The 144179-nt window shown below is 45.2% G+C and overlaps 1 protein-coding gene across 1 annotated transcript; it reads right to left on the bottom strand.

Moving 5' to 3' along the window:
• Nucleotides 1-26564: 26564 nt before the first annotated feature.
• On the bottom strand, nt 26565-132403 carry YPEL2 (yippee like 2). Its single transcript, XM_058164091.1, has 5 exons — nt 132268-132403; nt 75215-75526; nt 49719-49762; nt 40190-40298; nt 26565-30225 (listed from the first exon to the last, which is right to left on the bottom strand). The coding sequence occupies exons 2-5, from the start codon at nt 75329-75331 to the stop codon at nt 30136-30138; spliced, it is 360 nt and encodes a 119-aa protein (XP_058020074.1). The 5' UTR covers nt 75332-75526; nt 132268-132403; the 3' UTR covers nt 26565-30135.
• Between the last annotated feature and the right edge of the window lie 11776 nt (nt 132404-144179).

Here is a 144179-nt window from a genome sequence, read left to right as displayed (position 1 = left end):
TTCAGTAACAGAGTTGTTAATGCTTGGAATACACTACCTGACTCTGTGGTCTCTTCCCAAAATCCCAAAATCTTCAACCAAAAACTGTCTACCATTGACCTCACCCCATTCCTAAGAGGTCTGTAAGGGGCGTGCATAAGAGCACAAGCGGGCCTACCGTTCCTCTCCTCCTGTTGCTTCATGCTTATGCTTATGTATGGTGTTATGACAAATAAAATAAAATAAAATAAAATAAATCCCTGTTACCGTTTCTTCACACGTTTTAGTCTCCACGACTTTTAATCATCTCAGCTGCTCTTCTCTGCACTTTTTCCAAAGCTCTTTTTTTTCCCTTTCCTCTCCCTCATTTAAGTTTTTCCCTGCCAAATTGAAGGAATAAATCACAGGAAGTCCGTGGGGGGGGGGGAAGCTGTCAAATTAAGGAAATAATTCTGCAAGGAAGGGCTCCGACAAAAAAAAAAGCAATTATCTCCATGCAGGAAACGTTTCATTTTAATTACGTGTTTTGGGTACGAAGAAAAATACAGTAATGATAGACTGTTTTGTGCAGAGAAGATGAGGGGAAGTAGAGATTTCCATCAAGGGTGACGCAGAGATGTTTGACTGGTGGCTTATGAGTGGGACGTCAGCCCTGCGAGGCAGACTGGATCGGGAAATCAACTCTCCCAAAGGCTAAAATTCTTTTTATTGAGTTTGGCTGTAAGAACACAGTCTTGCAAAAAAAATTATTTTTATTTGCATTTATATCCCGCCCTTCTCCGAAGACTCAGGGCGGCTTACACTATGTTAAGCAATAGTCTTCATCCATTTGTATATTATATACAAAGTCACCTTTTATTGCCCCCAACAATCTGGGTCCTCATTTTACCTACCTTATAAAGGATGGAAGGCTGAGTCAACCTTGGGCCTGGTGGGACTTGAACCTGCAGTAATTGCAAGCAGCTGTGTTAATAACAGACTGTCACCAGAGGCCCATAAATGAATTAGATTGTACTGGTCTTCAACTCCCTTCCTTCAACTCCAGTGAATCAGGGAGTTGTCCGTCTTAGCCACTTCGGAGGGTTGTCGGTTTCAGAAGACATGGATTTCCTTGGATAAAACGATCATGTAACTTTCTGTAGGGATGGGCATTGGTCGGAGAAAATTGCTCGAATTTGGTGGCAATTGGAAACTGGCCTTGGTTAAGGGCTGGAAGACATTTATTTTTTTATTTTATTTTCTATTTTATTTTATTTTCTATTTTATTTTATTATTTTATTTTATTTTTTATTTCATTTCATTTCATTTTTATTTTATTATTTGGGTAAAATGAGGACTCAGATTGTTGGGGGCAAGAGGCTTATTCTGTATAAGTTACACTAGATAAGTCTGTGAAGCGGTATATAAGTCTAATTGCTATTGCTGTTATTTAAATTTTATTATTTATTTTAACTTATTTTCTATACCACCATCTTTATTATTTTTGCAAACAACTGAGGACAGTGAGCATACTTAATACCCCTTCCCTCCTATGTTCCCCATAGCAACCCTGTAAGGTGGGTTGGCTGAGGGAGAATGACTGGCCCAAAGACACCTAGCTAAGTTTCGTGTCTAAGGCAGGACTAGAACTCACTGTCTCCTGGTAATTGGCCCAAAGTCACTCAGAAGGCTTTTATACCTAAGGCAGGACTAGAACTCACAGTCACCTGGTGATTAGGCCAAAGTCACCCAGACGGCTTTTATACCTAAGGCAGGACTAGAACTCACAGTCACCTGGTGATTAGGCCAAAGTCACCCAGACGGCTTTTATACCTAAGGCAGGACTAGAACTCACAGTCACCTGGTGATTAGGCCAAAGTCACCCAGACGGCTTTTATACCTAAGGCAGGACTAGAACTCACAGTCACCTGGTGATTAGGCCAAAGTCACCTAGACGGCTTTTATACCTAAGGCAGGACTAGAACTCACAGTCACCTGGTGATTAGGCCAAAGTCACCCAGACGGCTTTTATACCTAAGGCAGGACTAGAATTCACAGTCACCCAGTGATTAGGGCAAAGTCACCCAGCTGGCTTTCATGCCTAAGGCAGGATTAGAACTCACCATTCCTGGAGCACCAGATAAGATCCAAAGATTAAACATCCGCCCAAGAAAACTGAATGTTTTCTTAGCCAAACTGCAGGCATTCAAAAAGTCTGATCTCCTGGGCTATAAATACTTAACTCCACCCCCCACCCCCCCCAAAAAAAGCTCAAACCAAAATAGCTGGAGAAATTTTTTCCTCTCTCCATGCCAGTTTTCCCAAGGCCTCCTGAAACCGTATTATTTTTGAAAAAGGTTCAAGACATTGAATGGAAAGAGAAGGAATCGTGTTTTCGGTCTTTGGAAAGGTTAAATCATTGCAATAAATTTTTGGTTGGGGTTTTCGTTTTTTTTTTTTTTTTTTTATGTCAGCCTCCGCTTTAGTCTGGTGAGAAGGAGAAAAACAGTTCCCGTGAAGGAAAATTAGATATTTCAGCATAGTTCACTCTTTTGGGGTATCCTCGGGCCTCAACAAATGTTTGCAGCACCTCAGCTTAACTACAATAACACTATGGAGCAGGGGTATCCAAATTTGGCAACTTTAAGCCTGGCGGACTTCAAGTCCCAGAATTCCCCAGCCAGCAAAGCTGGGAGTTGGAGTTCACCAGGCTTAAACCTGGCTGGGGAATTCTGGGAGTTGAAGTCCGCCAGGCTTAAAGTTGCCAAGGTTGGAGACCCCTGCTCCAGACTGTTGAGAGAGAGAGAGAGAGAGAGGGAGGGAGGGAGGGAGAGAGGGAAGGAGAGAGGGAGGGAGGGAGGGAGGGAGAGAGAGGGAGGGAGAGAGAGAGAGAGAGCAGTTGTTAAATCTGCCCAATTGGTATCACACTACTACCATGTTTCTCCTAAACTAAGACCGGGTCTTGTATTAATTTTTGCTCCAAAAGTCTTATTTTCAGGGAAATACGGTACAAAATACGTCCGTTTAACTGACAGTCTTAACCGGAGCTTATTTTTGAGGTAGGGCTTATATTACGAGCATCCTGAAAAAAAATCATGCTAGGGCTTATTTTCCAGCTGGGCCTTATTTTCAGGGAAACACAATATCATAAACAGATATTTCATAATTGCCAACTTTTAAACTGATCACCGTAACTCTGCTATTAAGCAAGGGAGAAAAGAAGGGAGTGTTTGTTTGTAGCTCAGGGTCGAACTGCAGGGTCCTTGGCGCTCCCTGAGTTTGATGGTATTTCTTCCAGACGTTTCATTATGACTAGATAGAAGATAGATAGATAGTTGATAGAAAGATAGATCACCAATAAATAAATAAAATAAAATAAAATAAAGATAGATAAATAAAAGAAAATAAAGATAGATCATCATCACCAATCTCTTTCCACTTATGACTATATGACTGTAACTTTTTGTTGCTATCATTACGGGTTAAATTGCAACCTATAACCATCATTTGTGTTGTAAATATTGTACCTTTGATGTATTTTTTTTTCTTTTTTCTTTTTCTTTTATGTACACTGAGAGCATATGCACCAAAACAAATTCCTTGTGTGTCCAATCACACTTGGCCAATAAAATTCTATTCTATTCTATTCTATTCTATAAATAGAAAGATAGATATGACTACAGAAGAAAGAAAGAAAGAAAGATAGATAGATAGACAGACAGACAGACAGACAGACAGATGTCCCAAAGGTGCTTTTTCAGGAGGCAACTGGACTTTCTTGTTTTTCCTTTTGAAGACATTTCGCTTCTCATCCAAGAAGCTTCTTCAGCTCTGACTGGATGGTGGGGAGAATGGAAGGATGATTATTCCTTGCAGACAGCCTGTCATTTGCATCCTTTTAGAGAGTCGTTGAGGCCACTTGGTTTATCTGTGTCCTCAGGGTCACCTGAGTAGCGCAAATGGGTGTGGCGCCTTCTTGGAACTGTTGAAGGACTGTGTTGTATCCCTCCCCCTCTGTTGAGAGAGGGCTGTTCAATTTGGACACAGATGGCCTCTTTGACCCCACTTTCAAACCAGCAGTCCACTCTGTCCAAAATGTGGATTTTGCTGTCTTCAAAAGAGAGGCCTGTATCTTTTAAATACAGATGGGCTGCTGAATCTTGTCTTGATGGGTTTGTTCTCTTATGTCGTGCCATGCCCTTGTGAAGTGGCTGTTTTGTTTCTCCAGTGTATAGATCCGCACATGCTTCAGATCACGGGTGGTATTCACTTACTTTCCCTACTGGTTCACAAATGTGAATGCGTTTGCACATACGCCCGGCCTTCCGCACATGCGCTTTGCATGTCTGCGTGCCATCCGTGCATGCGCCCGGGTTCAAAAACGTGCCTAAATAGGACGGTGATTTTCGCTACCGGTTTGCCCAATTTGCCCGAACCGGTCCGAACCTACTGAATCCCATCTCTGCTTCAGATGCAACACATGCTTCAGATCTTTCACAAACAATACTCCCTCTCAGTAGGAAAAATATCTGATCAATCCAAACCGGGATGCTAGAGGAACAGAGGAAAGTGCCCACTACTTAAACAAGGATCCTGGAAGGATGTGGCAGAAGAGAGACAGGAAATAAACAGATGGAGTTTGTTTGGCTGATTGACTTTCCAGGTGATGGTGTTACAAAAACAGAGTTTACGCTGCACCATAAATCCTCTTTTTATTCTTCTACAAAACAAGTCGTTGCCTAGAGATAGGAATAACTTAGCCGTGTGGTTTGCCCAGGATGTACTGCATGCATGTTAATAAAATGATGTGCTATCTTCAAAGGGAGTTGGTTGCTTTCGGTGAGCCAGGTTTGACCACAATGCCCTGAACGAGTTGCCCAGCACACGGAAGTCAAAATATTTCCATCCTAGGCTGGCAAGGACTTTTAAGGTCATCCCATGTTATTCAGTCTTAACAACTTTCAGATGGGTGGACTTCCATTCCCAGAATTCCCCAGCCAGCATTCCATCTTAAAGCATGCAGGCTGGGGAATTCTGGGAGTTGAAGTTCACCTTTTTTAAAAAATTTTTATTTTGTCACAACATTATATACAAGCACCTATAATGAAAGGAAACAATAGGACAGGAACGGTAGGCACTTTTGTGCACTTATGCACGCCCCTTAAAGAACTTTAAATTTTAAAATTTAAATTTAAATTTAAAATTTAAATTTAAATTTAAAATTTAAATTTAAACTTAAATTTAAATTTTAAATTTAATTAAACTTAAAGAATTTTAAAGCATTCTTTAAAATTTAATTAAATTTTAATTAAATTTAATTAAACTTAAAAGAATTTTAAAGCATTCTGGCTGGGGAATTCTGGGAGTGGAAGTTCATCCCTCTTAAAGCATTCTGGCTGGGGAATTCTGGGAGTGGAAGTCCACCCTCCCTTAAAGCATGCTGGGAGTGGAAGTCCTCCCCTCTTAAAGCATGCTGGCTGGGGAATTCTGGGAGTGGAAGTTCATCCCTCTTAAAGCATTCTGGCTGGGGAATTCTGGGAGTGGAAGTCCACCCATCTCAAAGCATTCTGACTGGGGAATTCTGGGAGTGGAAGTTCATCCCTCTTAAAGCATTCTGGCTGGGGAATTCTGGGAGTGGAAGTCCACCCATCTTAAAGCATTCTGGCTGGGGAATTCTGGGAGTTGAAGTTCACCTATTTTAAACCATGCTGGCTGGGGAATTCTGGAAGCTGAAGTCCATCCATCTCAAAGTTGCCAAATTTGAGAACCATGAATCTATCCTAACCCCTCATCATTATAACCTCCTAGCTGAACTGATCAGAGCATCCAGTCACTGCTTGCTCACGTCTAATAAAGGAAAGTCCGTCTTTATTCAGGGCCGCTCATTCCAGCACTGAACAGCTGAAACCCACAGGAAATTCTTCCTAACCGGTCGTCCAATCCACTTTCCTGGACCGTACTTTGAACTTTGGTTCAAGTCCTACGGCTTCACGCTTTTAGCCGAGGGCAGAATGCCTGGAAATTCCAGGACTTGCCGTGGGCGCCAGGTTGGGGAAGCACTTCCACCCTTCTCTTTGCAGGGCCGGCTCTAAATTTAAGCGACGTTGGCTGTCCTCGTCCGTGCAGTGTGCAAAATTTCTGGATCTGTGCCCCTGTGTTAGGTGCCAGGAATGCACATCCAACACAGCGAATTTTGGCAGCATTGTGGGAGATTTGAAATGTGGGCTAAACAGAGGTTGCCTCATGCTGGTGAGAACATTTTTTATTTATTTATTTATCTATTTATTTATTTATTTTGTCACGCAGTATATATAAGCATAAGCAGTATATATAAGCATAATCATGAAATAACTATACGATATATAAGCATAAATATAATCATAACTTTGTAATAACTATATGAAATTGGATACAATCAAAGGGAACATTAGGACAGGAACGGTAGGCACGCTGGTGCTCTTATGCAGGCCTCTTACAGACCTCTTAGGAATGGGGTGAGGTCAACAGTAGGTAGTTTTTGATTAAAGCTTTCGGGATTTTGGGAAGAGACCACAGAGTCTGGTAGTGCATTCCAGGTATTAACAACTCTATTACTGAAGTCATATTTTCTGCAATCAAGATTGGAGCGGTTCACATTAAGTTTAAATCTATTGTGTGCTCGTGTATTGTTGTGATTGAAGCTGAAGTAGTCTTTGACAGGAAGGACATTGTAACAGATGATTCTATGAATTAAACTCAAGTCGTGTCGAAGGCGGCAGAGTTCTAAATTTTCTAATCTCAGGATTTCAAGTCTGGTGGCATAAGGTATTTTGTTGTATTCAGAGGAGCGGAGAACTCTTCTTGTATAATATTTCTGGACACGTTCAGTTGTATCGATGTCAGAAATGTGGTGAGGGTTCCAGACAGGCGAGCTGTATTCAAGAATTGGTCTAGCAAATGTTTTATATGCTCTGGTTAGTAGTGTAGTGTTTCTGGAGAAGAAGCTACGCAAGATTAAGTTTACAACTCTTAAAGGCTTTTTTGCGATGTAGTTGCAGTGAGCTTTGGCACGTAGATCATTTGATATGAAAACTCCCAGGTCAAGAGTTGGGAAATGACCGCAGAGAGGAAGGAGAGAGCGACCTGCTGGAGAAGCGGAAGGTGAAGCAGTAGAGGCCAGGCCTCGCTCCTCAATGGTGGGTAAACCCCTAACCCTTCCTACAAAAAAAAGATGGTGTACAAAGTTAGCACCCACCCCTCTCCTAGAAGAATGAAATATTTTGGGAAATATTAAAAAAGAACAGACTATTATATTTCCCTAAAGGAGAAATGCGCTCTTGGAAAGAAGTCTCCAAGTCTTTCTTAATAGCCCGTAGCAGGACTGGGCCAGCCTACCCTGCTTCCCCGAAAATAGGACCCAACCGGAAAATAAGTCCTAGCATGATTTTTCAGGATGCTCCTAATATCAGCCCTACCCGAGGGGTGAAATGTAAAATTTGTTACTACCGATTCTGTGGGCGTGGCTTGGTGGGAGGGTAACGTGACTGGGTGGGCGTGGCCAACTTTTTTTTTTTTTTTACTGTTAAAAGCATTTTTTCTACAACCTCTTTGGCCGAAGCGGTTGTAAAAAAATGCTTTTAAAAGTAAAAAAAAAAACCTGTGATGATCGAGCAGCTCAGCTGGGAGCTTAAGAGGCTTTTAAAAGCATTTTTTTCTACAATCTCTTCGGCCAAAGTGGTTGTAAAAAATGCTTTTAAAAGCCTCTAACTCAGCTGAGCTGCTCGATTATCACAGGGGTTTTTTTTTACTTTTAAAAGCATTTTTTCGGCCAAAGTAAGAATGCTTTTAAAAGTAGAAAAACCAAACCTCTGATGATCGCGCAGCTCAGCTGGGCATGGCGGGGGGGGGAGGGATTTTTGCTACCGGTTCTCCGAACCGCCCGCCACCATTGCTACCGGATCGGGCAATCCGATCCAAACTGGGAGCATTTCACCCAAAATAAGCCCCAATTAAAATTGTCAAGCCAGATGGATGCATTTAGTACGGTATTCCCCCCAAAATAAGGCCTAACCAGAAAATAAGCCCTAATTTGGAGGACTTATTTTGGAGCAAAAAATAATATACGACCCAGTTTTATTTTTGGGGGAAACACGGTATCTACAAGACAAAAGACCTTCAGCTCTAGGGTGATGGGATTAAGACACGGCCCTTCAGGACATAATAGGACCATTTAGTAGAAGACACAGAGCCCACTGCATTGCAATCTCCTAAGGCATTGCATCACCCAGCAAACCTCAACCAAACCTGGGAGCTCAGACTAACATGACCCCATAGAAACCTGACAACATCCAATAGAATACATGTTCTTGCATAGGAACAGGAAGCTCAGGTTCAAAGCCCATGAGAAGGTATATACCCTCACCACTCCCAGTTCCATGTGTTCAGCTGCCCAGAACCATCCATGTGCTTCTGCTTCACCATTAAACCAACTTTCCAATCAGCCTCCATGTTTCCAGTATCTTCCTCCTGGCTTGGAATTGAACCAGATGGATATTTCTTCCAACAATGGAAAACCTATTAAACCTCCTGTGGGTTAGAATGATTAAAACAAGAACATCCTAAGCTAAGCACCACCAGTTAAAATGAGTTTGGGTTCGGAGTTTCTTTAACATCAGAAATCAGCAGATTTTAATTTTTTTTTGCCTGTCGCTCAAGTCTTACAGCGCAGAAGAGTTGATGGGGGGGGAAAAAGACTTTGGCAGCTTCAAGGAATGGAAACATTTTCCCCCAGTGTGATTTTAAGTAGGCAATTTTACACTTGCTCGTCTAAAGTGTTTTTTATTTACTTAATAAGATAGAAGAGGGGAAAGGAGGGAGGGAGGGAGGGAGAAAGAAGGAAGGAAGGAAGGAAGAAGAGAGAGAAAGAAAAGAAAGAAGGGAAAAACGAGAAGGAAGAAAAAAACAAGAAAGGAAACAAAAAAAGAGAAAGAAGGAAAGAAAGAAGAAAGAAAAATAGAAAATAAAGTAGGATGGAAAGGAAAGGAAAGAAGAAAAAAGAAAGAGAAAGAAAGAAAAAGAAAGAAAGAAGGAAGGAAGGAAGGAAAGAAAGAAAGGAAGGAAGGAAGGATGAAGGAAAAGAAAGATAGAAAATAAAGAAGAAAGGAAAGAAAGAAAGAAAGAAGGAAGGAAGGAAGGAAGGAAGGAAGGAAGGAAGATAAATAAAAAATAATTGATGGTGGAGGGATGATCAAACAATCCAAAATTCCAAATGACCAGATTCAAATTATCCTACTTAATTACACAAAGACTTACAATAACTTCCTAAAGTTAGTCTGATTCTAGATTCTCTCTCTCTCTCTCCCTCCTCCCTCTTAAAATTCATTTAGAATTTTATTTTGGACTGAAAATCACTCTCAACCTCAATTAGGGGGTCCTTGATGATGTCATCTAGTTTGGGTAATGACATGTCTGCAAGAAAACAAGCAAGCTCAGAGAACACCAAGGACCCCTCATGTCAACCCTGAGCTATTCTCCTTTATTACTATTCTCAACTTGGAATAGTGAGCCAGAGGAAAAGAGCTCTGTAACCCAGGCATCTTGCTTAACTTAGTTTTATATTCCATTTTCATTAAACCGAAATATACTTGATAATGCTACTTTAAACCAGGGGTGTGAAAAAAGGTAGCCCATCAGCCAGCAGGAAGCAAAAATATCACTCTTGTTCGGTGGCGTTTGGAGAGAAAGGGATAAGAGGTGAAAAAGACTTTTTCAGTGGTTCCGCTATCTAAGTTGCCAATCCCCCGCCATTCTTTTATCTGATTATGTGCCAGTAACTCGCTAGTGAGTCTAAGTAGCCACATTCTACGTGGACCTAAAGCATCAGTTTGCAATACAATATCTGCTTTCTACCCCGTCTGGTTTCGTTTCCACTCAGCAATGCTATATTTAAATTTCTTTGTGGTTGGATTTGCACTTTTCCTTCAGCTGATAATGGACTATTTTATAACCAACCATCAAGATCTCGAGAGCCTGTGCTAATGTTCCTGGGGTTATTTTTGGACCAGATATTTGGCTTTTGAGTATAAATAGCAGGCCAGAGTATTTCCCACCCCCGGCCCAAGATAGGTGTATGCTAGGAGTAGAAGCCAAGCAGAAAGTAATTACAAGGTCAGTTAAAGGAGACTGTGGCCGCTAAACAGAACCAGCATGGCCTAAAGATCTCCAAATTTTTGTCTCTGGTCAGTGGTTGAGAGATCTGGACTTAAAGGAAATAGTCACTGAACCTTTGTCATGGTCAGATCACTCTCTTCTTCGCCTGGACTTTCTGACCGCCATTCACCACCGCAGAGAGACGGAGCCGACACGTTGGTTCCGTCCCAGGTGCCTGATGGACCCGGAGGGGTTCCGGACGGAGCTTGGGCCATTTCCTGAGGGTCTGGCTCACGGCTCAGCTGAGGAACTTGTTGCGGCCTGGGAACGGGCCGCGGCGGGGGCCTTAGACCGTGTCGTGCCTTTGCGGCCTCTGACCCGGCGCAGGTCCCAACCGGCTCCTTGGTTCTCCGAGGAGCTGAGAGGGATGAAGCGCCGGAGAAGACGCCTAGAGAGTTCCTGGAGGTCTAGCCGTTCGGAAGCTGATCGGACAATAGTGAAGTCCTATACTAGGGCTTACCTAGTGGCATTGAATAGAATAGAATAGAATTTTATTGGCCAAGTGTGATTGGACACACAAGGAATTTGTCTTGGTGCATATGCTCTCAGTGTACATAAAAGAAAAGATACGTTCATCAAGGTACAACATTTACAACACAATTGATGATCAATATATCAATATAAATCATAAGGATTGCCAGCAACAAGTTATAGTCATACAGTCCGTGACATTTATGAGATGAGTTTGACCCTGTCGCTCCCGAGGACATGGACAGGTTGTTGGGGAGGTTGAATGCCACCACGTGTTTACTGGACCCGTGCCCCTCCTGGTTGGTGCTGGCCACTCAGGAGGTGACACGAGGCTGCCTCCAGGCAATTCTGGCGCTTCCTTGGTGGAGGGAGTCTTCCCGGCTGCCTTGAAAGAGGCGGTGGTGAGACCCCTCCTCAAGAAGCCTTCCCTGGACCCGGCTGTTTTAGGTAATTATTGTCCGGTCTCCAACCTTCGCTTCGCGGCGAAGGTTGTAGAGAGTATGGTGGCATATCAGTTTCCCTTACACCTGGATGAAACTGTCTATCTAGACCCGTTCCAGTCCGGTTTCCGGCCCGGTTACAGCACTGAGACGGCTTTGGTCGCGTTGGTGGATGATCTCTGGAGGGCCAGGGATAGGGGTTGTTCCTCTGCCCTGGTCCTATTAGACCTCTCAGCGGCTTTCGATACCATCGACCATGGTATCCTGCTGCGCCGGTTGGGGGGATTGGGAGTGGGAGGCACCGTTTATCGGTGGTTCTCCTCCTATCTCTCCGATCGGTCGCAGACGGTGTTGACAGGGGGGCAGAGGTCGGCTCCGAGGCGCCTCACTTGTGGGGTGCCGCAGGGGTCGATCCTCTTGTCCCTTCTGTTCAACATCTATATGAAGCCGCTGGGTGAGATCATCAGTGGCTTCGGTGTGAGGTACCAGCTGTACGCTGATGACACCCAGCTGTACTTTTCCACACCGGGCCACCCCAACGAAGCTATCGAAGTGTTGTCCCGGTGCTTGGAGGCCGTACGGGTCTGGATGGGGAGAAACAGGCTCAAGCTCAATCCCTCCAAGACAGAGTGGCTCGGTACAGTCAGCTGAGTCCTCGGCTGACTGTTGGGGGCGAGTCATTGGCCCCGATGGAAGGGGTGCTCAACTTGGGCGTCCTCCTGGATGAACGGCTGTCTTTTGAAGATCGTTTGACGGCCGTCTCCAGGAGAGCTTTTTACCAGGTTCGCCTGGTGCGCCAGTTGCGCCCCTTTCTAGACCGGGATGCCCTATGCACGGTCACTCACGCCCTCGTGACGTCTCGCCTGGATTACTGCAATGCTCTCTACATGGGGCTCCCCTTGAAGGGCATCTGGAGGCTGCAGTTAGTTCAGAATGCGGCTGCGCGGGTTATAGAGGGAGCCCCTCGTGGCTCCCGTATGACACCAATCCTGCGCAGACTGCACTGGCTACCTGTGGCCTTCCGGGTGCGCTTCAAGGTTTTGGTAACCACCTTCAAAGCGCTCCATGGCATAGGGCCGGGTTATTTACGGGACCGCCTACTGCTACCGGATACCTCTCACCGACCCGTGCGCTCTCACAGAGAGGGACTCCTCAGGGTGCCGTCAGCTAGGCAGTGTCGTCTGGCGACGCCCAGGGGAAGGGCCTTCTGTGGGGGCTCCCACCCTCTGGAACGAACTCCCCCCAGGACTCCGTCAACTTCCGGACCTCCGAACCTTCCGTCGCGAGCTCAAGACACATTTATTCATCTGTGCAGGACTGGCTTAGATTTTAAATTTATAGGGGTTTTAAATTGGTTTTAATATTTATATTTCTATTTTTAATAATTGGGCATTAGAATAAGTTTTTTAATGTTTATTTTAATTTGTATATAAGTGTTTTATATGCCTGTGAACCGCCCTGAGTCCTTCGGGAGATAGGGCGGTATACAAATATGAATAATAAATAAATAAATAAATAAATAAATTGAAAGCACGGAGGAGTCTGTAGGGAGAGGTCAAAGAAGTCAAGATGGCAGCTGCCAAGGGCCGCGGTGTGGCTCAGGCTGTAAGAAGCCTGTTATTAAACACAGCTGCCTGCAATTACTGCAGGTTCTAGTCCCACCAGGTCCAAGGTTGACTCAGCCTTTCATCCTTTATAAGGTAGGTAAAATGAGGACCCAGATTGTTGGGGGGGGGCAATAAGTTGACTTTGTAAATATACAAATAGAATGAGACTATTGCCTTACACACTGTAAGCCGCCCTGAGTCTTCGGAGAAGGGCGGGATATAAATGTAAATAAATAAATAAATAAAATAAAATAAATCTGCTGGCCTTTTTGCATCTCGAACATAGATATAGAACATCTAATTATAGAGTTGGAAGGGACATTGTAAGTCTTCTAGTCCAACCCCTGATCACATAGGAGACCCTATGCCCATGATGGCGAACCTATGGCACACGAGCCATATCGGTGGGCACACGAGCTCAACTCCGGTACGCATGTGTGCACCGGCCAGCTGATTTTCGGGCCTTCTGGGCCCACTGGCAGTCAAGAAACACGCTGTTTCCGGCCTCTGGAGACCCTACACCGTGGGGAAGGCCCGTTTTTCTCTCTCCACAGGCTCCAGAGCCTTTCTAGGAGCCCGGGGAGGGTGAAAATGGCCTTCACTGCCTCTCCCGCCCCCAGATGCCTTCCAGAGGCCAGAAACGACCTGTTTCCCAACTGGGGAGAGCAAAAAATGGGCCTACTGGGCCCAGTGTGCCATCACGTGCCAAAAACGGGGGGAGTATGGGGGTGGGTAGCACGCACTTGCACAGGGAGGCGGGGCACATAGAATGATGGGTGTGGGCACACGGACGTGCGACACCCCCCCCGCGCTCCCCCCACTTTCAGCACGCGATGGCAAAAGGGTTAGCCATCACTGCCCTATGCCATTTTACACAAACGGTTGTCCAGTCTCTTTTTGAAAGCCTCCAGCGATGGATCACTCACAACTTCTGAAGGCAATCCATTGGTTGATTGCTCTAACCGTTAGGAAATTTCTCCTTAATTCCAGGTTGCTTCTCTCCTTGATTAGTTTCCATCCGTTGCTTCTCCTCCTGCCTTCGGATGCTTTGGAGAATAGGTTGACACCCCCCCCCACTCTTTTTTGGGGCAGCCCCTCAGATATTGGAAGACTGCTATCATGTCTCCCTTAGTCCTTCTTTTCATCAAATTAGACATTTACAGATTAACAGAGTTGGAAGGACCTTGCAGGTCATCTAGTCCAACCCCCTGTCCAAGCAGGAGACCCTACACCGTTTCTGACAAATGGCAGTCCAATTTTTTTCTTGAAAGTCATACCCAAGTCCTGCAAATGTTCTTTCTATGCTTTATCTTTGCTGTTCTCCTCTGCACTTTTTCCAGAGTCTCAACATCTTTTTTATGTCGTGGTGACCAAAACTGGCTGCAGTACTCTAGGTGTGGCCTTACTAAGGCTTTACAGAGTGGTATTAGTACCTCCCTTGATCTTGATTGTATCCCTCTGTTAATGCAGTTTAGGATTGCATTGGCTTCTTTGGCTGTTGCCGCACACCGCTGGCTCATGTTTAATTGATTGTCCACTAGAACACCAAGGTCCCTCTCCCAGTTACTTCTATTAAGCCAGATGTTGTGTCTGCGCCCCCCCGAGCCAGACCCCTGCCAGAAAGTGACTCGGAAAGTGAGGGGGAAGGGCCATCAGGACTTACCTCAGGAGCACTGGCTTCCCTGGCTCAGCTCCAGGAGCCAGAGGCAGGCCAGGTGGAGGAGATAACGAGGCCTCCGTCCCCTGACTCTTCCCCTCCCCCCCAGGCCATGCCTCCAGACCCGGCTGATGGCAATCAGGCCTGGCTGGACCCTAGGTTTCGTAGGCAGGAGAGGTGGGAACAACAGAAGCAGGGGTGGGGCAGGCCTAGGAAGTGCTGAGTCATGGAGCCACACCCCACAGGATATAAAAGCAGCAAGGGCTGCTATGCCTCTTCGTAGCAGGCAAATCAACTGCTTGACTAGAGCTGAAGTACTGTTTGTTCCTGGCTGACTCATCAAGAAAGATAACAGAGACACTTGGCAGACGCTTGCTAGTTTGCTGCCAGAGCTGATAGTGCCGGCTAATTAAGTCATCGCTCGGACTGAGGCGACGGGGACAGAACACCAAGTTCACCTAATCTATACATGTCCTCTTGGTTTTTCTTGACTAAGTTTAAGACTTTTTTTTTCTCTACGTTGAATTTCATTTTGCTAGGTAGGGCCCAGTGCAGAGGTGGGTTTCAGCAGGTTCTGACCAGTTCTGGAGAACCGGTAGCGGAAATTTTGAATAGTTTGGAGCAGGGGTCCCCAACCTTTTGGACCTCAGGACCACTAAATCCATAATTTTAAATCCCACGGACCACTTATATCATCTGCTTAAAGACCGGCTGGGTGGGCGTGGCTAGGTGGTCATGTGACTGGGTAGGTGTGGCCAACTGGATGGCACTCATGTCGAGGGGTGCCTCTCACCCTCCCCTCTCAGCTACTCCTTGCCTCCCCCCGCCCCCGGGCTCCTTAGGGCCTCAGCAAGAAGCAGTTGTTGGAGCTAAGCAGCCACCGTGTGAAAGAGTTGGCAAAACAGCTCAGTTCAATTTTTTTAATTTATTTTATTTGTCACAACAGTATATATAAGCATAAGCATGAAATAACTATATGATATATAAGCATATATATAAGCATAAATATAAAACAACTATACAAATTGGGTACAATCAAAGGGAACATTAGGACAGGAACGGTAGGCACGTTTGTGCTCTTATGCACGCCCCTTACAGACCTCTTAGGAATGGGGTGAGGTCAATAGTAGACAGTTTTTGGTTAAAACTTTGGGGATTTGGGGAAGAGACCACAGAGTCAGGTAGTGTATTCCAAACATTAACAACTCTGTTACTGAAGTCATATTTTCGCAAACAAGATTGGAGCGGTTAACATTAAGCTTAAATCTATTGTGTGCTCATGTATTGTTGTGATTGAAGCTGAAGTAGTCTTCAACAGGAAGGACGTTGCAACAGATGATTCTATGAGTTAAACTCAGGTCATGTTGAACTTTGGGCCAATCACCAGGAGACACTTGAGTTCTAGTCCCGCCTTAGGCATGAAAGCCGGCTGGATGACTTTCAGCCAATCACCAGGAGATGGTGAGTTCTAGTCTTGTCTTAGGCATAAAAGCCAGCTGGATGACTTTGGGCCAATCACCAGGAGATGGTGAGTTCTAGTCTTGTCTTAGGCATGAAAGCCAGCTGGATGACTTTGGGCCAATCACCAGGAGACGGTGAGTTCTAGTCCTGCCTTAGGCACGAAAACTGTCTGGATGACTGGGCAAGTCACTTTTTCTCAGACCCACACCACTTCACAGGGTGGTTGTTGTGGAGAAAATAGGAGGATGAAGGTGTGTTGGATCTGTTTGCCGCCACGTGTTATCCATAACAAAAATAAAGGCAGGATACAAATAAATAAAAATGAAATAATGAAATACAACCCCTGCGCAAAGGTTTTCTTTCTACAGTCGATAAGATTCCTAAGCACCAAAGCATAGCACAAGAAGGCAGGACAAGAAGCAACAGATGGAAACCAATCAAGGAGAGAAACAACCTAGAACTAAGGAGGAATTTTCTGACATTGATGGCCAGGGGTTGGACTAGAAGACCTCCAAAGCCCCTTCCAACTTTGTTACTCTGTTATTCTGTTACTTAGAGAGTCAGCTTCCTGCACCTGTTGTGGTCATGCTGCCTTACTTCAAATCCAGGAAGGATTACATCCCATTCACCCAGCATTGGTTCCCAATAGGCTTTGCACCAGTAGCTGACACATTTTTGACTTCTCCAGAGGTTGGTTGTCGTTTCCAAGAATTAAGCCCTTAGATCTTGTTACAGAGTCTAAAAATCAGAAACCCTAAAAATGGTGCTAGTTGTGTGTGTAGCACAGTATGTGTGTAGCCCGAAGGAAATCAAGCTTGTATTCTAAGATTTCAGTAAAAGTGCAAATTGCCTGCTTAGAATAGAATATTTTATTGTGCAAGTGTGATTGGACACACAAGGAATTTGTCTTTGGTGCATATGCTCTCAGTGTACATAAAAGAAAAGATACGTTCAGAATAGAATAGAATAGAATAGAATATTTTTTATTGGCCAAGTGTGATTGGACACACAAGGAATTGGTCTTGGTGCATTTGCTCTCAGTGTAGGTAAAAGAAAAGATATGTTCAGAATAGAATAGAATAGAATAGAATAGAATAGAATAGAATAGAATAGAATAGAATAGAATAGAATAGAATAGAATAGAATAGAATAGAATAGAATAGAATATTTTATTGGCCAAGTGTGATTGGACACACAAGGAATTTGTCTTTGGTGCATACGCTGTCAGTGTACATAAAAGAAAAGATACGTTCAGAATAGAATAGAATAGAATAGAATAGAATAGAATAGAATAGAATAGAATAGAATAGAATAGAATAGAATAGAATTCTTTATTGGCCAAGTGTGATTGGACACACAAGGAATTTGTCTTTGGTGCATACGCTCTCAGTGTACATAAAAGAAAAGATACGTTCAGAATAGAATAGAATAGAATAGAATAGAATAGAATAGAATAGAATAGAATAGAATTCTTTATTGGCCAAGTGTGATTGGACACACAAGGAATTTGTCTTTGGTGCATACGCTCTCAGTGTACATAAAAGAAAAGATACCTTCATCAAGAATCATAGGTACAACAGTGATAGTCATAGGGTACAAATAAACAATCAGGAAACAATATCAATATAAATCGTATGGATACAAGCAACACAGTTAGAATCATACAGTCGTAAGTGGAAGGAGATGGGTGATGGGAACGATGAGAAGATTAATAGTAGTGCAGATTTAGTAAATAGTTTGACAGTGTTGAGGAATTATTTGTTTAGCAGAGTGATGGCGTTTGGGAAGAAACTGTTCTTGTGTCTAGTTGTTCTGCTGTGCAGTGCTCTACAGTGTCGTTTTGAGGGTAGGAGTTGAAACAGTTTATGTCCAGGATGCGAGGGGTTTGTAAATATTTTCACAGCTCTCTTTTTGACTCGTGCAGTATACAGGTCCTCAATGGAAGGCAGGTTGGTAGCCATTGTTTTTTCTGCAGTTCTAATGATCCTCTGAAGTCTGTGTCTGTCTTGCTTCATTTTATGTTCCCAATTATTCAGAAAGTTGAAGGCTTGCGGTTATGCGTCACTTATTATTTGTATTTATTAGTTTTTTATTATTACAATCTTTATTAGTTTTTACAGATAACTCAAGGCAGCGAACATATCTAAGGCTCCTTTCTCCTTCTAATTTTCCACACCACAACCCTGTGAGGATTGAAACTGACTGGCCCAAAGTCACCCAGCTGGCTTTCATGCCTAAAGCGGGACTAGAACTCACCATCTCCTGGAGATTGGCCCAGAGTCACCCAGCTGGTTTTCATGACTAAGGAGGTACTAGAACTCCCAGTCTCCTAGTAATTGGCCTAAAGTCACCCAACTGGCTTTCATAGCTAAGGCAGGATTAGAACTCTGAGTCCTGATATTTGGCCCAAAATCACCAAGCTGGCTTACATGCCTAATGCAGGACTAGAACTCACCATCTCCTGGCGATCGGCCTAAAATCACTCAGCTGGATTAGAACTCACCGTCTCGTGGTTTCTAGCCTGGTGCCTTCATCACTAGACCAAACTGGCTCTCTGTGTTTGTTCAACAAGCCACAACTGGCTGTAAGATCACCCATCAGCCAAACACAAGACGCCTTGCAACGTAGCAAACAGCTGGCACCAGTTTGAAATACTATCCATGGAACCCCTTCAATTACTACCGTACCCATGTCCCAGTCTGCCAACTTCCAAGATCCATGACGCCTAGCCAGCAGAGTTATGGTTTCTTGGCAGGTTATGCGACGGTGGTTGGTGTCAACGCTTGGGGTCCACTTAGATCAGGGGTGTCAAACTCAAGGCCCGTGGGCTGGATCCAGCCCATGATGTGGTTGGATCTGGCCCCTGGGGCCCATCCTGGAATATGTAAGGGCCCGTCCTGCGTCGCTTCGGCCCAGTCTACCCAGTGCAAAGAGGAAACATGCCAGCAGTTTGGGGCGTGGCGTCAAGAGGGCCACACCCACAAAGTTGGCCACACCTATCCAGTCAACCTATCCACCCCTCCCCCAAGGTTAACCACAGCCCTGATGTGGCCCTTTAATTTCATCCATAATAATACAAGGGCCATCAATAGATTTAAACTCAAGATAATTCGCTCTAATCTTAATTGTAGGAAATACGACTTTTGCAATAGAGTAGTAAATGTCTGGAACATTCTACCTGATCCTGTTATTAGTGTCTCTAATCCCCATACCTTTTACCGTAAACTGTCTACCGTGGACCTTTCATATTTCTTAAGGTAAAGTTAATGTTGTGACTCCAGCTCCCGAACCTGGCCCCATGCCCGAAAGTGACTCCGAGAGTGAGGGGGAAGGGCCGGTAAGGCTTACCTCGGGAGCACCGATTCCTTTGGCCAGGAGCCAGAACCAGGCCAGTCGGAGGACGTAATGAGGCTGTCATCCCGATTCCGCCCTTCCCCAGACTACGCCTTCAGACCCAGCTGACAATAATAATAATCAAGCTTGGATTGACCCGCGCTTCAGAAGATTAGAGAGGCGGCGTCATCAAAGGGAAGGGTGGGGCAGGAGCCCCACCCCACAGGATATATAAGGAGCTTTGGGACTGCTCTCACTCCACGGGAAGCAAAAGTTTAGCTGAACCGTTTCAAAAAGAGCTGAAAGTCTTGCTACGTGAGTCATTTGTTTGAACTTTGGCAGGCAGCTGCGATTTCTCTGCCAGGACTGATAAGAGCCGTGAATCCACTGGCTGAAGGCCAGCTCGTTAATCCGAAGTGGGGAAGGAGACAGAACAGGTAAAGGTTCCCCTCGCACATACGTGCTAGTCATTCCTGACTCTAGGGCTGAAGAGCCAGCGCTGTCCCAAGACATCTCCATGGTCATGTGGACGGCATGACTCAACGCCAAAGGCGCACGGAACGCTGTTCCCTTCCCACCAAGGTGGTCCCTATTTTTCTACTTGCATTTTTTAACGTGCTTTCGAACTGCTAGGTTGGCAGAAGCTGGGACAAGTAACAGGAGCTAACTCCGTTATGCGGCACTAGGGATTTGAACCGCTGAACTGCCGACCTTTCGATCAACAAGCTCAGCGTCTTACCCACTAAGCCACCGCGTTTCTTAAGAGGTCCCTAAGAGGGCGTGCACAAGCGCACCAGTGTGCCTACCGTTCCTGTCCTACTCTTCCCAATTATATGTAATCATTCTATGTGTTTATGGCCATGTTTTGCCTATTTATATCCTTTTTTTTGTGTGCCAAAATTTTTTCATGTGTCCATGTCTACTCTATTACTTACTTTCTTGTATTTGTTGACAAATAAAATAAATAAATAAATGAAATTGATACACCTGACTTAGATCCATTTTCTCCAGAAGGATCTTCCCTCTAGTCTCCTCCTTCACAACATCTAATGGTGCTTCCATCACTACTAGAACCGAGTTCTTCCACCTGGTTCTAGGTTGTCCTCTTCTCTCATTTTCCGGTTTTCCCACCATGATGGACTTCTCTAGTCCATCGTGTTCCTGCTGGCTAGAAGCTATGGAAGAGGAACCCCAAAATATTTGGGAAAACCTATCCTCTCCTGCCCCTACCCCATCTTCTTTTTCTTCTAGCAATGTTGCACAAACCCATGCAAGATGGTTATCTTCTGTCGCCATGGAAATAGTGTGGTACCCAAAGAGAGAGTGGGGGGGTGTCCTTCCTCCCGTTGCCATGAGAACAAAGAAGCAACTGAGCAGATGAGGAAGCACAAAGACAGTCTGATGGCCTAAAAAAATAAAATAAAAATGATTTAGCCTCAGGATGAGGAAGGCGAGTTTATATAGCTTGGGGATAGTAGTTATTTCCAAGATCGAAAAAGATCCATCTTAGCTGATATCAGGCCTACAGGAAGTCATCTAATTTCTGAATACAATTTTTGGTTTATTCCTTTAGCATGCAAGAGATATGTGCTATGTACGGCTGAGAAAAAACAACCCCCATCATTTGCAAAGCAAAAATAACAGTTGTGTCTTCTGGAATTGTAGGATCACTCTGCCCATCATCCCCAGCTGGTGCTACCTTTGGCTACGCGGTAAGTGGTAGAGAGGAAATATGTGCAGGTAGGGATAGTCCCCAATTCACAACCATTTATTTAAGCGACTGCTCAAAGTTACAACGGCATTGAAAAAAATGCTTTATGGGCGTTTTTCACACTTACGACCATCGCATCATTCCCGTGGTCACATGGCAAGAATTGGGGGGCACTTGGCAATTGGGGGGGGTCATTTGATCTGCATTTGTAACCCTCCCAGCCGGTTTCCAACAAGCAAATTCAAGGGATGGGGGAGGGGAGAAGCCAGATTCACTTAACGACCACGTGACTCACAACTGGCAAAAAGGTCATAAATTGGGGCAAACTCACTTAATAAGCGCCTTGCTTAGCAACCAAACTTGACTAACCATCACAATGGGGCTCCCCTTGTGGTCGTTAGTTAAGGATGACTGGAGCCATTTTTACGACCTTTTTTCCCTGTGGTTGCTAAGTGAATATGGCTATCGTAAAGTGAATGCTATGACCGTTAAGTGAACCCCTTGTTTGTTATGGGGTGATTTTTGTCAGAGACTGAAAGTAAATGCCAGTTTCCAGGGAAAATGTCATAAACGCAAGACGATCGTTAAGGGCGGGTCCAAAATGCAGTCACATGACCCTCTCAGGGGGCGGAGCCCAACATCAGCACTTCAAACTTGGGCTGTCAGTCCCGCGGCGGGAAGTCTGTCGTAACTTTGGTTGCCAAGCAACTGGTCGTAAATTGAGAACTACCTGTACTCTTCGGGGAAGGATACCCACAAGGTCAAAAAAGTCAAGATGGCAGCCTCAAAACTGTGTAATCAAATTCCTGCCCCTTTTTATTCCAAATATTAATAAGGGGCTTCAGCTGGATACTTTGGGCTGCCATCTTGACTTTTTTGACCCTCTGCAGACTCTTTGGGGAATAATTGTTTAAAGAATGGATTATAGGTAGTCCTTAACTTATCACCACAATTGGGTCCAAAATTTCTGTCGCTAAGTGAGACATTTCCTAAGTGAATTTTATCCCATTCTTGCTACACTTTCTTGCTACACTTGTTAAGTGAATCACTGCACTTCGTAAATTAGTTAACATGGTTGTTAAGTGAATCCAATTCCCCCATTGACTTTGCGTGTCGGAAGGTCACAAAACGGGATCATGTGACCCTGGGACACTGCAACGGTCATCAATATGCGTCAGTTGCCAAGCGGCTGAATTTTAATCACATGATCTTGGGGATGGGCTGCAACGATTTTAAGAAATCATCCCCTTTCAAGACCGGGATGCCCTATGCACGGTCACTCATGCCCTTGTGACATCTCGTCTGGATTACCGCAATGCTCTCTACATGGGGCTCCCTTGAAGAGCACCCGGAGGCTCCAGTTGTCCAGAATGCAGCTGCGCGGGTGATAGAGGGAGCCACGAGACACCTCTCCTGCGCAGACTGCACTGGCTACCTGTGGCCTTTCGGGTGCGCTTCAAGGTTTTGGTAATTATCTTTAAAGCGCTCCATGGCATTGGGCCGGGATACTTACGGGACCGTCTACTGCCACCGATTGCCTCCCACCGACCCGTTCGCTCTCATAGGGAAGGACTCCTCAGGGTGCCGTCGGCCAGGCAGTGCCGGCTGGCGATGCCCAGGGGAAGGGCCTTTTCTGTGGGGGCTCCCACCCTCTGGAACAAACTTCCCCCAGGACTTCGTCAACTTCCTGACCTTCGAACCTTTCGCCGCGAGCTTAAGACACATCTTTTCATCTGCGCAGGACTGGATTAGGATTTTAAATTTTAAATTTGGTTTTAATGGGGTTTTTATTATTCTATTGGGGTTTTAATATTCGGCCGTATGTAATAAGTTTTTTAATTGGGGTTTTAACTTGTATTTATGTATATTTTACGTGGCTGTTAACCGCCCTGAGTCCCTCGGGAGATAGGGTGGTATATAAATTTGATTAATAAATAAATAAAATAAATAAATAAGTGTGAAAAATGGTCATACGTCATTTTTTTCAATGCTGTTGCAACTTTGAATGGTCACTAAACGAGGACTAGCTGTATATTTCCAGAGCGGTAACATCGAAATTTTTCTTCCCTTCCTCCCGCTTGAAAATCATGACAAACGTCTATGTGTGTGTGTTTTTTTTAATATTTGAAAACTTTTTATTTTTCTTTCAAATGAGCACCAACGTATATGTTGATCGGACAAAACAATGCTCTCTTCCTTCTAAGACTGAAGTAGCATGTACAATACGCCAAAGTGTGACATGGTTTAAAACAAATTTAGGCCATTTAAAAAAAACAACCCAATAATAGACAAGTAAACATTTATTATTAAAGCAAAATAAGACCTGAAGGATTTGTCAAACAAATAAAACACCAATAAAATAAAATCAAGATTTTTTTTTTAAAATATTAAAGTATAAAGTATACACAGTTCTGTAAACACAAAGATGTCCAACATGATGGGCTGGTACTAGAAATATAGTCTCTTCATTTAGGGAAAGGATAAAGGATATTCATGATACCTTTGCAATAATAACAATAATATTTGCCTGCACAAATATTATTATGCAGCGTTTATTTATTTATTTTTTTAAGTTAAAAACCATTCCTTTTTCTCCCCCAACGTCCTTCCGGGCTCTCTTTATTTCTTTTAAAAAAATATTTATTTATTTATTTTTTTAAAGTACAATTCCTGAACGTTTACCCAAGATTATTATACCTGCTTCCCAAAACCGCAAAACAAGATTGCTTTAGCCCAAAAAAAAATGAGCTCAGATGAAAGCAGAAAAAAAAAACGGTGATTCATTTCCCACCCATGAAATGATGCTACGAAAGGTATGTTTAGCACACAAATTATCTCGGGGCCCAAAACACTCACACACATACCCCGAACGACGCTTGGCATGATTGCATTTCGCAAGGGAGGTTGTGTTTGTGTGTGTGTGTATGCGTACCACAAAGTGTGAAGGCTACAGGGAGGGAAGAGGGGAGCGTGTTCTCTCTGTCACTAACCGCAACATTGACGCACAGCACAATTCAGTAAGCTGATGTTGTTGGTCCATTTCGTATTTTATCAAAAGTCAGATACTTTGGAAAGGGAAATATGTATATATAGAGCATGTGTTTTGGTAGTGAGAGGACTTACTGGGATGCAAAAAGAGTTTATCAAAATTTAGGGACTGGGAAATGGGTCCTGTAGAAAGGAGGATACACCAAACTTTTATGTCCTGATGCTATTTCTGTATTTTATGTAACAATTTGACCCAGCTGAAATTTTACTGGGATGAAGTTTTAATCACTTTAGGTCTAGAAATGCAATTTTGGAGGCCACCAAAGGAACATGGTCAAAAGGGGGCAGAACAGAAGACAGAATCTACTTTCCCTTCCCCCCCCCCCCAGATCGAAGAACCAGGATTGCTAACGCCTATTCAGACCGGTTTCTGATCCAAAACAAACAAACAGGACTAGAGCTAGAGCTACAGAAACCTGGTTTACGCCAATGCAGTCAGTGTGACAATGTGTGTAGCCTTGCTACGACGCCTGCGCGCGTGGGGGAAAAAAAACCACCCCTTTCGGGAAAACGAGAGTTCTTCTATTCCAGTTATTTCTCGAGCGTGGTTGCTTTAAGAGGTATGGGACTTCAGCTCCCAGCATTCTCTCCGCTGACTGGGGGAATTCTGGGAGTTGAAGTCCACACGCCTCTTAAAGGCGGCAAGCTTGGGGGGGGGGGGGAAAACCTGGATGAGGCGGACATGATTTTTGTAAATAGCTCCCTGGTATTAAAACACCACAAAAATCACACAGCAGGTCAGGATGACAAAACCCATCATTCACAGCTTAGTGGATTTTTGTACACGATGGCAGCCAGGAGGAGGACAACAATGAAAGGGGAAAAGAGACTCTTTGGCTTGGATCAAGATACTGGGGAGACCGGTAGGGCAGGGGTCTCCAACCTTGGCAACTTTAAGCCTGGAGGACTTCAACTCCCAGAATGCCCCAGCCAGCTTTGCTGGCTGGGGCATTCTGGGAGTTGAAGTCCACCAGGCTTAAAGTTGCCAAGGTTGGAGACCCCTGCTGTAGAGTTTGTCCTTTTTCCACGGCACAAAACTGCCATTGGACTCCCTCTTCTCCAACCTGCTTGCGGTAAAAAAAATATTGCAGTAAAAATAACAACTTCGCAGCATGTTCTTTTACGGCAATAAATTGCGATAAAGCCAAAAACAAACAACTCACAATCAAATAAATAACAGTCGCTTGCATTAGCCTGTACATTAAAAAAAGAAAAAGTGTTTTTATACTGTGAGCTGGAAGCCCTGAGAAAAGAGAAAAAAAAGACAGGATGGGCTAAGAAAGGAATTAATTAAAGCTTCCCAGAGTCCCAACGCATCTATCAAAAGCTGGGTTGTTTGTTTGTTTTTTCCCCCCCCAAACTTGGCCATTTTAAGAGGCGTGGACTCCAACTCCCAGAATTCCGCAGCCAGCATGGGGAATTCTGGGAGTTGAAATCCACTCCCCCTTAAAGGTTCCATGTTTGCAAAACACGGTATTTAAAGAGAAAAGGAAAAAAAAAAACAACGATTGAGGCGAGTCTACATTTTCAATGCACTACGAACGGCGGCACAAGGGTTTGGGGATCTATTGATCCAAATTTTTATCCCTTGGATGATCTATTGCAAAAAAAAGGGACATCAATCGGAAGCAGCAAGTTTGATCCTCTTAACTAGCTAGCCACCTCAGGAATAGCAAAGGACACCATTCCATCACCAGTGGAGAATGTAGGATTCAAGGTTTCTACCCAGCTGGCTCTTGGGCCAGGATTGAGAAGGCGGTGGCAAAACTTTCTCCTTCTTCCTCTCTACCTGAAGGGTGTGACCTAGAACTCAAGCCTGCAAGCTTCCAACTTCCCAAACGTCTGAACGGCTCTTCTTAGGAAACCTGGATTAACCAATTCATATCCTGAGCTAACCTGTATGCCGTGATGTTAATACGTTGCGTCTGCACCCAATGAAGATGTCTTGGGAGACCTTCAGGCAAGACCGATGGAGGGACTTTAGATCAGGGGGTCTCCAACCTTGGCAACTTTTAAGCCTGGCAGACTTCAACTCCCAGTTCTGGAGTTGAATTCTGCCAGGCTTAAAATTGCCAAGGTTGGAGACCCCTGCTTTAGATGGTTCCACGCCATTTTTGGAGGCAGGTACCAACATGATCCCGGCGAAGAAATCTCACCTTTTCCTCCAATAAATAAGCAAACCTCCACTTGCCTCAAATCAAGCCTTTCAAAACACAACCAGACGACGCAGTGTGTCAAAATCGCACTCGTCGATAGAAGTCCTCACTACCTCAGAAGCTGATGGATGCTACAAATTTTTCAGGATTATCCTCTCTCCCAGGAGTTGACCATCTCAACCATTTTGAGTGTTGGCAACTTTTGAAGATGGGGGGACTTCAACTCCCAGAATTCTGGGAGTTTGAAGTCCACCCATCTTGAAAGTTGCAGAAACTGAGAAATAGTAACTGAGATCAAGAATTGAGGTTGATCGGGTTGATAGGTTGTGGTACTGGTGTCCACCCCAAAACACAACTGTACTTGAGATGTTGGATTTTCCTCCGCTCATAACAACTCACAACAACCAAAGGGACGAGCATCTCAACTCTGCAATTTTGGGGATATTTTTCTGCAATGCTTTTCTTGAACGATTGATCCCGGGCCCTGGAGAGTCTGGATTTTACTAGAATTAAAGCTGTTTTGTAGCCCCAGGCTGTAGGATGCAAAACCGTGGTGATATTTAATATTAGCTTAGGGTTATGTGTAGTCAGATCCAGCTGTGGCCAGCTGACAATGTCCTTGGAAACAATTCAGCCTCTGTTCCTGTCTAATCCCTACCGAAGTTGTGACAGATTAGAACTTCTATCTTCCATTTCTCAATTTTTAATCAAGAATGCCTCTTGGGACCTAAACTTGCATTTGTTTTTTAAATTATTATTATTTTGAAGGGAGTCGAGGATTGCACACAGGTGTTCTTTTCACTCCTCTGGACTTCCTGAAAAATGGGACTGGTTGAGAGCTAGCAAATTGTTCAAAAGTCACACCATGAGTCCTATATCTGATTTAAATTTTGAACCCATAGCTCCTCAATTTTAGACCAAGGCTTCATTAACTGTATATCGCTTCCATATTTCTTCGCTGGCAGTAATGTGGACTAGAAACCTCCTTGAAGATCCATGCTTTAAAATCAGTGTTTTTCAATCTGATGTGTGGACTTCAACTCCCAGAGTTCTCCATGCTGGCTAGGGAATTCTGGGTGTTGAAGTCCAGAGGTCTTAAAAGGTGCCAAGTTTGAGAAACACTGACATAGGCATTGACGGTTAAATCTACCCCTTCTTCCTAAATCTCCCATCCAAGAAGTTCCAAACAAGTCACATAATATTAATATAGTGAGAACACAGGTTGCTCTTAACACCAGCACGTAGCTAAGTCCCTGAAACATTTAAAGTGACAAAACGAACAGATTCTGCCCCCCCCTCCCACTTCTCGTCTCTGTCGGTGGTACAGTCCAATTCATTTTCTTGCTCTCCCAATTTTCTGCTAACTTGGAAATTATCTCCCTCCCACCCCAAAGAAAAAGGTCCAAAAAGACACCAGAACATTAAAAAAAAATCAATTTGCTAAGATCTTACTTTATCTCCTGCCAATTATGGGATGTTTCTCTCCCTTTCTCTCTATTATGGGCTGCTTTGTATCCTACAAAGCAGGGGTCTCCAACCTTGTCAACTTTAAAACTCCCAGAATTCTGGGAGTTGAAGTCCACAAGTCTTAAAGTTGACAAGGTTGGAGACCCCTGGTACAGAGGATCGCACCGGAACAATTTCCACCCCCTACAAAAATGAAATATGAATGAAAGAAAAAACAGGATGGAAAATAATAATAATCGAAATAGGTTTAATAAGTCAATGCCATTCGAACTAATCCTGTATTACGTGTCGGGTCAAAGGGCGGAAAAAATTTCACACCATTATTGACCGATCCTATCAAATGCAACAGAGGGGAATTAGAGGGCTTTGGAGAGTAGGTGGGTGGATGGAGGACAGAGAGTTAGCCCTAGAATTTTTCCAAGGTCCTTCAGCCTCATAATTTAACCCCAAGGCTCTCCTTGAACCCAAAGGGAGTGACTTCCAGGAAAGCTCTCCCCCCTAGATAAGTCCATCTCCAGACTTAGTTCATCCAGAGTACCATTCAGTCTTATCTCCTGCAAAGCTGGAGAGACCATTAAATCCCTAGCTAGGTCAGTGGGGCAAGGATACTTTTTAAGCCACCCAGGGATACACGTCCCACGGCTTTGCAACCGGGGAAAACGGGATCGCTTGGAGACAAGCTTCCGAACAGAGGCGGTATTCATTTACTTTCCTGACCGGTTTGCAAATGTGAGAGCGCGCGCCTCACATCCGCGCGGGCGCTTTGCTGGTGCGCGCGCCTTCCGCGCATGCACCTGGCCTACAAAACGTGTTTAAATATGATGGCATAGAGCTGGGGCGGAGGGGCGGGCCCACCCGCGATTTCCACTACCGGCTCGGGCGAACCGGTGCGAACCGGCACGAACTGGCTGAATTCCACCTCCGCTTCCGAATCTCAAAGATCAGATCCAACACAGGAAGACAATGCAGGCTCAACCTTCTGGCCGAGTCCCCTTCTGATCAGTGAGGAGGGGGTGGGGTAAGAGAAAATGCAGACGCTAGCGACAGGAACGACTGCCCTGGTCCCTCTTATAACGTTATTTATTCTATTTAATTTTTCTCAACACAGATAACACTTTCTTTCAGCGCAAAAGGACCTTTCGGTCAAGTCTGGTGATTTCACACCCTTTAGCGGAAGCAACCAGCGAATCGTTTGGATTCACCGTTGGCGACACCAACCCAACTTATTCTTCTCGTTTGCAAGGAAGATCCTTCAAGGAAATCCAGAGATCCTAAACCACCAGAGCTAAGGCCACCGAGGAGAAAGAAGGTGGCTGGGATGCAGTAAGAGGGAAGGAACAGAGGCTCTCAATCTTCCCAAAACGGAAGTGAAGGAATGGATGGGAACCACCAGCTGATGGTCCACAGGTTTTCCTGGTTGAACCCAAATCTGAACCCTTTCCAAGGCTCTGAAATATTCCCTTCGCACGACGTTACGGGCCAAAATCTGCTACTTGTGTGAGGAGACGCTCTAAAAAAAACCGACAACAAGACAAAAAGGATTTAAGCTTTGGCTCTCTAACTGCAATATCTGTATGTCCCACAGCAGACCTTACCGGAGTTGCTAGGACATCTGTAAATAGGCAGAGCGTGACTTCTTCTGCCTCCATCTTTACGTTCTCCTTGCATCTCCCTTTTTCGCTTTCGACACAATCCACGCATCCTTGAGGGACCTCAATTGTATGATGCTAGATTACAATCCAAAAAACAAAAAAACAAAAAGACCCCGAACCCCCCAGATAAACAGGCTTATCTCTGCAGGGTTTTGGGGTGGGCTAATTCTCTAGAAACCATTTAAAAACATCCCTTTTCAATCACAGTTTTCCTCTTTCCTTTCAGCGAGCTCAGCAAAAAAGACAAGATCCAAGAGAAACCACCTCCAGGGACCAAGGTGAGAAAGTAGCTGGTTGGAGAATACTAGAATCAGCTAGCCTAAAATTATGGAGGCCTACACCTTTTTGAGACGCAAGAGAAAAAGACAGGCATGAGGTATATATATTATTATTATTTTTTTACAGTCCACGAGTTTCAAGCCATGGTTTGTCAGGATTTTAAAAGGACAAAGGGGTCGAGTGAAACCTTACTCATTCCCTCTCGTTCGTCCCACATTAATTTTCCCAACCCCCCCCAGGAGTCATAAACCTTGGCTTTAGAACCCCCCCACCCCAAAAAAAAGGCAACCATCAGTTTCTACTGAGACGTAAGTTGTGTAACAGTTTGGCATTGGGTTCATTCCTTGATTTTTGTCGTTGTTAAAAAAAAAACACAGAAAAAAAAAAGGAGAAACAACACAACGCAACACAATGCCAGAACGGTGAAAGAGGAAGACTAGAAGACCGCTAACTCGAGGTTGGACTCACAAACGGATACGAAAAGCAAAGTGACGGAGGGCAGGGGGGAGCGGCCGGTCGCCGATTCAGGATGGCAGCGATGTGGGGTGGTGGGGGGGTGCGAGGAAGCGTGCCTCAGGACGACAACGAAGCCCCCGAATGCGTGGAACCCAGCAAGTGCCAATCGCTTGCTCGTTCTCGGAGATAAATGTCCAGTCGGAAGAGTGAACGCTCGCGTGGATCAGTCGTCATTCTCTCCGCCCGGCGGTTCAATCCCAGCCGTTATCTTTGATCATGTGAGCTAATTCGATGATGTATTTGCCTTCTTTATATTTCTGACTGCTCTCAAAGGCGTGTTCCTTTGAAACAACGACAACGACAAAAAACAAAAAAAGGCATTAACAAAATCTGGCTTTGAAAGAGTCACGTTCAAACTTTCCTTAAAATGCTCACGAGATAAACTCAAAAGGCCCTTTTTATCAAAAGGCAACTGGACTGTTTTTGTTTTTTTCCTGGAGGAAGAGGAAGAAGAGTTTTCCCTTCTCATCCAAGAAGCTTCATCGTTTCTACCAGAATGGTGGGGGCGAAGGAGGGATTCGTTCTGACAGGATGGGGGAGGGGGGACTTGGAAAAATCCTATTTCTTTTTTTTATTTTTTTTTTTATTTTTTTTTAAATTAAAAAATTAAAAAATTTATTTTAAAAAAATAAATAAATCCTATTTCCTAAGACCATATGACAGCAATGAAAACATTTTGGAATGCCTAGAATAGAATGTGGCAAACATCGTCTTAATTTTATTAGAAATTGAAAACCAGATAATGTATTTAAGCACATTTTGGTCTTAAAGTGCTTTGATCTAAAACAATGTTTTCAAACGTAGCAACGTTAAGACGAGTGGACTTCAACTCCCAGAATTCCCCAGCCAGCCATGCTGGCTGGGGAATTCTGGGAGTTGAAGTCCACACGCCTTAACATTGTTAAGTCTGGGAAAAAAAAATGTAATCTATCCTTCTTTTCCAATTTTCAAGATTCTATCAAAGGGGACACCATAAACTCTTCCCCCTTTTGTAGGTGTGTGGCAGTGTCACACCCCACAGCAGGGCTGCGCTTGCATTGTGACTCTCCTTGGAACTCAAGAAGAAATTTCCTAGAACTGAGGAGAGAATTCCTGACAGTGAGTACAATTAGCCAGTGGAACTGCTTGCCTCCAGAAGTTTGTGAGTGCTCCAACACTGGAACTTTTTAAGAAGAGATTGAACAACCATTTGTCTGAAGTGGTGTAGGGTTTCCTGCCTGAGCCGGGGGTTGGACTAGAAGACCTCCAAGGTCCCTTCCAACTATTCTATTCTATTCTATTCTATTCTATTCTATTCTATTCTATTCTATTCTATTCTATTCCATTCCATTCCATATTCTATTCCGTTCCGTTCCGTTCCATTCCATTCCATTCCATTCCATATTTTCTTTTCTATTCTATTCTATTCTATTCTATTCTATTCTATTCTATTCTATTCTATTCTATTCTATTCCATTCCATTCCATTCCATTCCATTCCATTCCATTCCATTCCATTCCATTCCTATCTGTTAGTCTATTTCTATATTTCTATATTTCTATCCCATCCCATCCCATCCCATCCCATCCCAATTCTATTCTATTTCCATTCCTATCCCATCCCATCCCATCCCATCTCATCCCATCCTATTCTATTTCCATTCCTATCCCATCCCATCCCATTCTATTCTATTTCCATTCCTATCCTATCCCATCCCATCCCATCCCATCCCATTCTATTCTATTTCCATTCCTATCCTATCCTATCCTATCCTATCCCATCCCATCCTATTCTATTTCCATTCCTATCCCATCCCATCCTATTCTATTTCCATTCCTATCCCATCCCATCCCATCCCATCCCATCCCATCCCATTCTATTCTATTTCCATTCCTATCCTATCCCATCCCATCCCATCCCATCCCATCCCATCCCATCCCATTCTATTCTATTTCCATTCCTATCCCATCCCATCCCATCCTATTCTATTCTATTTCCATTCCTATCCCATCCCATCCCATCCCATCCCATCCTATTCTATTTCCATTCCTATCCCATCCCATCCCATCCCATCCCATCCTATTCTATTTCCATTCCTATCCCATCCCATCCCATCCCATCCCATCCCATCCCATCCTATTCTATTCTATTTCCATTCCTATCCCATCCCATCCCATCCCATCCCATCCTATTCTATTCTATTTCCATTCCTATCCCATCCTATCCCATCCCATCCCATCCTATTCTATTCTATTTCCATTCCTATCCTATCCTATCCCATCCCATCCCATCCCATCCCATCCCATCCCATCCTATTCTATTTCCATTCCTATCCTATCCCATCCCATCCCATCCCATCCCATTCTATTCTGTTTCCATTCCTATCCCATCCCATCCCATCCCATCCTATTCTAATTTCCATTCCTATCCTTTCCTTTCCTGTCCTGTCCTGTCCTGTCCTGTCATTTTATTTCTATTTCTATTATTTCTATTCCTATTCCTATTCCTTTCCTTTCCTATCCTATCCTATCCCCATGCCCATTACATTCCATTCTGGTTTCAATAAAAATAAAATATTTAAAAAAATGCAAATATCTGAGAGTTGAAGTCCAGCCCATCTGGATGGTTCTCGAATCGAGAAAGTAGTGTGTCGTTTTTGTTTTGTTTTGAAGGCTGCTTTTTATCTCGGTCTGCTTTTATTCTCTATCGATCGCGCCTTTTCCCTGAGATATATTGATCCAGGGCACGCTATAAATATTTGAATTGAATAATGAATGAATTACTGGAGCGAAACTCTAGGGCCTTGTTGTAATTGTAACCATTGGTTTTTATTTTTCGTGTTCTAAAGAGAAGGATGGATCACTTCTTAGAGTGGACAGGCCTGTTATTTGCCGGATTCTGACCCAACACCCCGTGGCATCTAGTTATGGCTTTAAAGGTAGTCCTCAACTTACAACAATTTGTTTAGTGACCGTTTGAAGTTACAACAGAACTGAACAAAATGACTCCGCATTGGCAACAGGAAGGGCATACGGCCAGTAAACACTCAGCTCCATTCAGTTGTGTAGACTCCGCCCGGCAAGGGATGATGGGGGTCATTAAAAGAAGATGATTGCGGTTGTAAGTCGAGGACTACTTATAGAGTAGCAAAGGAGTAGTTTACTAGAGTTTCCACAGAAGCGAGGCGCTTGTATCGCAAAACACTTTGCTTAGTGTGAAAAAGTCACAGACGTAAAACGGTGAGAATAACGTATTTTCTTAAAATATCACAGGTTTTAATATCACAGAACCCCAGGGCCGTTTGAAAGAATCTGTTCTGCAGAAATCCAGACGGAAGCTTATAAACTCGTCTTTTACAAGTAGTCTTCGACTTACGACCGATTGTTTAGCAACTGTTTGAAATTATGACACCTTCCCGCCAAAAGCTAACTTACGACCCTGCAGGTAATCCTCGACTTACGGCCATAATTGAGCCCAAAATTTCTGCTGCTACGTGAAGCATTTGTTACGTGAATTTCCTCCCTTTTACAATTTTTCTTTTTTTTTTTCCATAAAAAAGTTTTATTTTTACAATCATATAAAACAGCTCATCCAATGTACAGTTATATACAATTAGTCGGGCTTGCCCAGTCACCACCCCCCTTTTTAACACTCTTCCCTCTTCTACCTTCTTTTACTTTCCAGACCTTCCTCTCCTTCTCCTCCCTCCACCCTCTCCTCCCTCCACCCTACACCTTCCTTCTCCCTCTTCTACCCCTCTTCCTTCCTCTTCTCCTCTTTCCTACCTCCTACTCTCTCCTCTTTTCTCCCTCCCCACTGTTCTAAAATGGTAACTGGGCAGACCCGACCCTACATTAATTATATTTATACATCTTCAATAATCCTTTTACAATTTTTCTTGCCAGGATTGTTAAGTGAATCCCTTCGGTGATTGAGTTAGTAATATGATTGTTAAGTGAATCTGGCTCCCCCATTGACTTCGCTTGTCAGAAAGTTATAAAAGTTGATCACATGACTTTGGGACACAGCGACCGGTCATAAATACTAACCAACTGCTAAGCATTTTTGCCTGCCAGAAGGTCACAAATACGATGTCATAGATACGAGTCCGTTGCCAAGCAGCCCACTTTTGATCTTGTGACCATAGGGATGCTGTAATGGTCATAAGTTGAAAAACAATCTTAAGCCGCTGTAACTTTGAACGGTCACTAAAGGTACTGTTGTAAGTCGAGGATGTTCTGACCCAGCCTTAGCAGAAGCAAGAAATAGGCTCCTGGTCACGAAAAACCTCTTTGTTTACCGTATTTTTTAGAGTATAAGACGCACCTTAGTTTTTGGGGAAGAAAATAAGAAAAAAGATGACTGGCAGGTGGATCAGCCTCCCGGAATACCCCCAATCAGCTGTTCCCAGAGGTGAATTTTAGCAACAGGTTCCTTGGTTGTCAGCTCTGTGCTCTGAAACTCCTTTTCAGAAAAACAAAAATTTCTGCCTCTGAAAGCCACCGAAACAGCTTCAGAAAAAAAAACACCTCTGAATCTCTGTTTGGAGGCTTTTTTCCTGAATCTCTGTTTGGAGGCTTTTTTCCTGAAGCTCTGTTTGGAGGCTTTTTTTCTGAAGCTCTGTTTGGAGGCTTCTTTTCTGAAGCTCTGTTTGGAGGCTTTTTTTTCTGAAGCTCTGTTTGGGGGCTTTTTTTTCTGAAGCTCTGTTTGGAGGCTTTTTTTCTGAAGGTCTGTTTGGAGGCTTCTTTTCTGAAGCTCTGTTTGGAGGCTTTTTTTTCTGAAGCTCTGTTTGGGGGCTTTTTTTTCTGAAGCTCTGTTTGGAGGCTTCTTTTCCGAAGTTCTGTTTGGGAGCTTCTTTTCTGAAGCTCTGTTTGGAGGCTTTTTTTCTGAAACTCTGTTTGGGGGCTTCTCTTCTGAAGTTCTGTTTGGGAGCTTCTTTTCTGAAGTTCTGTTTGGAGGCTTTTATTCTAAAGCTCTGTTTGGAGGCTTTTTTTCTGAAGCTCTGTTTGGGGGCTTCTTTTCTGAAGCTGTTTGGAGGCTTCTTTTTTGAAGCTTCCTTTATGATGTTTTTTTCAGCCTCTGAAACGTCCATTTGAGAAGCTGGACGGGGCTACATTTGGAGTATAAGACGCATCCTGATTTTTACCTTCTATTTTGGGGGGGAAAGGTTATACTCTGAAAAATACGGTATCTCTTGTGAATTAATTGCATTCACCCACCAAAAAATCCAGGCAATAGTCCTTCAAGGAGTTGACAGCAGCAACAATTAATTTATCAGTTCCTTGTGATAATTGCAAGGCCGTGAGCTCCCAGTCAAAAGGCTGCAAATTAAGTTCTGGCAAGCAGTCTTTGTGGCATGAAACACAATGAGCAAAATCTTCAGAAATACGACCTGTTGTCTCCTACGACCACCACTCCCCTTTCCTTCTATTTATTCCCCAGCCAGGGAGGGGCCATTCAGCGTCCACATGTGCTTTGCTTCCCGAGTCAACTCCTTGTCCTCCGTTGCTCACCTCTCCTAACTGCATATGTGCATTTGGAACAGGCCCCAGCTGTTCTTCCTCCTCACTCATATCAGCCTCCAAAGGCAGCTGCCTCTCCGGTGGCTGAGAAATGTCGAAGGGCCCTGGCTTTATCTCTGCATCCGACGCAGAGCATCCATCAGAGCCTTCCCCAGACTCCAGAACTGGCCCAGGATCCTCCCCAACCTCCTCATCGTCTTGAGTCGGCTGCTAGCTCTGCTGGCAGCTGTGGGCCACAACAGAGGACTATCTGTATTATCAAAGTTATGGTTGCATCTCTTTCACAGTTATGTGACCATGCTTGGGGCATTTGACAATCACTTCATGTTCTGTCCCCTTCCCAACTTCAGACCCACGAGCTGGCCTTCAGCCAGTGGATTCACGGCTCTTATCAGTCCTGGCAGAGAAATCGCAGCTGCCTGCCAAAGTTCAAACAAATGACTCACGTAGCAAGACTTTCAGCTCTTTTTGAAACGGTTCAGCTAAACTTTTGCTTCCCGTGGAGTGAGAGCAAAGCTCCTTATATATCCTGTGGGGTGGCTCCTGCTCCACCCTTCTTTTTGATGACGCCGCCTCTCTAATCTTCTGAAGCACGGGTCAATCCAAGCTTGATTATTATTATTATCAGCTGGGTCTGAAGGCGTAGCCTGAGGAAGGGAGGAATCAGGGGATGACGGCCTCATTACGTCCTCGGATTGCGTGTGGTTCTGGCTCCTGGAGCCGAGTCACAGGAATCGGTGCTCCCGAGGTAAGCCTTACCGGCCCTTCCCCCTCACACTTGGAGTCACTTTTGGGCATGGGTCCAGGTTCGGGGGCGGGAGTCACAACACCTCATTTTGTGGTTTGCACTGTTTCGTGGTCACATAAACACGATTTGTGAGTCTTTTTTTTGCCAGTTTCTTGTGTTTAAACTGAATCCCCTTATGACCCCAGGGTTCACTTAACAATTGCCACCTTCATTTAATGACCACCACATTCGTTCACTTAATGACTGCCATGTCTGCTTAACAACCAACGCAAAAAAGGAAAAAGAAAAGAAAAAAGTCGGGTCACATGATGTCATGACCAGAATTCCAAGCTCAATTACAGTCGTAAATCGAGGACTATTTGTAAAGTGCCAGATATGTATTACAGGTAGTTCTCGACTGATGACAATTTTCTGTTGTTAAGTGAGCCATTTGTTTAATTGAATTTTGGCCCATTTTACAACCTTTCTGGCCACCGTTGTTAAGTGAAATCACTGCAGTGGACATGTTAGTAACCGAATCTGGCTTGTCAGAAGGTTGTAAAAGTTGATCACATGACTTCGGGACACTGCAACCGTCGTAAATGTGAGTCAGCTGTCCAGCATCAGAATTTTGACCACATGGTTATGGGGATGCTGCAAAGGTTGTAACACTGAAAAACGGTCGTAAGTCACTTTTCCCAAGTGACTTTGGTCACTAAACGAACTGTTGTAAGTTGGGGGACTACCTGTATAAAAAAATCTAACCTAATCGTTCAAAACATGTAGGATGCGGAAGGATTCATTCTGCCCTGATTTGAAGCTCCATGTTTCCTTTTGCAGCAAAAAATCTTATTTATTTAGAACGATAAGACTCCTACTGAAATCACAACTCAGCGTACAACACAACAAATAAATATCCTCTCCCTCCTGGGTTGCGTCAAGCTGCTCTCGGCAAGGCTGAAGAAAAGCTTCAGAACATAGAAAATTTAGAAAATGACCCAGTCTTTTTTTTTTCATCGAGTCAACCCTTTTTGAGCTTTTTTCTTTTTCCTTAATTTATTTCCTCGTCATTTTTAAATGATTTTATTATTATTTTTAATTTACGGGTCGTCCTCGCCCTACCACCACAACTGAGCTCAAAATTTATGCCGCTAAGCAAGACAGCGGTTAAATGACTCTTCTCCGATTTTATGACTTTCCTTGGCACGGCTGTTAAGTGAATCCGTCCAGTGAGTTAGTCCGTTAAGTTAGTAACCCGGTTGTTAAGTGAACCCGCCTGGATTTGCTGGTCAGAAGGTCGTAAAAGGGGGTCACGTGACCCTGGGAAGCGGCGACTGTTGTAACTATGAGCTGGCTGCCAAGCGCCCGAATTCTGATCACGTGACCATGGGGATGCTGCAATGGTGTGAAAAATGATTGTAAAGTCACATTTTTTCGCAGCTGTTCTGTCAGCCCGGAAGCTGATCTGGCCGAAGCCATCTTGACGGCTTCAGTGTTGCCAGATTGGAGCGGAGGGATAGGGAGGGGGGAACAGAGATAGCTGAGGTTTTGTAGCCAAAACAAAACACTTTCTCTTGGGAACCAAGGACATATTCTCACACCTGGTCAGAGAGAGAGAGGAGGAGTAAAGTCACCAGGCGACTGGATGGCACCCTGACTGAGCCATGTGACAGATTGATTGGAGAAGGGGAAAAACTTTTATTTTTAATTAGGTGAAAACCGTGGGAACCTTCAGAGTCGGTTTTCACCAGAACTGTGCCAATATGATATATCCAGGGGTTGGGCTGCTGGGGGTTCAGAGGGGTTCGGGAGGACCTCTAGCTAAGATCCTGTGCAGTTCGGAGAACCCCCCAAATCCCACTCCTGGCTGGCCCCGCCCACCCCGCCTCACCCTACCCCTCCCAGGACTCCCCATACAGCCAGTTTTCAATGCAGGTAAGTGCAGGGCGCACATAGAGGCTCGGAAAGGGCGAAAACCGGGCATAAAAGAAGTTCGGGAAGACTGGAAATGAGCCCGTTTCCAGCCTCCAGAGGGCCTCCGGAGCCTGGGAAGGCCGTTTTCGCCCCCTGGAGGCTCAAGGAAAGTCTCCGGAGCCCGGGAGGGCAAAAATGCTCCCCGCCGCCCGCCATGGTGCAGAAGACTGACTAGGCCACACCCACCATGGTCATGCCCACCCAGCAACCGGGCAGAGAACCCCTTGCTAAAATTTTCGAAGCCCACCCCTGGATATATCCAATAAAACTATTCTACTTGAGTTTCGTTCGCTATGGGTATTTATTTATTTATTTATTTATTTATTTTTCGCATTTTTATACCGCCCTATCTCCCTAGGGACTCAGGGCGGTTTACAGCCAGAATAAAACATACATATAAATACAGGATAAAACAACAATTAAAAAACTTATATTGTATATTGCAATAGAATAGAATAGAATAGAATAGAATAGAATAGAATAGAATAGAATAGAATAGAATAGAATAGAATTTTTTATTGGCCAAGTATGATTCGACACACAAGGAATTTGTCTTGGTGCATGCGCTCTTAGTGTACATAAAAGAAAAGATACCTTCATCAAGGTACAACACTTATAACACTTAATGATAGTCGTAGGGTACAAATTTAACACTTAATGATACACTTTTTTTTATTTTTTATTTGCATTTATATCCCGCCCTTCTCCGAAGACTCAGGGCGGCTTACACTATGTTAGCAATAGTCTTCATCCTATCTGTATATTTATATACAAAGTCAACTTTTATTGCCCCCAACAATCTGGGTCCTCATTTTACCTACCTTATAAAGGATGGAAGGCTGAGTCAACCTTGGGCCTGGTGGGACTTGAACCTGCAGTAATTGCAGGCAGCTGTGTTAATAACAGACTGTCTTACCAGTCTGAGCCACAGAGGCCCACTTAATGATAGTCATAGGGTACAAATATTACTTGGAACCCTGACATTAACTTTGAATGGGTCATTAAATGGACAGTGTTAAAGTGTATTGTACCTGTATTTTATCTTTAATTTTTCTTTGGGTGATGAACATGTGTTTCTCCCAAGCATGTTTAAACTCAGTTACTTATGACTGACCCTCTAGCTCTGCTTCTCTATGACCTCGCCTTCCATTGCCTGTTTTTAGTATCATCTAAACTGCTTAATAAGATTACATCGCTTCTGCCATTAAGCTTATTCAGGAGGATGGCCTGCAGCTCCCTGGAAACATCCAGAGAAAATTAAGTGCAGGTAGTCCTCAACTTACAACCGTTCGTTTAGTGACCACTGAAAGTTACAACGGGACTGAAAAAGTGACCATTTTTCATACTTATGACTGTTGCGGCTTCTCCCTGGTCATGTGATCAAACTTCAGATGGCAACTGGTTCATATTTATGACGGCTGCAGCGTCCCAGGGTCACGCCACCCCCTTTGGCGACCTTCTGACTAGCAAAGTCAATGGGCAAGCCGGATTCACTTAACAACCAGGGTTACAAACTTACCCGAGATTCATTTTAACAACTGTGGCAAGAAAACTGTGCCTGTACACCGTGGCAAGAAAACTGTGCCTGTACACCACCCTGAGTCCTTCGGGAGAAGGGCGGTATAAAAATCAAATAAATAATAATAATAATAATAATAAAAAAACTGTAAACTGCAGTAAATTCACTTAACAAAATTTTCACTTAGCAACATAAATTTTGGGCTCTATTGTGGTCGTAACTTGAGGACTACGTGGATTTATGATGGTTACAATGTCCTGGGGTCATGTGATCTCCTTTCTGGACCTTCTGACAAGCAAAAGTCAACAGGGAAACCAGATTCATTTACACAACCGTGTTACTAACTTAACAACGGCAAGGATTCACTTAACAGAATTTGCACTTGGCAACATAAATTGCTGTGCTCAGTTGTGGTCGTAACTCGAGGACTAACTGCAAGTTGAAAACCAGGGTCTCATGGGGGGGGAAAAAAATAATGTTTCGGCCCTTGAGAACAGAAGAAGAAGCAACCCATCACCACTCACATATTTCCAACCAAGTGTGGTTTTGCAATTTTCACAGTAAATATCAGCTACGGCGTGAAGTCCCGTTAGCAGAATTCGCTCCTCTGCAGGACCGCAGCCCACGTTGACTCTGTGGATAACAAGGGGATGGGAAGAGAGAGAAAAAGCTTAATTTCACTAAAGGAGCAAGCTAACATCCTTGTCACAGACTGTCAAGTATTATCAGCTATATTCCAGAGCAGCGTCGCTCAAACCTGATCACTTTAAGAAGTGTGGACTTCAATTCCCAGAATTCCCCAACCCATCATGGCTGGCTGGGGAATTCTGGGAATTGAAGTCCACACCTCATAAAGTCACCAAGGTTGATAAAACGCTGCTCCGGGGTGTACATTACAGAAATATTAAAAACGAAGTCAGTTTTGAAGACACATTTTACATTTTTTTATTTTTTTTTACAAATTCACGTGAAGTATCAGTACCGCTTTATAATGCCTTGGTAAGGCCACACCTGGAATACTGCATCCAGTTTTGGTCACCACATTACAAAAAATGATGTTGGGACTTTGGGGAAAAAGTGCAGAGAAGAGCAACTAAGATGATTGAAGGCCTGGAGACAAAAACATATGAAGAACGGTTGCAGGAATTGGGTTTGGTCAGTCTAGAGAAAAGAAGGACAAGGGATGACATGATAGCATATTGCAGTATTCGAGGGGCTGCCCCAAAGAAAAGGGAGTCAAGCTATTCCCCAAAGCACCTGAAGGCAGGACAAGAAACAATGGATGGAAACTCATCAAGGAGAGAAGCAACCTGGAACGAAGGAGGAATTTCCTAAGTGTTAAGAACAATATTAACCAGTGGAACAGCTTGCCACCAGAAGTTGTGGGTGCTTCATCACTGGAGGTTTTTAAGAAGCAACTGGACAGTCACTTGTCTGAAATGGTATAGGCCCTATACCGTGGGGGCCGGCCAGCTTTTCTGGGGCGCCCGAGCCAGCCAGGATGCTCCGGACCGCCTGGGGCCGTGCAAGAAGCCCACTTGGGGGGAGGGGGGGGAGGGAAGGAAGTCCAAGACGGTCTGTCCTGCTCCGCTTCTTTTGGCACGCGGGCCTGTTGCTCTTCCCATTGCTGGTCTTCACGCGCGCATGCACACCAGAAATCAAAAGACCAAGTGACTAAAGCGCATGCACATACTGGAAACAGGAAGATCATCTTCCTGGAGCACGCATGCGCAAGGGCTGGCTGCTCTTCTGGTTTCTGGTGCGCCCGTGCATGTGAAAACCAGCTGGCCGACACGCCGGAAGAGCAACTGGCGACGGCTCTGCATGCTACTTCTGGCACGCATGTCATAGGTTTGCCATCATGGGTATAGGGTCTCCTGCTTGAGCAGGGGGTTGGACTACAAGACCTCCAAGGTCCCCTTCCAGCTCTATTCCGACTGATTCATTGATTGGCTCAAAACAATTCAATGAACCCTGAAACCAGGCATGTCTCCCAGAGCGACGTCTTTAATGTTGAGATAGTTCACAGATGCTTTTGCTACTAGTAGATTATGCCCACATAATGTAGAGTCAGGACCCATTATGAGTTGGCACCCAGCACCCAAGATAACCATGGAGATCCCAGATAAAATGAATTAAACATTCAAATATTACAGAAAGGGCCGGTGCGATGGGCGACTTCACAGCAAACCTTGTACCATTTCAGGCCACACAAGCGCCTGGCCCCAGATCGCACAAAACCCAAGGAGGAGATATTAAAACGATGCAATATTTGTATATTTAAAAGGATATGGATCGTTGTAACGCCCTATTTTTTTTTTTACAAATTCACGTGAAGTATCAGTACCGCTTTATAATGCCTTGGTAAGGCCACACCTGGAATACTGCATCCAGTTTTGGTCACCACATTACAAAAAATGATGTTGGGACTTTGGGGAAAAAGTGCAGAGAAGAGCAACTAAGATGATTGAAGGCCTGGAGACAAAAACATATGAAGAACGGTTGCAGGAATTGGGTTTGGTCAGTCTAGAGAAAAGAAGGACAAGGGATGACATGATAGCATATTGCAGTATTCGAGGGGCTGCCCCAAAGAAAAGGGAGTCAAGCTATTCCCCAAAGCACCTGAAGGCAGGACAAGAAACAATGGATGGAAACTCATCAAGGAGAGAAGCAACCTGGAACGAAGGAGGAATTTCCTAAGTGTTAAGAACAATATTAACCAGTGGAACAGCTTGCCACCAGAAGTTGTGGGTGCTTCATCACTGGAGGTTTTTAAGAAGCAACTGGACAGTCACTTGTCTGAAATGGTATAGGCCCTATACCGTGGGGGCCGGCCAGCTTTTCTGGGGCGCCCGAGCCAGCCAGGATGCTCCGGACCGCCTGGGGCCGTGCAAGAAGCCCACTTGGGGGGAGGGGGGGGAGGGAAGGAAGTCCAAGACGGTCTGTCCTGCTCCGCTTCTTTTGGCACGCGGGCCTGTTGCTCTTCCCATTGCTGGTCTTCACGCGCGCATGCACACCAGAAATCAAAAGACCAAGTGACTAAAGCGCATGCACATACTGGAAACAGGAAGATCATCTTCCTGGAGCACGCATGCGCAAGGGCTGGCTGCTCTTCTGGTTTCTGGTGCGCCCGTGCATGTGAAAACCAGCTGGCCGACACGCCGGAAGAGCAACTGGCGACGGCTCTGCATGCTACTTCTGGCACGCATGTCATAGGTTTGCCATCATGGGTATAGGGTCTCCTGCTTGAGCAGGGGGTTGGACTACAAGACCTCCAAGGTCCCCTTCCAGCTCTATTCCGACTGATTCATTGATTGGCTCAAAACAATTCAATGAACCCTGAAACCAGGCATGTCTCCCAGAGCGACGTCTTTAATGTTGAGATAGTTCACAGATGCTTTTGCTACTAGTAGATTATGCCCACATAATGTAGAGTCAGGACCCATTATGAGTTGGCACCCAGCACCCAAGATAACCATGGAGATCCCAGATAAAATGAATTAAACATTCAAATATTACAGAAAGGGCCGGTGCGATGGGCGACTTCACAGCAAACCTTGTACCATTTCAGGCCACACAAGCGCCTGGCCCCAGATCGCACAAAACCCAAGGAGGAGATATTAAAACGATGCAATATTTGTATATTTAAAAGGATATGGATCGTTGTAACGCCCTATTTTTTTTGGTGTGGGGGGACAGAATATTTGTACAGTTTGGGAAAACTTGACAATCTTTGTGTTAAGAGTTTTACTTTCTAATCGTTGCTCCTATTTGGAGGGGAGACAGGCTGGATAAAGGAGCAGGAAGGTCCTCCTCAGCTCAGGGAAATGATTGTGGGTCAATTGGCCTAACCTGCCTTGCAGGGTTGTTGTGGGGAAAAATAGGAAAAGGAAGTACTACACCTTTGAGGAATTCTGGGGCAGAAATCTAGCAAATAAGTGAACCGACATTCCAAAGTAAGTGACAGAGAGACTACATGAGATGGCAATCTGTAGAAAATCTTCTAGGTGTGTCCGGTTTTGTTGTGGCCCGCCAGCGGCCAACAGAGCTGGTGGCTGACTTGGACAGTGAGGAGGTTGGGGAGGAAAATGGGCCAGTCCTGGACTCTCTGGGGAAGGCTCTGATGAGGGCTCTGCGTCGGAGGCAGAGAGGGGGCCAGAGCCATCTGACAGTTGTCAGCTGCCTTTGGAGTCGGAGATAAGTGGGGCTGAAGAACAGCTGGAGCCTGTTCCCAATGTGCGCATGTGCAGAACTGCCAGGAGAAGGGAACAGTTAAGGAACAAGGGTCGGCTCAGGAGTAAAGCCACACGTGGACGGTGAATGGCCCCTCCCACAGGGAATAAAGAGGAGCGAAAGGGGAGTGGAGTTTGCAGGAGACAATTAGTTCATTTAATTAGTGTGAAGATCTGTTCAGGGACTCCTTGCCAAGTATTTTCTTGTATAGAATTGCGTTTGGAAGATATCGGCCTGGCAGGTCTCCAAGCCTGATAAAGGTCTGTGGTTGTAAATTTATCTTTGAAAGACTGTTTGCCGGGACTTTGCTGGATGTGAATGAGAGGAATTCATGTGAGCTTAATAAAAAGGGATTTTGTCGGGACAAGGAGTCCGCTTTGTGCTTTTGTGAAGCCTAGGTCAGAAGAAGGTTTTTAGGTACGGTCCTCACTTAGCAACTGCCTTGTTTAATGACTTCTGTCATTTACAATCACGATAGAAAATAACCTCACCTTGCTGAGAGATGGGCAGCAAAAAAAATTCATAAATAAATACGAATAACAGAATAACAGAGCTGGAAGGGACCTTGGAGGTCTTCTAGTCCAACCCCCTGCTCAGACAGGGAACCCTATACCATTTGAGACAAATGGCAAATAAACAAACGTCGCCACTAATTTTTGCATTTATGGTCTTCTCTGGTCCAGAAAGCAAAAAAAGGCAGAAATTTCATCATAACAGAGTTATGATTCTGCTTAGCAACTATTCTCCTTAACAACCAATTTGCCAGACCGAATTGTGGTTGTTAAACACGGATGACCTGTAAAGGAACAGCACACAGGAGTAGCTAGCTTTTGTCACATTTTCCATTTTTAATGTCACGTCTTCATTTCTCTCTCCAATAGGCTTGGGGCGGCCTGTAATCTCATGAAATTTTTCAGTGAAAAACTAAATTCTGAAGTTATAAAGTTGTTTGGAAATGGTATTTGACTCCAGTAAGATTGTCACAAATGGATAAAAAAATTAGTAAAAAATGTTGGAGATGTGAGATGGAATTGGGGACTTATGAACATATGTGGTATAAATGTGATAAGGTTAAAAAGTTTTGGCAACAATTGGAGAAAATGATATTTGAAATGATGGGGAAAGTAATAACATTGAGAGTGGAAACTATATTATTGTTGGTAATTAAGGAAATAGAATTAACAAAATATGAAAAAAAATTGATTAGAATTATGATTATAATAGGTAGAATTATAATAGCTAGATATTGGAAACTAGATATGATTTTTAGAATAGAAGAGTGGAATTCTGAAATGTGGAAATTAGCTTTAAATGATAAAATGACATGTGATATTAAAATTAGAAGTGGTGTGTATAAAGAAGATATTTTCTGGAAGACTTGGAAACCATTCGTGGACTATGCGCTTGGAACATTGGACGCTTCGGTACCTGTACCTTGAGAACGTGGATTTTGGCAATCATGAGGATATATCCGAAGACCCAAATCTTCCTTTTTTTTTTTTATGTATAGCACAAGGGTGGAAAATGTATTTTCCTTTTTTTGTTTGTAACGTTAAAAATTTATAAAAAACAAAAAAACAAAAAAAACCAAAACTAAATTCTGAAGAAAATGTCTCGCATCCGAGATCGAAAAAAGCGTGTATTGAACAGGCTGTTGGCAATCTTGTGGTTGTGGGCAGGGGTCTCTAAACTTGGCAACTTTTAAGACTGGTGGACTTCAGCTCCCAGAATTCCCCCAGCCAGCAGCGGGAATTCTGGGAATTGAAGTCCAGAAGTCTTGAAATCGCCAAGTTTGGAGACCCGTCGCGAGTGTCAAACTCGCGCCGTCACGTTGCCATCACGTGACATTTCGCGATGTTTTTCCCCCCCTTCATGGAGCTGGGGTGGGGCGTGGCCAGCGTGTGACACATCCGGCCTGTGGTCCGCCAGTTTGACGCCCCTGTGGTTGGGTTAACGTTTCTCAACTTTAAGCCATGGGGACTTCAAACTCCCAGAATTCCCTAGTCAGTGTGTCTTAGAATTCTGGGAACTGAAGTCCACGTATCTTAAAAGTTGCAAAGGTTTGAGAAACACTTATCAAGATTTCCACCGTAGAGAAAAGAGAACTGTATTCTATATAGGCCGGTGATGGCTAACCTTTTTGACTTCGCGTGCCGGGGTGTGTGTGGTTGCGTGCGCGTGTGCCCACACCCATAATTCTATGCGCCCCACCCCCCACGCAAGCGTGCGCGACACCCCCCCCCCGCTCTCCTGGCATGTGATGGCCTGGTAGGCCCATTTTTCTCTCACACCTGGCTCCAGAGACTCTCTCTGAGTCTGGGGAGGGTGAAAATGCCTCCCCACCCCAGAGGCCAGAAACAGCCCGTTTACCAACTTCCGGTTGGACAGGAAGTGACTTTTTTTTGCTGTCCCCAACCTCCAGAGACTCCTAGAGAGGCGTGTGTGTGTGTATGAGTATATATATATTGGAGGGATTGGGGGTGGGAGGCACCGTTTATCGGTGGTTCTCCTCCTATCTCTCTGACCGTTTGCAGACGGTGCTGGCAGGGGGGCAGAGGTCGACCCCGAGGCGCCTCACTTGTGGGGTGCCACGGGGGTCTGTTCTCTCGCCTCTCCTGTTCAACATCTGTATGAAGCCGCTGGGCGAGGTTATCCGTGGTTTCGGAGTGGACTATCATCTGTACGCTGATGATACGCAGCTGTACATTTCCACCCCGAACCACCCCAACGAAGCCGTCGAGGTGATGGGCCGGTGTCTTGAGGCCGTGCGGGTCTGGATGGGGAGGAACAGGCTCCAGCTCAACCCCTCCAAGATGCAGTGGCTGTGGGTTCCAGCGTCCCGGTACAGTCAGCTTACGCCATCGCTGACTGTGGGGGGGGGGAAATACTGACCCCCAGGGGAAGGGTGCGCAACTTAGGCGTTCTCCTGGACGATCGGCTGTCCTTAGAAGAACACTTGACGGCTGTCGCCAGGGGAGCATTTTATCAGGTTCACCTGATTCGCCAGTTGCGCCCCTTCCTTGATCGGGACTCCTTACGCACGGTCACTCATGCCCTCGTCACTTCCCGCCTGGACTATTGCAATGCTCTCTACATGGGGCTCCCCTTGAAGAGCACCAGGAGGCTCCAGCTAGTCCAGAATGCAGCTGCGCGGGTGATAGAGGGGGCACTGCATTGCTCCCATATAACACCTATCCTGCGCGTCCTACACTGGCTGCCGGTAGCCTTCCAGGTGCAATTCAAGGTGCTGGTTACCACCTTTAAAGCGCTCCATGGCTTAGGACCGGGGTATTTGCGAGACCGCCTTCTGCCACCGATTGCCTCCCAACGACCTGTGTGCTCCCACAGAGCGGGCCTCCTCAAGGTGCCGTCGACCAAACAAAGTAGGTTGGCGGCCCCCAGGGGGAGGGCCTTCTCTGTGGCGGCACCAGCCCTATGGAACGAGCTACCTGCGGGGTTACGCCAACTCCCCGACCTCTGGGCCTTCAAACGTGAACTGAAGACTTTATTATTTCACCGAGCGGGACTAGCCTAAAAACGTATTTTAGCGAAATTTTAATGGGTTTTAATCGGTCTTTGAACCGTTTTAGTGATTCGGCCACTAAACATTTGCTTTTAAATTGTTTTAAATAGTGTTTATTTATTATATTTATTAATATAATATATTATATTGTTATATTTATATTATATTGGTGTGTGTATTTTAATATCGGCTGTACACCGCCCTGAGTCCTTCAGGAGATGGTGCGGTATAGAAATGTAATTATAAATAAATAAATAAATAAATAAATAAATAAATAAATAAATAAATAAATAAATAAATAAATAAATAAATAAATAAATAAATAAATAAATAAATAAATAAATAAATAAATAAATAATATGGGGAAATGTAGTTTTCCATGATTTGAACAAAAACAAATTACCAAAAAAACCACACACCCCTGTAAGGAGTTAGGATCATTCAAACCTATTTCAACTAACTGGGTTTTTGACAAGATGCAATGAATGGAAACTAATCACGGAAAAGAACCAACCTAGAAATAAGGAGAAATTTCTTTGACACTCAGAATAGCTTGCCTCCAGAAGTTGTGACTGCTTCATCACTGGAGGTTATCAAAAGTAGACTGGATAACCATGTGACCAGGAGACTATAAGGTCTCCTGCTTTGGACAAGGGGTTGGACTGAGGTCTCTTCCAGCCCTAACGATTGTGTTCCATTTTTGTATCCTAATTAGTTTAATGGAAAGAAGGACCAGAGGTGACATGATAGCAGTCTTCCAATATCTAAGGGGTTGCCCCAAAGAAGAGGGAGTCAAGCTATTCTCCATAACAGATGAAGGCAGGTCAAGAAGCAATGAGCGGAAACAGATCAAGGAGAACAGGAGAACAATATTGGAAGAAAGAAGACTTACCTACAATTGGAGAATGGATTAGTAAAGTATCAAATTTAGCAGAAATGGCAAAAATTTCTGCCTATTTGAAAGACTGTACACAAGAAAAATATATTTTGGAATGGAGAAAGTGGATTGATTATATTCAAAATAGGTATCAGATTAAAAAATATCAATTAGTTTTTGAGTGAAGTTAGGAATTGACATGTATTAGAGTTTAAGAAAGAAGGGAATTGATAGTGTGATGGTTTGATGGTGTGAAATGGAATATGTTTTATGTTATATTTTAGATTATGTTTGTTAGTTACAATACCCTGTGTTCTGTTCTGGGAAGTCTTGGGGGGGGAGAAATGGGGGGGGGAAGGGGAAGATTATAAGTTGATTGATTGCCATTGTACAGAAATAAGGGTAGAATTAAACAAGTTGGAATGGTGTAAAGTCGGGGCTGCTCGGTAACCACTCCCGAAGGGAAAGGGTAAGGAAAGAGGAGTAAAGAAGGAAGAAAGTAGGTAGATAGGTAGGTAGGTAGGAAAGGAGGGAGGAAGAAGAAAGGATAGGAGGAGAAGATAGAGGGTTAGAAAGGATGGTAGTGAGAAGTGGGAAAGAGGAGGGGAAGTAGGAAAGCGAGGAGAAGGATGGTGGGGAAAGTTGAAGAAGGATGAGAAGGGTAGAAAGGATTAAGGGAGGGAGTGGCGGTCGAGTAGCCCGGATTGAGCATAATTTGAGTATAGGATCGATTGTTGTATAAGTGATTGTATTGTACACTGGTCAAATTGTGGGAATTATTATGGAAAAAATTTTTTAAAAAAATTTTTTTAAAAAAATTTTGCCCAAAAAAAAAAAAAAGGAGAACAGCAACCTAGAACTTCCTGACAGAACAATTAACCAGTGGAACAACTTGCCTCCAGAAGTTGTGATTGCTCCAACACTGGAGGTTTTTAAGAAGAGATTGGGCAACCATTTGTCTGAAATGGTATAAGGTTTCCTGCTTAAGCAGGGGGTTGGACTAGATGACCTCCAAGGTCCCTTCCAACTCTGTTATTCTGTTCTTCTCCTGCTTGAGCAGGGGGTTGGACTAGAAGACCTCCGAGGTCCCTTCCAACTCAGTTATTCTGTTACCCTGTTATTCTCTACTGCCAGCAAGGCAAGCCACGAAGAATAACACAGCTGTTCCTTACAGCTTATCTTTCAGTAATAAGATAAATTTCCTCCCCATCTAGAAGTTTTATTTTAGTCCTCCAGCTACAGATAGCCTTAAAAAAAAGCAGAACAAGGTTAAAACTATTGCAGTTAACAGTCCTCTCTGTTCGGCTAATTTTGTCACAAGACCACGCAGCTGTCATTGAAAAGCTGCGGGGAGATATTTGACGAAAACTAACAACCACAACACTTTAAAAAAACAAAAACACACAAAAAAAACACTCACACTGAATTGAAGAGATAGGCTCGCCCTTGACTTCCTTGGAAAGACTGAAAGGCAAGCAAAAATAGGATAAAATAAAATGAAAAAGTTCATTAAACTCTGGGTAGTATAGAAAGGCAGTTCTAAAAAAAAAAAAAAAAGGTATATTCCTTTAAGTTTTTCTCAACTTGGGCAAGGAGGGAGGCGTGTGGACTTCTACTCCCAGAATTCCCCATGCTGGCTAGGGAATTCTGGGAGTTGAAGTCCACCTATCTTCAAGCGGCCAAGGTTGAGAAAAACCGTGTTAAGAAATTGCTAGATGCTCTTTTAGCAATTTCTGATTTTTTGCCCCCTCTTTTTCATGCGTATGTGCTCTTATCACACCAATCTGCACGCTTCTCCTTAACTCAAAATAAATAAATAAATATATCTTTTATTTTGTTTGTAAAAATGGCCCTCTGCCAAGAAATGCCAATAGTTGATGGAACAGTATCTGACTTGAGCATTTATGGGGGAAAAAATAGACCATTATTCAACAAAACACACAGTTATTTTAGCCTGCAGGCCCAGGGGAAAAATATGTCAGCTCAGGAGGAAAAAAAAATATCAAACGCCGAGACAGACAAGCGAAGGGGAGGAAGAGATTTGAAATACAGAATTTTTTACAAGGGAAATTTTTACTTAGCATTGCTCTATAAATAACAAGGAAAAAAAATGCATAGGAGGACCTCACCTCATGCATTTGTTTAGCGACAGTAACGATTTAACAAAGGCACTCCAAAAAAAAATCACTTACGACCATTTTTCACACTTACAACCGTTACAGCATCCCTACGGCCACAGGATTGAAATTCAGGCGTTCGGCAAGCGACTCATATTTATGACGGTTGCAGTGGTCTTTTTTTTGCAACCTTCTGGCAAGCAAATTCAACGGGGGGGGGGGAGCCAGATTTGCTTAATGACGATGTTGTTAATGTAGGGATTCACTTAATAGCTGTGGCAAGAAAAGTCGTAAAATGGGGCAAAACTCACTTAACAACGGTCTTGCTCAGCAACGGACATTTTGGGCTCAGCTGTGGTCGTAAGACAAGGATCAGGTCTGATAGCTTTCTTATACCCCTCCCTGAGTCGCTTTTGGTATAAGATGGGCAGCTATATAAATTAGATAAATCAATAGGTATTTCCAAACTGGTAGTCCTTGACTTATGACCGGTCACTTAGTGAATGTTCACGTTATGACAGACCCCCAAAATCCGATGGGAGATGCAAACTTCAGATAGTGTATTTTGGAACCACTTCACAACCAGTCCATATTTACAGATATTTGCAGGGTCCCTCAATCAAATGATCGCTATTTCCGATATTTTTGCTGGAAAACAATTTCTGCAATTTCTTGCAAAAAAAAAAAAAAAAGGCCATTGTGGACAATCGATTCGCTTAACAAGTTTAATGTTCATTGACAACTGTGGAGTCACTTAAAAACCGTGGCAAGAAAGCCACAAAATTGACTTGGTCATGTGATAATCTGAAAAATGACCAGCAGGACTTAACAACCGTAATTCTGGCTCAGTTACGGTCGTAAGCTGAGGATTACCTATATATGGACCAATAACCTTAATTTACAAAACAATTTTATGCAACCTGATTCCAGGGTTCTATTTATACCCTATTGGTTGTAAATTTTCTACAATGAATCACATTCCAGTAGCTGTCATGTGTCTTTAAATTTGTCAAGTGCCAAATAGAGTTGAGGTCCAGCCAGCCAATCAAGCATCACAGTTCTGGGCATGGCCCACCTCCTCTACATGGTTCCGCCTTCATTTAAAGGGAAACATTCTATTTATGTCCTGAGTTTTTAAATATCTGGAAAAATAAGCATATGGCTTGCATTAAAGGGGCAGGCAGGACAATGCCACACAAAAGGGCACATTTTCGTCATGGAGGAGTTTAAAATCAATGGTTGATGGAAAATAAGAACGCATTTGGTCAAAGAATGACGAGAGAGCTCTTTGTTAACTTTCCCACTGGAATTGCCAGATATGTCTTTTGCTGCTTCCTGGAAAGCAGCCATACTAAAATTAGGATTATTTTGTTCAGTGTCTAGACCAGAGTTTCTCAAACTTGGAATGTTACAATGAGTAGACTTCCACTCCCAGAATTCCTGAGGCAGCCTGCTTTAAGAGGGGTGGACTTCCACTCCCAGAATTCCCCAGCCAGCGTACTTTAAGAGGGGTGGACTTCCACTCCCAGAATTCCCCAGCCAGCATGCTTTAAGAGGGGTGGGCTTCCACTCCCAGAACTCCCCAGCCAGCATGCTTTAAGAGGGGTGGGCTTCCACTCCCAGAATCTCTTGCATGCTTTAAGAGGGGTGGACTCCCAGAATTCCCCAGCCAGCTTGCTTTAAGAGGGGTGGACTTCCACTCCCAGAATTCCCCAGCCAGCATGCTTTAAGATGAGTGGACTTCGGCTCCCAGAATCCCCTAGTCAACATGTTAAGAAAGTAAACTTCAACACCCAGAATTCCCCAGCCAGCCACGTAATTCCTACACCATTATTTATTTACAAGGCATATATAGTGCTTTAATGGAAATATATGACCCCAGAAGGTGTACAACAATATAAAGTCCCAGGAAATATAAATAATAAACCGCCATAAATGAAGAGACAACATGAACCGAGGAAGGCCCGTCTACGCCAATTGTTTGGAATCAAAACTTTTCACCATCTTGAGGAAAAAATGGGAAGGCGCCTTCTGAGCTACAGGGAAGACATTCCAAAGATGGAGGACCAGCAGGGAGAAGGACGGCTGCTCCATCCCCATCCCATGATCCTCTCAAGGAGAAGGATTCATGAGCAGATCTTCTCGAGATGTTTGAAGACATCGCAGTGGGGTTGACTATGGCTAGGAAGAGTCTGATACGGTCTGTTGTTTCTCCTCATCACGCTTTACAAGTAGTGCAATGGCCGTAAGTGCGAGGACTAGTCATCAGTTACTTTTTTCAGTGCCGTTATAAGTCTGAACAGTCTCTAAATGAATGACTGGTTGTAACCGGAGGACTACCTGTGCATACGTTTATCATTATTTCTTTTTAATGACCCCATAATCCCTTGTGGGGTGGAGTCTGGGCAACTGAATGGAGCCGAGTGTTTACTGGCCGGATGCCTTTCCTGTCCCCAGTGCGGAGTTTTGTTCTGCTGATACATTCTCATTGTGCCCAGAGAGAGAAATATCAGCCTCTACCTAGGATTGAACTCACAGCCTCCTGATGGTGAGGTGAGAGCTCCATCTCTAGACCACTGCACCACTCACCTATGCATATATATATGTACAAAATACATATTATAGTCCCCGAATTACAACAGTTCATACAGTGATTGCTCAAAGTTACAACAGCACTGAAAAATAACTTATGCCGGTTTTTCACACTTACAACGGTTGCAGCATCCCGTCACGTGATCAAATTTTGGGAGTTTGACAACTGTGCAGTGATGGGCTGCTGCCGGTTTTAACAACCAGTTCGCCCAGCACCGAAAATGTGAGCATGTGAGGCTTCAAAAACATGGCGATATAGGATGGGATGGCGCCGGGGTGGGTGGGCGGCCCGCTGGTTGCAACTACCGGTTCGCCTGAACCGGTCCGAACCTGCAACAGCCCATCGCTGCAACTATGTTAAGGAAGGATGTAAAATAGAGCAAAACTCACTTTACAGCTGTCTGCTTAGCAACAAAAATTTTGGGCTCAATTGTGGTCATAAGTCTAGGACTACTGTATATGTATATGAGTGTTTTATATCAAACACACACATATATATATATACAGCTGACAAAGAGGAGAACCTGCAGCTTAGTGGTTAATACATCTACCTAATATGCAAGTAAGCCCAGGTTTGAATCCCAGAAGGGTATGGCTAGCTGATGAGAGCTAAATAGCTTGAAATAGATCTATACTAGGTAAAGGTAAAGGTTCCCCTTGCACATGCGTGCTAGTCATTCCTGAATCTAGGGGGCGGTGCTCACCTCCGTTTCAAAGCCAAAGAGCCAGCGCTGTCCGAAGATGTCTCCGTGGTCATGTGGCTGGCATGACTCAATGCCAAAGGCGCACGCTGTTACCTTTCCATCAAAGGTGGTCCCTATTTTTCTACTTGCATTTTTTACGTGCTTTCGAACTGCTAGGTTGGCAGAAGCTGGGACAAGTAACGGGAGCTCACCCCATTACGCAGCACTAGGGATTCGAATCACTGAACTGCCAATCTTTCGATTGACAAGCTCAATGCCTTAACCCCCCACTAAAATCCAAGACAGAGAACAAGAAAACGGCACAGCCCTCCTCCCATATATAAAAGGCACCACAGACAGAATCAGCAAGATCCTCCACAAACACAACATCAAGACAGCATTCTGCACAAACCGAAAAATATCCACCAAGAAACCCCAAAGACAAAATTGAGTTAGAAAATCAAGGAGTATATGAAATCCCATGCACCGCCTGCCCCACCACATACATCGGACAAACCAACAGAAGAATAAGTGCAGCATTGAAGAACACAAGAACTCAGTCAAAAAAGAGGAACCAACTTCTTCCCTGGTCCAACACCTTAAAGCCACAGGACACGATATTGACTTTAAAAAGACCAGAACTATCGCCAAAACTGAACACTTTAACAACAGAATAATCAGAGAAGCCATCGAGATAGAAAAACGCCCACACAGCATGAACAAATGAGATGATACCTCCCGCCTACCAGCCATTTGGAAACCCGCCCTTATTGACAAACGAGTCCCTAACACGAGGAATGACACCAGACCCACACTCACGAGGTCCACCCAGGATGTCACCACCACACATCCACCCAGAAAGCAGACCCAAACCCACACTGATCAGGAAGCACGACCAAGGACCAGAAGCCAGACCGCAGCTGCAACATTAGCCATTTCAAACCCCTCCAATCCATACATACAGCAGACAGACACCCACTATGAAGATGTAGCACGACCACAAACACGAAGCCAAACAACAGCAATGCAGCTCACCAGCTCAAATCCCCCTGCAGCTCAGACTAATCTGAGCACAACCAAGCTCCCACCCAAACAGGACACACCCCCAGCCAATCAGTGCACACACAAAAAAACCCCATCCAATCAGAGCACAGCCAAGCTCCCACCCAATCAGTTCAAACCCCCACTAGCAGTTAAAAAGGAAGAAACAGCTGCAATCACACATTGCTCCCAGAAGCACGAAGCTGAAGCCTGAAGATGACGAATGAGATTTTGTCGAAACGTCGCCAAGACACTTCCAATTTTACGCGGGAGAAAACCCGAATAACCAAAGACCTACATACAAACACCCGCAAAAACCTCAGAAAACAAATATATATATATATATATATATATATATATATATATATATATATATATATATATATATATATATATATATATATATATATGTATATATATTTGTTTTCTGAGGTTTATATACACATGTACACACGACGGTCGCAATATGGCAGGGGTCATCTGATCCCCTTTTGCGACCTTCTGACAAACAAAAGCCAACGGGGAAACCAAGATTCACTTTACAACTGCGTGACTAACCTAACAACTGCAGTGATTCGCTTAACAACGGTGGCAAGAAAAGTCGTAAAATGGGGCAGCACTCACTTAAATAAATCTCACCGAGCAACATAAATTTTGGGGGTCAATTGTGGCCACAACTCAAGAACTACCCGTTGATTCCTTGTTTTTCATGTGAACGGAGAAACCTACCCTAAAAAATATATCCACCATTGTTCAACCGTTGCGTTATTCAAAGTCGGGGGTTCCCACCCACCCACCCCGACTTGAAATTCTCAAGAGGGAATTTCTGATCAGCCAGCCAAGGCGGGTGATGGTGTCAACAAACACTGTCTTAAGTGGAGACCCGTCAGTTGATCTCCCAAAGTGGCAGAGATCGTGACAACCGCACAATTAATCCGTCAGCGGCGCCTGCTTCTCGGCCTTGCAATCAATGGGGGATCAAAAACAGAAAAAGAAAATGAAAATAAAAAATAGAAAATAGAAAATGCAGCTATAGCTCAGGCAGCTTTGGTGCCAACTCTCATGTATTTGCTAGAGACTCAGCAAAAGGAGGGGGGGAAATACACACATACAAACACACACACACACGGGGGGGGGAGAGAGAGACAGACAGCGCATTCACAAATGTATCAGAGAGGGTAGTAAATCTTCCTCAATTATCTGACAGTTCACTTGCTTACATGACTGCGGAGTCAAAGGAAAAAAATCTTATTTTTCTCTTTTCTTTTTAGTTTTTTATTAACACAACATAAGTTTTTTTAGTTTTTTTAACACAACATAACCAACACAAAACACATAACGTACATTCCCTTTTTACAACTGTTTCGTAGCAGTGATCTCCTAATATTGTATTTACATTTTCTCCCAATTCCCTTTATAATATTTATAATCCTTCTTGCCCCATTATCCTTTATATAATTCCTATCACTTATAATATTTAAATTTGTACACTTTATATACTATCTTACGTACATCTTGCATTTATTTGTTTCTCCCCTTTCATCACTATTCATTTTTTCCAGTCTCCAGCTACTTGTAGCCTTTATCCCATATTACGTAATATTCTGTATTTTCCTCTTCTTTAATTTCTTTTGTTAATTTGTCCACCTTGGCACAATCTATTTTTTCCACAATCTTATTTTTTTTATGCTTGCAAAGAGAGAAACAGACAGAAGAAACGAAACTAAAATAGCATTACGTCAGTGGATTTTTTTAAGAAAGAAAAATATTGATTTATTTATTTGATTTATTTATTTGATTTATATTGCTGCCTATTCGCCCATGATGACTTAAGGCGGCTTACAGAATATAAAAAACACCACGTTTAAAAAAGAAGTAAAACTCATAAAAAAATCAAATAAATTAATGTCATAAAATCACCCCCCCACCTCCTGCCCCACCGACAGCCGATCAGAGGAGCCATTTCAAAAATAAAACATTATCACACACAAGAGTTGTCGGCTCCCAGGATCTGCTCCCGTCTTCCCTTGAAAGGCGTGACTCGGGTAGCAACTGGCAGGATTTCTAGGTAGTCCTCGACTTACGACAACGATCGAGCCCCAAATTTCTATTTCTAAGTGAGACAGAGGTTAAGTGAATTTTGCCCCATTTTACGACCTGCTTTGCCTCAGCTGTTAAGTAAATCGCTGCAGTTGTTAAGCTAAGTAATATGGTTGTTAAGTGGCTTCCCCACTGAATTTTGCCTGTCAGAAGGTCGTAAAAGGGGATCACGTGACCGTCATAAATATGAACCAGTTGCCAAGCATTTGTATGTAAATGACCACGGGAACGCTGCCAAGGTTGTAAGTGTGAAACATGGCCGTAAATCACCTTTTCCCGTGCCGTTGTAACTTTGAACGGTCACTAAAACTAACTGTTGTAAGACGAGGACTACCTGTATTCAATTGTTGCTATAGGTAGTCCTCGATTTATGACTGCAATTGAGCCCCAAATTTCTGTTGCTAAACCAATCATTTGTTTTTTGTTTTTTTATTGAAAAAGTTTTAAAAAAACAAAAACATTTCCCTTTTTCCCCTCCTCCCAGAAAACCCCTTCCCCTCCTCCCCGGCTTCCCGGGTCAATCACAAGGTATTGTTATACATAAACCAAACATAGAGTAAAATTTTTTCCATTCTAATCCAATTAACCTCATCCAAATCTTTTCATCTAATCCCCTCCCCATTACATAAAATAATACTTCCTAATTATTTAAAGGCAGTCTGATATTTCTTAATCTGATATCTGTTTTGTAGATAATCAATCCATTTTTTCCATTCAATTAAATATCTTTCCTGCGTATTGTCTTTTAAAAAAGCTTGAGATTTTAGCCATCTCAGCCAAATTAATGACTTTCAATATCCATTCTTCTATTGTTGGTACCTCTTCTTTCTTCCAGTATTGTCCAATCAACAGCCTTGCTGCTGTTATTAAATTCAGAATCAGTTTAGTCTCAATCCCTGTACAATCCGTTATAATTCCCAAAAGAAAAAATTGCGGCAGGAACTTTATCTTCTTCTTCAGTACATTTTGAATAATCCACCAAATTCTTATCCAAAAGGCCTTAATTTTCTTGCAAGTCCACCAAATATGAAAATATGTAGCGTCATCACAATCACACCTCCAACATTTCGCTTGGATATCAGGATACATACATACAATCATTTGTTAAGGGAACTTTGCCCCATGTTACGACCTCTTTTCCCACAGTTGTTAAGTGAATCACCACAGTTGTTCAGTTAGGCACATGGTGTTTACGTGGATCTGATTACTTGACCCCGGGATACTGCAACCGTCATTAATATGAGTGAGTTGCCAAGTATCTGACTGTTGATCATGTGATCATAGAGATAATGAAACAGTCGTAAGTGTGAAAAATGCCATAACTCGCTTTTTTTCAATGCTGTTTTAACTTCGGGCACTAGATGAACGGTCAAAAGTCGAGGACTACCTTACTATATGGGGAAATTAAAAACAGCCATTATAACTAGTAGCTATATAATAAAAAAATAAATAAAATCAGGAATTAAAACATGTTAATGGTAAAGGTTCCCCTTGCACATATGTGCTAGTCGTTGCTGACTCTAGGGGGCAGTGCTCATCTCCGTTTCATAGCCGCACAGCCAGCGCTGTCCGAAGATGTCTCCGTGGTCATGTGGCCGGCATGACTCAACGCCAAAGGCGCACGGAACGCTGTTACCTTCCCACCAAAGGTGGTCCCTATTTTTTCTACTTCCACTTTTTACCTGCTTTCGAACTGCTAGGTTGGCAGAAGCTGGGATAAGTAACGGAAGCTCACCCCCGTTACGTGGCACTAGGGATTCGAACTGCTGAACTGCCAACCTTTCAATCGACAAGCTCAGCGTCCTAGCCCCTGAGCCACCGCGTTCTTCTAGTAGCTATATAGATTTTCTCTAAACTAATCTGTGAATTATTTGATGATCTATCCAGGGCATAAGAGGTGGTCCTCGGCTTATGATGACATTTGAGCCCAAAGCTTCTGTTGTTTAGCGAGATATCTGTTAAAAGTGGGCGGCGTCCCATTTTATGACCGTTCTTGCCACTGTTGTTAAGTGAATCACTGCGGTTGATAACTTAGTAACCCGGTTGTTAAGCGAATCTGGTTTTTCCACATTGACTTGGCTTGTTGGAAGGTCGCAAAAATTGATCGCGTGACCTTGGGACACAGCAGCCGTCGTAAGTATGACTCAGTTGCCAAGCGTCTGAATTTTGATCGCATGATCACAACACGAAGGTCGTAACTTTGAAAAACAGTCGCAAGTTCCTTTTTTCTACGCCTTTGGAACTTCGAGCGTCACTAAACGAACGCAAGTCACGTTTGTGGACAAACATGTGCAAACCTACACAAACAGACCTCACTTAAGGATAAACCCTGGCTTATCCTAAGCGAATCCTCTCCACGCAAACCGGCAGTGACAAATTTGATCTTTTACATGCTTGTGTCAAGAGCGTTTTTGAGCTTAACAGGCAAATTCTTTTTCTGGAAACAGATTCTCCCCACCGATAAGATTATTTAAAGTCTTTCGCTTTGTGAGAATGCTATTTTAGAAATCTTAACAGAAAGTCGGGAATTGCCATTCATCCTGTTGAGACAGGCAACACAAACGAAAAACGATAAGATTTATATCGGGCAAATTTTTGAAATCCGGGAAACTTACCCTGTAGACAGCAACTGTGTACAAGTTTAAAGCAACCATGATTTATAGCAGGGGTGTCAAACTGGATTTCTGGGCGGAATCAGCCTTGTAGTTCTCCGCCAGCTGGCAGGAGGGGAGGGGTGGCGGCGGGGACGGGACCAACGCCTCCTCCTGCAGCACCCTGCGGGCTCAGGCGGCCTCCGCCCCCCCCCTTTTTAGCCTGGATGGCCTCCTGCAGCACCCTGAAAGCCAAAACGGGGTGCGGGGGGGGGGGCTGTGCGTGGCCCACCCCATTTTGGTCGGCAGAATGCTGCAGGAGGCTGTCCAGACCAAAAATGGGGTGGGGTGGGGCGAAGCACATGGCCGCCCCCAGCTCCCTATTTTGGCTGCCAGAGGCACCGCGGGCCGGTCCTTTGCTGTCCCGCGGGCTAGATTTAAGCACCAAGCGGCTGGATAGGGCCCGCGGGCCTTGAGTTTGACACCCCTGATTTTATCGTCTTTGCTATAGGTAGTCCTTGACTTACAACCACAAGTGAGCTTAAAATTCCTGTTGTTAAACGAGACAGTTGTTAAGTGAGTTTTTCCCCATTTTACCACCTTTCCTTGCCACCGTTGTTAAGTGAATCACTGCAGTTGTTAAGTTAGTGACACGGGTTGTTAAGTGAATCTGGTTTCCTCCAGACTGACTACAAGTCTCAGATTTTATTTATATATATATTCTTTTTTTTAATTTGAATTTATATCCCGCCCTTCTCCGAAGACTCAGGGCGGCTTACATTGTGTAAGGCAATAGTCTCATCCATTTGTAAATTATATATAAAGTCAACTTGTATTGCCCCCCCAACAATCTGGGTCCTCATTTTACCTACCTTATAAAGGATGGAAGGCTGAGTCAACCTTGGGCCTGGTGGGACTCGAGCCTGCAGTAATTGTAATTGCAGGCAGCTGCATTAATAACAGACTGCATTAGCCTGTTGAGCCACAGCATTTGTATCCTGCCTTTATCATGTCCAAAACATTTTCCTCTTCCTATTTTCCCCATAACAACAACCCTGTGAGGTGGGTTGGGCTGAGAGAGAGAGAGACTGCCCCAAAGGCAGCCATCTGGTTTTCATGCCTGAGGCAGGACTAGAACTTCCCATCTCCTAGCGATTGGCCCAAAGTCACCCAGTGGCTGAATATTTTTAAGGCGGGACTAGAACTCCCAGTCTCCTGGTGATTGGCCCGAAATTACCCAGTGGCTGAATATTTTTAAGGCGGGACTAGAACTACCAGTCTCCTGGTGATTGGCCCAAAATTACCCAGTGGCTTATATGCTTAAGACCAGTGGTGGGATTCAAATAATTTAACAACCGGGTCTCTGCCCTAATGACCAGCTGGGTAGGCGTGGCTCGGTGGTCATGTGACCATGTGGGCGTGGCCAACTCAGTGTCGCTCACGTCGATGGGCGCTTCGCCTTGGCTGTTACAATGTCCTAAAGGTTAACCAGAGAGGCAGTTTCTGTAAGGAGGGCAATAAAGATTAGGCTAGAAACACCACCAGAATGTTCCTTTCCTGCCTTCCTTACAGGATTAGCTTTGTAAAGTGGGAAAAAAACAAAATGAGATTTCTTCCAACAAACCGGTTCTCCGAACCGCTTAGAAAGTTAACAACCGGTTCTCCCGAATAGGTGCGAACTGGCTGAATCCCGCCACTGCTTAAGGCGGGACTAGAACTCCCATCTCCTGGTGATTGGCCCAAAGTTACTTAGTGGCTGATATTGTTAAGGCGGGACTAGAATTCCCAGTCTCCTGGTGATTGGCCCAAAGTTACTCAGCCAGTTTTCATGTCTAAGGCGGGACTAGGACTCACTGTCCCCCACTTTCTAGCTTTGTGCCTTAACCACTAGACCAAACTGGTTCTTTTGTTACTATTCGAATACTTCTTTTCCGATTTGTCCTACCTCGAAGGGTTGACAGTTGCTGTCGAATTTTTAAGGCACCGAGCAGCTCTGCGCCTACGCCAGTGCCTGTAAGATTTAGCCACAGTGGTCGAAGATGTCCCAGCTTCCAGACATTTGACTATCGGGCATGTGAGAACGGGACTTTTTCTGCATGGATTTGAGGCTTTAGAATATCCCACTCACTGCTTCAAACTTTTTTGTTGATTTGCCCGAAGTTTGACTGACCTCTAAACTGTCCATTGCTCAAAACAACACAACCTCTCACCAACTTCTCTCTGCGCCATCAGAGCTGGTCATCTCTAGGGATTTTCAAAGCTCTTGAAATAAGAAACTGAATAGAATAGAATAGAATAGAATAGAATAGAATAGAATAGAATAGAATAGAACAGAGGGGTGGAATGGGATAGGATGGAATAGAAATAGAAATAAGAATAGAATAGCAATAAGACTAAAATGAAATAGAATTAAGAATAGCAATAAAAATAGAACAGAATTAGAATAGAATACAAATAAGAATAGAACAGAGATAGAATTAAGAATAGAATAGCAATAAATAAAAAAGAATAAAGAATAGCAATAGAATAGAATAGAATAGAATTTTTATTGGCCAAGTGTGATTGGACACACAAGGAATTTGTCTTGGTGCATATGCTCTCAGTGTACATAAAAGAAATACCTTGTTCATCAAGGTACAACATTTACAACACAATTGATGGTCAATATATCAATATAAATCATAAGGATTGCCAGCAACAAGTTATAGCAATAAGAATAGAACGGAATGGAATAAGAATAGAATAGAAATAGAATTAAGAATACCCTGTTTCCCTGAAAATAAGACCCAACCGGAAAATAAGTCCTAGCATGACTTTTCAGGATATTCGTAATATAAGCCCTACCCCCAAAATAAGCCCCAGTTAAGATTATCAGCCATATGGATGCATTTAGTACCGTATTTCTCACAAAATAAGACCTAACCAGAAAATAAGCCGAAATGCGTCTTTTGGAGCAAAAATTAATATAAGACCCGGTCTTATTTTGGGGGGAAAACGGCAGGGGATCTGTTTGCAGGGCCTAGTCACGGATGCATTTATGATTTGCAAGGATATTCTGATTTGCCACCAAAAATTATATTTAGGCCACCAAGCAATTATGAAATATGCACAGAAATTAGCTAGGGCCTTTGTCAATTATGAATTGTTGAAGATTCTGGCAATTTTTACTGCCGGGATAGTCAAACCTCATCAGATGCAAATATGTATACTTATCTTGTTCTAGCAAAATATTTGGACTACTTTCCTTGCCCCTATATTATGGTTTAGTATCATGGTTGCTACCGTGTTTCCCTGAAAATAAGACCCTGTCTTTTTTTTTTTTTTTAAATCCTAAAATAAGCGCTTGGCCTTATTTTCAGGGAGGTCTTATTATTTTGGGGCGCGTGGAGCAAGATGGGGCTCCTCTTGCCATCTTACCTGATTTCCAGCTCTGGTGGCTCAACAGGCTAATGCAGTCTATTATTAACAGCAGCTGCTTGCAATTACTGCAGGTTCAAGTCCCACCAGGCCCAAGGTTGACTCAGCCTTCCATCCTTTATAAGGTAGGTAAAATGAGGACCCAGATTGTTGGGGGCAATAAGTTGACTTTGTATATAATATACAAATGGATGAAGACTATTGCTTGACACAGTGTAAGCCGCCCTGAGTCTTCGGAGAAGGGCGGGATATAAATGCAAATAAAAACAAAATTAAAAAAAAATATTTTCGGGGAAGGCTTATTTTCAGGGGGGAGGCTTATTTTAGTGCATGCGCTCAAAAGCCCGATTAGGCTTATTATCACGGGATGTCTTATTTTCGGGGAAACAGGGTATATTAAGGACTAGAAACTTGGTTAAAAAAATGAACAATACTGGAAGGTGAGATTTTTATGATGAATTAGAGCTTTGATTCCACTCCCTGCTTCAAACTCTCTTTTTTTTAATTACATTCTTTACAACAATTCCACTTTAGCTATTCAAGGGTTATAAAGATTGTCCTCAACTTACAGCAGTTCATTTAGTGACTGTTCAAAATTACAACAGCACTGAAAAAAGTTACTTATGACCGCTCCTCACACTTACGACTGTTGCAGGATTTCCCGCAATGGTCACATGATCAAAATTCAGATGTTTGGCAACTGACTCATATTTATGATGGTCCCAGGGTCATGTGATCCTCTTTTGTGACCTTCTGACAAGCCAATGGGGAAGCCGGATTCACTTAACAACCCTGTGGCTAACGTAACAACTGCACGGAGACACTTAACAACTGTGGCAAGAAAGATCGCAAAACGGGACAACGTTGACTTAACAAATATCTCGCGGACAAACGGAAATTTTGAGCTCAGTTTTGGTCGTTTAGTTGAGGACTACCTGTACTTACAACTTAGATTTTTTACCTGCAGTCACATGACTGCAATTCATGTTGACAATAACTGCAACCAAGCCGTGTTTTTGGTTATTTTGCCTTGGCTACCTGCGTTTGTTCATGTGACGCATTTTACAACAATTTTGCCAAACATCAGAATTTACTTTTAATCTTTGGCAAAACCGACCCACAGGTTCAGTGAACCACTGCAGCGTCCCCTTAATGACCACGGCAGTAATTTTATGACTGCCACAAAAGAAGGTCATAAAATCGGAATGGTCACGTGGGAGAAAAAATTTATATGTCCATCGTGAATTACGACGGGTGAGAGCCAGGTGTCATGATGGTCGTAATACAACTTTTACAGCGGGTGTGTATGTGTGTGTGTGTTTACGGGTGTGTGTGTGTGTGTGTGTTTACGGGTGTGTGTGTGTGTGTGTGATGGAGCTGAACTCCATCATCTGCGAGGGTCCTCCGCTTCGCAGAAATGGCCCTCCACGTTATCGAGGGACCTATCTCAATGAGGGGTTTTGGGACCCAGAGAGATGGCATGCGTTGAAAAAGAACCTATGGGATTTTTTAGATAAACAATTTTTAAGGGGTGGGAAGGTAAAAACGGGTATCGGGGGAAACCCGTCGGGGAGGGAGCCAGTCCTTGCGATTGCTCGCGGCGATACTTCATCAGGTTCGGAGGTAAAGGGGAAGCCTTTTGTTCCAATTCCAGAGGGCTGTTCCATCAGTACGGTAAGTGGGAGAGGCAGATATGGCGGAAGTGGGGGGCCGTATCATGTTCAGGGGGTGCGCACTCGCTGTTTAAGAGCGATTGCGCGCTCCGGCCCCTCAGACTTTTCCCGTTCACCGAGTGGCCAGTCTCCTCAGGGCTTGGACCTTCGGCTGATATTATGTAATGCTAGGTCCGTAGTAAATAAATCCCCCCTGATTTATGATCTTATACGGGGGGGGGGGCTGCGGACCTTATGGGCATTTCGGAGACTTGGTTGGGCATTGAAGGAGGGATGCCTCTGGTGGAGATGTGCCCACCGGGTTTCCGGGCATTTCATCAGCCGAGGGCCCAAGGTAGGGGTGGAGGGGTGGCGATGGTTATTAAAGAGAGTCTAGAGCCGATGGAGGCCACTGTACCTCAGATAGCCGGTTGTGAATCCCTTTACGTGAAGTGGGGGCGTAGGATGCAGGTGGGCTTGTTGATCACGTACCTGGCTCCTTGCTGCGTGGCAACAGCCCTGCCCGAGTTGCTGGAGATGATAGCCGGGATGGCGGTTGATACCCCTAGGCTTATGGTCATCGGGGACTTCAACTTGCCATCAGCCGGTGTGTCACCAATGGCGGCTCGGGAGTTCATGGCCTCCACGACGGCCATGGACCTGACCCAACTAGTTGACGGCCCCACCCACGTTGGGGGAAACACACTGGATCTGATTTTTGTCTCTGGACAGTGGTTGAGTGATCTGGAAGTACGAGAATTAGTTACTGAACCTTTGTCATGGTCAGATCACTCTCTCCTTCGTCTGGACTTTCGGACCGCCGCTCAACACCACAGGAAGACGGGACCAATGCGTTGGTTCTGTCCCAGGCGACTGATGGACCCGGAGAGGTTCCTGATGGAGCTTGGGCCGTTCCTTGGTGATCTGGCCCACGGCTCAGCCGAGGAGCTTGTTGCGGCCTAGGAACAGGCCGCGGCGGGCGCCTTGGACCGTGTCGTGCCTTTGCGGCCTCTGACCCGGTGTAGGTCTCAACCAACTCCTTGGTTCTCCGAGGAGCTGAGGGAGATGACGCGCCGGAGAAGACGCCTAGAGAGCGCTTGGAGGTCCAGCCGTTCTGAAGCTGACCGTACACTAGTTAGGTCTTTTACCCAGACCTATCTAGTGGCATTGAGGGAGGCCAACAGGCCTATGTTTCTACCCTCATTGCGTCAGCAGAGAACCGCCCAGCCTCCCTGTTTAGGGTGACTCGCTCCCTCCTTCACCAGGAGGGGTGCGATGATCCCTTACAGGGTTGTGCTGAGGATTTCAGCAGGTATCTGTTTGACAAAATTGCTCAGCTTTGGGACGGTCTGGACCAAAATTGGGTAGTTTCGGGTGAGGTGACGGAGGCTAGTCTTGTTGAGACCATCTGGGAGGAGTTTGATCCTGTGGCTCCTGAGGACATGGACAGGTTGCTGGGGCGGCTGAATGCCACCACATGTTTATTGGACCCGTGTCCCTCCAGGTTGGTGCTGGCCACCCGGGAGGTTACACGAGGCTGGCTCCAGGGAATTGTCAACGCTTCCTTGGGGGAGGGTGTTGTTCCCACCGCCTTGAAAGAGGCGGTGGTGAGGCCCCTCCTCAAGAAGCCCTCCCTGGACCCAGCTGTTTTGGGTAACTATCGTCCAGTCTCCAACCTTTGCTTTGTGGCGAAGGTTGTTGAGAGTGTGGTGGCACATCAGTTACCCCAGTACCTGGATGAATCTGTCTATCTAGACCCGTTCCAGTCTGCTTTCCGACCCGGGTACAGTACGGAGACAGCTTTGGTCGCGTTGGTGGATGACCTCTGGAGGGCCCGGGATAGGGGTTATTCCTCTGCCCTGGTTCTCCTAGATCTCTCAGCGGCTTTTGATACCATCGACCATGGTATCCTGCTGCGACGGTTGGGGAGTTTAGGAGTGGGAGACACCGTGTTTCAGTGGTTCTCGTCCTATCTCTCCAACCGATCACAGACGGTGTTGGCAGGGGGGCAGAGATCGACCTCGAGGCGCCTCCTTTGTGGGGTGCCACAGGGGTCGGTTCTCTCGCCTCTCCTGTTCAACATCTATATGAAGCCGCTGGGTGAGGTCATCAGTGGTTTTGGGGTGAGTTATCAACTGTACGCGGATGACACCCAGCTGTACATTTCCACCCCTGACCACCCCAATGAAGCTGTCGAAGTGTTGTCTCGGTGTTTGGAGGCCGTGTGGGTCTGGATGGGGAGAAATAGGCTCAAGCTCAACCCCTCCAAGACTGAGTGGCTGTGGATGCCGGCATCCCGGTACAGCCAGCTGCAACCGCGGCTGACTGTTGGGGGCGAATCATTGGCCCCAATGGAAAGGGTGCGCAATTTGGGTGTTCTTCTGGATGGACGGTTGTCTTTTGAAGATCATTTGGCGACCGTCTCCAGGAGAGCTTTTTACCAGGTCCGCCTGGTCCGCCAGTTGAGCCCCTTTCTAGACCGGGATGCCTTATGCACGGTCACTCACGCCCTCGTCACTTCTCGCCTGGACTACTGCAATGCTCTCTACATGGGGCTCCCCTTGAGGAGCACCCGGAGGCTTCAGTTGGTCCAGAATGCAGCTGCGCGGGTGATGGAGCCACTCGTCGCTCCCATATAACACCAATCCTGCGCAGGCTGCACTGGCTACCTGTGGTCTTCCAGGTGCACTTCAAGGTGCTGGTTACCACCTTTAAAGCGCTCCATGGCATAGGACCGGGATACCTTCGGGACCGCCTTCTGTTACCACATGCCTCCCACCGACCGGTACGCTCCCATAGAGAGGGTCTCCTCAGGGTGCCGCCAGCTAAACAGTGTCGGCTGGCGACCCCCAGGGGGAGAGCCTTCTCGATGGGGGCACCTACCCTCTGGAACGAGCTTCCCCCAGGACTTTGACAACTTCCTGACCTCCAGACTTTTCGCCGCGAGCTGAAGATGTATCTATTCTTCCGAGCAGGACTGGCTTAATAGGGGTTTTTAATTCGATTTTAAATGGGGTTTATTTTATATTATGTATTTTATATTTAAATTTAGGCCATATTGAATAAGTTTTTTAAATAGTTTTTATTGTAATATATTGTATTGTTTTATTTGGCTGTTCACCGCCCTGAGTCCTTCGGGAGAAGGACGGTATAAAAATTAAAATATTATTATTATTATTATTATTATTATTATTATTATTATTATTATTATTATTATTATTATTATTATTATTATTATTATTATTATTATTATTATTATTATATGGAGGGAGTGTAATATTCTATTGTGTCCAGAATAAAAGCAGACATTATCTGCTTGCCTTAAAAAGGGCTGAATTAATCCCGTAGAGACATTATTCTTTATTGGATTATTAAAAGAGATTTACGGATACATTTTTTTTTTCTAATGGCAGAAGTTTTCCCTAGAGCAGGGGTGTCAAACTGGATTTCTTCAAGGGCTGGATCAGCATTGCAGTTCTTCTTACGCGGGCCGGCGGGGGGGGGGAGGGGAGGGGAGACAGGACGGATGCCTTCTGCAAGTATCCTGCCGGCCAAAAGGGGGCGCAGGGCGTCCGAGGCCCCCATGTGATCTGTTTTTGGCCACCAGAGTGCTGCTGGAGGCTGAGGAGGCAGAAAACGGGCAGCAAGGCCCGTTTTCAGCTGGCCGAGTGCTGCAGGAGGCGTGGAGGGCAAAAACCCGGTGCGAGGAGGCTGCACACAGCCCGTTTTAGCCAGCAGAGGCACCGCAGGCCAGTCCTGTGATCTGGATTTAAGCACCCCGCAGGTCGGATACAGCCCGCGGGCCTTGAGTTCGACACCCCTGCCCTAGAGGCAGTGGTGGGATTCAAATAATTTAACAACCGGTTCTCTGCCTTAATGATTTCTTCCAACAACCAGTTTCTGAACAAACTGCTCAGAAAGTTAACAACCGGTTCTCCCGAAGTGGTGCGAACTGGCTGAATCCCACCACTGCCTAGACTAGGATAATCAGATCTGGACTGCGAAAACTCTAAATAACCAGCAGATGGCAGCGAGAAGGATTCGGTGCTGCCCTCTAGTGGATTTCTGGAGTTTTGCAGCTCAGATATCAAAGTCCTATTTTTCAGCTACAAAGATTTTCCCTTTCGAGGCACTTTAATTGCGATCGGTTGGTTTGAAGGAAAGAGAAGAGAAGAAGATGTAGGACGCCAGAAAAGCATTCTTGACATATTTTCATAATCCAGTACATTGCTTGTTTCTCCTAAAGGGGAAAAAAATGCAGCATCAAACTGCAAAAAAACCCCACAAAAGACTACCCAGATTATTTGGTTGGAATGGTGTATGCCTGGGTGCACAGGCGGAACTAAGTTAAAATTTCCAGTTCCAGATGCAAATTCAGGTAGTCCTCAACTTATAACCACAATGGGGGCAGAAACGGCTGCTGCTAAGCGATGCAGTCGTTAAGCGAGACATCATGAGACCATGCCCAATTTTACAACTCGTGTGGTTGTTAAGCAAATCACACAGTTGTTAGAGTGAATCCGACTTTGCTTGTCGGAAACTGGCTGGAAAGGTTACAAATTGAGATTTTCGGTTGGTGCAACCATCATAAATCAAAGCTCCTGTTCAGGCCTGCAAGTTCTCATTTATAGAGACGACAGTTGTACCCCAGAGGGGGTTTAAAGAGTTTCTCTTTTCAGCAAGAGCCTCACTAAAAATGTTCCCAGTTCCTAGTCCTCATTATTAATATACAGGTAGCCCTTGGCAGGACAGTTCATTTAGGGACCATTCAAATTTACAATGGCACTGAGGGCTTTTCACACTTCTAACCGTTGAAAATTCTGCGGCTTGGCAACCGACTCACATTTATGACCGTTGCAGTGTCCCGGGGGTCATGTGATTCCCCCCCCACCCCTTTGCAACCTTCTGACCAGCAAAGTCCATGGGGAAGCCGGATTCACTTAACAACCGTGTTACTAACTTAAGAACCGCAGGGATTCCCTTAACCACTGTGGCAAAACTCAAGAGAATAGCTGTCTCGCTTAGCAACAGGAATTTGGGACTCCATCATGGTCGCAAGTCGAGGACGACCTGTATAGCTGAGCTGTGACGCTAAAAGGACTTCAGTGGATGTCGGTGTTTTTTTTTTGGGTTTTTTTTTAACTGCATTGAAATCCTGCCAGGCTTGTCAAGCAAAGTGGCTGTGAATTTTATAAGCTGTTTCCCACAGCCACTGCTTGCAAATCACAGAGGTTGTTAAGCGAATCGCACGGTCGGAAAGTAAACCTGACGTCTTCCATACACATTTGTCAGAAACAATCTGACAACTAGTCTCTTTAAGACAGCCACTTGTCTGAAAATGGCACAGGGCAGGGGTGTCCTAGATCTGGCCCGCAGGGCTGGCTTGGAAACAGCAAAGGATCGGCCCCTTCGGTGCCTCTGCCAACATAAACGGAGCTGGGGGGGGGGCGCGGCACCCCTGAGCGCCGTTTTCCCTGGCAGAGGGCTATCAAAGCAAACTGACAACAAAACATGTTTCCCCTTTTACATTTGAGCATTGCAAGAAGGGACAGGAAAGGAGAAAGGGAAAGAGGAAAGACAAAGAAAAAGAAAAAGATGGGAAGATGGGAAGAGAGGAAGGAAGGAAAAAGAAGGAAAGAGGGGAAGAATAGAATAGAATAGAATAGAATAGAATAGAATAGAATAGAATAGAATAGAATAGAATAGAATAGAATAGAATAGAATAGAATAGAAATTAGGAATAGAATTTTTATTGGCCAAGTGTGATTAGACGCACAAGGTAGATGAAAGGAGAATGAAGACGGGAAGGAAAAAGAAGAAGGAAGGAAGGAAGGAAGGAAGGAAGGAAGGAAGGAAGGAAGGAAGGAAGGAAGAAGAAAGGAAGGGGAAAGGAGAATGAAGAGGGAAGAGGGAAGGACAAAGAAGAGAAGGAAGGAAGGATGGATGGAAGGAAGGAAGGAAGGAAGGAAGGAAGGAAGGAAGGAAGGAAGGAAGGAAGGGGAAAGGAGAATGAAGAGGGAAGGACAAAGAAGAGAAGAAAGGAAGGAAAGAAGGAAGGAAGGAAGGAAGGAAGGAAGGAAGAAAGGAAGGGGAAAGGAGAATGAAGAGGGAAGGACAAAGAAGAAAAGGAAGGAAGGAAGGAAGGAAAGGAGAATGAAGAGGGAAGGACAAAGAGGAGAAGGAAGGAAGGAAGAAGGAAGGAAGGAAGGAAGGAAGGAAGGAAGAAAGGAAGGGGAAAGGAGAATGAAGAGGGAAGGACAAAGAAGAAAAGGAAGGAAGGAAGGAAGGGGAAAGGAGAATGAAGAGGGAAGGACAAAGAGGAGAAGGAAGGAAGGAAGAAAGGAAGGAAGGAAGGAAGGAAGGAAGGAAGGAAGAAGAATGAAGAAAGAGGGAAGGACAAAGAAGAGAAGGAAGGAAGGAAGGAGAAATGAGAATGAAGGAAGGAAGGAAAAAGAAGAGAAGGAAGGAAGGAAGATTATAGTGAGTGTGAGGGAGGGTCTCAGTTTCACTTGGCCACCACAGGTGCCCCCGACACGAACCTCGTGTCATGCCCCCCTGCCCACGCCCACCCTTCCGAGATCAAACACAACCCTGATGCAGCCCTTAATGAAATTGAGTTTTGACACCCCTAGTCTAGGGTCAAATCCTGCTTGAGCCGGGGGGGGGGGCGGGGGGGCGGTGTTGGGGTTGGACTAGATCAGGGATCTCCAACCTTGGCAACTTTAAGACTTGTGGACTTCAACTCCCAGAATCCCTCAGTCAGCAAAGCTGACTGAGGGATTCTGGGAGTTGAAGTCCACAAGTCTTAAAGTTGCCAAGGATGGAGACCCCTGGACTAGATGACCTCCAAGGTCCCTTCCACCTCTATTCTGACTGATTAAATTGGCTGGGAAAGATGCAAACGGTGATTACCTGACCCCAGGTAATACTGCAACCGTCCTAACTACGTACTAGGTATCAAGCGCCTAAATTTTCATCAGTTGACTGTCAGGATGCTGCGACGGTCGTGAGTGTGAAACACAGTCGTAAGTCCCCTTTTTTCAGTGCCACCGTAGCTTTGAACGGTCGCTATACAAGCGGTTGTAAATCAAGGACCACCTATAAAATTATGACGATGTAACCAGAATCCTCATCCTCTCTTTGGCCGGGTGACTTTGGGACAGCCCCTCCCTCTCAGCACAAGCTACCTCACAGGGTTGTTGTTGTGAGGACACAACTAGTGGCGGGAGCGCTACAAAACAAAGCCGGGATTTTAAAAAAAATAAAATAAACAAAAACGATTTACAGATAGTCCTCGACTTACGGCCATCATTGAGCCCAGGATTTCTGTCGCTCGGTGAGACAGTTGTTAAGTGAATTTTGCCTCACTTTACGAGCTTTCTTGCCACCGGTGTTAAGTGAATCCCTGCAGTTGTTAAGTTGGTACGGTGGTCGTTAAGTGAACCTGGTTTCCCCTTCGGTTTTGCTTGTCAGGAGGTCGCCAAAGGGGTGGGGTTAAACACGACCCTCGGGACACTGCGACCGTCATAAATACGAGTCATTTGCCAAGCACCTGAATTTTGATCCCGTGACCGTCGGAACCCTGCAACAGTCGTAAGTGTGAAAAACGGTCGTAAGTCACTTTTTTTTCAGAGCCGCTGTAGCTTCAAACGGTCACTAAATGAACTGTGAGTCCTGTCGAGGACTCACCGTATAGCCGTGGCCAGTCGAAATCCTTGCCAGTTATTCAAGCCTCATAAATACTTGAAAGAAATAAATTAAACATGCCAGTTACATCCAGAATTTCATCACCTGAGCTCTCCCGGGGGTAAAAAGCGCCACAACTTCACTCCACAATCACACCCTGAAGCACACAAGGTTCCTCCAGATGGAACCCACAAAGCTGCATCCACTCCTTTATTTTCGCCCGGACTCAGTGGTGGGCTTCAAAAATTTTAGCAAGGGGTTCTCTGCCCGGATGCTGGGTGGGCGTGGCCATGGTGGGTGTGGCCTAGAAAGCTTCCTGCATCATGGCGGGAGGGGGGTTTGCCCTCCCCGGGCTCCGGAGGCTTTTCTCGAGCCTCCGGGAGGGAGAAGATGGCCTCCCCAGGCTCCGGAGGCTCTCTGGAGCAGGGGTCTCCAACCTTGGCATCTTTAAGACTTGTGGACTTCAACTCCCAGAATTCCTCAGCCAGCTTTGCTCGAGAAAAGCCTCCGGAGCCCGGGGAGGGCAAACACCCCTCCCGCCATGATGCAGGAGGCCTTCTAAGATTCTGGGAGTTGAAGTCCACAAGTCTTAAAGTTGCCAAGGTTGGAGACCCCTGCTCTGGAGGCCAGAAACAGGCACGTTTCAGCCTTCCCGAACTTCCAGTAGGCCCATATTGCGCCCTCCCCGAGGCTCCGTGCGCACCCTGCACTTACCCGCATTTAAATCGGGCCGCGTGGGGACTCCAGGAAGGGATGGGGTGGGCGGGGCCAGCCAGGAGCGGGATTTGGGGGTTCTCCGAACTGCACAGAATCTTAGCTACAGGTTCCGCCGAACCCCCAGCAGCCGACCCCTTCCCAAACTCCATTTTGGCCAGAAAACAAAGCCACAATACGAATCTTCTTACTAATCAAACCCAGGGCCGTAGAAGCAAAACCAAATTAAAGCCAGAAAATTAAATATATATATATATATTCACCCATGCACCTGCCAGAAAGAAGGACAACCCACAAAAATTAAAAAGTGTGAAAGTTTACACACATTTTATGGAATGGATGGAAGGGAAATGGATAAAAGCATCAAGCAATCCATTTACCGTCTTGAAACAGAAACTACTGAGAAACTGTTTTTTCCCCCCCAATAACACAATTAATCAACACACATTCACATACAAAAAACCTGCACAACTCTTCTATGCAACGCAGCCAGGTAAGTCCTCAATTTATGACCACAATTGATCCCAACATTTCGGTGGCGAAGAGAAACAGTGGTTAAGTCATTTTATTTTTTTTTGCCCCGATGTACGACCTTTCTCGCCCCCGTGGGTAAGTGAATCGCTGCCGATGTTAAATTAGCAACAAGGTTGTTAAGTGAATCGGGCTTTCCCGTCGACTTTGCTTGTCAGGAGGTCTCCAAAGGGGATTCGCATGACCCCCCTGGGGACACTGCAAACCGTCATAACTATGAGTCAGTTGCCAGGCGCCTGAATTTTGAAGATGCTGCAGCGGTCGTAAGCGTGAAAATGGCCGTTTTTTAAAGTGCCGTTGTAACTTCGAACGGTCACTAAATGAACTGTCGTACATCGAGGACTATCTGTAGTCAATTTTTTTTCCCCAAAGAAGACGCACTGAGTTTTTGGGAGAAAGAACTCAGGGTTGCTGTTTGCATTCTGGCAGAGCTGAGATTGTCTTCCCCAAAGTTGGCTCTGGATAACCGTATTATAATTACAATTAACAAATTGCTGATTCTGGGGGGGGGAAAGCACAGGTAGTCCTGGAGTTACAACCGTTTGTTTAGTGACCGTCTGAAGTTACAGTGGCACTGAAAAAAAGTGACTCATGACCATATTTCACACCTATGACCACTGCAGCATCCCCGTGGTCATGTGATTTACAGTTGGCTGCTCGACTACTGACTCACATTTATGATGGTTGCATTGTCCAGGGGTCAAGGGGGAAGCCAGATTCACTTAACAACCGTGTGACTAACTGAACTTTCACTCCGTAATAGCTCAGGCTGGTAAGAAGAACACAGCAGCCTGCAATTACTGCAGGTTCAAGCCCGGCCCGAGGTTGACTCAGCCTTCCATCCTTTATAAGGTAGGTAAAATGAGGACCCAGATTGTTGGGGGGGCAATAAGTTGACTTTGTAAATATACAAATAGAATGAGACTATTGCCTTACACACTGTAAGCCGCCCTGAGTCTTCGGAGAAGGGCGGGATATAAATGTAAATAAAAACAACAACAACAAAAAAAACCTCACTTAACAACTGTGGCAACAAAGAATAGAATTCTTGATTGGCCAAACATGATCAGACACACAAGGAATTTGTCTCCGAGGGAAGGGTCGTAAAATGAGGCAAAAACGCACTGAACAAATGTCTCACTTAGCAAAATAAATTTAAGGTTCAGTTTGTGGTTGCGGCTCGAGAACCAGTGGTGGGTTTCAAAATTTTTTACTACCGGTTCTGTGGGTGTGTCTTGGTGGGCGTGGCATGGCTTGGTGGGCGTGGCATGGTGGCCATGGCAGGGGAAGGATACTGTAAAATCTCCATTCCCACCCCACTCCAGGGGAAGGTTACTGTAAAATCTCCATTCCCTCCCCACTCCAGGGGAAAGATACTGTAAAATCTCCATTCCCTCCCTACTCCAGGGGAAGGTTACTGTAAACTCTCCATTCCCTCCCCACTCCAGGGGGAGGATACTGTAAAAATCTCCATTCCCTCCACACTCCAGGGAAGGATACTGTAAAATCTCCATTCCCACCCCACTCAAGGGGAAGGATACTGCAAAATCCCCATTTCCTCCTGATCAGCTGGGAGGCAGAGAATAGATGGGGGCATGGCCAGGCAGAATTTTTACTACCAGTTCTCCGAACTACTCAAAAACTTCCGCTACCAGTTCTCCAGAACTGGTCACAACCTGCTGACACCCACCTCTGTCGAGGACTATTTGTAAATGAAACTTCTGTTAATATTGTCCTGGTTGTTCAATTTCCCAGGCACTCTAGCAGTCCTCCCTGCTTGAGGATGACTTACCTTTGAAATTAGTTCATCGTGGTTGGCCAGGTGAGCCCTGCAATGGATGCAGCTGTATGTGCGGTGGCATGAAGGCAGGTACGCTTGGAATGTCTTGGACCGGGTCATCTTCACCATTGGCGCCACCGAATGCTGCGTGAACTCGGAGGTGGCCCAGGAGGTCCTCCTACACGACGGGTCGCAGGGGAAACACTGGAGCACGCAGGTGAAGGCCGTGATTCGGCAGGGGGCAGGTGTGGCGCAGACTCCACACACTGGTGATGACTTCCGGATAACAAAACCGGGCACGGGAACCAACTGACCCACGTTAACCTGAGTGGATAAAAGGATAAAAACAAGAATGGATTTTCCAAACAACAGCCTACTGCTACCGAATACCTCTCACCGACCCGTGCGCTCTCATAGAGAGGGTCTCCTCAGGGTGCCGTCAGCGAGGCAATGTCGTCTGGCGACGCCCAGGGGAAGGGCCTTCTCTGTGGGGGCTCCCACCCTCTGGAACGAACTACCCCCCGGACTTCGTCAGCTTTCGGACCTCCGGACCTTCCGCCGCGGGCTTAAAACATACCTATTTAATTGTGCAGGACTGAGCTAGATTTTAAATTTATGGGTTTTAATTGGGTTCTGTTTTTATATTTTAATAACGGGCTTTAGAATAAGTTTTTTAATTGTTTTTATATTGTATTTGTGTTATGTATTTTTAAGTGCCTGTAAACCGCCCTGAGTCCTTCGGGAGATAGGGCGGTATATAAATATGATTAATAAATAAATAAATAAAATAAATAAAGTCAATGCGTGCATTAACTTTCAGCGTTTCAGTTCTGAGTAAGGTATCTCAGGTTGTGGCCGTGTCAGCCTTCACAGGTAGACTCAGGTAAGAGCCCTGGTGGTACAGTGCTTAGAATACAATATTATAGACTAACTCTGCCCCACAGCTGGGAGTTCGATCCTGACCGGCTCAAGGTTGACTCAGCCTTCCATCCTTCCAAGGTCGATAAAATGAGGATCCAGATTGTTGGGGACAATATGCTGAGTCTAATCCGCTTAGCTAGGGACATGGTGGCTCAGTGGCTAAGACGCTGTGCTTGTCGATCAAAAGGTCGGCAGTTCAGCGGTTCGAATCCCCAGTGCCACATAACAGGGTGAGCTCCCATGACTTGTCTCAGCTTCTGCCAACCTAGCAGTTCGAAAGCACGTAAAAAAAATGCAAGTAGCAAAAATAGGGACCACCTTTGGTGGGAAGGGAACAGCGTTCCGTGCGCCTTTGTCGTTTAGTCATGCTGGCCACATGACCACGAAAGTGTCTTCGGACAACGCTGGCTCTTCGGCTTTGAAATGGAGATGAGTACCGCCCCCTAGAGTCAGGAACAACTAGCACATATGTGCGAGGGGAACCTTTACCTTTACCTAATCCACTTAGAGATGACTGTAAAGCAGTATAAAATGATATATAAGTCTCAGTGCTATTGCTTAGGAAGGAAGGAAAGAAGGAAGGAAGGAAGGAAGGAAGGAAGGAAGGAAGGAAGGAATCTGTAATGGTACAGTGGTTATAATGCAGCACTGCAGGCTAACACTGCCCACAGCCGGGAAGTTCGATCCTGACGGTTGACTGAGTCAAGGTTGACTGAGTCAAGATTGACTGAGTCAAGGTTGACTCAGCTTTCTGTCCTTCCAAAATTGCTAAAATGAGGACCCAGAATGTTGGGGGAAAGAGGCTGACTCTATAAACCGCTTAGAGAGGGCTGTAAAGCACTGTGAAGTGGTATATAAGTCTAAGTGCTATTGTTAAGTGCTATGTATTTATGACGCTTATGATGTCCTGGGATCATGTGATCCCTTTTTGCCACTTTCTGACAAGTAAAGTCAATGGGGAAGCCAGATTCACTTACCTGTCGGAAGGTCGTAAAGATGACCACGTGACCCCCCGGGACACAGCAACCGTCATAAATACGAGCCAGTTGCCAAGCGGCTGAATTTTACAGATTAACAGAGTTGGAGGGGACCTTGTAGGTTATCTAGTCCAGGAGTCTCCAACCTTGGCAACTTTAAGACTTGTGGAGTTCAACTCCCAGAATCCCTCAGCCAGCTTTGCTGGCTGAGGGATCTGGAGTTAATCCTAAGTCTTAAAGTTGCCAAGGTTGGAGACCCCTGCTTTGCTGGCTGAGGGATTCTGGGAGTTGAAGTCCACAAGTCTTAAAATTGCCAAGGTTGGAGACCCCTGATCTAGTCTAACCCTCCGCCCAGCAGACCCTCCACCATTTTTGACAGAGGGCAGTCCAGTCTCTTCCAGTGATCGCATGACCATGGGGATGCTGCAACGGTTGTAAATATAAACAGGAATCATAACTCACTTTTTTCAGTGCTGTTATAGCTTTGAACGGCCACTACACAAATGGCTGTTAAGTCAAGGGCTATTCTTTATTTGACCCTTGGAAAGGGGAATCCCCAGAAACCGGATCAAGGAAAGAAGAGGGAGAAACTGACTTGCCCCCTGCCTGGAACCATCCGATCAGTTTTCTTTCAAAGGTGACCGGAATCAATTCTGGCTTTGCTCAAATTTCTCCACCACGATACCCATCGCAAAGGCTCGCTTTGCACGACCCGTTGGGCCAGGTCAGGGAAGCCCCCAGGGTGTGGTTGCGCAAAATGTCGAACTTGGGTCGTTTCAGCTCATTTTTTGCTTGGTCTGTTGGGCAATTCTGCACTTGTGGGTTTGATTACGCTTCAGAATTTTGTGGACCTTAGAAAAGTGGGCCAATTTGGCCACTGTTTTTGTGAAGAAAACCGAGAGAGAGAGAGGAAGGGAGGGAGGGAGGAAAAAGAAAGAAAGAAAGAAAGAAAGAAAGAAAGAAAGAAAGAAAGAAAGAAAGAAAGAAAGAAAGGAGGGAGGGAGGGAGGGAGGGAGGGAGAGAGAGAGGGAGGGAGAGAGAAAGAAAGAAAGAAAGAAAGAAAGAAAGAAAGAAAGAAAGAAAGAAAGAAATAAAGAAAGAAAGAAAAAAGAAAGAGGGAGGGAGGGAGGGAGGAGAAAAAAGGAAAAGGAAGGAAGGAAAGGAAGAAAGAAAGAAAGAAAGAAAGAAAGAAAGAAAGAAAAAAAAGGGAGGGAGAGAGGGAGAGAGGAAGGGAGGGAGGAAGGAAAAGGAAAAGGAAAGGAAAGGAAAGGAAAAAAAGGAAGGAAGGAAGGAGGGAGGGAGGGAGGGAGGGAGAGAGGAAGGGAGGAAGGAAGGAAAGAGAAAGAACGAAAGAAAGAAAGGAGGGAGGGAGGGAGGGAGGGAGGGAAAGAGGACAACAGGAAAGAAAGATGTAAGGATGGAAAGAAGGAAGAGGGGAAAACAGAGGAAGGAAAGATGGAAGGAGGGAAGGAAGGAGGTTGCAAGGAAGGTAGTTAGAGGAGGGAGGGAGGGAAAGAGGACAACAGGAAAGAAAGATGTAAGGATGGAAAGAAGGAAAGAGGGGGAAAACAGAGGAAGGAAAGATGGAAGGAGGGAAGGAAGGAGGGTTGCAAGGAAGGTAGTTAGAGGGAGGGAGGGAGGGAGGGAAGAGAAAAACAGGAAGGAAGGAAGGCAGATTTCTACAACCACATGGTATCATCGTAGCAAGCAAACCCACTAACATCCTCCAAAACATCCTACGTAAATCAAAAGACCCAGCAGCTCCAAAAGAAAAAAATAGGAGTTATCTATAACAGGGATCCTCAACCCCCGGTCCGTGGCCTGATACCGGTCCGTGGCCTGTTAGGAACCAGACCACAAAGCTGGTGGTGAGCGGCATGCAAGCAAAATTACACAGGCACAAGATCGAGGCTTGCACCCTCCTCCTGCCTCCCGGATTATGGAAAAATTGTCTTCCACGAACCCCATCCCTGGCGCTAAAAGGAATACAATCTGTAGTATAAGGACTTGTAACAGCCACTTTGTAGACCAAACAGACAGAAGAGTAGCAGAGCACATCCATGAACACCAACAAGCAGTCAGAAGACATGATGAAAATTCTTTTTTTTAAAAAAGGTATATTTTTATTGTTTACATATATTGAATGCAGTGTCATTGTCCTGGCATTCCTCTTACCATAAAACAAAAGTAAAAAAGCAGAACAACATATAGACTATTTTAAACAGTGCTAGTGTTGTACAATAGTTTCTGACCATCGTATTTTAATGTCAACTTATTTATCATTAGAATAGAATAGAATAGAATAGAATAGAATAGAATAGAATAGAATAGAATAGAATAGAATAGAATAGAATAGAATTTTATTGGCCAAGTGTGATTGGACACACAAGGAATTTGTCTTGGTGCATATGCTCTCAGTGTACATAAAAGAAAAGATACGTTCATCCAGGTACAACATTTACAACACAATTGATGGTCAATATATCAGTATAAATCATAAGGATTGCCAGCAACAAGTTATAGTCATACAGTCATAAGTGGAAAGAGATTGGCGATGGGAACTATGAAACGATTAATAGTAGTGCAGATTCAGTAAATAGTCTGACAGTGTTGATGGAATTATTTGTTTAGCAGAGTGATGGCCTTCGGGAAAAAACTGTTCTTGTGTCTAGTTGTTCTGGTGTGCAGTGCTCTATAGCGTCGTTTTGAGGGTAGGAGTTGAACAGTTTATGTCCAGGATGCGAGGGGTCTGTAAATATTTTCACGGCCCTCTTCTTGATTCGTGCAGTATACAGGTCCTCAATGGAAGGCAGGTTGGTAGCAATTATTTTTTCTGTAGTTCTAATTATCCTCTGAAGTCTGTGTTTTTCTTGTTGGGTTGCAGAACCGAACCAGACAGTTATAGAGGTGCAAATGACAGACTCAATAATTCCTCTGTAGAACTGAATCAGCAGCTCCTTGGGCAGTTTGAGCTTACTGAGTTGGCGCAGAAAGAACATTCTTTGTTGTCCTTTTTTAATGATGTTTTTGATGTTAGCTGTCCATTCTAATGGCAACAGCACTTAAGACTTCTACACCGCTTCACAGTGCTTTACTGCCCTCTCTAAGTGGTTTACAGATTCAGCCTCTTGCCCAAAACAATCTGGGTCATTTTACCGACCTCGGAAGGACGGAAGGCTGAGTCAACCTTGAGCCTGGTGAGATTCGATCTGCCGAACTGCTGGCAGCCGGTGATCAGCAGAAATAGCCTGCAGTACTGCACTCTAACCACTGCGCCACCACGGCTCATTTATTTATTTATTTATTTTATTTTATTTTATTTTGTCACAACAGTATACATAAGCATAAGCATGAAAGTAACTATATAATATATAAGCATATATATATAAGCATAAGTATGTAATAACTATATAAATTGGATATAATGAAAGGAAACAGTAGGACAGGTATGGTAGGCACGCTTGTGCTCTTATGCACGTCCCTTACAGACCTCTTAGGAGTGGGGTGAGGTCAATAGTAGAAAGTTTTTGGATAAAACTTTTAGGATTATGGGAAGAGACCACAGAGTCAGGTAAAGTATTCCAAGCACTGATGATTCTGTTACAGAAGTCATATTTTCTGCAATCAAGATTGAAGCGGTTAACATTAAATTTAAATCTATTGTTTGCTCTTGTATTGTTGTGACTGAAGCTGAAGTAGTCTTCGACAGGAAGGACATTGCAATAAATGATTCTATGAGTTAAACACAGGTCCTGTGGAAGGGTTACGACTACTTACATTCCTATATCGATATTAAAAATAATAACTCTTTCCACGTCCCCCTAACCCGATTCTTTCGCTATCCAACTTCTACCTCATGTTTATAACCATGAATAGAATCTATTCCACGTTGAATAGTATTCTGTATCTCCTTTTATCTTTTATATTTTAGGGCTAGGGTTAGGGGTTTTATTTTATTTATTATTTAAAAATAATAAATAAAAGTAAAAATTCCGATTGGCTCTGCCCGCATCTATTCTCTGCCTCCTGAGTCCCAGCTGATCGGGAGGAAATGGGGATTTTGCAGTATCCTTCCCCTGGAGTGGGGAGAGAATGGAGATTTTACAGTATCCTTCCCCTGGAGTAGGGAGGGAATGGAGATTTTACAGTATCCTTCCCCTGGAGTGGGGAGAGAATGGAGATTTTACAGTATCCTTCCCCTGGAGTAGGGAGGGAATGGAGATTTTACAGTATCCTTCCCCTGGAGTGGGGAGGGAATGGAGATTTTACAGTATCTTTCCCCTGGAGTGGGGAGGGAATGGAATTTTTACAGTATCCTTCCCCTGGAGTAGGGAGGGAATGGAGATTTTACAGTATCCTTCCCCTGGAGTGGGGAGGGAATGGAATTTTTACAGTATCCTTCCCCTGGAGTAGGGAGGGAATGGAGATTTTACAGTATCCTTCCCCTGGAGTGGGGAGGGAATGGAATTTTTACAGTATCCTTCCCCTGGAGTGGGGAGGGAATGGAGATTTTACAGTATCTTTCCCCTGGAGTGGGGAGGGAATGGAGATTTTGCAGTAATCTTCCCCTGCCACGCCCACCAAGCCACACCTACAGAACCAGTAGTAAAAAAATATGAAACCCACCACTGTTACTGTGTTATTCTATCTCTGATCACGCGTACCCCATCCCATAGAAATCCGGAATGGAAAAGGATCTCCTGCCATGGGCAAGGGGGGTTGGACTAGAAGACCTCCAAGGTCCCTTCCAATCCTGTTATTCTATGTTCTATGAGATTCAGGTGAGCATAGGGAGGGAGTAGTGGACTGAACAGGACAGCCTGGGTGCGCAAAATTGAAAAAGAGAAATCAAACTAGATCGATCTTGGGGACGTTTGGTGTAGTTTGCAACTACATCGCAAAAAAGGCTTTAAGAGTTGTAAACCTAATCTTGCGTAGCTTCTTCTCCAGAAACACTACACTACTAACCAGAGCATATAAAACATTTGCTAGACCAATTCTTGAATACAGCTCACTTGTCTGGAACCCATACCACATTTCAGACATCAATACAATTGAACGTGTCCAGAAATATTTTACAAGAAGAGTTCTCCACTCCTCTGAAAACAACAAAATACCTTACGCCACCAGACTTGAAATCCTGGGTTTAGAAAACTTAGAACTCCGCCGCCTTTGATATGACCTGAGTTTAACTCATAGAATCATCTATTACTTCCTGTTGAAGACTACTTCAGCTTCAATTGCAACAATACACGAGCACACAATAGATTTAAGCTTAATGTGAACCGCTCCAATCTTGATTGCAGAAAATACGACTTCAGTAACAGAGTTGTTAATGCTTGGAACATACTACCTGACTCTGTGGTCTCTTCCCAAAATCCCCAAAGCTTTAACCAAAGACTGTCTACTGTTGACCTCACCCCATTCCTAAGAGGTCTGTAAGGGGCGTGCATAAGAGCACAAGCGTACCTACCGTTCCCGTCCTATTGTTTCCTTGCATTATATCCAATTAATATAGTTATTTCATGCTTATGCTTATATATACTGTGTGACAAAATAATTAAATAAAATAAATAAATAAAAGGAGCCACAAAAAATAGCTAGGACGGCCCTGGTCCAAAGGGGTAAGGCAGGCAGGGTTGCTATTTCAGGAAAAAACGTGGGCCCCCACCCCATTCCCCCAGCTACAGATGGAAACCAGAGGCCTAGTGGCCTTTAAATAGCTCATTCCAGCCCACATTCCCAAGTTATTAGAAGCCAAGCAAAACAGCTGTGGACAGAAAAGGCTGTGTGTGTGTTGGTGTGTTTGCGTTGGTGGTTCTCTTTGCTTGCTTGTGAACAAACCTACATCAATCCCTCTCCGGTCCAGCTCCTTGCACAACCAAGTCAAGGTGCAATTAGGATCAAACAGACCTGGGTTGGGTTTTTTCTTCTTCTCATTTTAGGTGAGCGCGCGTGGGAGATTTCACCAAAATATACAGGTAGTCCTCGACTTATGACCATAAAATAGATTCCCAGCTTGTTACGGTTGAAAGTTTTCATGTCATAAAGCCGGTCATCATGTGACTGGACCCCGATTTTACGACAGGTAGTCCTTGACTTACAAGCGTTCAAGTTAGTCACTGTTGGAAGTTACGACGACATTGAAAAAAGTGACCTATATCCTTTTTCACACTTACGACCGTTGCGCATCCCCATGGTGATGTGATCAAAATTTGGAAGCTTGGCAACTGGTTCATATGCTGGAAGTCCACCCCTCTTAAAGCAGGCTGGCTAGTGAATTCTGGGAGCTGAAGTCCACCCATCTTAAAGCATGTTGACCAGGGGATTATGGGAGCTGAAGTCCACCCATCTTAAAGCATGCTGGCTCTGGAATTCTGGGAGTGGAAGCCCACCCCTCTTAAAGCATGTTGACCAGGGGATTCTGGGAGCTGAAGTCCACCCATCTTAAAGCACGCTGGCTGGGGGATTCAATTTGCCAAGTTTGAGAAACACTGATTCACATATTGATCGGCTTCTGTATCAGCAGAGGGGAAGGAATTAAGACTCCTGCATGCAACTGCATCCTGTTTCCGTTGGTATGAATTTGTATGTGTGTATACACACAAGTACCAGTTCCTTGTGGTTTATTTTTTTTCCTCCAGGAACGTGCCACAGGTGCTCTCACACCGTGGCAACTTTCCACGTGGCCTGATGGATGTTTTGCCGAGTGTGTCTTGAGCGGCAGCCAAATTCTCCACCAAATATTTTCTCTCTCTTTGCTCGCCTGCCTTTCAAATTAGACCCGTGCTAATGGATTTTCCGAGATGTCGTGTCAGCCACGCAACTTCTCAGCAAGCCATTGTTTCCCTGCCACAACTGTGTTTGCCGAGGACGACAACAGCCAGGCAAAGTTCAAACCTCAAAGGACTTGAAACGGGCGGCACTTATTCCAGATCTAATAACAATAATAACCCTTTTCCATCTGTTATTTTCTTTTTTGTTTTGTATTTCCAAGGGGGAAGATGCAACAACTGAATTGTGCCTTGAAGGAAATTGCGACAGCGAAGAGTCCAGCTTGGAAGAGTTTTAGAGATTTAAGCAATAAATAGGACCTGGGGAAACTATAATTAAAAAGCATTAAATAGGACCTGGGGAAAATGTAAATATTAGGAGATCACCGCTACGAAACAGTTGTAAAAAGGGAATGTATGTTATGTGTTTTGTGTTTGTTATGTTGTGCTGTGTTATAAATAAAAAAATTTATTAACAATAAATAAATAAAAAGCATTGACATATGAAAATAAGCTACTTATAGATTGCGCAACCTTTGGCTGGTCGGTACTGAATCCTTCTATTGGTAGACTTCGACTTGTGACCACAATTGAGCTAAGCCAAACAGTTGTTAAGCAAGTTTTGCCTCACTTTATGACCAGCGATGGGTTTCACATTATGTGTCGTGTCCCACTCCTCCTCTGACGGCCGGGTCTGGGAAGTCTGTATCAAGCGTGGCCACGAAGCCTCTGCAGCTTTGCCAAATTCCTGCCAGAGTTCTCAGGGCAGGCAGGAATCCAAGGTGTGACTTCAGCAACCCAGAAGAGACTTTGCTTGACTCAAGGAATGCCAAAAAGCAGATCCTTTATATAGGCCATGGGGTGTGGCTCCATGACTCAGCACTTATCCAGGCCTGCCCCTCCCTTCCTTTTGCTGACGTCGCCTCTCCATTCTCCGGAAGCGGGGATCTGTCCACTGTGTCTTTTCGTCCTCCGGCTCAGCTGCCAGCAATTCTAGCTCGTGGCTGGCTTCCTGCTCACATGCTATAGGAGGGAGGTTTGTTTGCTCAGTCTGCCCGGGCATGGTGCCAGGGCTGGGGGCTGGAGGCATGCCAGGCCATTCTTCTTCACTATCAGTCTCTGGCTCAGATAGCAGGAGATGGGAGGGGCCCGGCTGAGGAGAGGAGGGCGGGTGAGGCACAACATTATGTTACTATGGGTTCCCGCGCACGCCTGCCTTCCACACATGCGCCCAGCCTCAAAAATGTGCCTAAATAGGATGACATAGAGCTGGGGCAGGTGGGCAGATCCACCTGCAATTTCTGCTACCAGTTCGGGTGAACCGATCCGAACCGGCTGCGTACCACTTCTCTTTACAACCTTTCTTGCCATAGCTGTTCAGTGAATTGCTGCAGTTCTTGAAGTAAGTAACCCAGTTGTCAGAAGGTCGCGAAAGGGAGATCACGTGACCCCAGAGGCTGCAACCGTCGTTAAGTACATGTCAGTTGCCAAGCGTCCGGATTTCGATCACGTGACGATACGGATGCTGTAACGGTCGTAAGCGTTAAAAATGGTCACCAGTCACTTTTTTTCCAGTGCCGTTGCTACCTTTGAACGGTCACTCAAACGAACGGCTGTCAAGTCAAGGACGACCTGTATAAGGTCAACAAGCCATCAGTTTACAGGCCAAATCTTACAGTTAAAGGAATGACACTTCTGAAAGAAAGCAAGGAGAAATGCTATTTTTCCAAAAAACAGAATTCTCCTTTTGATATATTCAAGATATCTGTTGTGCCTCGCCCGCCCCACTCTCCGCAGCCGGGCCCCTCCCATCTCCTGTTATCTGAGCCAGAGACTGATAGTGAAGAAGAATGGCCTGGCATGCCTCCAACCCCCAGCCCTGGCATCATGCCCGGACAGACTGAGCAAATAAACCTCCCCCCCCACAGCGTGTGAGCAAGAAGCCAGCCACGAGCTAGAATTGCCGGCAGCTGACAAAACGTGGACAGATCCCCGCTTCCGGAGAATGGAGAGGCGACGTCAGCAAAAGGAAGGGAGGGGCAGGCCTGGATAAGTGCTGAGTCATGGAGCCACACCCCATGGCCTATATAAAGGATCTGCTTTCTGGCATTCCTTGAGTCAGGCAAAGTCTCATCTGGGTTGCTGAAGTCACACCTTGGATTCCTGCCTGCCCTGAGGACTCTGACAGGAATTTGGCAAAGCTGCAGAGGCTTCGTGGCCACGTTTGATACAGATTTCCCAGACCCGGCCGTCAGAGGAGGAGTGGGAGATGACAATATCCTTTTTAAATGAGGTTCCATGCTAAGTTTCCCATATTACAGAGAGTCCTCGACTTACGATGAAAATCGGAAACCAGAATTTCTGTTGCTCATAAAGCAAGGCAGTTGGTAAGTGAGTCATGCTCAATTTTACATCATTTTTCCCCCCATGGCACAGGTATAGTCCTCGACCACAATCGAGCCCAAAACTTCTGTTCTTAAGGGGAACATTTCTTAAGTGTGTTTTGCCCCATTTTACGGCCTTTCTTGCCACAGCTGTTAAGTGAATTGCTACAGTTCGTAAGTTAGTAACTGAGTTGTTAAGTGAATCTGGCTTCCCCCTTGACTTTGCTCATCAGAAGGTCACAAAAAGGAGATTACGTGACCCTGGGACACTGCAGCCGTCATAAATATGAATCAGATGCCAAAAATTTGGTCACTTAACCATGGACGTGCTGCTAAGGTCATAACTGTGTAAAATGGTCGTAAGTCACTTTGTTCAGTGTCTTCGTAACTTTGAATGGTCACTAAACGGTTGTAAATCGAGGACTACCTGTAGTTAAGATCAACAGGAAATGCTGAATTGTGCTTAAGTGAATCGTGTGGTCATTAAGTGAATCTGGTTTCCCCAAGAATCTAACTTTGCTTATGGGAAGTCACAAATTTGGATTATGTGACTCTGGAAATACTGCAATGGTCATAAGTGCGGGGATGAGTTGTAAGTCACTTCTTTCAGTGCCGCGTTGCGCCTTCAAATGATCATGAAACCAATGGCTGTAAGTCAAGGACTACCTGTATTTATGCTGCAATACTCTGGGTAACCTCTAGATGGAGACCTTCTAGATTTTCTTGACATGCTTTGCTGCCATCCGGGGGTCATTTGGAGTACTGCAGCCCAGATTTTGCCCAATTCCACACCTTTTATTTTATTTTATTTATTTATTTATTTTGTCACAACAATATATGTAGGTATCATACAAAAGATTATATAGTATATAAACACATATATGAGTAAATATAAGGAGGTATAAGCATATATATAGGAAGAAGAAAAGAAAAAACAATAGGACAGGAACGGTAGGCATGTTTGTGCGCTTATGCACGCCCCTTATGGTCCTCTTAGGAATGGGGTGAGGTCAATAGTAGACAGTTTTTGGATAAAACTTTTAGGATTATGGGAAGAGACCACAGAGTCAGGTAAAGTATTCCAAGCACTGATGATTCTGTTACAGAAGTCATATTTTCTGCAATCTAGATTAAAGCGGTTGACATTAAGTTTAAATCTATTAGTTGTTCTAGTATTATTGCAATTAAAGCTGAAGTAGTCTTTGACAGGAAGGACATTACAATAGATGATTCTGTGAGTTAAACTTAGGTCTTGTCGAAGGCGACGGAGTTCCAAGTTTTCTAAGCCTAGGATTTCAAGTCTGGTGGGATAAGGTATTTTATTGTTTTCAGAGGAATGGAGAACTCTTCTTGTAAAATATTTCTGGACACGTTCAATTGTATTGATGTCAGAGATGTGGTGAGGGTTCCAAACAGGCGAGCTGTATTCTAGAATTGGTCTAGCAAATGTTTTATATGCTCTGGTTAGTAGTGTGGTGTTTTTGGAAAAGAAGCTACGCAAAATTAGGTTTACAACTCTTAGAGTTTTTTTTTGCTATGTAGTTGCAGTGGGCTTTGGCACTTAGATCATTTGACATGAAAACTTCCAAGGTCTTTGACGGGATGGGGGGGTCATCTGTAAGGTAATGTCCATCTAGTACTTAGTTTTGGGGTTCTTTTTTCCTATATGTAAGAGAATGCCTTGGAGATGATCGAGGCGTAATGTTAACCCACCTTCCTCAATCTATCAGAACGGAACGGAACAGAACAGAATAAAAGAACAGAGCAGAAAATAGAATAGAACAGAACAGAATAGAATAGAATAAGAAAATAAGAATCAAATAGAATAGAATCGGATAGGATAGGATAATAGGACAGAACAGAACAAAACAGAACAGAACAAAACAGAACAGAATAGATACGAGAAGGGAAGGGAAGGGAAGGGAAGGGAAGAGGAGTTGGAAGGGATTTTGGAGGTCTTCTAGTCCAGGGGTCCCCAACCTTTCGAACCTCAGGGACCACTAAATTCATAATTTTAAATCCCGCGGACCACTAATATGATCTGCCTAATGACCGGCTGGGTGGGCGTGGCTAGGTGATCATGTGGCTGGGTCGGCGTGGCCATCTCGATGTCACTCATGTCGAGGGATGCCTCGCCAGCCTCTACTCATCCCTCCCCTCCCAGCCACTCCTCAGATCCCTGTTGGGGCTCCTTAGGGTAGTTGTTGGAGCTAAGCAGCCGCCACAAGAAAGAGTTGGCAAAACAGCTCAGTTCAAACTGGATCTGACGGAGAAGGAGGCTCAACAGAAGCACCCCACTGAGGACTAGGAGCATAGGATTTCCAAGCAGAGGGAAGACCTGCGAGAGTACAAGGCCAGATACCGGCGCCTGGAGGCTCAGCGGGCTGAGGTGGTCAGCCAGTTCCAGGCCATGATGCAGTCCCACTGGAACGAGGCCCTCCGGCTCTTCATCACCAGCAGCACTTCCCTCCAGCCATTGCCCATTGCCCAAAGCCCTGCATCAGGAGGTTGAAGCAGACCCCAAGTTGGAATTTCTGCCCCCCCTCCGACCCACACAAAAAGACCCCAAAGGGGGAGACTCTCTGCAACAATACGTTCATTGCACGTATCCAGCCCAGGGGCCGTAGTTTGAGGACCGCCTGATTTAGTGCAATGTAAAAAATGCAAATAATTTTTCTGCGGACCACCAAAATTTTCTCACGGACCACCAGTTGGTGACCGCTGCTCTAGTCCAACCCCTTACTCAGGCAGGAAACCCTATTCCATTTCAGGCAAATGGTTGTCCAAGACTTGCGACTACAATTGAGCTAAGCCAAACAGTTGTTTCAGTTGGGTTTCACATTATGTTACTACGGGTTCCCGCACACGCCTGCCTTCCACACATGCGCCCAGCCTCAAAAATGTGCCTGAATAGGAGGGCATAGAGCTGCCAAAAAAGCCAACACAGTTCTGGGCTGCATAAACAGAGGGATAGAATCAAGATCACGTGAAGTGTTAATATCGCTTTATAATGTCTTGGTAAGGCCACACTTGGAATATTGCATTCGGTTTTGGTCGCCACGATGTAAAAAGGATGTTGAGACTCTAGAAAGAGTGCAGAGAAGAGCAACAAAGATGATTAGGGGACTGGAGGCTAAAACATATGAAGAACGGTTGCAGGAACTGGATATGCCTAGTTTAATGAAAAGAAGGACTAGGGGAGACATGATAGCAGTGTTCCAATATCTCCGGGGTTGCCACAAAGAAGAGGGAGTTGGGCTGTTCTCCAAAGCACCTGAGGGTAGAACAAGAAGCAATGGGTGGAAACTGATCAAGGAGAGAAGCAACCTAGAACTAAGGAGAAATTTCCTGACAATTAGAACAATTAATAAGTGGAACGACTTGACTGCAGAAGTTGTGAATGCTCCAGCACTGGAAATTTTTAAGAAAATGTTGGATAACCATCTGACTGAGATGGTGTAGGGTTTCCTGCCTAAGCAGGGGGTTGGACTAGAAGACCTCCAAGGTCCCTTCCGACTCTGTTGTTATATTATATATATTATATTATCTTTTTCTTAAAATATTCCAGACTTCATTTCCCAGAATTCCTTGCCAGAGCAGTCAACACAGTGGACTTCACGCATCTGGAAGGCATCAAATAAGAGAAAGAAGTGGAAAATTATCTTTTAGCAGAGACTCCTGGGTTTTTCCTTTCCCGTCTCCTGCGTTTCATTTGCAGCGAGCGTTATGTTTGTGTTGTAGCTTGAAACACTCTTCCCTGACCCAAAATACACAATTGTTATAGCCGGTTTTTCTAAACGGTGGCTCCAAGCCCGCTTCGTCCGACCAACTTAGCGGCGCAGATTCAGTCGTGCGGTTATCTTCAGCTGGGCTTTGAACAAAAACTATAACTGGGTTTGCAAAAAAAAAAAAAAAAAAAAAAATCTGCAAAGCCCAAGCTAAACATGACATACCATAGATAAAATCCAGCCAGGGTCTGGGGGTTTGAGTGGCAGGTTTCGAGAGTCTAAAATAGAACCAAAATCTTTTCAAAACGTCTCCTTTGGATTACAGGAATAACATTCGGACACCATCCAGGCCAGGTTAGCAGGGCAAACGCTGATAACTAAATCCAGGTTATCTCTTTCCAGATGTAACGCAAACACAGCTTTGTGCAGCTCTTGGAAATTTGTGGATTAAGGCGTCGAAAGGTTGTGCAAACTGCGGACAGCAGGGGAGTCCCCGAGTTATGACCACAATTGAGCCCTCTGTGGCTCAGACTGGTAAGACAGTCTGTTATTAACAGCAGCTGCTTGTAATAACTGCAAGTTCAAGTCCCACCAGGCCCAAGGTTGACTCAGCCTTCCATCCTTTATAAGGTAGGTAAAATGAGGACCCAGATTGTTGGGGGCAGGCAATAAGTTGACTTTGTATATAAATATATAAATAGGATGAAGATTATTGCTAACATAGTGTAAGCCGCCCTGAGTCTTCGGAGAAGGGCGGGATATAAATGCAAATAAAAAAAAAAAAATTGAGGTTGCCAAGTAGAACATTGGTTAACTGGGGTTTGCCTCCTTTTACGAACTTTTTTTTTTGCCCCGTTCGTTAAGTGAATCGCTGGGGTTGTTAAAGTTAGTCGCACGGCTGCTAAGTGGATCGGGCTTCCCCACTCACTTTGCTTGTCAGAAGGTCACCAAAGGGGATCGCACGACCCCGGGACACTGCAACCGTCGTAAATGGGAGTCGGTCGCCAAGCATCTGAATTTTGATCACGTGACTGTAAGGATGCTGCATCTTGGAGTAAGTTGTTTTCAGTCCCGTTGTAACTTTGAGTGGTCACTAAATGAACTGTTGTAAGTCGAGGACTACATGTATTGAATTATGCCCTGTGATTCTCTCTTTATACACCAACTGACCTCTGATCCATTGACACTGCTGGAATTGGGTATATCTAGTTTAATAAAAAAAGGACCAGGGGAGACATGATAGCTGTGTTCCAATATCTCAGGGGTTGCCCCAAAGAAGAGGGAGTCAAGCTATTCTCCAAAGCACCTGAGGGTAGAACAAGAAGCAATGGGTGGAAACTGATCCAGGAAAGAAGCAACTTAGAACTAAGGAGAAATTTCCTGACAGTCAGAACAATTAACCAGTGGAACTACTTCCCTCCAGAAGTTGTGAATGCTCCAACACTGGAAGTTTTTAAGATGATGTTGGATAACCATTTGTCTGAAGTGGCGTAGGGTTTCCTGCCTAAGCAGGGGGTTGGACTAGAAGACCTCCAAGGTCCCTTCCAACTCCATTATTACTCTATTATTGTTCTTGAGTGTTGTAAGTGTTGTACCTTGATGAACGTATCTTTTCTTTTATGTACACTGAGAGCATATGCACCAAGACAAATTCCTTGTGTGTCCAATCACACTTGGCCAATAAAATTCTATTCTATTCTATTCTATTCTATTCTATTCTATTCTATTCTATTCTATTCTATTCTATTCTATTCTGTTCTGTTCTGTTCCCATTCTTCTCTCCTCTCCTCTCCTCTCCTCCTCCTCCTCCTACTCCTATTCTATTCTTATTCCTATTTATTTATTATTATTTATTTATTATATTTTTATACCGCCCATCTCCCGAAGGACTCAGGGCAGTTCACAGCCAATAAAAAAACAGAAAACATATAATACATATAAACAGCAAAAAAGAATAGAAAATTAATTCAATTGATGGCCTAAAACTTTTAAATACAAATTTAAAACCCCGTTTAAAACCCCTGATTTAAAACCCCAGTTTAAAACTACGTTCACGCTATTTCTCTTCTTCCCATTCCATTATTCGGTCCTATTCCTATTCCATGCCATTCTCTATTCTATTCAAATTCTTATTGCTATTTATTCTTTATTCTATTCTTATTCTATTCTATTCTCAAGAAAGATTCCATTCCATTCAGAGAAACATTTCTCAGCCACTGGAGAGGCAGCTGCCTTTGGAGGCTGAGATGAGTGAGGAGGAAGAACAGCTGGGGCCGGTTCCAGATGCGTGCAGAGGTGGGTTTCAACAGGTTCTGACCAGTTCTGGAGAACCAGTAGCGGAAATTTTGAGTAGTTCGGAGAACCGGTAGTAAAATTCTGACTGGCCCCGCCCCCATCTATTCTCTGCCTCTCGAGTCCCAGCTGATCGGGAGGAAATGGGGATTTTGCAGTATCCTTCCCCTGGATTGGGGAGGGAATGGGGATTTTGCAGTAATCTTTCCCTGTACTGGGGAGGGAATGGGGATTTTACAGTATCCTTCCCCTGGATTAGAGTGGGAATGGAGATTTTACAGTATCCTTCCCCTGCCATGCCCACAAAGCCATGCCACGGCCACAAAACCACACCTACAGAACCGGTAGTAAAAAAATTTGAAACCCACCACTGATCTGCAGGGGGTGGGCACATATTGGGGGGGGGGCAAACGCACACGTTCAGGGGCCCACATGCGTCCCATAGGGGGTGGGGCACATGCACGGGAGCTGTGCACATTGCATTTTGGGGATTTGGGCACGGTCACAGGCTTTGGAGATTTGGTCCGTAAAACGTTAGCCATCGCTGCCCTAGGACCAACAATTGCTCAGTTCTCATCCTGTTAAGGGGTAGAGAAAGAGACTCAATATAGACATGATAGCAGAGTTCCAATATCTCAGGGGCTGCCCCAAAGAAGAGGGAGTCAAGCTATTCTCCAAAGCACCTGAAGGCAGGACAAGAAACAATGGATGGAAGCTAATCAAGGAGAGAAGCAACTCAGAACTAAGGAGAAATTTCCTGACAGTCAGAACAATTAATCAGTGGAACTACTTGCCTCCAGAAATTGTAAATGCTGCAACACTGGATTGTTTTTAAGTAGAGTTTATATAACCATTTGTCTGAAACAGTGTAGGGTTTCCTGCTTGAGCGGGTGGTGGTGGTGGTGGGGTGGACTAGAAGACCTCTAAGGTCCTTCCATGTTATTCTATTTAGACTCTGAAGCTGGAAAAGATGAAAGGAAAGAGGAGATGATGATGACCAAGTGGCAAGATTGTAGGACTCAATTAACGTAGTTATGGGTTACATTGGAAGATCTCAAAGACCAGGTTAGGGAAAGACTGCCATGGAAAATATTTTCGTGGTCTCTTAAGAGTTGATTCCAGCTTGATAGCATCTAATCAATCCTATAGCTACATGTAGAACTCTGTACTTTTTTTTTATTTATTTACATTTATATCCCGCCCTTCTCCGAAGACTCAGGGCGGCTTACAGTGTATAAGGCAATAGTCTCATTCTATTTGTATATTTACAAAGTCAACTTATTGCCCCCCACAACAATCTGGGTCCTCATTTTACCTACCTTATAAAGGATGGAAGGCTGAGTCAACCTTGGGCCGGGCTTGAACCTGCAGTAATTGCAGGCTGCTGTGTTTTAATAACAGGCTTCTTAACAGCCTGAGCTATCACGGCCCTGACTTGCGCGCATGGCATGCCAATAGTCTTGTTTATTGTTGGTAACACTAGATGTTGCAGGTTCTCCATCACTGCAGGTGTTTAAGGAAGAGATGGGACAGCCATTTGTCGAAAATGATATAGGGTCTCCTGCTTGAGCAAGGGGTTGGACTAGAAGACCTCCAAGGTCCCTTTCCGTGTTCTTCTGTTCTTCTTCTTTGCGGCAAAGCCTTTTCGCGTTGGAGCGTGAACTGAAGATCCCAGCTTTTGTGGGGCATCTCAACTCTTACACCGCACTGTGCAATTTAACAGACTTCACTTCTCCTTAACGAAGACAGCTTAGTTTAAGGCGCTTACTCCTTTAATCCCCAAAATACATCTGCCACAAGACCCGTAATGGGGCAATCTATCCCAAAGAAGAGGACTATAATTAATTAAAGAGCTCAACCTTCAAATTAAGGACATTCCTTGAGGTAGGCCATAAGCTAGTAATTACCAGGGGTGGCTGACACAACCCACAATTAAACCCAAGCTGTTCCAGCTGGGATAAATTAATAACTGATTAGGTCTTCATTAGCCTTAAAAAAGAAAATAACAGGGACTTTAGGGTGTATTCCGTTCCTTAAATCCTGAATCCCATACCAATAAATCATTATCACCAAATCATTAAACAAGACACCAAATCAATCAACCAAGACATCTCCACCTCTATAACTGTCTGGTTCGGTTCTGCAACCCAACAAGACAGACAGAGACTTCAGAGGATCATTAGAACTGCAGAAAAAACAATGGCTACCAACCTGCCTTCCACTGAGGACCTGTATACTGCACCAGTCAAAAAGAGGGCTGTGAAAATATTTACAGACCCTGCACATCCTGGATATAAACTGTTTCAACTCCTACCCTCAAAATAATACTACAGAGCACTGCACACCAAAACAACTAGACACAAGGACAGTTTCTGCCCAAACACCATCACTCTGCTAAACAAATAATTCCCTCAACACTGTCAAACTAGTTACTAAATCTGCACTACTATTAATCTTCTCATCACTCCCATCACCCATCTCCTCCCACTTATAACTGTATGACTGTCACTTTGTTGCTTGTATCCTTACGATTTATATTGATATTGATTGGTTCCTGATTGCTTATTTGTACCCTATGACTATCACTAAGTGTTGTACCTTATGATTCTTGATGAAGGTATCTTTTCTTTTATGTACACTGAGAGCATCTGCACCAAGACAAATTCCTTGTGTGTCCAATCACATTTGGGGAATAAAAAATTCTATTCTATTCTATTCTATTCTATTCTATTCTATTCTATTCTATTCTATTCTATTCTATTCTATTCTATTCTATTCTATTCTATTCTATTCTGAGCGTATCTTTTCTTTTATGTACACTGAGAGCATATGCACCAAGACAAATTCCTTGTGTGTCCAATCACATTTGGGGAATAAAAAATTCTATTCTATTCTATTCTATTCTATTCTATTCTATTCTATTCTATTCTATTCTATTCTATTCTATTCTATTCTGAGCGTATCTTTTCTTTTATGTACACTGAGAGCATATGCACCAAGACAAATTCCTTGTGTGTCCAATCACATTTGGGGAATAAAAAATTCTATTCTATTCTATTCTATTCTATTCTATTCTAGTCTAGTCTAGTCTAGTCTAGTCTAGTCTAGTCTAGTCTAGTCTAGTCTAGTCTATTCTGAATGTATCTTTTCTTTTATGTACACTGAGAGCATATGCACCAAGACGAATTCCTTGTGTGTCTAATCACACTTGGCCAATAAAAAAATCTATTCTATTCTATTCTATTATTTTTTTAGATGTCAAATGTGGAGACTACACATCTCATGCATGAAAAAACTCTGGACAGTATATAATCACTGTATTTTTCAGAGTATAAGACGCACCTTTCCCCCAAAAAATAGTGGGTGAAAATCTGGGTGCGTCTTATACTCCGAACGTAGCCCTGCCCAGCTTCTCAAACGGAGGTTTCAGAGGCTGAAAAAAGCATCAGAAACGAAGCTTCAGAAAAGAAGCCCCCAAACAGAGCTTCAGAGGCTCTTTTTCTGAAGCTGTTTTGGAGGCTTTCAGAGCCAGAATTTTTTTTTCCGGAAACAGTTTCAAAAGTTTCAGAGGCAGAAAAAAAAGGAAGAAAAAGCAAGGCACAGAGCTCACAACCGATGAACCTGTTGCTAAAATTCACCTCTGGGAACAGCTGATTGGGGGTATTCCAGGAGCCAGATCCACCTGCCAATCAGCTTTTTTTCTTATTTTCCTCCCAAAAAACTAAGGTGTGTCTTATACTCTGATAACTTCCCCCAGGACTTCGTCAACTTCCTGACCTTCGAACCTTTCGCCACGAGCTTAAGACACATCTTTTCATTTGCGCAGGACTGGACTAGGATGTTAAATTTTTAATTTGGTTTTTAATGGGGTTTTTATTGTTCTATTGGGGTTTTAATATTCGGCCGTATGTAATAAGTTTTTTAATTGGAGTTTTAACTTGTATTTATGTATATTTTACGTGGTTGTTAACCGCCCTGAGTCCCCCGGGGGATAGGGCGGTATATAAATATGATTAAATAAATAAATAATAAATAAATAAATACGGTAATACACCAACCTTAAGGACTGTTTTTAAAATTCCTCAATGGTGTTCCTTTCCAAAGTATAGGTAGTCCTTGTCTTACGACCAACATTTCTCTGGTTAAGGGAGACATTTGCTAAGTGAATGTTGCCCCATTTTGCGACCTGTCTTGCCACCGCTAAGTGAACCACTGCAACTGTTAAATTAGTAACACGGGTTGTTAAGTGAATCTGATTTTCTCATGGACTTTGTTTGTCAGAAAGATGCAAAAGGGGATCAACGTGGTCCCACGTTTACAACCGTCGTAAACATGAACCGGTTGCCACGCAGCCAAAGTTAACAGAATAACAGAATTGGAAGGGACCTTGGAGGTCTTCTAGTCCAACCCCGCTGCTCAGGCAGGAAACCTTATACCATTGGATACAAATGGTTGACCATAGGGGATGCCGACACGGTCAGAAGTGTGAAAATCAGCCATAAATCACTTTTTTTTTCAGTGCAGCTGTAACTTTGAATGGTCACTAAATGAATCGTCGTAAGTCGAGGATCACCAGTAATTCCCAATTTGAGGGTTATGTTTCTCCAAAGAGCAAGCTAACAATTGTGGCTAAGTAAGAAGCTGAGTTAGAGAATTGTTTCTTTGATACTTTCAATGAAAATCTAATTGAGTGAAGGAGATTCTCTCTGCCAGCTCCGGCTATTCCGTTTAAAAAAAAAATCAGGAGTTATAACCAGATGCTTCTGGTCACAGTTCAATCCACTTTAATTCTGCCCCCTTTTATTTATTTAATTTATCTCTCACCTTGATTATTAAGACCTAAGTTTAACTCACAGAATCATCTATTGTAATGTCCTTCCTGTTAAAGACTACTTCAGCTTTAATTGCAATAATACTAGAACAACTAATAGATTTAAACTTAATGTCAACCGCTTTAATCTAGATTGCAGAAAATATGACTTCTGTAACAGAATCATCAGTGCTTGGAATACTTTACCTGACTCTGTGGTCTCTTCCCATAATCCTAAAAGCTTTAACCAAAAACTTTCAACTATGGACCTCACCCCATTCCTAAGAGGACCATAAGGGGCGTGCATAAGCGCACAAACGTGCCTACCGTTCCTGTCCTATTGTTTTTCTTTTCTTCTTTCTATATATATGCTTATACCTCCTTATATTTACCCATATATGTGTTTATTTACTATATAATCTTTTTGTATGATACCTACATATATTGTTGTGACAAAATAAAATAAATAAATAAAATAAATAAAAATATGCAACACACTTTCCTCCTTCTATTTTCCCCACAAAAACAACCCTGTCAGGTGGATTGATGGAAGAAATGGATTGCTCCAAAGTCACCCAGCCGGCTTTCCTGCCTAAGGTAGAACTAGAATTCTCTATCCCCTGGTGATTGATCCAAAGTCACCCAGCCGACTGCCACGCCTAAGGCAGAACTAGAACTCACCATCTCCTGGTGATTGGCCCAAAGTCATCTAGCTGGCTTTCATGCCAAAAACAGGACTAGAATTCACCGTCTCCTCATGATTGGTCCAAAGTCATTGCCACACACCTAAGGCAGGACTAGAACTCACTGTCTCCTGGTGATTGTCCCAAAATCACCCAGCCGGTTTTCATGCCTAAGGCAGAACTAGAACTCACTGTCTCCTGGTGATTGGCCCAAAGTCACCCAGCCGACTGCCATGCCTAAGGCAGGATTATAATTCACCATCTCCACTTTATGACCATCATTGCTTACTACTGTTGGAAGAAATATCCATCTGGGTTCAGTTCCAAGTGGGGAGAAAGACACTGGAAACATGGAGGCTGCTTGGAAAGATGGTTTAATGGTGGCCAGGATCACATGGCTTGAGATCCTGAACAGAAAAAGGGATGAGATCCTGTGCGCTCCCTGGCTTTATGCTTTTTCTGAGCTTTGAACTTTCTGGGGCACAGGAAGAGTATCCTGATTGGTTGTCAAACTCCCAGGTGGTCTAGGGGTCTTAGCTAACATTGTAGGTTGTCTCTCAAGCTTGCTTGAGCCTTGCCATGTGGTGAATTTCTGTTGCTAGATGAGTCCTATTGTGTTGCAAATGATGGTCCATTGACAAAGGTGGGGAGAATGAGTTTCTACCTCTGACCCATTGACAAAGGTGGGGGGAAATGAGTGAGCTTGGCTGAGGCTTTAATGGCCCATTGACAAAGGTGCGGGGGGGGGGGGGGGGGGAGTTGCTTTGTCTTTAAAACATGTTTCTCCATTTCTCATCCAGGGAAATATATTCTGCCTTTTAAATATTTTCTAAAATATTTCATTCTTCTAGGAGGGGGGTGGGTGCTAAATTCCTACACTACTATAGGACATAGCATAATAGAGATGGAAAGGACCTTGGAGGTCTCTAGTCCATGATCTCCAACCTTGGCAACTTTAAGACTTGTAGACTTCAACTCCCAGAATTCTAAAGCTGGGAGTTGAAGTCCACAAGTCTTAAAGTTGCCAAGGTTGGAGACCCCTGTTCTAGTCCAACCCTCTGCTTGAGCAGGAGACCCTAAACCTAAACCATTTCAGATAAATCATTGTCCAGCCTCTTTTTGAAAGCCTCCAGTGATGGGAGCACCCACATCCTCTGAAGGTAAGTTGTTCCATAATGGATAGGCTCCATTACGGTCGTCAGTTGAGAACTTCTGGTTCACCAGTCTATCATCCAGTCTCTGTTTTTTAAAAAATCACAAATCAAAAGCTTTCTCTCTTTTCTGGTTTTCAAACTGCTCACTCTCTAAGCAGGAATAACCTATAAAGAGCATCTCACAAGCCGGAAATCAAGAGGTTTTAACCAGTGGGGGGGATTCAAGTAATTTAACAACCGGTTCTCTGCCCGAATGATTTCTTCCAACAACCAATTTGCCCAACTGCTCAGAAAGTTAACAACCGGTTCTCCTGAAATGGTGTGAATCCCACCCTGGCTGAATCCCACCACTGGTGTTAACGACAGACCCAAATTTAAGGGAACTTCCACATCTCAACAAGCCAATTTTATCACTCCTGGACTAACAATCTGATCATTGTTCAATACACAGAACAGACTTGAAGTGCCCACAGATACGACAGAATAAGAAAAGCTAAGCTAGCAAGAGACAGATCATTTAAAAGAAACAACCACCCATCAACCATCAGCAATTTAGTCTGCAAATGAGAAGAGTGGTGAAAAAACCAGACTTCCTTTTGTGTTAGTTCGAAAAGGAAGTCTGTTTTCTTTTTAGGTTTAAATTTAAAAACAGGGCTTCCCCATCAGAGAGGTTCCCTGTAGAAAGGCTGCAGGCGATGAAGGAAGAAAACAGCCATTCCCAGCATTTCATATGCAAAAGAACACAATGGGTGTGTACACACAACCTTCACCCAAAAGCATCTAAAGAGTTTGGCACAATGCACTCAACTCTGGTTAGCATTAAGGTGGTTAGCCCACTGGGTTACCCTCATGAGGCAGCAGGATACCTGTGTCAATCTCTAACATGGCTTAGTTTAGTTATCCAGGTTAAAGTTCATGTGTGAATGGAGCCCATGTTTGCTTCACTTAGCTAATGTTTCACTTAGCCACATAAATGTGGGCTCAACTGTGGTCGTAACTTGAGGACTAACTGACTCATTGTATGCTACCGAGGAATCGTGGTGCAAGGAAAGGCCCATTTGCCTTTTTGTAGAATAGAAATGAAAAAATGAAAATGAAAAAAAAAAGAATACAGCAGAGCAGAACAGAATAGAATAAACATGCAATGAGAGGTGGGTTTCAGCTGGTTCTGACCAGTTCTGGAGAACCAGTAGCGGAAATTTTGAGTAGTTCGGAGAACCGGTAGTAAAAATTCTGCTGGCCCCGCCCCTCCATCTATTCTGCTGTTACCACACGCCTCCCACAGACCCGTACGCTCCCATAGAGAGGGACTTCTCAGGGTGCCGTCCGCCAAACAATGTCGGCTGGCGGCCCCCAGGGGAAGGGCCTTCTCTGTGGGGCTCACCTCTGGAACGAGCTTCCCCGGGTTTACGCCAAATACCTGACCTTGGACCTTCCGCCGTGAGCTCAAGACCCATCTTTTTATCCGCGCGGGGCTGGCTTAAATGGGGATTTTAATGTTAAATTTATTAATTTTAAATCGGGGTCTTAGTATGGCAAATTTTAATCACTGGGCTAATTTAAATAAGATTTTTAAATCGTATTTTAAACTTGTATATTGTATTCTCGGTTTTATTATGCCTGTACACCGCCCTGAGTCCTTCGGGAGAAGGGCGGTATAAAAATCAAATAAAATAAATAAATAAATAAATAATATTCCCTGCCTCCCGAGTCCCAGCTGATGGGGAAGAAATGGGGATTTTGCAGTAACCTTCCCCTGGAGTGGAGAGTGGCGAGGGAATGGAGATTTTACAGTATCCTTCCCCTGCCACGCCCACCAAGTCATGCCACGCCCACCAAGCCACACCCACAGAACCGGTAGTAAAAATTCTGACTGGCCCCGCCCCCACCTATTCTCTGCCTCCCGAGTCCCAGCTGATTGGGAGGAAATGGGGATTTTGCAGTATCCTTCCTCTGGATTGGGGTGGGGATGGAGATTTTACACTATCCTTCCCCTGCCATGCCCACCAAGCCACACCCACCAAGCCATGCCATGCCCACCAAACTACGCCCACAGAACCAGTGGTAAAAATTTTTGAAACCCATCGCGGAATGGAATGGAATAGAACAGAACAGAAAAAACATGGAATGGAATGGAATAGAACAGAACAGAATGAAGAGTAGAGTAGAGTAGAGTACACTAGACTAGACTAGACTAGACTAGACTAGAATAGAATAGAATAGAAAAAACATGGAATGGAATGGAATAGAATAGAACAGAAAAACATGGAATGGAATGGAATAGAACAGAACAGAATGAAGAGTAGAGTAGAGTAGAGTACACTAGAATAGACTAAACTAGACTAGACTAGACTAGACTAGATTAGAATAGAATAGAATAGAAAAAACATGTAATGGAATGGAATAGAACAGAACAGAATAAATATTAGAGTAGGGTAGGGTTGAGTAGGAGTAGGAGTAGGAGTAGGAGTAGGAGTAGGGTAGAGTAGGAGTAGGGTAAGGTAGGGTAGGGTAGGGTAAAGTAGAATAGAATAGAACCTGGAAGGGACCTTGGAGGTCTTCTAGTCCAGCCCCCTTCTGAAGCAGCAGAACCTATACCATTTCAGATAAGTGACTTAAAATACTGAAACAGTCCACCTTTGTAAAAATATCTGAAACGGCAGCAGACAAAAGACTCAGGAAAAGAAAATAAGACACACAAAAGCTTTTACCTTCTAGTCAAAACCAACTGTTAAAATATGCTTGCAGGCCAGAAGGAAACGCAAAACGCTCAAGGGTTGGGTGGGGTGGGAATTAACTTTCTAGGTTTATTTACCATCCGACGTGTGTAAGAGTGTGCTTCGTTCAAGGAAGAGAACAAGGAGAGCGAGAGAGTTCTTTAAATTTAAGGAGAATTCTGTAAGAATAAATTCCGTTTAAGTGCAACAGCGGCCGACCAACAGAAAATGTTAGTTCTTCCATCTGCAGGCTTTTAAGATGAGGCCGAACCCTTTTCAGAACGGTTTAATTGCTTTCCCCCCCACGCATTACAGAGGGCTGGACTAGATGACTCTTGGGGTCCTCCCTTCCAACCACAATCCCCTTCTATGATTCCGGTGCATGCCTGTCTAACCTGAGGTTACCCAATCGGATTGGATAACGGGAGATCCAGAACCGAGCAGTGTTAAAAACCAAGTGCAGGCAGTGCTCAAATTTCTATCCCACACTTTTTATAAATAACTCAAGGAAACAAACGTGCCCAGTACTCTTCAGGGCTCCTATTTTCCCCACAACCACCAACCTGTGAGATGGATTGTGTTATCTAAGGCAGGACTAGAACTCCCTAGCTCCTGGTAATTGGCCTAAAGTTACCCAGCTGCAGGGGTGGGCTGCTGGGTTTTTTTTGCAGGGGTTTGGGAGAACCTCTAGCTAAGATACTAGCAGTATGGAGAACCCCCAAATCCCATTCCTGGCTGGCCCCACCCACCCCACCTCCCAGGAGTCTCCACGCGGCCCGTTTTGGATGCAGGGTGCGCGTGGAGGCTTGGGGAGGGCGAAAAAGGGGCCTACCCTACTCCAGAGGGCTTCCAGAGCCTGGAAAGGCCATTTTCGCCCTCCCAGAGGCTCGAGGAAAGCCTCCAGAGCCCGGGGAGGGCAAAAAACCCCGACTTGGTGCAAGAGGCTGACATGGCCACGCCTACCCAGCAACCGGGCACAGAAGCCCTCGCTAAAATTTTTGAAGCCCACCCCTGCCCAGCTGTCTTTCATACCTAAGGCAGAACTACAATTCACGGTCTCCTGGTAATTGGCCCAAAGTCATCCGGCCATCTCTCATGCCTAATGTGGCACTAGAGCTCACGGTCGCCTGGTTTCTAGACCAGCGCTTCATTGCTCCACCAAGTAATTTCATAGGACCACTTGCCATTTCTGCCCGATTCGTAATTCAGATCATTATCATAATCATGTCCCCTGTATAGAGACCTACAACTCTTCATATCAACCCCGTTTTCCAAGGCACTAAAAGGCCACACAAGGAACAATGGATGGAAACTGATCAAGGAGAGATTCAACCTAAAAATAAGGAGAATGTTTTTTGACAGTGAGAACTGTCAGTCAGCATGCTGTAAGAAGGGTGGACTTCAAGTCCCAGAATTCCCCAGCCAACAAGCTTTAAGAGAGGTGGACTATCACTCCCAGTATTCCTCAGCCAGCACGTTTCCCAGAATTCCCCAGCCAACAAGCTGTTGTGGTCCGTCGGCAATGGAGCCATACAGCGATGAGGCTGAGGTGAGGCCAGGGCCATCGGGAAGTGAGGTGCGGACTCCAGAGCCTCCAGAGACTGATAGTAGTGAGGCAAAGGAATAGGGCGAGCCTGTTCCTAATGCACGCATGAGAAGAGCTGCCAGAAGGCAAGAGCAGCTCAAGCAGAGAGGACGACTCATTAGTAGGGCCAAGACATGACTGGCTCCTCTCATAAGGTTTAAAACAGACCAGCAATGGCTTTTGAGCTTTGGCGGAAAACAACGTTGGTAGTTGCGTCTTCTGCTTCGTCTTCTGCTTTGTGGCTTCTGGACATTTGCCAGGAAGGGTCTTTGGCAGTTTGCCTAATTGGACTAAGATTTGTGAGATAACTGAGGAATTTGTGTTGGGAGGCATTTGTTTTACTTTGAGTTGAACGAAGCTGGGAAGGAAGTAATTCCCAGCTGTTCGAATAAAGTTTGTTTTTCCATGGACTAAGTTTATTACTGCCTACTTGGGCCTGGGTCACAACACAAACTTTAAGACAGGTGGACTTCAAGTCCCAGAATTCAGCATGCTGACTTGCCAGGTTTAAAAAAAAACACAGAACTAGTTGACTCAAACACTGCCCTAGGTTAACCTGAGTATATGGCCTAGTCCGTTTTTATTATTGTTTATATTGACATTTATATGTGTGCACGGAAGTTTAAGCAATCCCGCCTTAAGCATGAAAGCCAGTTTGGTGACTTTGGTTCAGTCACCAGGTAACAGAGTGTTCTAGTCCCACCTCAGCTGTGAAAGACATCTGGGTGGCCCAATCACCAGGTGATTGTGAGTTCTAGTCCTGCCTTAAGCATGAACACTGACTTGGGCCAGTCACTCTTTCTCAGCCCAACCCACCTCACAGGGTTGATGTTGTTGTGGAAAAAGTCTGAGGAGGCAGAAGTATTTGATACGTTGAGTTGTTCATTAAAAAATAAAAATAAAGGTTGGGATTAGAGTAAACAACAAATAAAAAAAATTAAAATCTACCCAAAACTGTCACTATAAGGACAGAAAACCTGGTATTCTGATAATTCAGGACTTTATGTTTAGAGTTGTAGGCCAACCCAGGAGAAAGCTGGAAGGCCTAGATGAAAAATTATACCAATCTATAGGATCCGGTGATGAAGGTTGGGGGGAAAGACCTCAATGTCCCTTCCAAAACCCACGAGAAAAATGACACTTTGGCCACCCACGCAGAAGGGGGTTGTGTTTACATCGGATGAAAGCGGAGTTAATTAATATTTGCCGAATGACTCTGGACGCCATCCTGCGGAAGGTGTGGGTGACTTAAAACCTTCTCATCCGGTTTTCTGCCTCAGGGGTTTTGGAGGCACCCGGAGACACCCAGCCTGCCTTTTCCATAAAAAGCATCAACAGCAGCATTTGGAGGTTCACGTGCAAACGGTTAGCTATGCGGCTTCTCTTCTGGATGGCACAGAAAAGGGAAAAAAACATGACTAAGTCTTTACACAAGGCACTGCTCCAATTCACAATTTGGCACCCTCTGCGGGAATTTTACAGGGGCGTGCGTAAGTGCACCTGCGTGCCTACCGTCCCTGTGCTAATATTCCTTTTTACTTACTCTTTTCATGTATCCAAATTATGTTTATACTTTTAAAGGCAAAGGTTCTCCTCGCACATACGTGCTAGTCGTTGCCGACTCTAGGAGGCGGTGCTCATCTCAGTTTCAAAGCCGAAGAGCCAGCGCTGTCCAAAGATGTCTCCGTGGTCATGTGGCCGGCATGACTCAACGCCAAAGGCGCACTGAACGTTGTTACCTTCCCACCAAAGGTGGTCCCTATTTTTTCTACTTGCATTTTTACGTGCTCTCAAAACTGCTAGGTTGGCAGAAGCTGGGAAAAGTAACGGGAGCTCACCCCATTGCACGGCAGCACTAGGGATTCAAACCGCTGAGCTGCCGACCTTTCGATCGACAAGCTCAACATCCTAGCCCCTGAGCCACCGCGTCCCTCGTCTATACTTTTACCTGTTATCTTATATATGATTGACAAAATAATTAAACTTAAAAACTATTTCCCCGAAGATAGGCTAAGGGAGCAAAATGTACAGGGCGAGCTCTTAGCCTGCAACATTAAAGCAATGAATCTCGCTCGGCGTTTCTCAAACTTGGCCAGTTTAAAGACCTGTGGACTTCAAATCCCAGAATTCCCCCGGGAAGCATGCTCTAAGATGGGAGGAATTTGATTTCCAGAACTCTCCAGTGAGCATGCTGTAAGAGGGGTGGACTTCAAGTCCCAGAATTCCCCAGCCAACAAGCTTTAAGAGGGCTGGGCTTCAGCTCCCAGATTTCCTCAGCCGGCATGCTTTAAGAGGGGTGGACTACAACTCCCAGAATTCCTCAGCCAGCATGTTTCCCAGAATTCCCTAGTCAACAAGCTTTAACATAGGTGGACTTCAAGTCCCAGAATTCAGCATGCTGACTTGTCAGGTTTAAAAAACAACAACACCGAACTAGCTGACTTAAACACTGCCCTAGTTTAACCTGAGTATATGGCCTAATCCGTTTTTATTATTGTTTATGCTGACATTTATATGTGCGCACGGCAGTTTAAGCAACGAGGAATCCAGAGGTTGGGCAACATTAGATCTGTCACCAACATTCTTTACAGTAGTTTACAAGTTAAAGGATTTGCAGAATGTTTTATGGAGTTTGCTGCTATTCGGGTATCAAACAGCACCGGTTGCTCTCAAAAATAAATGTAGAATCAGACCAGGTTTGTCTTCACAAGGACAAATGCATCAGGAACTGTGCAGAGTTGATTATAAGATTGGCAGCTATATAAATATTTTAAATAGTTTCAGAAGTGAAGGCTAGGCTGGAGGACTCTGAAGGCATCCAAAGGTATAAATAGGGAAACCTTTTTGCTCTGTTGCAGGTCACCAGGATTTAAACCTGAATCAGGTAAAAAGGTAACTGTGCTTTGGGAACAGACGATCCTATGGACCAATGTTAAAGTCTATAGAGCAATGTTTCTCAACTATGGCGGACGTCAACTCCCAGAATTCAACCAGCTATCATGCTCCAAGATAGGAGAACTTCAACTCCCAGGATTCCTTAGTGTGCTTTAAGATGGGTGGACTTCAACTCCCAGAATTCTCCAGCCAGCATGCTTTAAAAATAGGTGAACTTCAACTCCCAGAATTCCCCAGCCAGCATGCTTTAAAATAGGTGAAATTCAACTCCCACGATTCCCTATCTACCATGCTCCAAGATGAGTGGACTTCAACTCCCAGAATTCCCCAGCCAGATGGGAGAACTTCAACTCCCAGAATTCCCCAGCCGGATGGGAGAACTTCAACTCCCAGGATTCCTTAGTGTGCTTTAAGATGGGTGGACTTCAACTCCCAGAATTCCCCAGCCAGCATGCTTTAAAAATAGGTGAACTTCAACTCCCAGAATTCCCCAGCCAGCATGCTTTAAAATAGGTGAAATTCAACTCCCACGATTCCCTATCTACCATGCTCCAAGGTGAGTGGACTTCAACTCCCAGAATTCCCCAGCCAGATGGGAGAACTTCAACTCCCAGAATTCCCCAGCCGGATGGGAGAACTTCAACTCCCAGGATTCCTCAGTGTGCTTTGATTGGTGGAGTTCAACTCCCAGAATTCCCCAGCCAGCATGCTTTAAAATAGGTGAAATTCAACTCCCAGAATTCCCTAGCTACCATGCTCCAAGATGGGTGGACTTCAACTCCCAGAATTCCCTAGCTACCATGCTCCAAGATGGGTGGAGTTCAACTCCCAGAATTCCCCTGCCAGCATGCTGCATCATCACGTTGGCTGGAGGATTCTGGGAGTCAAAGTCCCCACTTTTTCAAGTTGTCATAGTTGAGAAGTACTGGCCTACAGAATTCGCCATGTTGGTCATAATCCAAGACCTGGCGAAGGGGATCATTACTGGATAAGATTTGGAATTTTTTCATTAGCCCTGGCATCGCCCTCCAAGACTCAGCATCCAGCCAGAAAATACAGGAATCCTTAAATTAAGCCAGATGTTTCTACCTTAAAGCTGCAGTTCAAATCCAGCTGCTGGTAAGTGGGAAGTGATTAGATGTCAGCTACACACCTAAGCATTTGGGGGAAACAACATTATGATTGTTTCCCTCTTTGCCAAACCTTTAAAAAAAACACAAAAGTTATTTGTCCCCAATTTCTCTCTCTCTCTCTCTTGTCCTGGATGAAACCCACCGGCCTTGTCATTTGACAAAACCCAGAAACGTTACAAAGCTTTTATAGCCGCCAAGCCAGCAAGAGATTAAGAATGGTGCATAGATAAAAAAGAAGTTAATTAAGCTAAAATGTGTAGCAGTGGGAGATGGCTGAATCTTTTTGCAAACAGTCAAAAGCATTTTAGCAGAGAAGGGAAGAAAAAAACAAACCCTGCAAATTATTTCAAAAAAGGAAGGAGAGAATGTAGGAAGGTCGGGGTTTTTTTAAAAAAAAATTAATTTTTAAGGGGATGCCTGCTTTGACCTATAGTGGCAGCTTTTTAAAACCACAGTATAGGTAGTCTTCAACTTACAATAGAATAGAATAGAATAGAATAGAATAGAATAGAATAGAATAGAATAGAATAGAATAGAATAGAATTTTTATTGGCCAAGTGTGATTGGACACACAAGGAATTTGTCTTGGTGCATATGCTCTCAGTGTACATAAAAGAAAAGATACATTCAGAATAGAATAGAATAGAATAGAATAGAATAGATTTTTTTATTGGCCAAGTGTGATTGGACACACAAGGAATTTGTCTTGGTGCATAGGCTCTCAGTATACATAAAAGAGAAGATACCTTCAAGAATTCTAAGGTACAACACTCAATGATAGTCACAGGGTACAAATAAGCAATCAGGAACCAATCAATATCAATATAAATCATAAGAATACAAGCAACAAAGTGACAGTCATACAGTCGTAAGTGGGAGGAGATGGGTGATGGGAACGATGAGAAGATTAATAGTAGTGCAGATTTAGTAAACAATAGTTTACTAAATATTTACTAAATTACAATAGTTCATTTAGCGCCCAGTTACAACAGCACTGAAAAAAAGGCAACTTAAGACTGTTTTTCACACTTACGACCGTTGCAGCATCCCCATGGTCACAAATTCGGACGCTTGGGAACTGACTCATATTTATGACGGTTGCAGTGTCCCGTGGGTCACGTGATCCCCTCATGTGACCTTCGGACAAGCAAAGTCAATGGAGGAAAACAGATCCACTTAACAACCGGGCGACATAATTCAAGAACTGCAGTGATTCACTTAACAAATGAAGTGAGAAAAATTGTAAACCGGAGCAAACTCACTTAAAGAATTTCTCACTTAACAACATCAATTTTGGGCACATTTGTGATCCTCGACTTAGAGGACTACCTGTAAATTGCCAGCTGCTTCATTTTTTTGCTTGTTTTGAGTCTCGGATCAGTCATTGTAGCTGTTCCATCACAGCAGGGTTTTAATTCATGTTTTATATCATCCTTCCTCTGCATAATTTGCAATAAGGGGACTCAGCCATTACTGAAATTCACAACCAAATAGGTAAAATAAAAACCAACAAAACCCTTGATTTAGATCACAGACCAGCTAACTTCTTGCTTTTTTTTGCAAAAAATAAAAAGGAACTTGCTGGCAAAAACTCCTCTTTTTTCCCCCCCTTTACTGTGGCTCTGAAGCCCGTGTTCATTTTATCGTTTCTGCTTCACTGCTACATTTTTTCCCCCCAAACTATTCTGGGTCTCCCGCTGAAAAGAATTCGGAGATCAGGAGGACTTCTGATTATCTCCCATTAAGTCAATGTTGACTCCCAGCAGGCACCTAAAATGATAATAATAATAATAATAATAGAGCAACAATAATAGGATTTTTTTAAAAGTAACCAAGTGAGCATTTCTTTCCTTATCTAAAGTCTGGTTACAGATCGGCCTTTCTCTGAGAGAACAAGTAGGGGAGAAAGATTTGATTTCAGTCCTGGGTTTAAAATATCTATACACACACAACGCAAATGGAATTTTATACAAGAAAGGCTTGTAATGCAACAGCTGAAATACATACAGGCATGCCAAAGTCCCAAGCCAGGGAGAGTGTCTGGTTGAATGAAACTGGAGTTACCCTACTAAACAAATATTTCTCAACCTTGGCAATTTGAAGATGTGTAGAATGCCATTCCCAGAATTCCCCAGCCAGCAGGCTTTAAGATGGGTGGACTTCAACTCCCAGAACTCTCCAGCCAGCAGGCTTTAAGATAAGTGGACTTCAACTCCCAGAATTCCTCAACCAGTAGGCTTTAAGATGGGTGGACTTCCACTCCCAGAATTCCCCAGCCATCATCCTTTGGGATATATAACAACCTGGCACAGCCCATTACCCAGGTCGTTAAGACTAATGGGCTCACAGCTAGGACCACACCCACACAGGATGCTACGAAACAACTGACCAATCTGCAAACTTCAACTCCATCTACCAATCAAGATGTAACAACACAGCCAACCAACTCGCTTAGAGCAACAAAGCCAACACTCCCCACCTCCCCACCAGTATTTATAGAGTGACGGCAGCTCCGACCACGCTTTGCTCGCACAAGCACGAAGCCGAAAGCACCAGCCTGAAGATGACGAGTGAGACCTTGTCGAAACGTCATCAAGATACTCTTAACCTTACACGGGAAAAGACCCGAATACGCCAAGACCTGTATATGTATATCTATATCTATATGTATATGTATATGTATATTGTTTTGTATATATTGAATTTAATTGCTGTGGTTGTTAGAAGAATCACAAGAAGGAAGAAAGAGAATTCAAAAACTAGTCCAAACTCCCTGAAAAATTAAAAAGGAACGTAGGAATAATACAGCCAAAGGGGGTGAAAGGGGGGGGGATCCCATTCCCATTTTTTAAACATTTGGCAACTTTCTGGTGCCTCTAATACTTCTCAGAGTCAGCATGGAATGTTTAAAAAAAATGGCAGTTGCAACAATAACAGAAGAGCTGGAAAGGACTTTGGAGGTCATCTAGTCCAACCCCCTGCCCGAGCAGGATTCCCTATACCTGTGATGGTGAACCTACGGCAAGCGTGCCACAGGTGGCACGTAGAGCCATATCTGTGGACACTCGAGCACTGCCCTAGCTCAGCTGCAGCACGCATGTCTGCACCGGACAGCTGGCTTTCGGGCCTTCCGGAAGTCGAGAAACGGGCTGTTTCTGGCCTCCGGGGGGGCGGGGCGGGGAGGAGATTTTCGCCCTCCCCAGGCTCCTAGAAAGGCTCTGGAGCCTGGGGAAGAGCGAAAAACGGCACTTCCAATTGCATCAGAAGTCGGGAAACGGGCCATTTCCAGCCTCCGGATGGCCTCCTGGGGGGGGAGGCTGTTTCTGCCCTCCCCTAACTCCAAGAAAGCCTCTGGAGCCTGGGGAGGGCGAAAAACAGGCCTACCGGGGCCATCACGTGCCAAAAGGGGGGAGCATGGGGAGGTCGCGCGTGCATGCAAGGGGGGTGTTCATGCACGCATGCGTAGGGGGGTCGGGGCACATTGAATTATGGGTGTGGGCATGGCACGCACAAAGCCCCCACCCCCGTGCTCCCCCCCCGGCAAAAAGATCAGCCATCACTGCCCTATTCCCTTTCAGACAAATGATTGTCCCGTCCAGTCTCTTCTTTCAAATCTCCAGTGTTGGAGCACCCACAACTTCTAGAGGCAAGTAGTTCCACTGATTAATTGTCCTCAGTGTCAGGAAATTTCTCCTTAGTTCCAGGTTGTTTCCCTCCTTAATTAAGTTTCCATCTGTTGCTTCTTTTTCTGTCTTCAGGTGCTTTGAAAAATAGCTTGACCCCTCCCCCTTCCTCTCTGTGGCAGCCCCTCCGATATTGGACCGCTACTGATCCTTCTTCTCATTAAAGTCATTCACTTTAATTCAATTTTAAAAAAATATCATTTATTGATATCCCACCTTTATTATTTTTACCAATAACTCAAGGCGGCAAACATATCCACCACGCCTTCCTCCTCCCCAAAACAACAATCCTGCAAGCTGGATGGGGCTGAGAGAGAGGGGGACTGCCCCAAACTTTTATTTATTTATTTATTTATTTATTCGATTTTTATACCGCCCTTCTCCTGAAGGACTCAACTTTTGTCTTGAGCAGAGCTGGTATTCAGCGGTTTGGACCAGTTTGGGCGAACAGGTACTGGCAACCTGCCCACCCAGGTGCAATATGTTCTGTCCCCCCTCACCTCCGTCCGAGTGATGGCTTAATTAGCCGGCACTATCAGCTCTGGCAGCAAACTAGCGAGCATCTGCCAAGTGTCTCTGTTATCTCCCTTGATGCCGATGAGTCAACAAACAGTACTTCAGCTCTAGTTAAGCAGTTGATTTGCTTGCCACGAAGTGGTATAGCAGCCCTGCTGCTTTTATATCCTGTGGGGTGTGACTCCATGACTCAGCACTTCCTAGGCCTGCCCCACCCCTGCTTCTGTTGTTCCCGCCTCTCCTGCCTACGAAACCTAGGGTCCAGCCAGGCCTGATTGCCATCAGCTGGGTCTGGAGGCGTGGCCTGGGGGGGGAAAGAGTCAGGGGACGGAGGCCTCGTTATCTTTTCCACCTGGCCTGCCTCTGGCTCCTGGAGCTGAGCCAGGGAAGCCAGTGCTCCCAAGGTACGTCCTGACGGCCCTTCCCCCTCACTTTCCAAGTTACTTTCTGTCAGGAGGCCCGGCTCGGGGGGCGCAGACACAACACAATATCGTCCTATATCGCTTTATTTTTGACGCCACATGCATGTGTAGACGGCACGGGTGAGCAAAGTGCTGTGTTGTTTGACATTGCACGCATTTGTGGATGGTGCGCACGAGCGAATTGTTGTGTTTTGTGACATCACACGCATTTCCGGTGCTAGCTATACTGGTTGCTGTAGTAAGTGAATCTCACCTCTGGTCTTGGGTTATCTATTTATAAAAAAGATTAACAATGAGGGGTCTATTTTGCACTAACTAAGGCCTTATTTGTTGAGATTTAGTTCATAGGATAAACCACAACCCATCCTGGTTTTTCATAAGACGCTAAGCCAAAAGCAGAACGAACCACGTCAACAGTTTATATTCTCAACCACAGTCATATTTAATTTCCGGCTCGATCTCATGAGACTAAGCCAAGATCAAACCAGCTTTCTGTCTTCCACCAAAACAAACCCACTGGAACAGAATCTGTGGCCAGATGACCCGCAAATTAAGACATTCCTTCATTGGCATCTATTCCCAAATGAGAAATCAAAGAAAAATACTCTTTAACACGGGGGTCTCCAGCCTTGGCAACTTTAAGCCTGGTGGACTTCAACTCCCAGAATTTCCCAGCCAGCTCTGCTTAAAGGCTTAAAGTTGCTTAAAGTTGCTTAAAGGCTTAAAGTTGCCAAGGTTGGAGACCCGTTTTAACAGGTAGTCCTCCACTTACGACCACAATGGGACCAGAAGCAAGGAAAGCAAGTCATGTTAAGCAAGTCGTGCCCAATTTTGCCACGGCAGTTAAGCAAATCATTGCAGCTTTCCCCGGTTGAGTTTTCTTGTCAGAAGATAGTTGAGGAAGGGTGCAGATGGTGATCACATGACTGTGGGGGTGGGGGTGGGGAATGCTGCAACGGTCGTAAGTGTGAGGACTGGTCGTAAGTCACCTTTTTTCAGTGATGTTGTAACTGCAAACAGTCACTAAACGAATAGCTGTAAGTTCATTCGCGGACCGACACGCGTCTTTTCCACAATTCAACACAAGCACCTCTGAACTCAGCTAATCTTGGTTTCAGCACAACAGCCTTAGGGGATATTCAGGGCCGTGGGGGTGGGAAATATCCCTTAGCTATTGCAAACCACCGTGTCTTACTGTTGAGCCGGGCCCCCTGCCAGAAAGTGACTTGGAAAGTGAGGGGGAAGGGCCATTAGGACTTACCTCGGGAGCACCGGCTTCCCTTGCTCAGCTCCAGGAGCCAGAGGCAGGCCAGATGGAGGAGATAACAAGGCCTCCGTCCCCCCTTCCCCCCCACCAGGCCATGCCTGCAGACCCAGCTGATGACAATCAGGCCTGGCTGGACCCTAGGTTTCGTAGGCAGGAAGGGCGGGAACAACAGAAGCAGGGGTGGGGCAGGCCTAGGAAGTGCTGAGTCATGGAGTCACACCCCACAGGATATAAAAGCAGCAGGGCTGCTATACCACTTCGTGGCAAGCAAATCAACTGCTTAACTAGAGCTGAAGTACTGTTTGTTGACTCATCGGCATCAAGGGAGATAACAGAGTCAATTGGCAGACGCTCGCTAGTTTGCTGCCAGAGCTGATAGTGCCGGCTAATTAAGCCAGCGCTGGGACGGAGGCGAGGGGGGACAGAACACTTACACGCAAAGCCTGGGAGACATTTGGATGTCAGTTTTTAGCAGGTCTTTGCCCTCTGCCGTGTAAACAAACCTGGTTCAAACCTTCGCTTTACAACACAGAAAATATGAGAGTTGGATGGGACTTTGGAGGCCTTCTAGTTCAACCTCCTGCTCAAGTAGGAGACCCTATAACATTCCGGAGAAATGGCTGCCCAGTCTTGTCTTAAAAACCTCCGGCGTTGGAGCACCCACAAAAATAATAATAAAGGTTTATAACCAGTGGTGGGATTCAAGTAATTTAACAACCGGTTCTCTGCCCTAATGATTTCTTCCAACAACCAGTTTGCCAAACTGCTCAGAAAGTTAACAACCGGTTCTCCTGAAGTGGTGCGAACTGGCTGAATCCCACCATTGTGTATAACCCACCTTTATTATTATTATTAGTTTTTTACAAATAATTCAAGGGCGAACATATCCAAAACATACCTTCCTCCTCCTATTTTCCCAATAATAACAACCCTGTGAAGTGGGTTGGGACAGAGAGAGGGGGAATGCCCCCAAGGCCACCCAGCTGGCTTCTGTCTCGGGTTATTTATACAAAATAAAAAAAAAAGAGATAAGATTCAAATAAGAACAACTCAATAATTGCCTAAAAGGGCCTTCGGACCTTTCGCCGGGAATTAAAAACTTATTTATTTATCCAAGCGGGACTGGCTTGATTTTTAAATTTTTCAAATTTTTAATTTTTAGTAATTTTATATGGGGTATTTTAGGCTGGGTCAATTTGACGGTTTTAATTTGGCCATTATTGAATACGTATTTTAATTGATATTTTAATTTTGTATATTTAACTGTTTTAACCTTGGCTGTACACCGCCCTGAGTCCTTCGGGAGAAGGGTGGTATAAAAATTTAAATAAATAAATAAGTAAATAAATAAATAAAATTACCAGTTTCCCACTGAAGACACTTTTAATCCCACTCAGAAGCCAATCAATGAGATCCCTATGGATGAGAACCGGATTAGGAAAATATTAGAACGTGCAGAAATGAACAGATTAATGCTTGCTATAAAGGAGAAAGAACAAACTGATTAGAACTGCAGAAAAAACAATGGCTACCAACCTGCCTTCCATTGAGGACCTGTATACTGCACGAATCAAAAAGAGGACTGTGAAAATATCTACAGACCTCTCGCATCCTGGACATAAACTGTTTCAAGTCCTACCCTCAAAACGACGCTATAGAGCACTGCACACCAGAACAACTAGAAACAAGACACAGTTTCTTCCCGAATGCCATCACTCTGCTAAACAAATAAATCCCTCAACACTGTCAAACTATTTACTAGATCTGCACTACTATTAATCTTCTCATTATTCCCATCACCCATCTCCTTCCACTTATGACAGTAACTTTGCCGCTTGTATCCTTACGATTTATACTGATATTGTTTCCTGATTGCTTAATTGTAGCCTATGACTATCATTAAGTGTTGTAAGTATTGTACCTTGATGAAGGTATCTTATTTTCTTTTATGCACATTGAGAGCATATGCACCAAGACAAATTCTTTGTCTCCCCAATCACACTTGGCCAATAAAAAATTCATTCTATTCTATTCTATTCTATTCTACTCTATTCTACTCTATTCTATTCTATTCTAATTTCTGAATATAACACGACATGGGAGCTATTTTATGGATGGTTGGAGAATAAAAATAGAAGTAAATGGAGAAATAGATGGAGATCAGTGAAATAAAGAACATATGTTAAGATAGAGATGTTAATGTGATTATTATGATTGTTAAGATTAGATCTAATATATTTTTAGTAGAAAATACGTTAAGAGGGAGAAATGAATAGTTATAATGCTGATTATTATTGTAAAATTAGAGAATTATTATCAATGTAACAAACACTGTAAATTTTGACTGCAATAGCACATTTGCACCAGACAACACACTGGCTAAAGGAAGATGACATGTTCAAGTTAAAAAAATATACTTATTAAAAAAGAGAGAGAAGCAGCCAATCACCTGTCCTTAAAAGGCCACAACGTGCTTTAAGCCAACAATCCTGGTTAAAGATTGGTCAGTTAGTTTCTTGCGGATAACCTGACTTCTCCAAGCCGTTTTGCCACATGGAACGGGGCCCACACGTAATCCGTTCTGAATGCTCCTTTGGCTAAGAAGCAGAGAGATCCTCAGAACTCGGTAAATGGATCTTATGCAACACACAAGAGATCAACCTCGCGAAACGCACCTCGCCTGCCTTGATCAATGAAACCAAGCCGGGTTTTTCTTTTAACCAAAGGCCTTGCTTTCTGCAATGTCATAAAAGCTAGCTAGTTTTTTTTTTTTAAAAAAAAAAGGCGGTTGGGGACTAAAGAACAGAATGTTTACCCAGAGAATCTTAATTTCAAATCCCACTCCTCCTAAATATATTCGGAGGGAGGGAGGGTTAGGAAGGTGGATGGTTTTGAACTCGGGTGGTTGGAGAAGACCCCGAAAATAAACCAAGTGATCCTTCCAAATTCTGACGGAAGAGAATATTTGTCGCTCAAGGTTGAACTGTGAGGTCTTCTCTGAGCTTGGTGGTTTTCTTGCAGATGTTTCGTGACCCAACTAGGTAACGTCTTCAGTGCTAGAAGGAAGTTGGAGTTGCAGAGAGGAGGAAGAGGAGGAAGAGGAGGAAGAAAAGGAAGACGACGATGACTGTGGGATCCTTCGTGCTCTCTGAGCTTAGTGGTTTTCTTACAGATGTTTCATGACCCAATTAGGTAACATCATCAATGCTAGAAGGGAGTTGGAGTTGCAGAGAGGAGGAGGGGGAAGAAGACCAAGAGGAAGAGGAGGAGGAAGAGGAGGAAGACAATGACTGTGGGATCCTTCGTGCTCTCTGAGCTTAGTGGTTTTCTTACAGATGTTTCATGGCCCAATTAGGTAACATCATCAATGCTAGAAGGGAGTTGGAGTTGCAGAGAAGAGGAGGAGGAGGAGGAAGAAGAGGAAGAAGAGGAGGAAGAAGAGGAAGACAACTGTTGGGTCCTTCGTGCTCTCTGAGCTTAGTGGTTTTCTTACAGATGTTTCATGACCCAATTAGGTAACATCATCAATGCTAGAAGGGAGTTGGAGTTGCAGAGAAGAGGAGGAGGAGGAGGAGGAGGAGGAGGAGGAAGAGGAGGAAGAAGAGGAAGACAACTGTTGGGTCCTTCGTGCTCTCTGAGCTTAGTGGTTTTCTTACAGATGTTTCATGACCCAATTAGGTAACATCATCAATGCTAGAAGGAAGTTGGAGTTGCAGAGAGGAGGAAGAAGAGGAAGATGATGATGATTGTGGGGTCCTTGATGCTCTCTGAGCTTGGCTGTTTTTTGGGGGGGGGGTTGCAGATGTTTCATGACCCAACTAGGCAATATCATCAGTGCTAGAACGGAGTGGGTTTTGAAGAGCGGAGGAGAAGGAAGAAAAGGACGACGACTGTGGGGGTCTTTGGTGCTCTCTGAGGTTGATGGTTTTCTTGCTGAAGCTTCAATACTCAACTAGGTACCATCATCAGTTGCTAGAAGGGAGCAGGGTTTGCACCCCGTTTACGAATGTGACTTGCCCTGTTCATGTTGGTGGGAACCATCTCGATGGTTCTTTGATTAAGCTGTTGTTGACTGATTTGGTAGTTCTTTGGTTGGGGTATTGCTTACCGCTAGATGGTTGATCCTAACAAACAGGAAGCAGCAGGTGAAGCTAAGCAAGATCACATCAAATACCTGTACAATTAGCACAGGGGGCCCCCAAGGCTGTGTGCTCTCCCCACTTCTCTTCTCTCTGTATACCAATGACTGCATCTCCAACGATCCATCTGTTAAGCTACTGAAGTTCGCAGATGACACAACAGTGATTGGTCTCATTCGAGACAATGACGAATCCGCATATAGACGAGAGGTCGAACGACTAGCCTTGTGGTGCAACCAAAACAATCTGGAACTGAACACACTCAAAACCGTAGAAATGGTGGTAGACTTTAGGAGAAACCCTTCCATACTTCCACCTCTCACAATACTTGACAACACAGTATCAACAGTAGAAACCTTCAAATTTCTGGGTTCTATCATATCGCAAGATCTCAAATGGACAGCTAACATCAAAACATCATTAAAAAGGACAACAAAGAATGTTCTTTCTGCGCCAACTCAGTAAGCTCAAACTGCCCAAGGAGCTGCTGATCCAATTCTACAGAGGAATTATTGAGTCTGTCATTTGCACCTCTATAACTGTCTGGTTCGGTTCTGCAACCCAACAAGAAAAACACAGACTTCAGAGGATAATTAGAACTGCAGAAAAAATAATTGCTACCAACCTGCCTTCCATTGAGGACCTGTATACTGCACGAATCAAGAAGAGGGCCGTGAAAATATTTGCAGATCCCTCGCATCCTGGACATAAACTGTTTCAATTCCTACCCTCAAAACGACGCTATAGAGCACTGCACACCAGAACAACTAGACACAAGAACAGTTTTTTCCCGAAGGCCATCACTCTGCTAAACAAATAATTCCCTCAACACTGTCAGACTATTTACTGAATCTGCACTACTATTAATCTTTTCACAGTACCCATCACCAATCTCTTTCCACTTATGACTGTATGACTGTAACTTGTTGCTGGCAATCCTTATGATTTATATTGATATACTGACCATTAATTGTGTTGTAAATGTTGTACCTTGATGACCGTATCTTTTCTTTTATGTACACTGAGAGCATATGCACCAAGACAAATTCCTTGTGTGTCCAATCACACTTGGCCAATAAAATTCAATTCAATTCTATTCTATTCTATTTTTAATCTTGGAGTTAATCCCTGTTTATCAAGAACACTCCCACCTACAATGACATGGCAAGCCACTCATATATAACAAGAGAGCACACTGCATTCACTGCTAACATGGGATGATGTTACCTAGTTGGGTCATGAAATGTCTGCAAGAAAACAACCCAAGCTCAGAGAGCCACCAAGGACCCTGTAATCCACAGTTCCCCTCGAGGCACAAATGACCAGGCTCAAATTATACAACTTTGGATTTACGATGCAAAGATCCCGCTATCTTGGGAAAACCATAATGTTGAGAAGGGTGGAAGGAAAGAGAAGAAAAGGACGGCCATCAGAAACTGGAGGGACTTACAGTATTGACGGGGGCACCGTTGGAAGATCTGAAGGACCAGGTTAGATACAGATTAACAGAGTTAGAAGGGGACCTTGTAGGTCATCTAGTCCAATCCCCTGCCCAAGCAGGAGACCCTACACCATTTCTGACAGATGGCAATCCAGTCTCTTCTTGAAAGCCTCCAGTTGTGAAGCTCCCACAACTTCCGAAGTCAACTTCTGTTCCATGGGTTGATTGTTCTCATTGTCAGAAAATTTCTCCTTATTTCTAGGTTGAATCTTTCCTTGGTCAGTTTCCATCCATTGTTCCTTGTCTGGCCGTCAGGGGCTTTGGAAAATAGCTTGACCCCCTTCCTCCTCTCTGGGGCAGCCCCTCAAATATTGGAAGACTGCTATCCTGTCTCCCCTGGTTCTTCTCTTCACTAGACTAGCCATGCCAAGTTCCTGCAACTGTTCATCGCATGTTTTAGCCTCCAGTCCTCTAATCAACCTGGTTGCTCTCCTCTGCACTTGTTCTAGAGCCTCAACATCTTTTTTTTAATAGTTTGGTGACCAAAATTGGATGCAGTTATTCCAGGTGTGTTCTTTTGAGAGAGATCATCCTGGAGAAGGGTACTAAAAGAGTCAGCAATGATGCTACAACCAAGTCAAAAGCATGACCTAGATTTTCAGTCGCTCTGCCAAATAAGTGGCAATTAGATTATAGCAATCTACTTCAGAACAAGCCACAGCAGACCAACTACATTAAAGTGAACTGAACTGTGTTGTTCGGAACACAAGCAGATTTGCTTTCGCCGTAAAAAAATGTTCTCACCCAGGAAAAGAATCTAGAGCACAATATATCTCAACTCCATTCCTGCAAGGTTAGTTTTCTGCTTACGGGGGAAATTGGGGCTCACAACCGCTATAGCAGGGGTCTCCAACCTTGGCAACTTTAAGACCTGTGGACTTCAACTCTTGGCCACTCGAAAAAGTATGGACTTCAACTCCCAGAACTCCTCAGTCAGCCAGGAATTCCGGGAGTTGAAGTCCAAACAGTTGCCAAAGTTGAGACACATTGCTTTTGATCAGGGTGTCCAATCCTGGCTTAAGAGTTGTGGACTTCAACTCCCAGAATTCCCCAGGAGATGATGTCCACGATAGGATAGGACAGGACAGGACTAGGACTAGAAGAAGAGGAGAAAGGAAGAGAATACGGGCCGGGATAGCTCAGGCAGTAGAGAAGCCTGTTATTAGAACACAGAGCCTGCAATTACTGCAGGTTTGAGCCCGGCCCAAGGTTGACTCAGCCTTCCACCCTTTATAAGGTAGGTAAAATGAGGACCCAGATTGTTGGGGGGGGCAATAAGTTGACTCTGTAAAAAATATACAAATAGAATGAGACTATTGCCTTATACATTGTAAGCCGCCCTGAGTCTTCGGAGAAGGGCGGGGTATAAATGTAAACAAAAAAAAAAAGAATAGAAGAGAGAAGAATAGAGTATAGAGTAAATAGAGAATATAGAGAATAGAATAGGGAAGGGACCTTGGAGGTCATCTAGTCCAACCCACTGCTCAAGCAGGATGCCCTATACCATGTGTTGTGTCTGCGCTCCCCGAGCCTAGGCCCCTGCCAGAAAGTGACTCGGAAAGTGAGGGGGAAGGGCCATCAGGACTTACCTCTGGAGCACCGGCATCCCTGGCTCAGCTCCAGGAGCCAGAAGCAGGCCAGGTGGAAAAGATAACGAGGCCTCCGTCCCCTGACTCTTTCCCCCCCAGGCCACGCCTCCAGACCCAGCTGATGGCAATCAGGCCTGGCTGGACCCTAGGTTTCGTAGGCAGGAGAGGCGGGAACAACAGAAGCAGGGGTGGGGCAGGCCTAGGAAGTGCTGAGTCATGGAACCACACCCCACAGATTTAAAAGCAGCAAGGGCTGCTATACCACTTCGTGGCAAGCAAATCAACTGCTTAGAGGGAGAATTAGAGCTGAAGTCCTGTTTGTTCCTGGTTTCCTGACTGACTCATCGGCATCAAGAGAGATAACAGAGACACTTGGCAGACGCTCGCTAGTTTGCTGCCAGAGCTGATAGTTGCCGGCTAATTAAGTCATCGCTCGTGTCTCCCGGACTGCAGAGGGAGGCAGATCACCATGTCAGAGAAGTCACTGTCCAGTCTTTTCTTAAAAACCTCCAATGATGGAGCACCCACAACTTCTGGTGGCAAGCTGCTCCACTGGTTACTTGTCCCCACTATTAGGAAGTTTCTCCTTAATTCCAGGTTGCTTCTCTCCTTGATTTTTTTTTTATTTGCATTTATATCCCACCCTTCTCCGAAGACTCAGGGCGGCTTACACTATGTCAAGCAATAGTCTTCATCCTTTTGTATATTATATACAACGTCAACTTATTGCCCCCCCAACAATCTGGGTCCTCATTTTACCTACCTTATAAAGGATGGAAGGCTGAGTCAACTGCTTGGGCCTGGTGGGGCTTGAACCTGCAGTAATTGCAAGCAGCTGCTGTTAATAACAGACTGTCTTACCAGTCTGAGCCACCAGAGGCCCCTATTAATGATTAATTTCCATTCATTATTTCTTGTCTTGCCTTCTGGTTCTTTGGAAAATACCCCCCTCTTCTTCGTGGCAGTCCCTCAAATACTAAACTACTGCTATGATGTCCCCTCTAGTCCTCTTTGTCTCTAGACCAGGGGTCTCCAACCTTGGTAGCCTTAAGCCTGGTGGACTTCAACTCCCAGAATTCCCGAAAGCAAAGCTGGCTGGGGAATTCTAAGAGTTGAAGTCCGCCAGGCTTAAAGCTACCAAGGTTGGAGACCCCTGGTCTAGACTAGCCATAACCCAATATTTTTGCAATATTTTAGTCTCCTGGCCTTTAACCACCTTTATTGCTTTTTCTCCGCGCTTTTCCCAAAAGGCCCAACATCTTCTTCTTTTTTTTTTGTAGAGACTTTCTTCAAAGTTGCCAAATTTGGGAAACACTTATTAAGCCCAAGAAGAAGGGCCTTCTCCTTGGTGGCTCCCACCCTGTGCACTATCATCCCTGCAGAGCAAAAATTGGGTCTCACTTTGTTACTCTTTTAAAAGGCCCTGAAGTCGTGATTTTTCCCAGCAGGCCTGGGGACCCCAGAATGGTACGGACCCCATCAAGGGGTTTGTGCAAGAGCAGGGGTGTCAAAACTCGATTTACCTTGAGAGCCGCATCAGGGTTGTGTTTGACCTCGGAGGGCCAGGTGGCATTGGTGGCCATGGTGGGTGTAACATAGGACTCCTGTCGCAAGCACCTGTGGTGGCCAAGTGCTAATATGCAGGACTTCCCAGAGCCCAGTGGCGAAATCCAATTTTTTTTATTATCTATTCTGTGGGCGTGGCTTGGTGGGCGTGGCTTGGTGGGCGTGGCAGGGGAAGGATACTGCAAAATCTCCATCCCCACCCCACCCTGGGACCAGCCAGAGGTGGCATTTGCCGGTTCTCCGAACTACTCAAAATTTCCACTACGGGTTCTCCAGAACCTGTCAGAACCTGCTGGATTTCACCCCTGCCTGAGATCCTCCATCACTCTCATTATAATTTACTTCCTTCCTTCCTTCTCTTCTCTGTCCTTCCCTCTTCATTCTCCTTTCTTCTTTCTCCTTCCTTCCTTCCTTCTCTTCGTCCTTCCCTCTTCATTCTCCTTTCCTTTTCCTTCCTTCCCTCTTCATTCTCCTTTCATTCTCCTTTCCTTCCTTCCTTCTTCTTTTCCTTCCTCTTCATTCTCCTTTCTTCTTCCTCTTCATTCTCCTTTCTTCTTCTCCTCCTTCCTTCTTCTTTCTCCTCCTTCCTTCCTTCCTTCTCTTCTTTGTCCTTCCTCTTCATTCTCCTTCCTTCCTTCCTTCCTTCCTTCTTTTCCTTCCTCTTCATTCTCCTTCCTTCCTTCCTTCCTTCTCTTCTTTGTCCTTCCTCTTCATTCTCCTTTCATTCTCCTTCCTTCTTCTTTTCCTTCCTCTTCATTCTCCTTTCTTCTTCTCCTCCTTCCTTCCTTCCTTCTCTTCTTTGTCCTTCCTCTTCATTCTCCTTTCTTCTTTCTCCTCCTTCCTTCTTTTCCTTCCTCTTCATTCTCCTTCCTTCCTTCCTTCCTTCTCTTCTTGTCCTTCCTCTTCATTCTCCTTTCCTTCCTTCCTTCTTCTTTTCCTTCCTCTTCTTTCTCCTCCTTCCTTCCTTCCTTCCTTCTTTGTTCTTCCTCTTCATTCTCCTTTCCCTTTCCTTCCTCCTTCCTTCCTTCCTTCTCTTCTTTGTCCTTCCCTCTTCATTCTCGTTTCCCTTTCCTTCCTTCCTTCTTTTTCCTTCCCTCTTCATTCTCCTTTCTTCTTTCTCCTTCCTTCCTTCCTTCTCTTCTTTGTCCTTCCCTCTTCATTCTCCTTTCTTCTTTCTCCTTCCTTCCTTCTTTTCCTTCCCTCTTCATTCTCCTTCCTTCCTTCCTTCCTTCTCTTCTTGTCCTTCCTCTTCATTCTCCTTTCCTTCCTTCCTTCTTCTTTTCCTTCCTTCTTCTTTCTCCTCCTTCCTTCCTTCCTTCCTTCTTTGTTCTTCCTCTTCATTCTCCTTTCCCTTTCCTTCCTCCTTCCTTCCTTCCTTCTCTTCTTTGTTCTTCCTCTTCATTCTCCTTCCTTCCTTCCTTCCTTCTTTTCCTTCCTCTTCATTCTCCTTCCTTCCTTCTCTTCTTGTTCTTCCTCTTCATTCTCCTTTCATCTACCTTTCCCTCTTCTTTTTCCTTCCTTGCTCCCTTCCCATCGTTCTTTCTTTTTCTTCGCCTTTCCTCTTTCCCTTTCTCCTTTCCTGTCCCTTCTTGCATGCTCAAATGCAAAAGGGGAAGCCATTCCTCCTTTTGTTTTGTTTTCAGTTTGTTTTGATAGCCCTCTGCCAGCGAGCTCCTTTTCGCTGGCAGAGGGCTGCAGGAGGCCATCGTGGCTGAAAATGCGGCACGGGGAGGGGGGGATGTGTGTGGCCCCTTCCAAGCTCCATTTTCGCTGGTCCTTTGCTCTTTCCAGGTTGGCGCCGTGGGCCAAATCTAAGCACCTCTTGGGCTGGGTCTGTCCCCCCACCCCCAGGCCTTGAGTTTGACACAGTGGTCACCATGATGGGGTGTGTGTGAGGGGGGATTATTGGGTATTTTATTTGGGATTTTACTTCTGTAAGCCAACCGCAGCCACCATAAGTACTGCCGGATAGATTCTCTTAACAATATATTATTGACTATAGCCACAATCTGTAAAATGAGATTATCAACCCCGATCCACCTTCGTTGTTTTCGGTTTAGTTGATTTTATCTGTGGTTTAATTTGAAGTGTGGGGAGGGGGAGAGTTTTCTGCTGTGAATTTCAATTATATAACTCTAATTGTCCTAGGGCATTCTGCTGTTTTGACCCTAAACTACCCAATGCAGTTGACAGAAATTGAATCAATCCAAATTCAAGAAGCAATGGGTGGAAACTGATCAAAGAAAGAAGCAACTTAGAACTAAGGAGAAATTTCCTGACAGTTAGAACAAGGAAAAATTTCCTGACAGTTAGAACGATTAATATAGTGTAAGCTGCCCTGAGTCTTCGGAGAAGGGCGGGATATAAATGCAAATAAAAATAAAAATAAAATAAATAAAATAAGTGGAACGACTTGCCTGCAGAAGTTGTGAATGCTCCAACACTGGAAATTTTTAAGAAAATGTTGGATAACCATCTGACTGAGATGGTGTAGGGTTTCCTGCTTGGGCAGGAGGTTGGACTAGAAGGCCTCCAAGGTCCCTTCCAACTCTGTTGTTATATATATAAATTAATCTTCGAAATAAACTATGTTCAGAATGCACGTTCTGTTCTTTGTCTCTCCCACTCGCCCTCTGGTTTACTCTCCACTGGACCCTGGACCACAATTGATCCCAAAATTTCTGCTGCTAAGCAAGACACTTGCTGAGTGAACTTTGCCTTAATTTACGACTTTCCTTGCCACATTTGTTAAGTGAATCAATGAAGTTATTACATTAGTCACATGATTGTTAAGTGAATCGGGCTTTCCCCATTGACTTTGCTTGTCAGAAGGTCGCAAAAGAGGATCGTGTGACCCCAGGACACTGCGACCGTCATAAATATGAGTCAGTTGCCAAGCATCTGAATTCTGGTTATGTGACCATGGGGATGCTACAACGGTTGTGTGAAAAATGGTCAAAAGTCACTTTTTTTCAGTGTTGTAACTTTGAACGGTCACTAAATGAAATGTTGTAAGTGAAGGATTACCCGTACTTATTTTCCAATATATTGACAGTGTTTCTCAGCCTGGGTAACAATTGAAGATGGGTGGAATTCAACTCCCAGAATTCCCCATTGGCTGGGGGATTCTGGGAGTTGAAGTTCATCCCTCTTAAAGCACGCTGGCTGGGGAATTCTGGGAGTGGAAGTCCACCCATCTTAAAGCAGACTGGCTGAAGAATTCTGGGAGTGGAAGTCCGCCCATCTTAAAGCAGGCTGGCCGGGGAATTCTGGGAGTGGTAGTCCACATACCTTAAGATATATGGAAGTTAAAAAACACTGTCCTAAATCCTTGGGAAAATTAAAAAAACATTGTTCTAATACATATACAGCTGGGATTTGTAAACCAGGATCGATGGTTTAGCTTTGCATAAATACTAACCATCAGGGGCAGTTAATCTAGTATAAGAAGTAGGTTGTTTAGCATGACTTTCCTAGCTTATGCTGCAGCTAATTTAGGAGAGAATATAGTAGTCGCAGCTCAGGGTTGAACTGGGATTTTTGGGGCTCTCTGAGCTGGGGTTGTTTTCTTGCAGACGTTTCATGACCCAACTTGGTGACATCATCAGTGCGAGAAGGGAGTGGGGATTGCTCTCTGTTTATATACAGGTGACTTGCCCTGCCAGTGTAATTTACCGCACTCAACACAAACAAGCCAACAGTAAACAAGCTAATGAAGGAACTCCCAACCAATGCTGACGGGGCAGGCTAGGATAACCAAACAGAGCAAACCCCATTCCCTTGTAGCACTGATGATGTTACCTGGTTTGGTAATGAGACGTCTGCAAGCAAACAGTCAAGCTCAAGAGAGCTCCAAGGATCCACAAAGTGAAACAGTTGTTAAGTGAGCTTTGCCCCATTTTATGACCTTTTTTTTTTTTGCCACAGTTAAGTGAGTCACTGCAATTCTTAAGTTAGTAACTCGGTCATTAAGTGAATCTGGCTTCCCCATTGACTTTGCTCGTCAGAGGGTTGCAAAAGGTGGTCACATAAATCCAGGCTACTGCAACCGTCGTAAGCACGAGTCAATTGCCAAGCGTCTGAATTTTGATCAAGGGACCATAGGGATGTTGCAACGGTCGTTAAGTGTGAAAAATGGTCATAAGTCCCTTTTTCCGGTGCCGCTGTAATTCTGAACGGTCACTAAACGAACTGCTGTAGGTTGAGGAATATCTTATACGTTAAACAAAATTTATTTATTTATTTATTTATTTTATTTATTTTTATACTTTTATACCGCACCATCTCCCGTAGGACTCAGGGCGGTTCACAGGCATATTAAAATACAACAATAATAAATAAGCAATTTAAAACCCAATTAAAACAAAATATTTCAATCGCCAAATGACTAAAACGGTAAAAACCGGTTAAAACCCATTAAAATTAACTAAAATATTTTATTCTTAGGCTAGTCCAGCTCGTTGAAATAATAAAGTCTTCAGTTCACGCCTGAAGGTCCGGAGGTCAGGGAGTTGCTGTAACCCTGGAGGAAGCTCGTTCCACAGGGCCGGTGCTGCCACAGAGAAGGCCCTCCCCCTGGGGGTCGCCAACCTGCATTGCTTGGTCGACGGCACCCGGAGGAGGCCCGCTCTGTGGGAGCGCACCGGTCGTTGGGAGGCTATCGGCGGCAGGAGGCGGTCTCATAGGTACCCCGGTCCTAAGCCATGGAGCGCTTTAAAGATGATGACCAAAACCTTGAATTGCACCCGGAAGGCTAAAATCATATAAGTATCTTTTCTTTTATGTACACTGAGAGCATATGCACCAAGACAAATTCCTTGTGTGTCCAATCACACTTGGCCAATAAAAATTCTATTCTATTCTATTCTATTATACAAAGAATAACTTATTTATAGAATAAAATCATATAAGTTATACAAAGTTGACTTTGTATATAATATATAAATGGATGAGGCTATTGCTTAACACAACGTAAGCCGCCCTGAGTCTTCGGAGAAGGGCGGGATATAAATTCAAATTAAAAAAGAAAAAAGTTTCATGAATTATTATTTTTTTTAAAAAAAGGCACCAATGAAAGGGGATTGCCTTGTGACCATCTAGCTCCTGTTTTGTTTCTTGCCATGTTGCGCGGTAGGGAAAAAGTACCAAAAAAAAAAAGAATAAAAAAAAAAAATAAAGACTACAGATAGTCCTCGATTTACAATTCATTTAGTGACAGTTCAAAATCAGGGCGGAACTGGAAAAAGTGACTTTTGAGCATTTTTCTCACGACCGTCGCGGCATCGAAATTCAGATGCTTGGCAACTGGTTCATATTTACGACGGTCGCAGTGCCCTGGGGTCACGTGATCCCCCTTTTGCGACCTTCTGACAAGCAAAGTCAATGGGGAAGCCAGATTCACTTAGCGACCATGTGACTAATAGCTGGAATGACTCACTTAACAAGGGAGGCAAGAAAGATCATAAAATGGGACAAAACTCACTTAACGAATGTCTCACTTAACATAAATTCTGGGCTCAACTGTGGTTGTTAAGTCCAAGGTTACCTGTATTCTATTCTGTTAAGGCCACTGACTCACATTTATGACGGTTGCAGCATCCCAGGGTCGTGTGATCCCCTTTTGCGACCTTCTGACCAACAGAAGTCCATGGGTAAGCCAGATTCACTTAACAACCGTGTTACTAACTTAACTGCAATGATTGGGCAAAAAAAAGTCATAAAATGGGGCAAAACTCACTTAACAAATGTCTCATTTAGCAACATAAATTGATTGTTTCCCGATTGTTTATGTACCTTGATGAACGTGTCTTTTCTTTTATGTACACTGAGAGCATCTGCACCAAGACAAATTCCTTGTGTGTCCAATCACACTTGGCCAATAAAAAATTCTATTCTATTCTATTCTATTCTATTCTATTCTTATGAACGTATCTTTTCTTTTATGTACACTGAGAGCATCTGCACCAAGACAAACTCCTTGTGTGGTTCAATCACACCTGGCCAATAAAAAATTCTATTCTATTAATATAATAATATAATATAATATAATATAATATAATATAATATAATATAATATAATATAATATAATATAATATAATATAATATAATATAATATAATATAATATAATATAATATAATATATAATATAACATAACATAATATAATATATATAATATAACAACAGAGTTGGAAGGGACCTTGAAGGCCTTCTAGTCCAACCCCTTGCCTAGGCAGGAAACCCTACACCATCTCAGTCAGATGGTTATCCAACATTTTCTTAAAAATTTCCAGTGTTGGAGCATTCACAACTTCTGAAGGCAAGTCGTTCCACTTATTAATTGTTCTAACTGTCAGGAAATTTCTCCTTAGTTCTAAGTTGCTTCTTTCCTTGATCAGTTTCCACCCATTGCTTCTTGTTCTACCCCCAGGTGCTTTGGAGAACAGCTTGACTCCCTCTTCTTTGTGGCAGCCCCTGAGATATTGGAAGACTGCTATCATGTCTCCCCTAGTCCTCCTTTTTATTAAACTAGACATACCCAGTTCCTGCAACCGTTCTTCATATGTTTTAGCCTCCAGTCCCCTAATCATCTTTGTTGCTCTTCTCTGCACTCTTTCTAGAGTCTCCACATCTTTTTTACATCGTGGCGACCAAAACTGAATGCAGTATTCCAAGTGTGGCCTTACCAAGGCATTATAAAGTGGCACTAACACTTCACGTGATCTTGATTCTATCCCTCTGTTTATGCAGCCCAGAACTGTGTTGGCTTTTTTGGCAGCTGCTGCACACGGCTGGCTCATATCTAAATGGTTGTCCACTAGGACTCCAAGATCCCTCTCACAGTTACTACTATTGAGCAAGGTACCACATATACGGTACCTGCGCATTTTGGGTTTTTTTTGCCTAAATGTAGAACCTTACTTTATATTCATAAATTGCAGTCGTAAGTCGAGGACTTCCTTTACAAAGCTGCATTTGGGAAAGGCAATTTCCCCCCCCAATTTTCCCCTACATTTACAGATCATGTTAAAGAGAATGCTTGAACCAGAGTGATGGACGAGTTGTGAGAAAGCACTAAAATTTGGTTTGCTGGACCGGTCTGGTTAAAATGCATCTTTAAACAGCCTTTTCCGTTTAAGGCCGGCTGCCTACACAGAAGTCAAACTGCATTAATAAATATAAAAAAACACCAAAATAAATTAGAATGTCCAAAGGCAGACTCTCCATTCTGCAAACACACATAAAGGCAACATCCTCCTTTCTGGTTCCCTTTGCAGCACCAGAAAATAAACAAATAAAAGGACCTCACTCCTAGTCACCCAACCAGCAGGGCTGATAAATAAATAGAAACAGTCACATGCTTTGCTGAAGAGCGAGAAAGGGAGGGGGAAGAGAGAGAGAGAAAAAATAGAGTTAGGATTAGGAACTGATAAGCTTTTTCAGTGGCGGAGCCGCAGCCAGCCTGCCTGCCAGCCAGGGAATCACAGATGCAAAAGCCAGACTACCAAACCCCTGCTGCACAGCAGGTTACAAACTTCAAGACTGCTCAAATGCAATCTTGAAGATTGCAAGGGTGCTAAAAACAGTACAGCTTTTTTTTTTTTTAAAGAGAATTTTCTCTAAAGCTATGAAGGGAATACAAGGATAGCAGTTTTCCAATATTTGAGGGGCTGCCACAGAGAGGAAGGGGGTCAAGCTATTTTCCAAGGCACCCGAAGGCCAGACAAGGAATAATGGATGGAAACTGAACAAGGAGAGATTCAACCTGGAAATAAGGAGGAATATTCTGACAGTGAGAACAATCAACCCATGGAACAGAAATTGCCTTCGGAAGTTGCGGGAGCTTCATCACTTGAGATTTTCAAGAAAAGATTGGACTGCAATTTGTCAGAAATGGTGTCTCCTGCTTGGGCAGGGGGTTGGACTAGATGACCTATAAGGTCCCTTCCAACTCTGTTAATCTGTTAATTTCACCCATATACATGCAAACTGATGGAACTCTAGATATTTTTTTTTTACTTGCTTGGATTGTAGCCTTTTGCAAAAAATAAAAAAGCTGTTTAGAAAGATAGCTCACCGTACAAATTGCATGTTAAACATATGCAGGGCATCGATTGCAGAAAAAAAACACATTTTTTTTCCTGCCCACATAATCTTGCCTGCTTTGGTTGATCACCTTGTGATTTTTCACTTACAGGTGAAATAGATTTTTTTTGGGGGGGGGTGTGCACAAAATTTTCAGGATTGTTTTCTCCCACATCATTCAGAACTTTGTAAAAAAGTTTTTATTTTATTTTATTGGGGGGGGGACCTTCTCTGGACTATAAAGAGACAATAAGAACCTCTGAGCATAGAAAGAGTGTTTTTACTAATAGATTACAAGAGGCTGCTCTTCCCTGCACCCAACTTATTTTTTTTTCTCTCCAGAAACTACCATCAAATCTGCTAGCATCTTTTCCAAGAAACTGTATTTGTTAATTTTGGTTATTTAACTTAGCAAGCAGCAGCTTCTTTTCCAGCTAACACCTTTTCCAGCTAACAAATTTTATTCAAACATGTCAGCTGGAAAAGGTGTTTTAGAATGATCAATCCAATTCCTCTCCTGCAAAGCACTCACACACAAACTGAGTTAGGAGACAATGAACTGTTAAAAGTTACTTCCATCTCAAAAACACAGCCTTTCCTCAAGGCCTGAATCTTAAAAAAAACGTATATTCTCCCTTCCCATCTGGGGGAAAAAAACCACAAATATACACTGCTCCATGTACCCTTCAGTAAAGGGTGAAAAAGAATGAAAACAAGCTTTTAAAAACCTCAAGGCAAACTTTACAGAGATGGAAGACCTAAGAATCATGTTTACAAGGCAGCCAACGCACAATGCAATGAATCTGAACCAATATTGAAAAGGATGTGCTTTTTATATACTCACGGGCTTCCTTTCCATAATGCCGAGAAGGACAGCAATGTAATAAAATAAATTAATAAAATAGATTTTTGGTTACTAAATTGGGACAACAGCTGAGACGACAAGCTGTCCAGGGGAGCCAGCAGTGATTGTGGGCGCTCCAACAACTGGAGGTTTTTAAGAGGAGACTGGACAACCATATGTCTGAAATGGTATAGGGTCTTCTGCTTGAGCAGGGGGTTGGACTAGAAGACCTCCGAGGTCCCTTTCAACTCTTTCATTCTGTTATTCTCCTGCTCGAGCAGGGGGCTGGACTAGAGGACCTCCGAGGTCCCTTTCAACTCTTTCATTCTGTTATTCTCCTGCTCGAGCAGGGGGCTGGACTAGAGGACCTCCGAGGTCCCTTTCAACTCTTTCATTCTGTTATTCTCCTGCTCGAGCAGGGGGCTGGACTAGAGGACCTCCGAGGTCCCTTTCAACTCTTTCATTCTGTTATTCTCCTGCTCCAGCAGGGGGCTGGACTAGAGGACCTCCGAGGTCCCTTTCAACTCTTTTATTCTGTTATTCTCCTGCTCGAGCAGGGGGCTGGACTAGAGGACCTCTGAGGTCCCTTTCAACTCTTTCATTCTGTTATTCTCCTGCTTGAGCAGGGGGCTGGCCTAGATGACCTCCAAGGTCCCCTCCCAACTCTCCTTATCCTGGTTGGCAAAACCAGCGTCACTTGGCAGTCAGCAGGATAAAGGATCCTTTGATCAGACTTGTAACCCAACCAGCCGGTCTCTCCCCAGCCTTTTCAAACCACCAAGAAACCAAAATCCGAGCCCGAGCAAGGATACAGGAGAACCTCCAAAGCCAAGAGCAGTCAAGACACCTCCAAACTTCTCAAAGGAGAGAGGGAGGGGGGGGAAAGATTGGAAGAGAGGCTGCTGGAACATCAAATGCAAACGCAGAAGGGGTGCAAAAACGGGGCGACTCCGGAGTAAGCCGATTGCAGCCACTCCGGAGTTGCAAGGGAAGGCAGGAAACCCAGCCGAAAAGACGCCTCGGGCGGCGGCGGCGGGAAGCGGGGGAGAAGCCAGCCAGGATGCCGCGCCGGCCAGCCAGCCCAGCCAAGCAGCCAGCCAGCCGGGGAACAGCGCGCTTGGACAGGGCCGTCACGTCGCCTGCTTCTCCAACTGGGCGCTCCCGCCGGGCATCGCTCCAGCTCGGATCGCTGCAGGGGGAAAAGACCCTCCTCGGGGGGGGGCCAAGCGCCGGAGGATCTCCGTTCTCCATCCCCTTGCAAAGCAGCCGGGTGGCCGAACGCCCCAAAACGCTCCTCCGCGGGCCGCTTCGACCCCTTCCGAGAGCCCCCAATTGCAACCACGACCACCCCCCAAAAACTGCGATCCTTCATCCTCCTCTCCATCCCGGCCGCCGGACTCACCTGCCCAGCGCGGGACCGTCTGCAGCCGCCCGCGGAAGGTAGACGGCGGACGGTGCCCCGGAGAGCGCCAGCCTCCTCCAGCTCCGCAGCTGTCTCCGACACCCACCCTCCTTCGAGCAACCCCTACTTTGTCTGCCCCCAGCTCCGCGGGACTCCCTGCCCTTTTATAGGAGGCGGGGAAGCCCCGCCTCTCTTCTCCTCCTCCCGACCACCCACCACCCACCTCACGTTGGCCCTTGATGGCCAGGTGAGCAGGCCAATCGTGGCGGCCGGGCACCTAGCAACACCCAGCGGGTTGGGCGCGAGGCTGCGGCCGCCTCTGGAGAGCAAGGCCAATGGGAAGGGGGCGAGGGAGGCTACCCCCCTCCTCCACCCCCACCCCCTAGGGAGGCAGCTGGGAGGGCAAGGCAACAGCTGGGCGGCCCCGGCAGCCAATGGGAAGCGCGGAGGCCTCGCCAGCATGCGAGGCGGGCGGGAGGATAACAAACGGAGCGCGGGGCGCCTTAAAGCGACCCCGAGGTTTCTCTCACCTCCCCCCCCCTCACACACACACACCCCACACCCCGTCAGGCGGGGCTTCCTTCCCCCGAAGGGCCGCTGAGGTTCCCCTTGGGAGGAGGACGAAGCGCCCGCGACCCCCGCCTCAAAAGCATCTTTCCAGCTCTCCCCTCATAAAAACAGACGCGCCACATTCCCACGACCGCGTTTTTGCGCGCGGTACCACGCTGAGGGGACTGGGAAGTGGGGGAGAGGGCTCCGTACGTCGTCAGAAGGGACGTTTTTGAGGGGTTTTCTTGGTGACTTTTGGGGAGCTGCTCTGTGTCTCCCTCCCCCTCCCCCTCCTCCTTTTGGGGAGCCTGTTGGGGGGGGGTCTTTGGTTTAAAAAATACAACAACAACGGCGGGGGTGGTGGGGGGAAATGGCTGACACGGATAGGAGGATGACTTTCCAAGCCCCGAGGGCGGAAAGGGGCGCGTGTTTGTGTTACCTACTTAAATGGATTGTTATTTTGTAGCAGCGAAACCTTCCGCTTCTTTGCTTGAGAGAGTGAGCGACATTTAAGATGGGGCGGACTTCAATTCCCAGAATTCCCCATGCTTTAAGAAGGGCGCATCTTAAAGTAGGCTGGCTGGGGGATCCTGGGAGTGGAAGTCCACCCCTCTTAAAGCATGCTGGCTGGGGGATTCTGGGGGTGGGAGTCCATCCCCCTCAAAACATGCTGGCTGCTGGAACATCAGATGCAAACGCAGAAGGGTGCAAAACAGGGCGACTCCGGAGTAAGCCGATTGCAGCCACTCCGGAGTTGCAAGGGAAGGCAGGAAACCCAGCCGAAAAGACGCCTCGGGCGGCGGCGGCGGGAAGCGGGGGAGAAGCCAGCCAGGATGCCGCGCCGGCCAGCCAGCCCAGCCAAGCAGCCAGCCAGCCGGGGAACAGCGCGCTTGGACAGGGCCGTCACGTCGCCTGCTTCTCCAACTGGGCGCTCCCGCCGGGCATCGCTCCAGCTCGGATCGCTGCAGGGGGAAAAGACCCTCCTCGGGGGGGCCAAGCGCCGGAGGATCTCCGTTCTCCATCCCCTTGGCAAAGCAGCCGGGTGGCCGAACGCCCCAAAACGCTCCTCCGCGGGCCGCTTCGACCCCTTCCGAGAGCCCCCAATTGCAACCACGACCACCCCCCAAAAACTGCGATCCTTCATCCTCCTCTCCATCCCGGCCGCCGGACTCACCTGCCCAGCGCGGGACCGTCTGCAGCCGCCCGCGGAAGGTAGACGGCGGACGGTGCCCCGGAGAGCGCCAGCCTCCTCCAGCTCCGCAGCTGTCTCCGACACCCACCCTCCTTCGAGCAACCCCTACTTTGTCTGCCCCCAGCTCCGCGGGACTCCCTGCCCTTTTATAGGAGGCGGGGAAGCCCCGCCTCTCTTCTCCTCCTCCCGACCACCCACCACCCACCTCACGTTGGCCCTTGATGGCCAGGTGAGCAGGCCAATCGTGGCGGCCGGGCACCTAGCAACACCCAGCGGGTTGGGCGCGAGGCGGCGGCCGCCTCTGGAGAGCAAGGCCAATGGGGAGGGGGGGGGGGGGGCCTCCCCCCTCCTCCACCCCCACCCCCTAGGGAGGCAGCTGGGAGGGCAAGGCAACAGCTGGGCGGCCCCGGCAGCCAATGGGAAGCGCGAAGGCCTCGCCAGCATGCGAGGCGGGCGGGAGGATAACAAACGGAACGCGGGGCGCCTTAAAGCGACCCCGAGGTTTCTCTCACTTCCCCCCCCTCACACACCCACCCCACACCCCGTCAGGCGGGGCTTCGTTCCCCCGAAGGGCCGCTGAGGTTCCCCTCGGGAGGAGGACGAAGCGCCCGCGACCCCCGCCTCAAAAGCATCTTTCCAGCCCTCCCCTCATAAAAACAGACGCGCCACATTCCCACGACCGCGTTTTTGCGCGCGGTACCAGGCTGAGGGGACTGGGAAGTGGTGGTGGGGGGGCTCCGTGCGTCGTCAGAACGGACGTTTTTGAGGGGTTTTCTTGGTGACGAAAGCCTGGCTTTTGGGGAGCTGCTCTGTGTCTCCCCCTCCCCCTCCCCCTCCCCCTCCCCCTTTTGGGGAGCCTGTTGGGGGGGGTCTTTGGTTTAAAAAAAACAACAGCAACGGCGGGGGTGGCGGGTGGGGGAAATGGCTGACACGGATAGGAGGATGACTTTCCAAGCCCCGAGGGCGGAAAGGGGCGCGTGTTTGTGTTACCTACTTAAATGGATTGTTATTTTGTAGCAGCGAAACCTTCCGCTTCTTTGCTTGAGAGAGTGAGCGACATTTAAGATGGGGCGGACTTCAATTCCCAGAATTCCCCATGCTTTAAGAAGGGCGCATCTTAAAGTAGGCTGGCTGGGGAATTCTGGGAGTGGAAGTCCATCCCTCTTAAAGCAGGCTGGCTGGGGAATTCTGGGAGTGGAAATCCATCCCTCTTAAAACATGCTGGCTGGGGGATTCTGGGGGTGGGAGTCCACCCCTCTTAAAGCAGGCTGGCTGGGGGATTCTGGGGTGGAGTCCACCCTCTTAGAGGAGGCTGGCTGGGGGATTCTGGGGGTGGGAGTCCACCCCTCTTAAAGCAGGCTGGCTGGGGGATTCTGGGGGTGGAAATCCATCCCTCTTAAAACATGCTGGCTGGGGGATTCTGGGAGTGGAAGCCCCCCCCTCTCAAAGCAGGCTGGCTGGGGGATTCTGGGAGTGGAAGTCCACCCCTCTTAAAGCAAGCTGGCTGAGGGATTCTGGGAGTGGAAGTCCATCCCTCTTAAAGCAGGCTGGCTGGGGAATTCTGGGGGTGGGAGTCCACCCCTCTTAAAGCAGGCTGGCTGGGGGATTCTGGGAGTGGAAGCCCCCCCCTCTCAAAGCAGGCTGGCTGGGGGATTCTGGGGTGGAGTCCACCTCTTAAAGCAGGCTGGCTGGGGATTCTGGGGTGGAGTCCATCCGCTTAAAACATGCTGGCTGGGGATTCTGGGGTGGAGTCCACCTCTTAAAGCAGGCTGGCTGGGGATTCTGGGGTGGAGTCCACCTCTTAAAGCAGGCTGGCTGGGGATTCTGGGGTGGAGTCCACCTCTTAAAGCAGGCTGGCTGGGGGATTCTGGGAGTGGAAGTCCACCCCTCTTAAAGCAAGCTGGCTGAGGGATTCTGGGAGTGGAAGTCCATCCCTCTTAAAGCAGGCTGGCTGGGGAATTCTGGGAGTGGAAATTCATCCCTCTCAAAGCAGGCTGGCTGGGGGATTCTGGGGGTGGGAGTCCATCCCTCTTAAAGCAAGCTGGCTGGGGAATTCTGGGAGTGGAAGTCCATCCCTCTTAAAACATGCTGGCTGGGGGATTCTGGGAGTGGAAGCCCACCCCTCTCAAAGCAGGCTGGCTGGGGAATTCTGGGGGTGGGAGTCCATCCCGCTTAAAACATGCTGGCTGGGGGATTCTGGGGGTGGGAGTCCACCCCTCTTAAAGCAGGCTGGCTGGGGGATTCTGGGAGTGGAAGCCCCCCCCTCTCAAAGCAGGCTGGCTGGGGGATTCTGGGGGTGGGAGTCCACCCCTCTTAAAGCAAGCTGGCTGGGGGATTCTGGGGGTGGGAGTCCATCCCTCTTAAAGCAAGCTGGCTGGGGAATTCTGGGAGTGGAAGTCCATCCCTCTTAAAGCAGGCTGGCTGGGGAATTCTGGGAGTGGAAATCCATCCCTCTTGAAACATGCTGGCTGGGGAATTCTGGGAATGGAAATTCATCCCTCTCAAAGCAGGCTGGCTGGGGGATTCTGGGAGTGGAAGCCCCCCCCTCTCAAAGCAGGCTGGCTGGGGGATTCTGGGAGTGGAAGCCCACCCCTCTTAAAGCAAGCTGGCTGGAGGATTCTGGGGGTGGGAGTCCATCCCTCTTAAAACATGCTGGCTGGGGGATTCTGGGAGTGGAAGCCCACCCCTCTTAAAACATGCTGGCTGGGGGATTCTGGGAGTGGAAGTCCATCCCTCTTAAAGCAGGCTGGCTGAGGAATTCTGGGAGTGGAAGTCCATCCCTCTTAAAACATGCTGGCTGGGGGATTCTGGGAGTGGAAGTCCATCCCTCTTAAAGCAGGCTGGCTGGGGGATTCTGGGAGTGGAAGCCCACCCCTCTTAAAGCAGGCTGGCTGAGGAATTCTGGGAGTGGAAGTCCATCCCTCTTAAAGTTGCTCGGATAGAGAAACACTATATTTTGCAGACCACCGTATCCCGGGGTCATGTGATCACTTTTTATGACTTTCTGACAAGCCAGGTCGAAAGGGAAACCCGATTCCCTTAATGATTGTGTTACTCACTTTTAACCACTGTAGGAATTCACTCAACAACTGTGGCAAGGAAGGTCATAAAACGGGACAAAAGTTAACAACGGTCTTGCTTCGGCAAAATAAACCTGGGGCTTAACTGGGGCCGTAAGCTGAGGACCAGCTGTGTTGGCTCCTTTGTTGGGCTTGAGGATGGATGGCCTTGCCTGGAAGGGAGATCTGATGCTGTGCTTCTGATGTGAAGTGACCCTTTCCAATCCACCGCAGATGGCCGATTCCCAGAAAGTCAATGTTTAGACATGACATTTTTATTCTGACAACATCAAGTTTCTTCAGTACATGGCTTTGACATTTTACATACCAGTGGTAATGCTCATCTTTGAAGCACAAAAATTTCCCTTTTTGCCTCTGGGCAACATTAGCAAGCGCGATCTCCTTTCGGTTTTCACCCAGCCACATCAGCCGCGTCAAGAGCTGTGTACAGATAGTCCTCGACTTACGACTGCAACGGAGGCCAACATTATGATGGCTAAGCTAGGCAGTTGAGTTTGACCTTCTTTTTTTTTTTTTTTTTTTTTTTTTTTTATTCAAAAAGTTTTTATTGGTCAAAAAAGGTTTATACAAATACATATCAGGTATGGTAAATTTTCATTTTTCTTATCCAAAATAAGAATTTTACTCAAATTTTTTAACACATACAACAGCCATATGGCAAGCAGGTGACACGAAGTAGCTAAGTTTACAAATCTTAAATACGCAATAAAGAAGGGTCAAGAATAAACAGAATATCGTACAAAAGAGAATAAGGAAAACCAACACAATCCCAAATATCTTTATCACTTCCTAGTTTTGGATCTCAGAACTCTGGGTTCAGCCTGACCCAACTCCAGGGCCGCAACAGCGGCAGCCGCCTCCGCCCCATGGTCTATAACCTCCCCTTCTTCAATTCCTGGGTCATCTGATTCCAGGAGGGCTTTGTGTTCCTCCACGTAGGCCGTAGCCTCCGCAATTGTACTAATTTTTTTCGTAATGCCCTCCCGGAAAATCATCAATCCTCTGGCATCAGCCATCTGAAGCCCACTCCTTCTGGTACAATTTGCTTGACAAAAGTAATATTTCTTTCTCATTTCACGTACCTGTCTGGGAATCTGCCTCAGAATGGCTATCTCCCTGCCCCTGTAAATCAGTGCCCCACTCCTATGTTTTCTAAGAATTTCATCTCTCGTCTCTCTTCTCACAAATTTGACATGAACCTCTCTGGGAACTGCATGCGTACGTGCATATTGTGAATTAACTCTATAAACTCGATCCACATCCCAATTCATGAAATCAACACCTCTCCCAAGAAATTCTCCCAACAATTTAGTCACAACATCTCTCAAATCTTCTTGGTCCACTTCTTCCAAATTTTGAAACCTAAGGAAATAAGACATTTTATCCATCTGTAGTCCAAGCACAGCATTGCCTGTCGCCTCTCTCTTTTCTGCACTGCCCGCATCTCACCCTCCAGACCTTCCACTTTCTGCTTGTTTTCTGCTGAGACTTGTTGAGTATCCTTTAAATCCTTTTGGATAGTCACAATTTCTACTCTTATTTCCGTTTGGCCTCTTTGCAAATCATCCAATTTCTTGTCCATATTAGATAACTTTTCCAAAATTCTCTCCATCTCTCCAGCAGTTGGTCTCTGACCTTTGCCATTTGAAAAAAAAAATACAAAATCCTCAGGCAAGCACAGTATCCTTGTAATTTCCTCCGGATCCACCAGGGGCACTCACAGGAGCAACGAGTCCAGAGTACAGTTAGTCAACCAGGAAGTCAAGGGAAGTGATGTCATCAAGATTCTCATAGTGAAGGCGGAAGCTGGACTCCACCACTGTTCCCCAGAGGAGGGGGCCTCAAACCTCCCTCCTAAATTTCTCCATCACCTCTTCTCCAGAGCTCCACAAAACCGTAATCTTCTTATTTTAAGTTCTCCTCTCCAGAATGACTCGTGCTCCTTCCAACCGCAGGGGAGAAAACCCCCGCACCGGAGCACTCCACTCGCCACCGATATCCCCTTCCCTTCTCCATTCCTCAATTCTTCTCCGTTCCCTGTTCACCACCAGGCTGCTGCAGTTATAAATCCAAAGCCCCGGTGTCACCGGGCACAGCGGCCCAGGCGACGACCAAAGTAATGGCCGTGGCCCGTGGCCTCCTAACCCCGCCGAGCCTAGGACGCGCCAGCATCGGTGCCCACAGTCCTGCATGTCGGCTGGGAGGCCCCTCGCGGGCCGTCTGCAGCGGCAGGTGTCCTTTTCGGAACACCTGGCCCCTGAGGGCCTCGGCGGCGGCCGGATTCGGGCACTGGAGGCAGGAGAAGCCTCCAGACGACCGTTGCCGCTGGACACCGGAAGTCGTCTCCAGTTTGACCTTCTTTTTGTGTGTGTGTGCCATGGTTGTTAAACCAATCACAGCAGTTTTTCAGTGAATCATACACCACAGTTACACAAATCTGGTTTTCCCTATGGACTTCGTTAGATTAACAGAGTTGGAAGGGACCTTATAGGTCATCTAGTCCAACCCCCTCCCCAAGCAGGAGACCCTACACCATTTCTGACAAAGGGGCAGTCCACAGGGGCCTCTGTGGCTCAGACTGGTAAGACAGTCTGTTATTAACAGCAGCTGCTTGCAATTACTGCAGGTTCAAGTCCCACCAGGCCCAAGGTTGACTCAGCCTTCCATCCTTTATAAGGTACCGTATATACTCGAGTATAAGCCGACCCTAATATAAGCCGAGGTACCAAATTTTACCACAAAAAACTGGGAAAAACTATTGACTCGAGTATAAGCCTAGGGTGGGAAATGAGACTCGAGGAAAGCCCAGGGTTGCCCGAGCATGAAAAAGCAAGAGAAGATAGTAAAGCAATAACCCAGTTCTCAAACCGCTTGTTCCAGCCTAAAGTATAGGGTCAACTAGAAGAGCGATCCGGAGAGAGAGCTCTGAGGACTGGGGCAGGGAAAGGCCGCTGAGGAAGGAGGATTCCCAGCTCTAAACAAAGGGAAATCCCGGAATGCCAGCGCGAAAGGCGGTGCTCGTGTTCCTCCTCCCTCCCAAGCGGCAAGCAGGAAAGCAGCTCTTCCGCGTGCGGGGGAGAGGAGGGAGGGAGGGAGGTAGGTTGGCTTATTCAACCCTTCCCGGCTAGCCATCCAGCCCTTCCCAGGAGAAGGCGAGGAGTTTTGGGCGAGCGACCTTTTTGCTAGAAAGCGGCGGCGGCTGCCCCGACACCACCAGTTGGGGCGGGGGGCGGGGGGGGCGCAGGAACCCCCGCCCGGCTGTGCGTTGGCGCGGGAAGCCCTGGCGGTGCAGTGAGAGGCGGGCGGGGAGCCGCCAGCCTTCTCGGCTGAGGGAGGAGGTTTCCCGACGGCCGCCGCGAGCCACCCAAAGGCCAGAAGAAAGGTCATTCCATCGGATAATGGGCGAAGGCTCCTTCCTCTCCTTACCCATGCTGTGCGAGCTCAGCCTCCGGGCCTCACGCTCTAGCAGCCGCCAAGCTCCGAGTCCGGCCTGAGCTTGGCGGCTGCTGCCCGCCACCGCCACCGCCACCGCCACCGCCACCACCACGGGCGAGCCCGACTCCTCCTGCCCGAATCGCCGTGCAGTGCTGATGGGAGCTGCCGAGTCCGCCTGAAGGTTGGCCGCCTTACCACCACCACCACCACGGAGCGACCTTTTGCTCAGGCCGGACTCGCAGCTCCCCATCAGCACTCGCCTGCGGCGCGATTCGGGCAGGAGGAGTCGGGCTCGCCCCGTGGTGGTGGCGGTGGCGGCGGCGGCGGCAGCAGCAGCAGCAGCAGCAGCAGCAGCCCGCCAAGTTTGCGCCGTCCGCAGTGCTCGCTGGCGGTCTGGTCGTGGTCTGCTCGTGCTTCCTCTTCCTTGCGTCCGCCCGCCAGACACGGGAATGGGGGCGGCCTGGGGCGACAAATCCCGCGAGACCTCGGCGGGCCCGCTCCCCGTCCCTCCCGTAGCGCCGGGCAGCGCTGCCAGCTGCCTGCGGTTGCCAGGTGCGGGCGGTGCCGGCTGCTCCTCCCGCTCGCGAACCCGTGCTGCCTCCGCGAGGAGAGGACAGGAAGCCGTTCTTGGCGCGCTTAGTGTGTCCCAGCCTTTCCATGGGAGTCCGTTCGGTACCCCCTCCTGTGCGGGGTTCCCAAGGCGTGAACTCAGTATAAGCCGAGGGGCGCTTTCAGCACAAAAAGCGTGCTGAAAACTCGCTTTAGATATATCTGATAGGTAAAATGAGGACCCAGATTGTTGGGAGGGCAGTAAGTTGACTTTGTATATAATATACAAATGGATGAAGACTATTGCTTGACATAGTGTAAGCCGCCCTGAGTCTTCGGAGAAGGGCGGGATATAAATGCAAATTAAAAAAAAAATCTTTTCTTGAAAGTCTCAAGTGATGAAGTTCCCACAACTTCCGAAGGCAACTTCTGTTCCATGGGTTGATGGCTCTCAGTGTCAGAAATTTTCTCCTTATTTCCAGGTCGAATCGCTCCTTGTTCAGTTTCCATCCATTGTTCCTTGTCTGGCCTTCAGGTGCTTTGGAAAACAGCTTGACCCCCTCCTCTCTGTGGGCAGCCCCTCAAATATTGGAAGACTGCTATCCTGTCTCCCCTCGTCCTTCTCTTCACTAGACTAGCCAGCCTCAGTTTCTGCAACCGTTCTTCATATGTTTTAGCCTCCAGTCCGCTCATCATCCTGGTTGCTCGTTTCTGCACTTTTTCTAGAGTTTCAACCAGGGGTGAAAATCCAGCAGGTTCTGACTGGTTCTGGAGAACCGGTAGCGGAAATTTTGAGCAGTTCAGAGAACCGGCAAATACCACCTCCGGCTGGCCCCAGAGTGGGGTGGGATGGAGATTTTGCAATATCCTTTCCCCCAGGAGTGAGGTGGGAATGGGGATTTTGCAGCATCCTTCCCTTGCCACGCCCACCAAACCACACCCTACCCACCAAGCCACACCCACAGAGCAGGTAGTTTAAAAAAAATTGGATTTTACCACTGGTTACGGTGACACCTTCCATTCCCTACTATACTATCAGAGCTGAAGAAGCTTCTTGGATGAGAAGCGAAACATCTTCAAAGGAAAAAACAAAGTCCAGTTGCCTCCTGAAAAGAAACACCTTTGGGTCTAATTAATATTATTTGTAGTACTATTGGTCAAAGCGGCACATTTATCAAATTATTTCCCCATAATAAATAATTGCAGGTCAATGGAAAATTTGAAATTGCATGAAGGGGTCAAGGGGTAGAAGAGTTTGGGGACCCCTGATCTAGTCCAACCTAGGAAGGTCAGTCGCCTGAGCTGACACCAAACACTTGAGTCATAAACATATTATGCCTTTGGGGCGTCATGTGAACCAGTCCTTGCGTTCTTCTCAAGGAGTCCAACCGTTCACCCACTTGCTCAATCTGCTCCCAACACAGACTTGAGAAGGAAGCTTGTTAAGAAGGCCTAAAAGCCTAAAAGCAACGAATGTCACCTAGAAAGGCCTGTCTATCCTTCCTTAGCCAAGAATGTCTGTCTTTTGCAAAGATTGCTGAATCGGGGACAAAAGCATAAGAAGGTATCTTAAGCTGAACTCTGAACTTCCAGGAGCTGAGCTGGAGTGAGTATTAGACGTTTGAGGGGAGGGGAGCGAAACTGAGAAGGAATTTCCTGCAGCCTTCAAAATCCATGCACTGATGATGTTACCTAGTTGGGTAATGAAACATCTGCAAGCAAACAGCCAAGCTCAGAGAGCCCTGCAGTCCTCCCCCTCTTCTTCCCGCTCCTCTCTGCAAACCCCACTCCATTCTAGCACTGATGATGTTAGCTAGTTCGGTAATGAAATGTTTACAAGAAAGCAACCCAGCTCAGAGCACAAATGTGCCTACTGTTCCTGTCCTATTGTTCCCTTTCATTATAACAAATTAGCATAGTTGTTGCATACTTTTGCTTATATATATATATATTTCTTTTATAATGTGTTGATTTTCTTATATCAATGTTTGTGTATACTGTTGTGACGAAATAAAAAAAAAAAGGACCCTACAGTCCTCCTCCTCCTTCCGAACCCCACTCCATTCTAGCACTGCTGATGTTACCTAGTTGAGTAATGAAATGTCAGATTATTCATGAACTGGCAGAGACTTGGGTCAGCCAATGACTGCTTTCAACTGCCCATTAGGTAGCTTCCAATTCAGAGTCATGCCCTTTGGTCTCCAAGGAGCCCCTGCAGAATTCATGCAATTGATTAACAAAGTGCTGCATGAACATTTCTACAAGGCGGTTTTCATCTACTTAGATGACATTCTCATATTTTTTATTTATTTATTTTTGTCACAACATCATATAAAAAGGACTATATAGTATATAAACATATATGTGAGTAAATATTAGGAGGTATAAGCATCAATATATATATAGGAAGAAGAAAAGAAAAGAAAAAAAACCCAATAGGACAGGAACGGTAGGCACGTTTGTGCGCTTATGCACGCCCCTTATGGTCCTCTTAGGAATGGGGTGAGGTCAATAGTAGAAAGTTTTTGGTTGAAGCTTTTAGGATTATGGGAAGAGACCACAGAGTCAGGTAAAGTATTCCAAGCACTGATGATTCTGTTACAGAAGTCATATTTTCTGCAATCTAGATTAAAGCGGTTAACATTAAGTTTAAATCTGTTGGTTGCTTTTGTATTGTTGCAATTAAAGCTGAAGTAGTCTTTAACAGGAAGGACATTACAATAGATGATTCTGTGAGTTAAACTTAGGTCTTGTCGAAGGCGACGGAGTTCCAAGTTTTCTAGGCCTAGGATTTCAAGTCTGGTGGGATAAGGTATAAGATATTCATGAAGATATTTGAAGAACATGTGAAACTAGTCCTCGGAGTCTTTTCTGCAGGAGGGGGTTTTCTGGAACGCAGACATAGGCATAGCAACTAAATCAGCCAATTGGGAGCGGAGACAGACTGGAGCCAGGGCATGTCTTAGTCTGCAGCTTCTGAGTCTGTGCTGAGAATTGAAACTGAAACCAGTGTGTGTGCGCGCTTGTCTGCTCTGCCTGAAATGAAACTAACTGTTCTCTCCTGCCTTGTGTTGTAACTGCTACTACATTGAAGAAGAATCAACTAT

This window comes from Ahaetulla prasina, chromosome 1 (assembly GCF_028640845.1).
Source record: "Ahaetulla prasina isolate Xishuangbanna chromosome 1, ASM2864084v1, whole genome shotgun sequence".
Classification (NCBI taxonomy): domain Eukaryota; kingdom Metazoa; phylum Chordata; class Lepidosauria; order Squamata; family Colubridae; genus Ahaetulla; species Ahaetulla prasina.
The sequence above is the reverse complement of the archived record's forward strand: the minus strand, read 5'-3'. Positions and strand labels throughout refer to the sequence as shown.

Excerpts from the sequence above, each read along its gene's own strand:
- YPEL2 (XM_058164091.1), bottom strand. The coding sequence starts at position 75,331 with ATGGTGAAGATGACCCGGTCCAAGACATTCCAAGCGTACCTGCCTTCA. Across the intron at positions 40,299-49,718 it reads GCCTATCTCTTCAATTCAGT|AGTCAACGTGGGCTGCGGTC; the intron begins GTGAGTGTTTTT and ends TGTTATCCACAG. Across the intron at positions 30,226-40,189 it reads CCACACTTGGTTGGAAATAT|GAACACGCCTTTGAGAGCAG; the intron begins GTGAGTGGTGAT and ends GTTGTTTCAAAG.